At 41.4% G+C, this 144,179-nt stretch overlaps 1 protein-coding gene across 2 annotated transcripts; it reads right to left on the reverse strand.

Annotated features, from left to right (window-relative positions):
- Nucleotides 1-4,016: 4,016 nt before the first annotated feature.
- Nucleotides 4,017-116,175, reverse strand: GAB1 (GRB2 associated binding protein 1). 2 transcript variants are annotated; one of them, XM_060246708.1, is made up of 11 exons: nt 115,960-116,174; nt 34,922-35,216; nt 26,861-27,074; nt 24,119-24,720; nt 21,952-22,037; nt 21,081-21,375; nt 10,571-10,660; nt 7,853-7,946; nt 5,986-6,109; nt 5,417-5,539; nt 4,017-4,291 (listed from the first exon to the last, which is right to left on the reverse strand). In XM_060246708.1, exons 1-11 carry the CDS (start codon nt 116,029-116,031, stop codon nt 4,133-4,135), a joined length of 2,154 nt encoding a protein of 717 aa, XP_060102691.1. In that variant the 5' UTR covers nt 116,032-116,174; the 3' UTR covers nt 4,017-4,132. The 2 variants fall into 2 exon arrangements, with proteins under 2 accessions (XP_060102691.1, XP_060102692.1); XM_060246709.1 differs by lacking the exon at nt 10,571-10,660 and having other exon boundaries at nt 115,960-116,175.
- Between the last annotated feature and the right edge of the window lie 28,004 nt (nt 116,176-144,179).

The raw sequence follows: 144,179 nt of genomic DNA on the forward strand, positions 1-144,179 counted from the left end.
ATTTACATTCTGTAACCTTCACTATTTTGTATAAACATGGTTATTGCCAAGAAGATAAGGTATTATTTTCAAGGTGCACAAACTTTAAAAAAAATCCTTTTACGGTAGAACTGAGGTACTAATTAAATAACACAACACAGTAATTAGATTTTCTTGCTTATGAGTATTGTTTGAGGAATCAGTACAACTGGCTGGATATCTGGAAAGAGCATTTTTCACTACACAGTGTAGTATAAAGTGCAAAATCCAGATGGCCACAGATAAAAGAGAAGAATCCAGTTAAGGAATATAAAAAAAAATTAAAAGTGGGTGGATACTTTCTCAAAAATATTAAGAGCAAAATGGCACATGGTGCTTTGAAGGAGTACATTACATGCCTTCTGTGATGGATTCAGGCAGTTAGCCTGGTAGCTGGGAACAGCTTGCACTGACTGGCTGAGCAGTAGCCACGGTTATGAAATGTATCAATTTCAAGAATGCTTGCAGAGTGATGAAAAAATGCCTCAGATAGTTCTGCTGGAGTACTGAAGCAGTTCAGAGCTGGGAGATAGCTCTGGTGTTAGCTCAGTCTGGGGACTGAGGAAAACAGTTGTGAAAATCAGCTGGGAAGGAACTGAGACCGCTTGTAGGCTGTGTTCTTTGTAATGCAGAACTAGGTTTGGAGTTCTGTCTGAGAGTGAGAGAGTTAGAAACTCTGAGGAAAGCAGAGGAAAACTGAAGGCTCTGCTGAGGAGTCCTGTCAGCACATTACATTAGTAAAAAGCATTGATTTTTTTTGTGTTTGGCTTTAAAGTTGTGAAGCTTTTTTTAATGTACTAATGTGGATTAGGCCTTCCATCCTTCTCAAAATGATATGTATGCTTGATTTAAAGTCATGTTCAGTGATGAAAATTAAGTAAACTCTTAAACAGCAAACAGGACAACAAAACTGGATACAATAGTTTGGGTCCAATGATTCTCTTTTGCTAATTCTGCTGGATGAAGACTCCTTTTTCAGTGGGAGTGGTTAGGTCTAATCCAAACATTGTAGCAGCTGGAATGTGCGTGTATAGCCCTGATCTTGTCAGAGCTTCAAAGCTAAGCAAGGTTGTCAAAGCTTCAAAGCAACTGCAAGCTAGAAAGCCCAAGGCTGTCACAATCGCTGTAACTAGCACTATTAATGAAATACCAATATTGTTACAAACATTTAATCATGATTTTATCAATATTAAATTTCATTTGTAAAATATACAATATCAACTAAACCAAAATTTCAAACTTAATAATCTCTTGATGTAATCACCATCACAGACTTTTAAAGCTCCCAAGCCACTCAACTCTTATGCGAACTGGAATAGTCCCTTTAACCTCCAACTATATAGTTTTTGAGATAGCCAAAAGCTTCAAAATGCCAAATGCAGTCCTCTAAATGATAAATCAATCCATTTCTAAGGCAAACAAACCACTCTTTATCTTTCCCGGCAATGAACAGTCGACCTGAAGCATTTGTTTCATATGTTGGTTTCTTCCCAGTCAGGATAGGATAATATCCCAGACCCCATGAGAGTTGAGTGGCTTGGAAGCTTTAGAAGACTGTTGAATGATGGTGATTACATAAAGAAACTATTAAGCTCAAAATTTTGGTTTTGCACTCTGGTAAATATTGTATGTTTGATAAACAAGATTTAATATTGATAAAATCATTATTAAATGTTTGTAATAATATTGGTATTTCATTAATACTGTTAGTTATAGTGACTGCAATAGCATTGGGCTTTCTAGTTCGCAGCTAGTTTTTGCAGTCTCTCCCATAGAGTTTCAAAGCAAAGCAAGGTTAGTGCTTGGATGGGAGACTACCAAGGAAATCTGAGGCTGCTATGCAGAGGAAGGCAATGGCAATCCACTTCTGCTCATCTCTTACCTTGAAAACCCCATGGTCCAAGGGTTGCCATCAGCTGGCTGCAACTTGATGACACATATTATCATTGTTGTTGTTGCCATTGTTTCATTTCATCTTTTTAGATAGTACACGACCTCCTAGCCTGTCCTGTTAACATACGTACAGCTGACTGGAACATTACATCAGCACTACCTCCTGGACTCCTCTAGATTTCTACAACAAACAAACTTGGGGATTTTCCACCATGCCCTGGAAACAGCATTCTTGCTTCTCTTCCATTCCCCACCCCTTGGCAGCTCTACCTATTCTTTTTTGTTTTCTGAATTACATTTTCAATTGAACGAAGAGTCTTGGGGAACTCTGAAAACTCACAACATTGTGACAAGCAGTTAAAAGGAAATAGAACATTGCTATTTTTTAATTCTTTTTCTACCAAACCCAACCTATTATATTTGCCTGAAGGTTCATGATTTAACAATTTGGGCAATGCATTGCTGTTTTGTAATTTAAATCAATAGCTTGCACACACCAACAACAGAACAATTTTTTGAATTTATTTAAAATTCACCTCAAATGTAATGTGTTAAGTTTTTTTTTTAAAAAAATTCACAACATTTCTAATTTAAAAAGAAATCTTGTTAAGAACAAAGACAATTTACATACTGTAGAATGTGGGGATGGTAAATTAGGCACAGTATTAAGGCCAACATTCATTAAAACAATATTAACATATTTCTATGCTCATTCAATATTTAGGAGGTATGGATGTGAAAAAAATTACTTAAATTTATCTGCATCAGAATGTATGAGTAGATTTTCCATCGTGTTGTGATTAATGCATTAAGTCACTTGTGTACTTTAAAAACTCCATTATTTTCACAGAGCTAAATTAGGATTCTAATTCAGGCAAAGCTGCTATTTGAAGAAGGGGTAGTGAATGAATATATCAAAGTACACAACATGAAATCTGTACCTGGGGAAAGGGCATCTTTAAAAATAAACACAATAACTTTGATATAGCATATCTTTCTGGGTTTTTTTTAAAAAAAACACCAAAACAAAATGATAAAAGATATCAATTGCATAGGAATTTAAATATAAGGCCAAGCAGGAGACTAGGCATAATAAAGATCATAAAAAGAGCACTAGGGTGTCAAGATGAAAGTAGTTCCATTGGAATTGCAATCTAAATTTTAAAAAATCACAGTATGCTCTAGTACTACAGACAGTGAATGTCAAACTGTCTAATTAATTTTCATACTAAAAACCAATACTGAAGTTTGGTAGAAGTAGAAAACTAAAAGTTCATTGTTTAAACCTGAAAAGTGTATAGCACCACAGTGCTAGGTACGTACCTGATGTTAAGAGATTCTACCTTCTGCAAATAATGTAAAAGTTACCACTTGCCAATAAAACAAAGTTGGAGTCCAGTGGGCACAGCTGCTTCAGACTAACACAGCTCCCACCTGAACCAATAACTTGCCAATAACTGTAAGATCACTCATTACTGCACACCATTGGAGGATTGCAGGCTTACTTGGTGTTTAATTCTTCAGTGAAAAGATTCCACCCTGCAGAATCTTCTGTCACTGAACAATGAACACTGTCATCAATGAAAATAGAACAAAAGCTCTTCTACTACTTGCTATTGCATAAGGGTAGATTCTAAAACCAATAATGTTTATTATTACTGACTCATAGCACTTTCTGTTAAGAAGGTAACCTGTAGACTTCCAAGTATTCTTTGCATGTATTAAATATAAACAAACACATTTAACAAATCATCTCCTGACAGTTCAAGTAGATTAAATTGTTAAACTATTTCTAATTATTTTGAGCTATTAAAATTAACTTCAAACTTTAATTTGTATTATACAAGTAGCTTACTTCCTAGAATGGTATAGTATATAGTAGTGTCAAATAAAAAGATGTTAAAGTATATAAACTGGGGAAAGCTGAACCAGCATTTTAACAGGAAAAGTGCATAAACATATTAATGCTACAAATGTATTAACTTGAGGCCAAAACATCTTTTGGGACTTAAGCATTACTATTGTATACATAATTTTACATCTTTTGAATCACCCAGATGCTACAGGTTACAGGGTCATGTCATAATTTCATCTTGATTCACGTGTATTTTTGAAAATGTATTCATTCAAGAATTGTCCAGTGCTGTTTTGTCGATTCATGGTGTCACTACAGCTGTTTTACAAACATTTAAGGAGGATGAATAGAAGACAGAGGGGGTTTTTATTTTACACTTTTTGTTGGTGTTTCAGATTCTGTAGATTGCCTTCCATCAGTCCAAGCTTCCCGTGTGCTCTTCAGTGCTAGTGTTTTTTGTTGGTCAACTACAACATAATCAACTCTTTCATCAGCCACACTGTTGCCTGAACCACTGTTCTTTGTCTGGAGAACAAAATAAATAAGGAAAGAAAGGAGGCGATAAGCTAATACAAGTTTATGGGTGTGATTCAACATCCCTTCCCTTGTGCAAGTTAATTTCTGCAAATTCTGCCCCCCAATTACAGGCCTTGCTATATTCCAGAAGGGCATTCTAAGAATCAGGGGAGATGGAAAAGATCTTTTCCAGCAACAAAGCTATGCTCATAGTTACTGTACTTCCCATGAAACAGAGAGACAACTGTGTTAGCAAATATTTCTATTTCTATGTTATTTTAATAAACATGGTACTATCTATGTTATCTACCCTCAAAAACAATACAACATAGAAAAGTAAGAAGTCCTAAGCTTAGCAATCATTTTAAATAATGTTTGCAAAGTTTAACTGGTACATGAATCAATAATTACTTGGTAGCAACCATTTTTAATTCACTAAGGCTCAGAATAAAGGGCATATTTCTTCACTTTTAAGGTTATTTTCATTCTGATATGAAGGGAAATATGGATTGAAAAGGAAAATATGAAACAAGGCATTTTCTCTTAATGATTGCTAGCATTGTAAGCCCAATTATAAACCCTGCTTCTGAATAGTTTAGGATGGCAACTAAACCCTACTGTGGCATGAGGGAAGATATGCTATTGCCAAGCCACATCAGTACTGTACTGGTTTAACCCTGACACCAGTGTAGATATGGGTAGCAACAGGGACATACTGGGGATAATGCAGGACATAACTGGCATCCTAACCTCAGCTGTGTCATATAGTTACTGAACCTTCCACATGCAAACTGCATGTCCATGGTGGACTGAATAGAACTATTTGTTTTTTACAATACTTTGAGAATTCCATGGATGCTGTTATTGTATAAACTATCAGATGATATTCCAACAACTTGGCAATGCTGTCATTCTTCTGGTTTTAAACAACACAAGAAAAACACACAAAACTATTAAGATAATTTTAGTTCCTCAATTAGCCTCAATTTTCCTTGACAAAAGGATTAATTGCAATCCACATCTCCCCTTCCCTCAAAGACACTCATTATCACCTAAGAAAAGATGTCACCTGCTTTAGCAACCTAGCTTGTTCAGCAGGAGTTCCACATGTGGATCATAACTAATTTTGTTTACCTTGCGAGGTGGGGTAGATTTTCCAGAATCTAGGTCCAGGTCTAAATACTCCACTTGTTTATCACCTTTAGGTTTCACCATAGGACTGCTTCCTCCATCAAGACTACTACTGCCAAACAAAACCTGAAGTTGAAATGAAAACAATTAAATGAGCAAATGTGATGATTATAGGAATGTAATTGGAAACTGATGATACCAATATATAATTTTTGTCTCTGAAGACCACATCATTCATAATCAGCTCTGGCTTTTAAATGATGTTAACGTTAGGATACAGCATCAGGAATGAGGAAACCTGACATCCAATTTGATCCTTGTGTCACAAAATCAAAATAATATAGAAGGAAGTATACCATTCACTTGAAGCATGCAACACATATCTCAGTGATTCTCAGTTATACATTTTCTTTTTTATTTTGTAAGGTTGTAAAAAACAAGTTCAACATATGGAAAACATTTACAATTAACCCCTCATTATTGAGAAAATTAAGCACCAGCCCATATTATACAGCTAAAAAATACAAAATAAGAAATGCTTTCACATGAAAGTGAAGATATAATCTACATACTGGGTCATCACTGGACTGGTTTGGATTCATAGGTACATAATTCTCTTCACTGTCATGCGAGTCACTACTGGACGTTGTGCTGTGAACTGAATCAGGTCGGGAAGACAAAGGAAACCTGGAGGAACTAATTGACAGGAATTCTTTTTTAAAAGCCTAGATTTTATGCTTCTGACAGACAAATATTAAGTATTTCAAAACAATGACACATTAATTTACATTGTCTTATGATACATTAAATCCAAAGCATACTTCCTTGGAGTCTCATGGATTTCAACTAAGTTGGACTTGCTTCTGATTCAGTATTCTTTTTATAATAAAAGCCCTTTAATGGTGGCAAAACAGCACCCTGATCTGTTGGGACAGTGCTGCATCAACCTTTGGCCTGTCAAACCATCAGTCAATAGTACTTGCATGCCATTGGTTGAGTCCACTCCTCTCTCCCACCTGAATGGCTGTCAGTAAACGGCAACCAATCTTGGTTCTGGCAGTTTCTGGCTCTCCCTGCTCTCCCATTGGTTGAGCCACCTGTCACGCTGCTTTGCAGAGGAAAGAAACAAAGTCTTCTCTCAACTGGTTGAGGGAGAGGGGAGGAGAGAAAGAGTCAGAGAAAGCCTTGCCTCAATTAGCTAAGGGAGGAGGAAGGAAAAAGCCAGAGAAAGTCTTCCCTTGATTGGCTGAGGGCTCTTCCCTATCCCCCTCTGGAAGGGAAACAGCCAGAGACAGGGTGGGTGGGGGCGACATGGTGTCCTGTAGCAGCAGACTAGAAAGAGATATAGAGAGGTAAAGCAAGAGGAATAAAGAGACTGAAGTCCTGTGCTTAAGACCAATAACATTGTCAGAGAGGGAGTGTTGGTCTGAAAGGTATCACTAAAGGCCTCTGAGGGAGAACTCATTGTGGTCAGTCCTTACTAGGGCTGCCAGTTCCAGGTTGGTGAGAAATTCCTGGAGATTTTGCTGTGGACTTTGAGGAAGGCACAAAAGTTAGGGCTTCAGAGCAGGGTCAGCCGGACCCAGGCTCTTGCTGTGGAAGCTGACTGGGTGATTTTGGACCAGTCACACACTTTCACCCTAACATTCCTCATAGGGTTGTTGTGCAGATCAAAGGGAGGAGAGAAGAATGGTGTCAGCTGGTTTAGTTCCCCCCCCCCCCATTTTAGAGAAAGATTGTCCTTTTCCTATGTAGAGGCTACAGAGAGGGGAGAGGCAATGAAAAGCTGAAGTTAGAGGGGAAGATAAAGGGAAAGAGATAAGGTTGGCAACTCCAGGTTAGGAAATTCCTGGAGATTTAAGTGGTAGAGCCTGGAGAAGTTTGGGTTAGAGGAGGGGTGGGCCTTTAAAGAGCTACAATGCATACATTCCAACCTCCAAACCAGCCATTTCCTCCTGGGGAACCACTGTTTCCAATTCTCCAGGTAAGGGCTGGAGATCACTCAGAATTACAACTGCTCTCCATATGGCTGAGATCAGCTCCTCTCGAGGTGGGAGGGAGTGAATGCCTTCACTTGGGTGGGTGGGAAGACAGCAAGGGTGGGGGGGACACTTGCACAAAGCCTCTTTCTAGAGCCTGTTTCATTTCTCTCCACAACAGGCCTTATTGCTAGTTTGTTTATAAAATGTATATACTGCTTCTTCAGACACCTGCTCAAAAAGGTTCACAAAATAAAACAAGATAAATTTAAGAAAATAAAATTATTAAAATTAGCAAAACATTAAAAACCTGGCCGACAAAAAAACTCACGTCATAAAAAATAATAGAAACTCAGCATGCACAAATTCAGTCTGAAATAGTACAATGCACAATTTCTATTACACATGCCTATTTCATATTTAAATGAAATACTATATTTAGTCTAAATGCATGACTTACTCTCGTGTAAAAGTCCTAGTGATGGGAGATCTTACAGGAGCTGGCAATTCTTCCCATTCAGGTAGAGGTTTTATTTCCAGAGGTGCTGGTTTCACTGCATAAGGAAATAAACAAGTTTGAATTTTGAAGGAAAACTGAGTTTCTCTAATTAGATAGCCACTGAGAAAATATTTCACAAAGGAAATATTAAAAAAAACAAATATATTTTATTTCTCAAAAATATTTTAGTATTATATATTTTGGATTTAATATTTGAAAGTTCTGAAAGAAGGCAGTTAAATACAACTGTGCACTATATAGTCTCAAAAATTGTTTTTAGGTTCTTTTGATGGAGTCCATGACATACTGAATTAACTAGCGTTATGGCGGAATTGCTTGTTTTGTAGCTCAGCTGTGCTCTCTCCAGAACACAGTAAGAAGAAAAAAAGATTGAATTGCACCAACAGCAGTTCTTCAGATCTGCCTCCTCTTCTAAACACCTCAGGGTTTCAGCATCTGCCTGCACATGTGAAAGAGCTGTATGTGTCTAGCAGGTACCATATTGTTAAATGTATCAAACGTCCTCTGTCTAAGCAGCTGTACTAGTTTTTGGGGTACTTCTCCATCTGCATGGAGAACATGAAACCAGTCTCTGCCACAAGTCATTTCAGTTCATACATGCCAAACCATGCATTGGAATTACATGACCAAGCCTCAGACATGCATACTCCTCTGACCCCCACCCCCTCCTATCCAATTTGTTACTTTACTTTATTGCATAGCAAAGCACAGTTTACATCCAAATAATCAGACTAAGTTTTGTGTTTGTCTTTCAAGCTAGGATTGCAACCTATGGTTAAATATGACTTGTAATCCTGGTTGGTACAGAAAATTCGCACTATAATTTCTGGTCTAGATGCAATAGCAAACTACAGTTTGTTTGTTCAATCTAAAGGTGGAACATATCTAACTGAACCAGAGTGCAAGAGGAGGAATGTGGGAGTACAAGGCTTAATCATGTACCACGTGTGATTTAACAGTTCTCAACTGGATCTGTTTGTTAGGAAAATATCATGAGACCACTGTCAGTGTAAAGGCAATACCTTAATTTCAGTTAGGTTATAAAATACATGATAATCTGAGCTGTAATTACAATCTGAGCCATGATTACAAATATAACAATGATTTAACCCCTAACTGGATCTCAGTACTAAATGAGTGGAGTTAGAAAATTTCCAGTAATTAATCCCCATTAAAATTAATAGAAATTATGCTATTTAAGGAATCTCTGAGCACAAAGCTATACCATAACATTACTCAGTGGCTTTTTTTGTTTTGTTTTTTTAAAAGCATGCAGACTTTAACACCAACTAAAACAGAACTGGTGTATTAGCAAGGGTAGCCTATTTCTGAAGAAGAAGAAAACCCAAACCCTAGACCAGCAATTTAAGAAGCTGGTCACATAACACTGACTCATTTTTACACAGGTTTGTTTTAAAAGTGCCTTCAAGAATCTAGAAACTTTCCTAAGAATAAGAAAAAAAAATCTTACATAAATGCATGTAGCATCCTAAGGAGACTGTACTACTTGAGAAGTGTTTGTTGCTTTCAGGACAATCCTAAAAACATTCTCTTGGGAGCAAGCGCCATCGAATAAACCTGAGTAGGATTCTGAGCAGGCTACTAGGCAGATCTTCTAAGTTTACAAACATTTTAAATAATCCACATGTATGTGTTGTATTTATTAGACTTTTTCTGCCTTTCCTCCAAAGAGTTCAATGTGGTGCATCCCCTCCACCCCATTCTATCCTTACAACCCTGAAACAGATTACCTTGAAAGATGGTGACTGGTCAAAGGTAATCTAGTAAACTACATAGCAGAGTGGGGAAACTGAAAGTGCTCAGGTAAAGATCAGGGTAAAATATTTTATAATTACTTTGTTGCACTTTAAACAACTCTCAAAAAGCTGTGAGCATTTTCTGAGAGTCCAAACTGAAAGCCAGTTTGGTATAGTGGTTAAGTGTGCAGACTCTTATCTGGGAGAACTGGGTTTGATTCCCCACTCCTCCACTTGCACCTGCTGGAATGACCTTGGGTGAGCCATAGCTATCGCAGGACTTGTCCTTGAAAGGGTAGCTGCTGTGAGAGTCCTCTCAGCCCCACCCACCTCACAGGGTGTCTGTTGTGGGGGAAGAAGACATAGGAGATTGTAAGCCGCTCTGAGTCTCTGATTCAGGGAGAAGGGCGGGGTATAATCTGCAATTCTTCTTCTTCTTAATAAGACATGAAAATACTCCACATTAGCCCTTCAGGCCATGACGGCAAGCTATATAAGCACAGTTTTCTGTGGCAGTGAAGCAGACTGTATCCTTGTCAACTTTTCAATGCTGTTCCAGATGTGGATATAGTAATACCACTTCCAGAGACAGATCTCTCCCTTGCTGAGCAAGACAAATTTCCTGTGTCTGGGAGTCCTTCACATTAGAAGATGTTAGTTAAAATAACCTAAAGGAAGGTAAAAGTCATTTAAATATGAACAGTTACACAAACAAATCATGAATTGAGAAAAGCTACTTTAACATATATCACATTCTATTATGTTTTTCTGCCATGAGGATGCCTTTGCTCAAGCAGGAAATATTTTGGCTAACATGCTAATGATGATGTTTTACAAGAGTTTTGCTTTTAGAAAATATTTTCACAGTGCTCACGAGATCATGCAGTGCCAGAGTACATACCCTTTCTTCTTGTAGTAAAGTCACCTATGGTTTGTGAATCTGTTCGCTCTAAACCATGTGGTTTAGGTCTTAAAATTTTAGGGCTCTGACCTAATTGGTAAAAAGAAGAGTCTCTCTTAATAAAATGATATTTTAAAAATAATAATAATAACGGGAAAAAATGGAACCCTATCAACAAGTTGCCAAGCCCCTAGCAAAAAGATGAAGCAAAAGCAAGCAACTGGTGGGAAGAGTTCCACAGCGTGGCTAAGAGCTCATGCAAGGGCATAAGCACTGTGCTCAGAAAGCATGCAGGGAAGCTGCCTAAAGGAAACAACATATAGAACAAGTAGAATGGCAATAATAAAATGATATGTTATTTCATATAAATCTTGTTAATGACAGTATTTACAATGGGATTCTGCAGGAGGTCCCAAACTGCTGGAACCTTGAAAAGTCAAACTACCACGCTGGATACATCTATCACTGTTAACTACTGCAATCCTAAACAGAACTAGATCATTTTAAGTCTACTGAATTAGCTGAAAAGGATGCAAGTCTGCTTAGGAACTGCATGTCTGTCAAAACAAGAAAACCACATGCAGCACTGTTCCCCTCCCCTTTCAGCAAACACCTGCCCAGGAACATCATCTTTAAGGAGGAAAGATGCCCCAAGATTTCCTGACAAAAGATCATATTATGTATGATGGGCATGGAGGTATCACCTTTGCCCAGACTGTATGGGTCCCATACTTGACTACCTACACTCAAGCAACAGGGAGTATAGGATAGCAGGAGGCCCTATAACTGGGCTTCCTTGCAGTTTTATAGGGAATGCCTGCCCACTGTTCTTGAGCCAATTGAGAAAATGCTCACAGCTTTTTGAGAGTGCTTTCAATGTGAATATAGGACAAAGTTGTGCTGCAAATATCATTAGAGAAGGGCTGAATTGCCAAAATAACTGAATTTGCATGATCCTCAATTATAAGCAAAATAAATGTTTATTTCACTTTTGACTGTATTCAACTTTAAAACATAGTCATTTTTAATTTATCTGTCCAAGTGTTATGCTTATTTTTTCTTTGTGAATCTTTTCCTTTATTTGTTTTAATTTAAGTTACTTGCACTCTGACTTTGTAGCACAGGGTGGATTCATAACATCCTAATATGCAGAGCTGAGATCTACAAGCTATTTCTTGTGACAGAGATGTATTGTCTGGGCAACCGTTTGCCTTTGGGGATGAGCACCATGTAGCTCTCACCACTGCACTGTTGGAGAAAAAACAGCCACGTGGATTGACCCAGGGATCATGATCACATTCAGCAAAGTTAATCTAAAAGTATAGCTGAAGATGTTCCTTCCTATAACAGCCAATGGAACCTCATGGGCTTCTAATCTTCCAAACTGCAGGCCATTAGCATGCTAAACTTAAGAGATGTTTTCAAATATTAGAAATCATCTACACTGAACAAACTCAGAGGTGGGAGAGCATGAAAATGACATTTAGATGATCATACATGATGGTCACACATGCGTTATCCCTACATGTGTGGGTAGTGAAAGGCATGTTTGCAATGGGTGTGATAGAAAGCCCTTGGGAAATGCAATGTACATGTGCATGTGTTGCTTACAGAGATTAGCTGCCATCCATTATTTTCAGTGATGACTTGGCAACTGGGATTAAAAGGACCAACAATATTCCCAAATTTAGCATACTTCTTTCCCCAGAAAAGCAAATGACACTCATTATCATATACAGGGAAAGCAAAAGAAGAATTCTGGGAGTTCAGAGTTCCACTAAAACTGTCTTCTAACTCTGATAACCATGGAGCAAGCTTTGCCAATTTACAGCAGTCCCAGACTGCAGTTCATCTACCTTGACCCACAGGATTCAGTGAAAAGCAGAGAGTTGAGACTCTTCCTGTCTGTTACAACCTCACCCCGTGGTGGTCTCTGCTCTGTTTTTTAATTGGTGCTATCATATGGGCATTGTGCACAAACTGATCCTGGGCTATATCTCGCAATCTCTTTGTGCAAGGTTCAAAACAATTTCTCATGTCCCGCTTCCCCCTACCAATCCCTTCCAACCACAATTCCTGGAGTTGTTGGAGCCATGAGGATCAGGAGACCATGTTGAGAGGACAAGAGAGAAAAACAGTGATTCCATTCTCAGTGTAGTTCCCCAACACATGTAGCTAGTAGTGAACATGGGTTCTGCAATGCTAAGATTCAGGTTTCCCAGGGCCAGAAGGGACTGCTGGGAAAAGGGAATGCAGGAAAAATTTGCAGTTGTCAGCATCATTGACTGATAGGGTCAAACTCATCATAATTTAACTACTGAATACATTTTCCAAGTCAAAATACATAGGGCTGGTTCCTAAGACTCCCCACCCCATCCCTACCTTTGTCAAAGTAAGCTGTAGGATCTAATACATACAATTCACCAGCATACAATGGGCTGGATCCAACCCACTTTTCTCCTAACTGAAACAGGAGGCTATGTTGGGGTCATGGTTCCTTCTAGCCTGCCCAGCGGAGCAGCGAGGGGGATCTCATCCCTGTGGCAACTAGACATTTTGACTGAATGAAATTCCCTTTTTGTGTTGCCAATTTGTGCTTATTTCCATTCCTTCATCTGAACGCACACTCACAAACAACATCACTTATGCACATTCTCTGTTCTTTTCTTGTATAAATTAGGTGACATCTCACTGAACAGCAGCTGAACCAAGTGGCTTGGATCCTATGAACAAGTCCAGTGTGGGCTTTTGATGGTCCCTGCTACAGAATGAACTTCCTCTCCTACTAAAACTTCTGTTTGTAAAGATTAATGGTTTTCAATGGGCCCTTGCATAAGCAGAAGTTTTAGCGGAAGAGGAACTGTACTCCACAACAGAGATACCTATTGCTACAGTGTCAGACTAGTCTCTACCAGTGTTCCCTCTAAGCACCACAATGCTGTGAGCAGAAATTCTATCCTGTGATAGAATTGGAGGGTGATAAAAAGCAGACTGCTGTCGTAGGTGTGAAGTGCCATAAATCTAGGTAACATTCTGGCTTTGTTTTTTGAATAGAGGGCATGGTTTCTCAAGAGGTTAAAACATCCATTATAGTTTGCCATTAGAAAAAAAGGAATACATTAAAATACAGTGGAGGATGGGTTAGTATATGTAGTAAGTCTGATCTTTGCAAGAGATATGCCACAGCGCTGCTTCTGCTTAGAAATTTTTAAATATAAAAAGTATGCTATGTTTTATTATATCAAGTTTTTCTTTTCTCTTTTTATCACTATAAGAACATAAGAGAAGCCATGTTGGAGCAGGCCAATGGACCATCTAGTCCAACATTCTGTACCACACAATGGCCAAAACCCAGGTGCCATAAGGAGGTCCATCAGCAGAGCCAGAACTCCAGAAGTCCTCCCAGTGGCGTAGGGAGGGGGGGCGGGAAGGGCGGGTCGCCCCAGGTCTGGGGGTCCCCGCATTGGCAAGGGGGGCCCCCAAACAATGGCCGTGTTGGTGTTGCTGCGCTGCGAGGAGGGGAGAAAAAGAATGGAGGCGCCCGACAGCGAGGGGGAGCGTGCGCGCACGGCGGAGGAAGGGGGTGTGGCGGGGAGGGGCGCGCGCGCGCACGTCGGGGCTCCTCGTTCCCTTCCCTTCCCCCCTCCCCCTTTTTTCCCCCCTCTCTCTCACGCAAGCGGCTGAAAGGCGCGTCGCTTTTTCTCCTCCCTCGCTCCCTCGCCTCAGAAGGCGCGCGTGTGCACCAGCCTCCTTCTCGGGCATCTCCCGCGGCGGGGGGAGGGAGTGGACGGCGACAGCAAGGGGGTGCACACGGCGCAGGAACTTGGAAGGGGGTGTGGTGGGGAGGGGCATGCGGGCGCACGTCGGGGCTCCTCGTTCCCTTCCCTTCCCCCCCTCCCCCTTTTTCCCCCCTTTCTCTCACGCAAGCGGGTGTGAGGATAAATTGGAGGGGAGGAGAATAATATAAGCCCCTTCAGGTCCCCACTGGGGAGAAAGGCAAGATACAAACAAAGGTTGAAAATAATAATAAAGAACAGGCAGCTTTTCTACAGCTCTAAGACACCCTAAATGTCTAAATGAATCATGTCCCCTCCCTTTAAACAATTAGGCTGGAAAGTCAAAGTTTTGAGAGCCTATCCTAAGGGCAATATGCATGAGAAAGGAGCAGGGTTTGAATGCTGCCACAGAGCTTCCCTTTCTGATTTTCTATGTGGTCAAGGTTTATCTTGCACTGTCCAGTCTGCTAATTAAGATCCTCTGCCCAAACCCTGCTCTATCCTCACCTGCAGAGGTGAAGTGGGTGGCCAACTAGAGACAGGGTTGTCTTAGTAGTGGCTCCTCCCGTTTGGAATTCCCTCCGACTTGGAACACCCTTGATAGTTTAAGGATGGAAAGGCTCTAAATGAGATGCTGACAGAAAAAGAAGCCAAGGCCATCACACGATCTACCTACTGTGTTATCTTGTTTTCCTCCAAGGAGCTCAGGACAGATTGCATTGGTCTTCTTTGGAATGCAGCCTCTCAGCAACCCTCTGAAGGAGGCTAGACTGAGCGAGTATATTTGGCCCAAGGTTACATAGTGACCTTGATGGCAGAGGAAGGATTTGAATCAGAGTCTTCCTAAACCTTTGCAATGGCAAACCACCCCGTAAAAAAAGTCTGCCGTGAAAACGTTGTGAAAGCAACGTCACCCCAGAGTCGGAAACGACTGGTGCTTGCACAGGGGACCTTTCCTTTTCCTTCCTAAACCTAGTCTGAAACTCTAATCCCTACACTACACTGGTTCTTAAAAGCTTGTTGCAGAATGCCTGCATTAACTGACTACAGAAGGCTGTTACCACCAGAATTAGTTCTTGAAGGAGTTTAAGACATTGACCAAGGCTCTCACATGTCATGCTCTGTAGCTCTTCAGCAATGGGAAGGAAGGAAGGAAGGAAGGAAGGAAGGAAGGAAGGAAGGAAGGAAGGAAGGAAGGAAGGAAGGAAGGAAGGAAGGAAGGAAGGAAGGAAGGAAGGAAGGAAGGAAGGAAGGAAGGAAGGAAGGAAGGAAGGAAGGAAGGAAGGAAGGAAGGCAAATCGATGGAGAGAGGGAGGGAGAAGTGGAAAGAAAGCAACTTTCACTTTGGATGAATTCTCCCAAGTCCAAGCTGCCTGCTGGCTTGGCTTGGAGATGTGATTTAAAGAGACAAATGCCTTCTCCAAGCCAGCCAATAGGTCAGTGGGGGCTTTGAGAGCCACACAATATGTGTGAATGAGACACTGTATGCCATCTTGGGGGGGGGGGGTGCCGCCCCCAAAGTGACACCACTTCCTGTCCCCCCCCACAAGTGGTGGCCATTTTGGGGAAGTTACATCACTTCCTGTTTCCAGCAGGGATCCCTCGCAAGTGGTGGCCATCTTGCGGAAGTGACATCACCGGAAGTGACATCATATCCTGTTTCTGGAGGCGTGCACACACATAGGGGGGCCCACATAAATCTTGGGCCCCGGGCCCCCAAAGCCCTAGCTACGCCACTGAGTCCTCCCACTGTTGCCCCGCCCACAAGCATACCGAGCATCATTGCCCCAGGCATAGTGTTCCCTCTATACCTTGTGGCTAACAGCCACAGATGGACCTCTGTTCCATATGTTTATTCAATCCCATCCTGAAGCTGTCCATAAGAACATAACATAACTATATATTATTTTTTGTAACAGTCATTACTTCTGTCTTGACTACTGCTACAAATTATTATTATTTAGGGGAGGGGCCACGGCTGACTGGCAGAGCATCTGCTTGGCATGCAGAAGGTCCCAGGTTCAATCCCTGACATCTTCAGTTAAAAGGATGTGAAAGACCTCAGCCTAAGACCCTGGAGAAACACTGCTGGTCTGATTAGACAATTCTGAGTTTGATTTGATGGGTTAAGCGTCTGATTCAATGTAAGGCAGCTTCACGTGTTAATGTGCATTTATGCATCATACAGAAATGAAAACAGGGTTGGAATAAATGGCTCCCTTCTGCCAAGTTAAAGCTCATGACTCCTTTCTATCCAAAGACTTAGCAGAAAGGAGTCACTGGATCACCAGGATAGACAACAGCATACATGTTCTAGTACAGTAAAGTACAGTCCTCTACTGAATTCCAAGAATAGTATAACCATGTAAGATGTAAGATCATGTAAGATCAAGGAAAAGGGGAACTGACCCCCTAAATCTAAGAGGTGAGCAAAGGAATCAAGCACAGACTGTGAATCATGGGGACTGTGGTATTTTATCAAGCTTCCCAGGCTTGTAAATTCAACCCACTTGTCCACTATAATCCAATAAATTTCAAAACTGTCATCCTTGCTTACAAGTCCATGACAATGTTCCATTTTGATTGCTGTCTTTTGACTGGCATTATCACACACACAGCACTAACCTTATGGTACAGAGTTGTTTTCAGTTAATAATAATTGCTTTCAGTTGCTAATAATTATTAGGCTTCATTCTGAATGTTCAGTGTTTTATGGGATGTGGGATGCTACAGACTTGCAGTTGGAAGAGGCCGTGGGGAGACAATTGTGATCTGGTCTCCCTGAGCAACACTGATAGGCACCAACAGAAAAGAGACTTGACCTTGGCTACACTGGTCTGAGGGGAAACTGTATGTCATTCCAAAGAAATTTCAAAAGACTTTTAGTGGGCATGGGAAAGTACATAGCCATTGCCCTCTCCTCTATAATAGTGGGTAATTTTCGATTGTGCCCCAATCTGGCAAGACCTGGACTGGTAAATCACTTGGCATGTATTGTTTGCTTAAGTATCATCATTAAACTTCTTTTGATCCCACTGAAGAAGTCTCTTGACTGAACCTGGGCAAAATCTTACAATGAAGGAGGAACAGAAAATAAAATTAAGGATGAATAAAGTGATATTCTCTTATTTAAATTTAAATTAATCAGATCATGTTTCTTATACAGAAAGTATAATATCCTTTACATCGATGAAAATTCCTCCTTTAAAAACAATTTATACATAGTGTATTCCACCACTTAGTCTGGGCTTATCATTGACAATGAAATGTCAAATGGATGTGAAATGGAATACAGTAGTGCTTGAAACTTAAGGCTTTTGACATTTTTTTTTAAAAAACCAAGAGACTCCCTGATCACATTTTATCCCTGACAAATACTCCAACGACCTCTAATTCAGCACTTACAACATGGCATTCCCATTCCCACAGAAAGGGATGGAGAAAAATGAGATCCATACTGCATTAAATAATAGGGTAGTGCAGAAAAGGATATACTTGCTGTTCTTTGACAAGTCTAATAGCTTTTAAGGACACAGAAAAAGTGGCAACCCACAATAAAAATACTGGAAGCTTGGCCATTCCAAGATGCTATATTCCACAATGGAATTCTGCACTAACTTTAGTTTCTGAACTCTTCCAACACACCCTCAAGTAGAGCACACTGTAATAATCGAGTCTAGATGTAACTAAGGTATGGATCACTGTGACTAGATTTGACTGAATGAGGAACAGGTACACACTAGCTAAAGGTGGGCAAAAGCACTAAAGGTGGGCAAAAGTCGCAGCACTGCTGCAGCAACCTGGTTTTCAAAGGTGACTGCTCTATCAAGCAACACTCTCATGCTGCAAACCTCGCTTTCCAAAGGCAGTATAATCCCATCCAAGACAGGAGAAATCTGAAGTCCCTGGTCTGCCTTTCAATTAACCCAGAGAAACCTCTGTCTTGTTAGGACTAAACTTCAGGTTGAACACCCTAATCTAGCCCATTACTGACTGCAAGCACTGGTTCAGAACATCAACCACCTCAGAATTAGGTAGAAAGGTAGAGCTGGGTATTATCTTCATAGTAATGACACTGCAGCCCATACCTCCTGATGATCTCTCACAGCAGCTTCATATAGATATTAAATAACATGGGGGATAAAACTGAGCCCTGTGGAACTCCATAGGTCACCAGCCATAGTGAAGTAAAGGAATTCCCCCAACACCGCCTATAGAGACTGACCCCCTCCCCTGATAAGACTTGAACCACCGTAATATGGTGCCCCTTAGTTTTGGCATGGAGAGGTGGCTCAGCAGGATACTATGGTCAATAGTATCAAAGGCTGCTAAGATATCCAGCAGAACTAGCAGGGTTGCATTCCCCTTTCTTGTTCTCAATAGAGGTCATTAGCCAAGGCAACCAAAGCAGTCTCTGTTCCAAATCACAGCCTAAAGCCAGATAGATTTGAGTCCAGAAAATCACTCCAGTTCTTTCTTCCGTTCACACTTATTTTCCTTCCTAAATGGTACACACATCTCAATCCACCCATACAATTATGTAGGTTTCTCTGCTAGAAAGCCTTTCTTGCTTATTTAAAATTATCCTGATAGTATAAAAACAAAATCACACAAATGCCACAGAAAAGAAAGAAAGATTGTGTTTAATTTGAACCTATAATGAAAATGACATGTGGATTTGAAAAAAAATTGATCTCATTTCCAATTGAAGAAGCCTCATCATCTGTGTAATATGTGCAAAGTATCAGACATTTGGGACTAGGATGACCTTGCCTAAATACCTAATACTTAGGCAGGTCATTTTTATACAATTTTGTAGATTTTTTTTAAATTAAGTAATATATAAGTAGTGTATATATATATATATATATATATATATATATATATATATATATATATATATATATATATATATATATATATATTAAATTAAGTAATATATATATATATGTGGCTGGAACCTGTGACTCCATCCTACTGGGAGGACTCCTTCTATTGCACAAAGGGCTCCTTTCCCTCAGATCCCTCCAACAGAAGATGCCTTACTTGCCAACAGGGAACCACTGGATCCAAAACAGACAAATAAAGTATTTGTTCTGTCTCTAGGAAGATGCCATTAATTAAACATGAGATTTACAATGGTGCTTATAATTTACCACCGTATGTGAAATGTTATATACTTACCCTGAACAAACCCAGTATAACATCCCTAATATAGTCATACAGCTAGGTATCAAAGGCAAATTTAAAAACTAGTTCTGAAGGAAAGTTATCTGCCATCAATTGCTCCTTAAGCAAAATGCAATGTGTGTTCATACACAGATACCTGTGTGTTTGGACAGTTGTTCAATATTATTATAACTAGCTGACTTTTCTCCATTAGTCCTTTTTTTCAGAAGTGTAAAGCTCTATCAAATTTTCTTGTTTTCTTAAATGATTCACAATCATTTCCTTTCTGTTTAAAAAACTCTGGACCATAGGGAATACATATTCCAATGTGTGGATATGGCTTTTAAATCACTGATGGTCACCTCATCTCCACATTGGCCAGCAGAATTTACTTTATATTGATCATAGGCGCAAACTACTTTAGGACTACTGAAGGGCAGTACTATAAACCACAAAATCCTCTTTGAGATCCTTCCTCTCACTGAAAATTCTGAGAACAATTCTTTTACCACAAGAGGAAAAGTTTTTCATGCTATATCAATAATAATGTACCACAGCCTAAAAGAATCAAATGTGTCTTGATTTATATGAATACCACACAGTTGTGCTGACAGAAGACAATGATAATTTCAAAGTGAATCTCAGTTTGCTAGCAATGCTGCCTCCAGTGTACCATCACCATAACATGCAAGCTTTGAAAGGTTAGAGCAGCAAAAAGCATAATTACCACAAACACACAAAAATCAATATACAATATTCCTAAAAGCAATATTGAAATTACATCCATTTCCAAAAATATGCAAGACATTCAAATATTTGGATTCAAAAACAACCCAAAGAAAAGTTTACTGAATATATTGTTCACTATTCATTACACTGACCCATGCTGTCAGCTCATGCAGCCTCTATAGAGACTTACAAGGCTTTCAAAAATTAATAGATGCTCTCCCTCATTTATGTAAATAGTTTTGAACTGTGAGAGAGAAACATGGCATTGTAATGGCAAATACCCATGCACAGATAATCCAATTTAACAGTGCAGACTACTAGAGTGTTAGGTTGGTAGACTTTTGAATAATAGGTTCTTTTACAGCAAATAACCAAGAATGTAAAACTGATATTCATGTTTCTCTTTACTACTTATTAAGGTTTTTAACTAATGCGATATTTAGAGCAACAGCATCTGCCAAAATAACAATGCAAACAAATTGTTAAAATGTTGGCTATAATTCATTCAGACCACATATACACTGTATTGTACTTTCACTAGTCTTTAAAAAATTGCTAAAATGTTAAAATAGTTTGGTCCATATTCTGTACAAAAATTTAGTTTACAGTCCCTGATTAATTCACAGTTGTTTTCCCTAAGAAAGGCAGTAGAATGTAAATTCTTGATTGAAAAAAAATTCATATGGCAACAATCTTCATAGCTTTTAGATAACTATACTTTTATTTTCCACATCTAATATTTATATTGCTGTCTTGTTTTCTAACCAGATTTTTTTTCTGTGATAGAAACCCCGCCCCACAAAATACCTTGTGATCAGCTGATAGCTTGCACTTACCTTTCCTGTCTGGCTTGAGGTTCCTATCCACTGGTGGAGGTTCACATTCTGCAACAGGGACTGGTCTTCTAGGAGGGGTCTTTGGACTGGACCTAAACCCCATGTGTGCTGGTGGAGGCACTTGCATTCCAAACAGTGAAAAGTCAAAGGTGCTTGGGGTCATGGGCATATAGTTCATTTCTTGGATGGGTTCAGTAAAACTACTAGAATGCTGCCGAGGGGGGGAGTTTGGGTTCATGGGGACATAATTTTCATCCAGTTCTTCACTTGAAACACTTCCCACAGTCACAGTTTTCTAGAAACAAAAGACGTTTAAAAGCAAGAAAAATAAATAACATCCCAATCAAGAGAGAAACTTTGTTTTAATACCAAAACACTGAATCAACAGCAAAACATTTGTACAATTCTTTCCTCTTTGAACAGATTCAGGCCATGGGTGTAATCTATTTGGTGGTTGGAATTCAACCAAGCCAGTATACAGTACACTCAACCTGAACAGCCAGGATCCCTTTATATCCTCCTCCTTTTACTTCTTTTGTAACTGACTTGCACCAGTTGTACACTTTATAGCATTCTGGATGATGCAACAGAAACTTGGCAACCTTCTCTTTTCTCAAGCCTACCCCCACTACTAAACCCATACGCAGGAGGATTTAGCTTGCTTTCCCCACCCATTTGTTGTCACCCTATTATGGAAAATAATAAACTAGCCCACATCACATAAGACCAAGCACTGTATGCAAAAGATATTTCATAGCATCTATCCTTGTTCCATAGCAGAGAATACATAGAAGTATGAATGTTTGATGTGTCATTTCAACATCAGAGATTGATGTGTCATTTCAACATCAGAGATCCTATCAATACTTACAAAGTGGTTATGAAAGCCTTCCAGTGAGCTTGATCTGTCATTTGGAAATGTTCGTGGAGTAAAATAGCAGTCTTGAGAACCAATGTCTAAAGGAAGTGAGAGAAAATAAACATTGTCTTCCCATCTTACACTTCAATGCATAAAAACACATGCAATGTTGTTTGACTAATCAAAGCAGGTGGAGAAATTTACACTATGCTAACTTTTCCTTGTCTGTATTTGTTTTAGCAGCTGGTGAAACTCATTCTGCTCCTGATCTTTAAAGCACAAACACAACATATCAAGAATGCAATAAAAAGACATCTCTCTGATAGCATGTCTAAAATTTCTGACAATGCTCTCGCAAAAAATTAAAGTAATGAATGGTCATACTCCTACCAACATATTACAGTGGTTTACAAACATATTTAATGACTTCCCCCTATAATTATCCAAATGATACATAAAAGTAAAATAATCATTACAAAATGATATGCATATCAGTAAATGGTGACCAAGTGTACATCTTACAAGATAACACAAGCAGACTTTTCACTTTTGCCTTTCCTTCCTCTTTGTCCTTGTCCTATTTCAAGTGCCTACCCTTTTCCTCCTTTGTTCATCCTTACTCATTCCTTTATGAGCCCTTTCTCTGTCTCCACTTTGTTCCCTTTTTCCCACTGTAATCCCCACACACCTCGCATAGTTGAATTCCAAAGCAAAAGGCATTCGTAGGGTAATACTTTATGAAGTATAATCACTGTGCATTGCTCTTTAGAATGTAAACTGGACAAGGGAAAAAAGGAAAGGTCCCCTGTGCAAGCACCAGTCGTTTCCGACTCTGGGGAGACGTTGCTTTCACAGTGTTTTCACGGCAGACTTTTTTATGGGGTGGTTTGCCATTGCCTTCCCCAGTCATCTACACTTTCCCCCCAGCAAGCTGGGTACTCATTTTACCGACCTCAGAAGGATGGAAGGCTGAGACAACCTCGAGCCGGCTACCTGAAAACCCAGCTTCCACCACGAATCGAACTCAGGTTGTGAGCAGAGCTTAGGACTGCAGTACTGCAGCTTTAACACTGTGCCACAGGGCTCTTTGGACAAAGGGAACAACAAAAATATATACAAAAAGATGTAATCTGTTTAAAGAAGTTTAGAAAGTTTATTATGAAGCACAGACAATACCTGGAATTGATTTCCATTTCCTGGTTTTTTTAAATGGCAGCCAACCACAAATGGAAATGTTAGAGACTTCAGAGTACCCAGTAATAAAGAAAACTCTCAATCAAGGCAAATTCACACTGATTTCAGCAGTCAGGATTTTTAAAATCCTGTTTGGACAAGGCAAATGCACAAAATAGCTCTATAAAGAAGCTTTTTTGTGTATAAAAAAACTAAGATAATTAATAGGGAGTAATGACAGCCATCTTGAACTGATCATGATCTATGCAAGTTCATTATTATATCATCCATTACTTTATTTTGTAATAGGAACCAGTACAGTGCTACTGTATTATTCTTGTCTATGAGTTTCCCATTTATAGATTCCTAATTCACAGCTTGTAAACCATCCCCTTTATGCAGCAACAACTTGGAAATAAAGGAAATAATCAATATTAAAAACACTGGCCCAAATGAAAGACTATTCTCCTGGAACTTTGGGCAAAAAGTCTCCTTTTTAAAATTACAGGATTTAAGGGAATGAAGGACAAAAATAGGAGCTTTATGAGCCTGTTTTGAGAGCCTCCTCTCCATTTCACTTAGGAGGGGACAACACATACCAGAAAAGGGATGGGGAGGGGAGAGAATGTTTAATTTCGCCTACAACTTGCCTACCCTGGAAAGGTCCCCACCCCACCCAGCTACTTTTATCCCTGAAATGCTGAGTCCTGTACTTAAACACTGGAAGGAGAAGGAGGGGCAGGGTGAAGTTTCAGGACAAAAGTAGCTAACAGTGGAAGAGTGAAGAACTTGTTTTTGTCTCATTCTTTCTCTGATACAAACTATCCACTAACTAGGAAACTTTGCAATGGAAAAAGGGCTATCAAAGCCATGCTATCCATGACTGAAGTGCACTGTGTAGTTGACCCCTAGACTCATTTCAAATGCAATTTATATATCCCAGTTTTTAAAATAATCTGACCCTTTTGAATAATAACATACATGGTCAAAACAAGAGAATACCAACCTTTACGAAATATGTTTAAATCCACAGTGGAAATAGTGTTGCTACGTGATGGAAGCATGCCTCCTGTAGGGATGCAATAGCTGCTGTCGGTGTCTGAGGCAGTACGGGAGATGCTACACACCTCCACAGGAGAGCGGTCGGAAGGATGATGAGGTTTTGGTGGCCGAGGTGGAGGAATATCTGGAATACTCTCTAGCTTTGAACTTTGAGCCAATGATCCTTCTGGAAAAGTTCGTGGAATCTGGTAAGTATTTCCAGGTGTTGGGGGAATGTCATAACTAATGGAGAAATGCCTCATCTGTGCATCAAGAGAAGATGTGGTAGACAGGGCACTGAAAACGTGTTGCTCTCCATCTGCATCTGTCCCAGAAGGAGATGCTTTTGGTAAAACATCCTGTGAATAACTCCTTGGCAGGTTATAAAGACTGCCATCTACTGACACTGAGGCAGCTCTTGGTGGTGGAGAGTCATACACACTCTGCTGTTGAAAAAATCCATTCACAACATGCTTGTTCAGGGATTGCACAGATGTTTTATGAGAAGGCACATTATCATTGCAGTCTGTTTCAGAAGAGGCAGTTTTTGCTGAATCAGCCTGAAATCTAATCGTGAGATGAAAAATGAATTTACTGGCATGTTCAAATTATTTCAGTGACAAATATACATTAAAAAAAAGTAAGACCAAAATCGGAAATTTCAACAGTATGTTAAAAGAACTGTGGTTTTATCAGAATTATTGCCATGCAAGTTCTGTGTATGAAGTCCTTACGCTAGAAGCAGGGAAGGAGTAGCTTCCTCCTGTCTTACAAATACCACAGTGCCATAGAAACTGCAGAGGGGGATGTCTTTCTGAGATTCACAAGCATGCGTTAATGACAGAGAAGCAATAAAAATGTAACTTCCACATCATCTTGTGACATTAAGGCAAGGCGGAATGTGCAAGTGCAGCAGAGAATGGAATTTAGCTGAATGGAAGAGGATGACTGTCTTCAGAATGAGCACTTCCAAGTTGTTTAATAGGCAACAGGTAGAAATCCAAATTAACTTCCTCTGCTACTGAGTGACTGGAGACAATTTTGAATTAAACCTTTAAAAAAAATCAGTTCTTTTAGATGGACTATTATAAATAATTGATTGTGCTTTGTTTAAGTTTGTAACAATACTATCATCAGCTGCTTCTATAGAAATAAACAAAATGAATGCAAGTCACTGTTCAAGTATTTGTTTCAAAAATTTATCTTGTGGTGCTATGAGAAGGGGAAATACCATTGATATGAGAAGACAAGAACTGGGATGCTCTCCAAATTCCATTCCATGTATCATTTCATCGCATGAGGTACCAACCTGAATTTTGGGGACTTACTATCTGAAAAACTACTATATAAAACTTGCCCCATGTCCCTGAAGTGGTAATAGAAGATTAGAAATCCTGAACTTTTAACTCAGAATGCATAGTAGTATAACCTGTTGAGTCTTTGTATCAGAGGCAGGAATTACATGACTCAGGTCTCAATGAAAAAGGGGAACTACATCATAAATGAAGTAAAATAAAATAAACTTTTGGATTCTCTTTAAGAGAGGCTACATAGCAATACTATAAACTGGACAGAGGGGGCATAGCCTAGGCACTGCAACATAAAATACCCAACCTCTTCTTTTGATTGCTTTTAAATCATAAGGCACACTCATAATTTTTTAACAAGCAGTTCCATACCTACATCTAAATATTTTCAGTAGTAATTATTTATGTTGTCTATTAAAATTCACAGCACAACGTGCAACACACAAAAAAAAATAGTTTCAAGCAAGTAACAGTTCTGGGGTTAAATTCTAATGCAGATCCCAAACAATTCTCATTACACTCACTGCAATGGAACCTTTTTACTTTCAAAATCCTCCAGCAGTAAATATTCCTCCCCTTCTTCCGAGATAAGATAAGAGCTGGTTTACAAATGCACGACAAAAATTGAGAAAGGTCAGTAAAAGTAAACTAGTGTTCTGTAATTAACAACACTTGCAAAAACCCTTTCATAAATATAATCTTCCTTGCTAATGTCAGTGATAAAAATGCCATATTAAATAGTATAAAAATATAAAGTATGTAGGTGAACTTGCATGCTACACTGGAATCTTGGCTATAAGATGGGCCACAACCCACCAAAGAATTAAAAAGGTAAAGGTAGTCCCCTGTGCAAGCACCAGTTGTTTTTGACTCTGGGGTGACATTGCTTTCACAACGTTTTCACAGCAGACTTTTTACAGCGTGGTTTGCCACTGCCTTCCCCAGTCATCTACACTTTCCCCCCAGCAAGCTGGGTACTCATTTTACTGACCTTGGAAGGATGGAAGGCTGAGTCAACCTGGAGCCAGCTACCTGAACCAGTTTCCACTGGGATCAAACTCAGGTCGTGAGCAGAGGGCTCCGACTGCAGTACTGCAGCTTTACCACTCTGCACAACGGGGCTCTTCCCACCAAAGAATTAGGTATGCTTAAACCCAGTAAGTTCTAGGGGCTTGTGCACATTTAACTGGCCATGATCTTTAAAAATAATTACAGAAGAACGAGAAAAATATAGCATCAGGCAATATTAGAAGGGCTTTCTGATAAGTAAATGATAAGTAGAATGATAAGTATCAAATACTGTTCATTGTGAGGGAGAAGAGTCCCTTTTCTGCAACCACAATAGTCTTTGGAAGTGTAGCCGTAAATGCTTTTATGCAGAACCAGTTAAAAACATTTACCTTGCTGATTCAGGCTTCTTGCTCTGACAATTAATTAGCAACAGGTAGTCTTGAGGATCTTCTTGACTGGAGACAGGCTCTAATGGTGGAATATTAATTAGCTGGTATGGAGGAGGTAAAGATGATTCTGCTTGTGCAGATGGCAGGGAAGTGTTGACAGGTAAGGGTAATTCGGTGGGGGCCTGTAGAGAACTGCCAGGTGGCTTCACAGCATCTATAAACACAAGCATACAGCAAAGTCAACCCATGCATGAAATTTTTACCTTGAGGGACCAGTTCTCCCTGTATATATCAATGTGGCCGTCACTGCCTTCCCTTGCTAGAATGTGATAGGCTGCTGGCCAGATACAGGCTTTTACAATTATTCTGGAATGGTCCTCTATGCTGACTTTCTAGAGATTCTATGAAAAGGAGTTAGGATGCTATTTGGGACCAGCTGATAAGTGGATTTGGATGAAGGCACTGAAATATTTGACAGGGCCACTGATGTGCAGGCTTTATGCTTATTTTTATTGAGATTCTTTTAGTGATATTGATTTAATTACTTTACTGTTTTATTCTGTTTTTTATACACATTGAGTTCCATTTGCATTGGGAGAAAGGCAAGCTCAAAGATATTTAGAATAAGTATATTAAAGATATAAAATTAAACAGGGATGCAAGATTTTATTTGTGGCTTCTAATTTATTTATTTCAATTTTAAAAGAGATGTATGTGTTCAGTTAAGAGTTTACAGTGGACTCTGGCAGTTTAGACAAAGCCCTGTTTTTAATTTCTTGGTGGTATGGTTGGAGCTTCCCCATTGGCAATAGGGAAACTAGTAAGTTTAACCAGGGCTTTTTTTGAGCAGAAATGCACAGGAATGCAGTTCCAGCTGGCTTGGTCAGGGCTTGGGCTCAAAAAAAATTCCCTGGCAGAGGAAAGGCACTAGGCAGCCACACACTCCCAGACCACATGCTCCATCTTCTCTGCCGCCTCCAAGCTCCAACAGGTTTGCAAAGGGAGTGAGAGATGCGGAATCACCCACAAGCATCCCCTCCTGGGAGAAGCTGGGCCTGATGCTGCCTGCTCCGCTGCACATGGCTCATTCTCTCCAGCCATGTTTGGGGGAGGGGCGAACATGGTCTTTCATTGGGCTGTTTGAGAACACACATCCATGAAATGCAGCTGATGGCACTGTACTGTTCTATGTCAATATGCGGAAAGTAACCTACTGAATGGGTGATGTCACTTCCAGTGATGTCAGGGTGTGAGGCCTAATATGCAAATGAGTTCCTGCTGGGCTTTTTCTACAAAGTCCTGAGTTTAACTACAGTAGTTATGTAGGACTGCATATATTTAAGGAAGTTTCCACATCAGCACCACAGGTGGGGAAAACGGCATGACCGAAAGCTCCCTGCCTAGATAGCCAATGCATCAAGCAGAAGGCTTGTCTAGAACTTTTTTCCTTATGTGCAACCTTTTCACGGCAGGAACTTTGAACCACAGAGGAATATGGTTTTAAGAAAAGGCAGTTAAACCAGTTTGTGCAAGAAAATTGTCTACTCCCCTTCTTGAAATGCTGCCTGTCCTTTGCTGAAGTCCTGACTCCCCACTATTACTTTCAGCTAACCCAAATATTTTTCATATGGATGACACAAAAAATGTAAAACTTACATGGTACCCAAAAAATAGAACTCAAGCATGGCCTTGGAGAGTTTAATCACAGCCCTATCAACAGATGTTATTAAATATGATTTTTAAAATGTTAGAGCAGAAAGCATTTTGCTAACAATTTGATCTGTTCAAGCAACGAAAAATCAGACTGCAAGAACATTTTATTAATTACAAATTATTGTCCCGACATACTGTATGGCTGGAATGGGTTTTCTTATCTGTCTTGCAATGCAGATGAAAACATAAGGACCCAATCACTGTCTTGGATTAACAGTTAAGCCTCATATACACCTGAGATATTTTTTCCTGTTGTAAAATTGGTCAGTTAATCTGCACACTAAGTTCTAAATGCAAAAATATATAGCAAATTCTGAAATGTGGACATTTTGCAATACAAATATTTGTTTACCTTTCCATTATTCACCAAAAATATTTCAATGTATACGTGATTTTAAAACAACCCATGTGAGTGTAGTAAGCATGTATACAGCCTAGGTCTTTTCAGTTAGAGTTTACAGTGGACTCTGGCAGTTTAGACAAAGCCCTGTTTTTAATTTCTTGGTGGTATGGTTGAAGCTTTTCAAAAGTTCTGTTTGCATAAACAGTCTTCACAGATTATGAAAGTGTCTTGCACCCAAAAATCAGACTTTTAACAAATGTCAGATTCATATTCATACACAAGGATGTACACTTTATAGAATGTAGAAAGAGGAATGAATTGGTCACAAACAAAAGTGATTGTGTGACTCTGCATCACACAATCACTTAGAACATCAGTACAAAAGTGAACAGTTCTGACTACACATCAGATCCTCCAGATGCAATAACAATGGACATTAAGTACTTAACCTATACATTTTTACTGTTTCATCTATAAACATGCAGAGCATAGTATAGTACAGCATGTGAAGAAATCGTCAAAAGAAGATGTGAATCATTTCAATTTAAAAACCATACAAAGTCTCTTTACCTTTTTACCCCACATTCATTATCTCTTTCTATTCTTTCACATTACATTTTGAAAGCATGGAGTGCACAGCCTAAGAGATTTAACCTCAGACTGAAGAATCACTTCATTGCCTTTCTCATTGTTCAGCACTCTTTGCATTACTCATAACATACAAGCCACATAAACTAATGCAGCATACAGTAATTCCCCAATTCATTTGCATGAAGTTTGATGCAGTGGTTCATATGCTGGATCAGCTCAATGGCTCATCTAGCCCAGTATTCTATTTCCAGCAGCACCACACAGAGAAGCCTTCTGAGACATCATCTCAGTCCTTCAGTACAGCTGCTCAACTCCCTCAAGATTCCTATTCTCTATAATGGCAGAAGTGCTGTCAGATGTATGATCTCGCTACCCATGAAGGAAGACTCAGTGGAAATGAGTCACTGGATGTATTCCATAGACAAGAGCATACCAGCAACCCTTCTAGTTAGGGTACAGCTCCTGCCCCCCACTGTATGCCAAGCATAACATGACCAGGTAAAATCAAGTTGAAGTAATGACCATTAAAACCAATTACCATGAAATGAAGATCACAAGGATTGCTCCTTCCTGCATGTTACAGGATGAAGTGTCCTTCCAAAAAAGTATACAGAGTGACTACTAGGAATCAAAATCTGGCAAAATCTAAATTCTGAAGTTCTATAAATGAGACTCCCATTGTTCAGTACCAGCAACTTTGTCTACCCCATGTTCTCCTCACTAGGTTTGACTTAGGCTCATAATGGCTTCTTCCACACCATTTTTGTAGTGATGATATAGCCCTGTGTCCACATCAGTTTTGTAGACATGATGTGGCTCTGCAGCTGAAGTGCTTCAGTACTCTGTATCTTATTCTTCTTACTCCTCAGCAAGTCCACTTAGAAACAAAAGTTCAATACAGAACAACAAAGGGCTAAAACGGCCTGATTATTGTTTAAAGCCATATAACCATCCTTCAGAACAGCATCATATATAATAATCCCATAATGGTGGTGGCCAAATAGAGTGCTCCCATTGGCTGACAGGTGCACTCAACAAACCATTGGCCCATCATGTGTCAGTCACCACCTCTGGATTCTCATTGGCTGACTCCCCTGTCCCCCATCTACTGCAGGCCTAGGAACACTGAACAAACCACCTAAACCAGCGTTTCCCATTTGCAGGGTTGCAACCCAGTACCAGGCCACGGAAACCTCACTACCGGGTCACAAGAAAAGTCAAAGCTAGCCCCACCCCCAGCAAAGCATGAGCTCTGCTTCCTTCCTTTCCCTGTCTCCGTGTTGTGCAGAGAAAAGCTAGCCTTGAAGACCGACACAGGCTGCAAAGCCTGAGCTCCGTTTGGCTTCCTTCCTTCCCCCATCTCTGTGTTGCAGAGTGGAGCTGGGCTGCCTCTCCTTCCTTCTCCCTCCCTCCCAGTGTTTGAGTGAAAAGCTGGAGTGCACTGGCATTTTAGACGCATGAAGCGTTCTTCAAGGTATGAGCTTTCATGTGCCTTGCAGTATGTTCTTTAGGGGAGATTTCCCTGGGAGGCCTGGGCAGCAAAGAAGGGGGAGATGTTTTTGTGAGCCGCGAGGGGTGAGGAGTGGGCATTCCAGTAGCTATTTCTTTTTAACCAAATGACCCCTGGGCAGAATTGTTGCTAACTGGGGTCATCTGATGGTAAGGCTTTTTTTTTTTTGTCCCCCATTCTTTCTTTCTTTCCCTGCAAGTGATGTTCTGTATTCTTGGTGCTGCGGGGGGAGGAAGCAACAGTGGGATGGCTACTAGTGCGCTGGCCCCAATGGTGGACATTTTGGTGCTTTTGGGGCATTGTGTGAGAGAATTTTGGACTGGATGGTCTACTGGTCTGATCCAACATGGCTTCTCTTATGTTCTTTCTTTCCATGTCTTTCTTTTCCTTTCCTTCCATTTCATTCTTTCCCTTTTTCTTTTTCTTTCCTTCTATTTTTACTGGATGAAACTTTTCTGTTCAGCATACTGTTATTGCAGACATAGGAGCTCTGCCAATGAAAAGTTGGCACCCCCAGTTGTAGCCAGCTGGCCTTTCTATGAGATTTCTGTGTGAGTGAGTGAGTGTGATAGGTATGAGGCAGAAAGAAATGATTGGAGATTACTGCTGTATATTTCAACAGCACTGGAAGTGATGATACTATGAACTTGGCACCATTTTTCTGGTCCTGCTTTTAACAGCCGCTTGACACCAAAATTAAACTCCTGTAGATATTAAAAAGGATGAAAGGAGTTCACTGGCTAAATATCTGCACAACAGGTTGTTTTTAAAGACATGGGAAACACAGCCAGTAAAAAGCTGCAAGCCCCTCATAAATATCCTTTCTGGGATAACTGCAGAAAAGCTTTCATGAACTTCATATAACTTGAAATTAATTCATTAATTGCAGTACAATTCTCTGCTACCTTTTACAGCAATTTCCCAGTGTTTCAGCCAAGGAAAAGTATGAAAAATAGCTGTCAAAAGATTTTCTTGAAACCAAGCAAGCTTGGTTGTAGCTTGAAGGCAGGGTTCCAGTAGTAGCGGCTGAAGGAAGGGCCTACTAAGTGTGTCAGCATATTTTGAGGTAGAGCAGCTGACAGGGCCCAGTGTGGGTGGTACACAGTGCTGGCATTCCTGATGATAATGGCAACAGCACTCCCAACTGTATACACTGGGCAGTGCTGTTGAGGAAGGGGTGTGTAGGTGGTGCAGGCAATCGAACATGGGCATTAAGAGTGTTTGCAAGCTGGAGAAGAACACACAAACAGATGAAGAAGATGTTGGATTTATACCCTGCCCTCCATTTTGAATTTCAGAGTCTCAGAGCAGCTCACAATCTCCTTTATCTTCCTCCCCCACAACAGACACCCTGTGAGATGGGTGGGGCTGAGAGGACTCTCACAACAGCTGCCTGTTCAAGGACAACTCTATGAGAGCTATGGCTGACCCAAGACAATTCCAGCAGGTGCAAGTAGAGGAGTGGGGAATCAAACCCGGTTCTTCCAGATAAGAGTCCGCACACTTAACCACTACACCAAACTGGCTCTCAAGATAGGTGCATGCAGGTGTGGGGGTGGAAAGAGAGGACCCTGGGAATGTATGAAAAAGTTGCAGACCATCCACTTTCCACCCCCATTTTGGCTCAGCATGAGTTACAGAGAAATTTTTCTGAAAACGAAGTTATTTCAGAAGAAGAGGCAGGTTTGGGGGAGTGCCCTGAAAGTAACATCACAGGACAAGGAGGAGTTTTGGTTCAGTGTGCCCCAGAAGTGACATCACTTGGCCCTCGACCTGGAAGTGACACCACAGGAAACGACATGATTCCTGTCGCCCAGCTCCACCCCCAAAATCTCCTGGCTCCACCCCCAAATTTTAGTGGGCCACGAAGGAGAAGGGTAAAATAACGGCCACGGGAAAGAAGTTTGGGAAACCCTGGCCTAAACAACCTTACCTCAGAGACAGACACATGGTTCTGTGTCCTCTCCGTCACCAAGCCTCAGAAAGGGCTGATGAACTACTGCAGCCTCATGAAGTGGTGGCCACCTCTTTCCTATTACTTGCTCCCACCCTCCTCCCTCAGCCTCGCCCCAAGGCAGATGAGGATTGGGCCACTGGGGAAGCTGCTAGCTAGAGACTGTTGCTAGGCAGTAAAGGGAGAGCCTTCAGCTGAATATAGTGCCGTAGAGTCCATCCTCCAAACAGTTATTTTTTCCAGGGGGAGACAGATCTGTTGTCTGGAGTTCAGTTATGATTCCAGGAGATCTTCAGGCTCCTCCTAAAAGTTGGCTATCCTAGGCCTGGCAGCATCCTCTAGGTTACTTGATGCCTGAAGATCATGCCTGACTGGCATGACTTAACTAGGCCTGGCTTCTTCTTCCTGTTCAGAGGCAGCCCCCTCATGACAGCCAGTGTGACTTGGCAGTTGCCAACTCCAAGTTGGGAAATTCCTGGAGATTTGAGGGGTGGAGCCTGGAGAGGGTAGGCTTTGAGGAGGGATGGGACTTTAGACAGGTACAATGCCATATACTCCACCCTCCAAACCAGCCATTTCTGTTGGGGAACCACTGTTTCCAATCTCCATGTAAGGGCTGGAGATCACTTAGAATAACAACTGCTCTCCAGACGGCAGAGATCAGCTCCCCTTGAGGTGTGTGTGTGTGGGGGGGAGTGAATACTTCACTTAAGTGGGTGGGAAGATAGCAAGGATAGGGAGGCATTCACCCAAAGCCTCTTTCTAAAGCTTGCATTTTTCTTCACAACAGGCCTTAGTAGTTAATAAATTGACAAATAGGTTTATACCTGCAGCAGCAGAATAAAGCTAGTTTTGAGGTAGCAGAATGTATTTCTTGTCTACACAGGAGTGTTATCACTTTTGAATATTCTCTGTAAATAGGTTCCTGCTCTTTTCCTGTTTTCCTGATTTTCTATTTGAAGAGAGGTTTTTAGCATGCAGAATAATATAAACAATGTAATTCCCCCAACCTGCAGACTGAAATTATAGAGCCCACTCTACTCTCTCATTCTGCTACATGCGGAGGTCAGGCCAAAGTGTGTATGTATGTTCATGATGGGCAAGCAGTGTATTTCAGATTAACAACAGCAGGTGTACACAATGATCTCTTGGCGGAGAGTTCCAACACTGTAACTTGACCTTTCTTGAAGAAACTGTACGATTTTAGGGAACATTCCTGAAAAGGATTTCATTTCAAACCCCACGAACTCCGACCTTACTCAAATTCCAAGTTAGTCAGAGAATCATTGCCTTGGGCATCTGTAGTAAAAAATGGCAGGCAATCTTTAATACAAATCTGGATGAGTTAAATTTAACTATGAAGCATTTTTTCCAAATTAAAAGTACATTATATGATTCAGGATGTGATGGGGATTTTCCAGACACTCATGACAAAAATAGTAAACAAACCATCTCATCTTTGTGAGCCAGTAACACAAAGTAGATGGGTTAGTAAGGATAGCCATTAATTAAATTTGTATCCCATAAATTAGATTTGTATTGGTAAAAACATTCTTATTGGTCTATGGCAGAAGTTTTGTTTTAGCTGGTAACCTATGAGCTGATAAATCAATTTATTATTCAAGCTGTGACTCAATCTTAATTATTCAATTAGGCCTAAACATAAATTATTAAATCCACAGCCAAACACATTAAAATATCAGAAAGCCACACTTCATGGAATAACATCCTATTTAAGCCTGAATATCCAAATGAAAATTTTTCTGGATTAAAATTACATTTTTAAAAAACTTTAAAGAATTTAAGACACCAAAACACAGAATTTAAGGAACTGTATGTGAGACATAATACAGACATCTGTATTGCCTTTCAGTTCTCCACTTGCAAAATGAAATTTCTCAGAATTATTGGCATCAAAATGCAGATAAAATATAAAAAAACCCCTCTTACCATCTTCAGTAGGGTTGAACCCACATATGTCACAGATACATCGAACCCACTTATTCATCTCCTCTTCACTGTCAGCAACCAAGTAGAAAACTCTGTCTATTGTGTTGATGTCAAATATATAGCTGTTTTCAAATTCTTTTTTGTTAAACGTCAACCCAGCATCCACTTGTTGACATAAGTTTAAGTCAATGATTCGAATTGGTTTCTTTGCATGGTCATTTTTGTAGTATTCCAGTACATCAGGATCACCTGTCAGTCGACCACTGCGAAGCACAAACCATCTCCTCTTCCATGCCTAAAAAAAGGAAGAAGATAGGAAATATTCAGATAGTTCATATTTCATACCTGTCAATTACTGAACTTGTATTGAACATGACAGTTATAGTAAATATTCCAATCTGCAAAATGACACTAGGGTTTTATGATAGGATACAAGAAGAAGGGCAGCTGAAACATTCCTGTGAATTAGCACTCTTTGTATGAGCCTAAGTACCACACTGGATCATAAACCTTGTCTGAACAAGCTAAATCTATTATGCCTGGAACAGCCTGAATAGCCCCGTGTTGTCAGAGCTTGGAAGCTAAAATGGGTCGGCCATATTTAGAACTTGAATAAGAGACTATCAAAGAAGACTGGGGTTGCTATTCTGAGGAACCACACAAACCAGCTCTGCTGCTCCTCTCTTGCCATGAAAACCCCAGGAGAAATCAGCATAAGTCTGTGACCTGATGACACACAATTACTATTTCCCCAAGCTCTCGGCAAAGTAAACCATGACACAGTCCTGACTTTTCATAATTATTAAATATTAAAGAATAATTATTCTTTTAATAATAATAACTATAATTATGAAATAATAAAGTCCAAAACATTTTAGCTTATGTTTGTCTGAAAAATTATTACAATAGTGCTTACAAGTAGAAAAGGGACAAAAGGATAACAATGACATTGAATCCCCAATGTTATCCTCCCCCAAATACAGTTTAATGTATTTCAGAGAAATAGCTATATTAGGTTGTTACAGCAAAACAAAGAATTCTGTGGATCCATAACAATGAACAGAATTATTATGGCACAAGCTATTGCAAAGTACTGAGCACAATACATATCTGGTGAAGTGCAGTCTATTCCTCAAAAGCTTGTGCCATTCTTTTTTATTATTTAATACAGTCTGCAATAAGTTACCAAAAGCATCACTGTGAAAAACACAGAAATGGTTTAGTACTTTTTACATTTAGATAATCCTTGTTTATTAGAGAACACATAATGAGGATATATAGAAGTCTATGTTTACAGTCCAGGTTTCCCCTCTGATATTGCAGGCCTAGCCACCTCAAGCAGGTCTCTGGGGAAATGGCATATAAATGCCCTAATATGTATGTTTACATACATAACATACTAAAGTGGTGTTTTGAGTCAAAACCTATTTTACTTTATAGTGTACAAACAAACAACAGTCTTCACAGTGTTTTGGCTCCCATCTATGCAAGCAATGGCTCTGGTGGGCAGATACATCATAAGCGGAATATTTATTTAATGAGAATACTCCTTATATGGTTAATATGGGTTAAAATGTTACAGATATGTTTTCTAAACACATTTGCAATAACAGATAGGTTTTCTAAATGTGTTTTCAGTGTAGCAAGAATACATCCAAACCAATGTATTATGCCAGCTTGATGGACTGCTACATTTATAGAACGTTCTGCTCACCGTTATTTTTTTAATAAACAACTAACCAGGAATAAAGAACTTTAAGAACAGCTACATTTTGATAAATTCTGGACTATTGCCGGGGGTGGGGGTGGGGAGAGAATCCTGTTAACAGCTGCACAAAAATAAGGTTCAGATTCACATCATTCTTAATATTAACTGTGCAGGGGTTTAGTTCAGTGTTCACTGCTTATGCTGAGTACACTGGTTATTGTTCTAATATTATGCATTTTGACAGATTCTTTTCTGGAATAGATTATGTATAAAAAAACAAAAGTTTCATGAAAAAGTCCAGAAAAAAATCACTTCACAACAGTATCTATTTAAATATCAGCTCTTTTTTGTACTGAATGTGTAAAAGGAAACAGGGTAGTTACATCCATTTTTTGTACTTTCTAAAAGGTAACGGTAGTCCCCTGTGCAAGCACCAGTCATTTTTGACTCTGGGGTGACGTTGCTTTCACAACATTTTCACGGCAGACTTTTTACAGGGTGGTTTGCCATTGCCTTCCCCAGTCATCTACAATTTCCCCCCAGCAAGCTGGGTATTCATTTTACCAACCTCGGAAGGATGGAAGGCTAATTTATGCTTCATTTAGAACCAATTCGTAGAATGGTGTTGTCCCCCATTCAAAAATGAAACACATTTCTTTTGCAGTACATTGTTTGTTTCATTTTTGTGATTTGTTTTCAAGACTACCTGGAACCATTCTGCTCTATAGGAGCAGACATCCTAACTCAGCTGCTTTCAGTTTGCAGCATGAAGAGAGAAGAGTTAGTTGTTGTGCGACAGCTGAAGCTGAGTTGCAGGGGGCACCTGCTTTATGGAGGCTATAGACATTCCAAATCCAATCTTTGCTAAAATTGGAGGACAAGTGGAGGAGAGCCTGCTGAAGACTCCTGGTGAGTTTGGCATCTCTAACTCATGAGGGGGCTGTTCTACACCTCCTGAACCAAATGAACCACGAACCAGTTTGTGAAATCAAATGAACCATGAACCAACATTAACCACCATTTTCCTGGATTGTGCCCATCCCTAATAGATTCTGCAGGATGAATTCTGATTCTGCTTTGGAGATGCTAGTAGCCTACAGCTTCTTAGAGAGCAACTGTGTAATAAGGTTTTTTCATACTGCATTGTTTTCTCATTTTTGTAATCCAGTTGTTCATGGTATGCCTTCCCCTGTTTTCTTTAAGGAATTTTTTCCCTAATTTTGCAACCCACCTTGAGTCTCAACAAGAAAGGCAGACTGTAAGTAAATAAAGTGTGTTGAAGAACTTCTGCATAGCAGGGGCTTCATGAGTGAGATGTCCAAAGATACCTATGTACCCATCAAAGCCACCAACATGTTATTTCCATAAGACCAATTACCAGTTTCAGACATTTCAACAAATCAAAAGCACTACCCTTGTTGCTCTATTCATTAGGATATTCCAAAAACTGCAGATGACGCCCAGTCCAGAACTCTGACCAAAGTTTTGCTTCATGGCTATCATGCTTGTGAAACATCAAATGCAGATCCTGTTGAAGTTAGCTTTCTAATCCTGCATATTAATAGGCTGAAAGAGTCATTACATTTGCAACCCAAACAGAGCCCTTATTCAGTATCAAAAGGGTGAGACACAGCTCAAAGTGAAGCCAGTTTCATAAATTTATAATCTTAAATGGGACTTGTTTTCAGCTCTGAAACCCACAAAATACCAAGTATCTGAAGCAGTGACTTTAGACTCCTAACACCTGCTTCTATGTCCCTCCTCCCTTCCCCCAAAATGATTTTTTTTCCACATAGTGAAAATGGGAATGTTTATTTCAGTCACATAATGACTCACTCTCACTGAAACTGGCACAGACTATACTCAAAAACAAAAGCAATTTCATAAACTGCACACTAATAAGGCAGACACAAAGGTTCTCTGGATTATAGCACAAAAGCACAATTTAGCAGCAGCATAAAGCTTGAAGCTAGACAAGAGAACTGACATCAGCACGTGTGCTAATCATAGTACAAAGAGCCTTCTATGTTTTGTCAAACTGAAAAAGGAGACCACATAAATAACTCTTTGTTATCTGAAAATATCTGAGATTCTTGAAGCTTGTTCTATTTTTAACATTCTAGTGTTGGCTGCCTAGTGGAAGCTGTACACTGCCTTACTGGGAAACACTTCAGAATATTTTATTGCATACCCTAGAAAGTGAAGCTTCTGCAATAACTGCTTTTTAAAACTTAACATTTTGAATATGAACATAATCAATATAAAATTGTTTTCTTCATTTATCCACACCCAACTTTGGAAATACTTTGTGCAACTATTATTGTGTTTTACAGTTGGAACACTTGACGCAGAATTCTACAAGAACATGGAATGGGTTGCGGTGGTCTTTGCTATAGAAGGGTTACCACAAGCAAGCAAGCATTGGCTTTTCAGTAATGTTTGCTGAAGCATACAATAAAACCAACTAAAAATAACTAATTTTATGCCATTAGCCCCCAAATAAGAATGTAATGCCAATCACTGATAAATCAGTGGAATAAAGCCAGCTTCGGGACGGGGGGAATCAAGGAATGGGCAAGCTCTCAATTTGCTCTCAATTTTAAAAGTATTTTAAAAGTATAACAACCATTTAAAACTCTAACTCCCAAGAATGTCATATTTTTGTTTAGCATCTCTGATCTCATAAACTCACTTCAAATTGTGATACCCAATCCCTGGCAAAAAGCCAAAAACATATACAACTTAGAGAATATTTGTAAACTTGCCCTTCAAGAATGACAGATCCAAAGGACATTTCCCTAAGATGCATTTATCTGTTCTACATTACTTCACTTACGAAAACCTTAATAAATAAGCATGAAGTGCAAAAAATATTAGGCACACCTTTACCTACTGTAACCAAAACACCTGCCTTTGTTCTCCTTAAGACTTGTTTTCCAGGAAGCACCATCTTTTCTCACAGGGAAAATTAAGGAAAAAATAGTCTCAGTGGAAGTTTCCACTCCACCAGCCATCATCCTGATAATCTATTCAGAATACACACATGGCCAAAATTTCCTGTTTTCAATCTATTGTCACCGCTTGCTAGTCTTGTGTGGGTCAGTTCTAACTTTAGCTTGCTTATGCAAACAAAGAAAACATGGAAAACAGAACAGCAGCACTGAAGCATTTGTGCTACCCTCATTTGAAATGAAATTTATTAAACTATACTGAGATAAAGTAACATGAAAAAAGAATCACCTGAAAGCCAAATATTAACCTACACACAAATCAGAATGTTTGTAACTTTAAGCATGGTCTGTGTATATATACACAGCCACACTAGTTTTATATTAATCTCAAACTGTTTTCACCATTTGTAAAAGTAAAGGACTTGTTCAGAAGTTTTTCTAACCATATGGTATTTGCTTTACAGCAACATTCTGCAGGACAACACCCCTAGGATGATATCTACCTTTATTCTTGTTCTTGCAGTTAAGGCATATTCTCATGCCCATCAGTTGTACACACACAGCAAAATCAACCTGCAGCTCCAGTTTTGTTATCCTAAAAGATGGTGGTCATGCAAAGACAGATCTTTTTGAGTAGTGCTCATGGTATGGCAGAAGACAAATCCAGGTCCAATGGGGTAGGAATACCACTACAAACTGACTTAGCTGGAAGTCAGCAGGTGCTAGTTTTCCCTGTAACTGCTACAGAGTAAGATCGCCTTGAGTATTTCTCCCAGGTTAGCAGTACAGTTACCACAAAATGCCACACTATTATTCATGGGTAAATTAGTGTAATGTGATGTTAGTATAAATTAGCAGAGTTAACATCTTCCTAGTGTATAGACTGCAAGAGAAGGAAGTGCCCTATTCAGCCATACATTCAAAAAATTACTTTGCACAGCACTAACCCGAAGTTTTACTTCCCTAAGGCCAGTTAGCTTTCTAACCTTAACAACTGATGTCCAAAAAGCAGGATTACTAACAGGCCTGGGTAATATGTCCTGTCCTTTAATACAGGCTTCTAGTATGTGGAAATGGACAGGTGCGGTGCTTCGTAGCATGGAGGCAAACAACAATATCACCTGGTAAATAATAGCCTTGCAAACCTCTATTAAAGGGACAGAACTTTTTGTTCTCCAGACAGTTGGCAACTGAACCAAAAAGTGATTTGCGGCAAGATCCAAGTTGCAGCAACTCCCCACTACCACTTCTGTTGACTTGGTAGAAAAGTCTGAGCAGTGTCATTTCCACTCATCACACACACACCCAGTCACAGGATGATTCCACCTGCAATGTTGTTAGAGGCAGGCACATTGCAACAGACAGGCTGGCAAAGCACGCTGCTACAAGTAGCATTCTGCCACCCTCTTCTCTTTCTTCTCTCACTCTTTCCATTGCTTGGAACAAACGCGACTCTTCTGAAAGGCAGATGTATTAAAGTTGTGGAGGGACTTGGCTACACATCAATTCCTGAAGGTATACAGGTATGCCCAGGTTCCTTCTTGAACTCTCAAGAGCCAGTTTGGTGTAGTGGTTAAGTGCGTGGACTCTTATCTGCGAGGACCGGGTTTGATTCCCCACTCCTCCACTTGCACCTGCTAGCATGGCCTTGGGTCAGCCATAGCTCTGGCAGAGGTTGTCCTTGAAAGGGCAGCTGCTGTGAGAGCCCTCTCCAGCCCCACCCACCTCACAGGGTGTCTGTTGTGGGGGAGGAAGGTAAAGGAGATTGTGAGCCACTCAGACTCTTTGGAATGGAGGGCGGGATATAAATCCAATATCTTCTTCAGTGTAATATGGGTCACTCACATAATCACACAATTTTAACTAATCATTTTCAGAATACTACTTTAAGATTAGAATATGAAGAACATGTGCTTGTCATAGCAAAGAGCAGGCAATTTTATGTCTCCCTTTTTCCATATAATTATCCATTTCTTTTTCCCTCCTACTGTTCCTTCTGGCCATCACCATGCAAAAACATCTAGTCTGTTTCTGAAGGAACTTTTCTCAGTTCATATTACAGTCTTCAGAATATGTCCTTTTTCACAAAATTTCCTTTCTTTGTCATGACTCTAAAAGCTGCTTTGACAGCATGTTCTTTCTACCCCCTCTAATTTCTCAAGTGTTTATCTCTCTAAAAGAGCAGCGCAGCAGACCACTACATTTGCCTCTAATGGTATGTATCACTAATTGCTTTTAAAATATCCAGTCTATGCTTTTGGACCTTCTTTTGAGTGCCCTGCCTCACTACTCAAACTTTAGTGCTCTTGAGTAGCACTGCCCATGTGTCCTCTTCACTATTAATGCCAATTCTTGTTTACCGCACAACTATTTCATTGAATCCTTCCAAGCTTAAAAAAAAATCCCCTCTGAATAAAATATGTACACTTTAGTGCAAGCTGCATTCTTTAGGCCTTTAATAATCTAGTCTGCTCTCTCTTTTAAAGAGAGAGAAGCCAGAATTCCCTTCCCCCCTACACATAAAAAACCCACACACACAAACTGCAGTTAGTTTGTGGACAGGGTTTTTTGTTAGAATAGTAGATAGTTACAGAAATCTTCTAGCCACTTAAAGTATGGAAAAACCAACTTTACTGATGGGTTTATCCCATCTTGATTATAGATTTCTGCTTTTCTTTTTTATACACATGCATGAATAAAATGTGAGGCCCACCCAGCATTATCATTAACAAAATTTCTGAAGGGTAAATACTGAGAAAGTCAGGGCTCTCTCATAAGGTTATTTTGCTGTCTTCTTTCCATAATTCTTTTTCATATCAATGAATCAAAATTTATTCCAAAAGTGCAGTCAATATAGGCTTCATAACAAACATTGCATATGACTAAATGTTCATGCTTGTCCTAAAGTGATTCAATAACAATTCAGTTCCTCAATTAATAAAATGATAAATATTTTAAGACTCAATGAGTGTACATGGATTTCCTCTTGGAAAAGTTTTAATCACCCTATGGTGATTTTTTTCAGTGCATTTATTTACACACACACACACACATACTCCAGAAAAGCTGTTTGGAAATGCAGTTATAAGAGCAGCACATTTAACAATGAAATATGGCTATCACAACACTTTTTGCAACTGTATATAGTATTTCAAGATTACATGGTGCTACAGATCATGCTAAATACTAAACAATAGCTATCAGGAGAGCTATAATATTCATCATTAAACAAAAACAGAACTGTTTTCTAAGAAAAGAAAGTTAACCTAAAACAAATTAGAGACACTTCTCTAAAGTAACTCAATGTCACAATTTCTTTCTTTTGCTGTTTCAATAAACTGTACATATTTATTTTTTAAAAGCTTTGAAATTTTATTTACCAATTACCTCTTTTGTGTTTTCAGCATGCCCATAAACTCCTGACTATTTCAGCAGTTGTGTCTAGCCCAAAATAAGTATAGCATTGGTCTTCCTGGCAGCTCCTCATCTCACTATACACCACCCTATTCTAGTAACCTTTGACCAACAGGAAGCAGACACAATAGACTGAAAATAACAGCAACTGTATGTATTCAAAATGATTTAACATAAAGGAAAGAGGCACTTACTTCATTGATGAATAAACAGCTTTAAAACTGATGTCAGACCTACATACCAATATTATTCTCAAAGCTAAGGTGCTTACTATCACAAGTAACACTGCATGCCAAAGCTTGTATTCTGTAAATCTCAATCTTTCAAAAAATCCTTTATTGGAACTGTGGCTTTCTAAAACCCACAGTTCTTCAAACACCAGAACTGCTAAAGACACTGTACTAGGGGTCCCAATCCTCCCGCTCTGGTGGGAGACGCCAGGTTTTCTAGTCTCTTCCCCCGCTCCCCCCAAAAATGGCAGCGGGGGGAGGGGAGGGGAGGGAAACGGCGCCTTCTGCAGATTCAGAAACGAATCTGACTCTGCAGAAGGAAGTTCTGAGGAAGAGGTGTGCGTGCGTGTGTGAAGCGGCACGCGCAGGTTTCTGTGGCATGCGCAGTGGCTGAGGCTCTGTTCGAGAGAGCGCGCCATGCCGTTGAGGCGCAGGCTGAGGGAAGGCGGGTCGGCCAGCTCGCGGCTGCCTGGCCTCGGTCTGTGGCGGCTCCGGCGCCCGCAGGACGTTCCAGAGTCCCCGGGGCTATGACCTGCCTCCCTGGCTTCCTCAGCGGTGGCTCTCCCTGCGCCGCCCTCCGCTCCCTAAGTTTCCCCTCCTCGCCTCCACCGGGCTCCCCGCGCCTTCCTCGGCGCAGTCGTCGCCCTCGCCACGGCACCTCAGCGCGGAATCAGTCGTCCCTGGGATCTGTGACTGTCAGCCATGAACACAGATGCCTGTCTCTTGATGAAATTAGATGGGGGTATGTGAAGAGAGCAAGCACACACACACACACACAGAGCTCTTATGGTTTTTTCTGTGTGCTACACGATAGTGATCTGTTTGGAAGCTACAATGCCTTTTAAAATTTAACTATGCCTCTCTTTCTATATTTCCTTCTGTATATAGTAGGCCAAGGGCTATTTTAAGTTTTAAATTTGGAAACATGTTTTATTTCTGGCATGATTAGGGCTGTTTGTTTTCTGCCAGCTGCTGGTTAATATTTGGGCGGGGGGGGGGTTAACATTAGAATAGGCAATAAGCAACTTTAGCTTGACATATATGTAAATGAAGAGTTATATGAAAATAGTCTGTGCCCTATTTTGTGCCCTCAGAGTTCTTGTTTCACATTCACAGTAGAGGAGCTTTTCCTTTATAGAGTGTCACAAGATTGCTAGAAACTATTTTAATAGCTATTTTTGCCATTTTGAATGTGAAGTAAGGTATAAAAACAGCAGGTTGGACCAGGGGGTCCAATTCTATGAGCCCCAAAAGAAGGTGCCCCTATCCTTCATTATTTCCTATGGAAGGAAGGAATTGAAAAGGTGTGCTGTCACTTTAAATGTGATGGCCAGAACTCCCTTTGGAATTCAATTCTGCTTGTCACAGCCTTGATCTTGGCTCCACCCCTAATGTCTCCTGGCTCCACCCCCAAAGTCTCCTGGCTCCACCCCCAAAGTCCCCAGATATTTCTTGAATTGGACTTGGCAACCCTACACTGTACACTGCTAAAGACACTGCATGTTTTGCAGGAAAAAATAGCTGTGCATTGGCAGTTATAACCTGAAATTAGAATGTCTGGAGGAAGTTGTTGCAGGTCAACACCTGAAGCTAAACTGCTTTGATGGGAATCCAGCAGCTACTTTATAAAATCCTTGGTGTATGAACAGGGTGCAAGTGTATTAAGTATCTTTGTTGCCTTCCATTTTCCTTAATGTAGTCTTAAAGGAATTAGGCAATGTCCTTACTTTGCAGAACTCCTCTTTGTACAAATTTAAATGCATTCCTCTTTTCCCCAGTGTTAAATTTATTTATTTGACAGTGACAAAACATTTTAAAAGCCCCATCCATTGTATGAACTGAAGTGTATTTAGAGAAGTTAAGAACACACTTCCTCTATCCTTTGACCAAGGGTGGGGGGGGGGGGTACTGCCATAACACCAAGGAATAACAGAAAAAGGATATCCTGCTTAAGATCCCTTCCCCCTTGCATGCGTCTTCTGAAACCAAAATCAGTGACTAGAGGGCTCTTTGCACAGCCGAACCTGGATGGTGCATTTACCTGATAAATTTTCAAAGAGGAAACAAGATATCACAAGAAAGGTGGCTTGTAACTAATGATGCTAAAAAAGGACAATACAAGAGCATTCTCTCAAAATCAGTCTATGTGGAGACGCTGATAACCAAGATCTATGGAACTGTGCAGCTAGTTCTACACATGAAGGATTTTGGATTGCTTTCTCAAACTACAGCCCCCATCAAGAGCAAATTGTTTTTGAAACCTTGTGTGAGAATCTGCATTTCAAACTTTATAAGGTTCACTGGGGATACAAGTTCCTGAGCTCACCTACAGTCCTTTGGATACCGTTTTGTGTGTTTGGAATAAATATAAGAGGAGCTAGGTGAGGTTAGAAGAGAGACAAAGGAGAGTCAATTCCTACTTTGTTGTTTGTGTATAATGCATGAAAGCTACTCTAATGACTGCAGTTTAGCGGTCTTCTTTTCTTATAAATATCCAAATGTTCTTATTTCAAGGATCAACTGTATTTGATCCTTCCAATATTTGATCAGTTGTCATTGCAAATATTTATTTATTCAACTTGTATTCAGTTCCTTTCCCCACAAGCAGGGCTCAGGGCAGCTTCCAACAGTTAAATATACAAAAAACCCCAACTTTTTACAATCTTAAAAACCAAATATTACAGTTAAAAACCTAACAGTCAATGTACTATATCAGATGGCATCCCAACAATCCATCACAAGTAGGCAACTGAGAAGGCAGCCAACACAGAAAAATCATGGCCAATGGTGAATGGAAAAATCAAGTTCTAAAAAAGGGCAAGGAAGGATTAAAAGGAGGAAAAAGAAGGGGGGGAAGGCAAGATCAGGGAAGGAACATGATAAAGAAAAATAAATCAAACAGGATGAGAGGAGAAAATGGAGAATGAGGTGGAGAATGAAGGAAGTCAGCTGATCTCTCTCTAACCGACACTCTCTTCAACCATATGTCAGCCGGAACATCTTGGTCTTATAGGCCCTGCAGAACTGAGCTAAGTCCTGCAGGGCCCTCACCTCACTAGACAGAGAGTCCCACCAGGTTGGGGCCAGAGCCAATAAGGCCTTTGTTCTAGTTGAGTACAATTAGACTGCTTTAGGGCCAGGGACTACCAATAAGTTGTTACCCCACAGGCATAATGTTCTCTGAAGGGTATATAGGTGGTCCCATAGATATGATGGTCACAGACTGACTAGGGCCTTAAAAGTAAGTACCAAAACCATGAACCTGATTTGCTACTCAACCTGGAGCCAGTTCAGCTGGTAGAGCACAGGTTGTATATGTGCTCTCAAAGGGGTCCCAGTAAGGGCCTGTGCCACCACATTCTGAATCAGTTGTTCAAGGGTAGCCCTGCAAAGAGGAAGTTAAAGTAGTCTAATCTACAGGTGATCGTTGCATGAATCCCCATGGCCAGGTCAGTGTGGGACTGGTCAGCTTCCGAGCTTGGCAAAAACGGAAAAACACCATCTTGTCATATTTTTTGTCCTGGCCTCCAACAAAAGGGATGTATCCAGGATTATACCCAAACTCCTGACGGAAGGGGCTGATACTAGCTGTACTCCATCAAGAAAAAAATGTCAGGTTTATATTTCTTTCCCAATAATTATTATATATCCACACAAAAACACCTTTGATTTAGTACAGGTCTCATGTCCTAGATTCAAACGCAAATCCTTGACTTCAATTCATCTGGTTTTCTATCCATTGTGGCATCTTTTCTTTGGTGGCAGTCAAATCTAAAGACAGGAAATGGGTAGTAACTTTTTCCATACTGTGAACATAATATAAAGTGTACCTGTATATTCTGGCAAAAACAGTGAAGCAGAGGGATCCTACATTGCCAGTCTCCTCACAGGTTACTACAGGACACGACCCTCTGCCAACAGAATCTTTGAACAAACAAAAATCAGAAAATAGGTAGCCATCATGAAAAAGAGATTTCCAACACTCAGTTCTTTGCAAAGAAGCTAATAGTAGGGTTACAAGTCCGGTTGGGAAACACCTGGAGACTTTGGGGATGGAGCCAGAAGACGGCAGGGTTTGAGGAGAAGAACACACAATAGAGCTCACCAACACAGCCATTTTCTCCAGGGCAGCTGATCTCTGTCAGCTGCCTGGAGATCAGTTGTAAAAGCACAAGATCGCCAGGCCCTGCCTGGAGGTTGGCAACCCTAGGTAGCAAAAAGTAAACTCACAATTAAAACATACAAATTTTTACTATGAAACATTAATCAGTCATATCTTTTCTGCACTCATATACAAGATTTTGGTATTCTGTTTGTGAAGCACATAATTAGTTTGCTTATTATGCTTGTTTGTTATCATTAGTGGAGTTGGCTGTTGACTGTATTCTGCTTACTATTCTTTGACTTTTCAGTTAACAAAAATGCAACTCCTAATGTCATTTTAATCTAACTTTTATTGCTTTTGAGATTCTCAACACTAAGGGCTCATCATCTGTGCTTTTAGGGAAAACACACACATGTACAAACAAAATGTATGTATTTCTGAGTCTGTAATTCACTGTAGTCCACTCCTGATCATGAATTAAGCATTGTTTCAACTCATTGTAGCAGTTTTATTACCAGTTTTGGGCTCACAGAAATAATTAGCATCTGAATTGTTTTCATCGTTTTTAACTTAATGTTTAACTCAATGTTTTATTGTTGTTTTATTGTAAACTGTGAGCTGCCCTGAGCCTGCTTTGGCGGAGAGGGTGGGATATAAATCGAATAAACCAAACCAACCTCTATAATTCTTTGGATCCTGGCCATTATCTATTTCAATGTCTGGATGTATGCTGGGATAAAAGAAGCCTACTGAATTCCATCAATCATGCATCGTGGTGGCAAAAGAAGCAATACCTGTATACTCATTCATTGATCGCAAATTGGGTGCTATACTTCAGCCCTTAGGCTACTACTATTCACAGTCCACATGAACATTTCTGCAAGTAACCTTTACACTGATTTCTGAATGCCCTGTTTCTGTAAATCCAGGAAAGGAAAGACTCATCCACTTTCTATCTTGCATTAATATTCACATACCAGTATAAGACACCCTAATGTTGTACACAACAACATTTGTACTCCCATACCTGATGGCAAGAAATGCTCTGTACTTCAGAAATAACATAGCTTCAATGTAAAATAAACAGATATGTCAACAGTTGTCAGATTTAATTAGCATGCTGATTTCAGCCAATTCCTCCAACCACTGCAGGTCCCCACCTTTCCCCTCATGTTATATTGGGACGCCCTTGGTCCCCAAGACAAGAGTTTGGGGGGGGGGTATGGAAAAGGGGGTCCCACTCCACCAGCACCATTCCAACGGGAAAGCTTTGGATCCAACCCTAAATTCAAATTAGGTGCACTGCAACAGCTGGACATATAGTGAGCAAAACATGTGCCATTCTGTTAAATAGGTAAAGGTGCACTATATATATATATAGCCAACATACTCTCTCTCCCTTCTTCTCTCTCTCTGCCAGAATAAAATAAAAGCCGCCCTGAGCCACTTGTTGGGAAGGGCGGGATATAAATCATAAAATAAAAATAATAAATAAATAAATAAATAAAATCTCAGCCCTAAAAAGTCCACTTATGTCAAGGTTAAAAAAGACAACTTTTTTCAAAAAATAGTTCACCAACAGGGATTTTTTTAAAAGAAAAAGCCCAGTAGGAACTCGTTTGCATAATAGGCCACACCTCCTGACACCAAGCCTGCCGAAGCATCCCTGTGCGTTCCTACTAAAAAAAAAAGCCCTGTTCATCAACATTACAGACCCCTATTTCAATGCAGTCAGAATGTTTGGCAGATTATCAGTTCCCTTTCTTGTGAATCCTAACAAGAGAAACCTGGCAGTTTCTTCACATCTTCTTCAGTTACCTCCTTTTCTGAAAGCAGAAACATGCACTGCTAGTTGTCAACAAACATGCCTTTCTCATCTGCTCACTAAGGCACTGCATCATCTCATACTAGAGCAATGTTTCAGGTTTGGCAGCTTAGCATAAGAGGATCAGAGAGATTCCAGATCTTGACACACACACATTTTTAAATTTAAATGCTGAATTCCAAGCAGCATTCCTGAGCTTCCTTTAGCCACAGAAAACTGCTTAGAGGCTAAAATAGATTCTCTGGAGTCCATCCTTGTGAGACAAGTCTTTACTTGTTGCCAACCGCACTACCTTACAACAGCATAGCTAGCTGGCCAATTATCCATTACTTCTTCTATTATGAAACATATCTTGATCTGTTCAAGCTGTTGCTGTCACTTGTTGCTGCAGAGTGATCAACGAGGTTTGCCTCCTTGAATGTGAAGGCCTTTGGATGTGTCTTCTCAGCTTTGGAAGTCAAATAAAAAATTAACTTTCTGTGAGGATCATGTATTACTGAGCTGACAGGCCTTTGTGCAGTTCAGTTCTGCTTCCTGGTCCACCCTTCTAGATTTTCGCTTCATTGCAGAGCGGGGCAGTTATCTCTGTCCCATCAAACACGATCACAGTACTTTTTGCAAATCCACTCATCTGCACATGGGAATAGCCAAACATTCCCATACATGGGCAGATTATATTACCTTTTCAGCACAAAATGGACAAAAGCAGCAGGAACTGGAGGTGGGGAGAGACGACAGAGAGCAAGAACTAAATCGCTCCCTCCAGCAATCATGATGTCTGAGTCTGGAAGTTCATGGGGAATTCCTGTTTGTATTGAGGCAAGTTTTTACTGAGAAATATGCTTCTGTGTTACCATTTGAAGTGCTCCATTAAATGTTCTTACTGCACCTGCACAAATTCCAGGGTGCTTTCAATGCAGACATAGAAGGTCAGATGCGCCCCATTCTTGCTTCAACTTTGCAAGAATGCAGAAAACTTCAAGTACAAACTAGCATCAAGACTCAGCATTTAAATATACAAGCACAAATTCAAAAACTTCACTTTCCCAATGAAAAACAGTGTGGAGCATTCTCTACTCATCACCAATCTTTTCTGTCTGTCCCATTCATTGTAACCTAACATATACAAGCCTTTCCTCAAATAAAAGGGGGGGGGGGAATCACCATCATTTTAGAACAGTTTCCCTACTTCAAAGCACATGGAATGATCTTGAAATAATCAGACTGAGATTTCGATCACCTAATTAGATGAGTATGAGTGTGTTTGTGTGTGGTTTGATGGTGCAGTCTGAATGGCAGCCCATTACACCAGTCCCCTGGCACTGTGCTAATCAGCTTACTAAATGCAGCATTGAAACACTGTACAGCAACATGTAGATGTAAAGAGAATTGAGGCAACCGACTGCAAGCCACTTCTAAACTAAGCCCTCAAGATAGCATGTGGATGTGATATATATTAGCCCCCACCCCCAGTTAGACATTTTAATATACTCACAGTGCCAACATGCAGACAGCACATTTATATCTTATTATTTAATTTATTAAAACACTTAATACCCCATCTTTTCTTGTGGTTCAAGATGGCTTACAATAACAGTTTAAAATATTTCCAGTTTAAAACAAAAAATGAAATAAGCACAAATCTCTCCCCCCTCCTCCACTTAAAAGATGCCTGCCAGTTCAGACTCCCTCAAAAGCCCTGGCAAACAGGCAGGCCTTGTAGCACCTCCTGAAGATCTCCAAGGAGGGGGACCCCAGTGAGCCCATTCCAAAGAGCTGGAGCCACAATGGAAAAGGCTCAGGCTCTGGTCAATGCCAGACATGTCACCCTAAGTGGTGGGTTAGCCAAGAAATGGCTGCCTGATTACTATAGTTAGCATACAGGGACATATAGAAGGATGTGGGTCCCGGTTTGTGAAGTGCTTTAAAGGTCATCACCAGCACCTTGAATTTGTCCTGGAAACAAACTGGCAGTCAAATAGGCAACATATGTTCCTAGAGGCTGGCTGCTGGCAATAGTTGGCTGCTGCGTTCTGGACCAGTTGTAGTTTCCAGGTTGTTTTCAAGAGCAGCCCTATGTACAGCACATTGCAGCAATCCAACTGTGAGCTTACAGAAGCATGGATCAGTATGTCCAAATTGTCTGAGTCTAGATAAGAAGATAGTTGGTGAAACAGATGCAGCTGAAAGAAGGCCAATGCCAACCTGCTTTTGAAATGACAAGGCAGGGTCCATAAGCACATGGATGGATTGACACCATAAAGGAAGCCACAGCCCTCAGTTTGCAAGACCTAAGCGACACTGTTAATGATAGGATTTTCTGGAGATCATTAATTCACAGGTTTGCCATACGTTGGAAGTGACTTGACAACACTTAACACACAGAGAGAGCAATCTTAACACTCACTTGGAAGCACATGGTTTTTCAAATTCCACTGATTTCAGTGGACACTGTTCCAAAGTTAATAATGGTCTGAATCACGGGCCAATCACTGCCAAAATATTAGCTTCAATCATAAACCTAGAAAAAATCTGCTTTGAATGCCTATCAGAAGCTTAAACAGCTCTCATTACAAACAAGATAACTGTGCAAATTGTGTGCCGTGTACTTTAAAGACAAGTAATCTACTGCTAACACAAAGTTTTCAGACACATTACTGTTATGATAGGCATACTTTTAAAACAGAAAGATATATATTTTTCTTTTGGGGACAACTCTACATGCAGAAGCAAGACAAGACATTTTTAAAGGCAATTTGTTTTTGTCTAGTGTTTAAATATTATTGTTGTTTCTCTATATTATCTTGAGAATTTTTAATTGAGACTGATGGCATCACACACATTCATGCTTAATCATTCTTTTTTAAAATCCTAGGAGTAAAGTCCAAAAGCAAGCATGTAATATTGCCCTCCTCAGCAATACACTTCATCTAGAATTATGAACCACAAGGAACCTCTAGTAGTCATGATGTTGCTGTACAAAATATGCTTAAAGCAACTCAGTTGTATTTACGTTACACCAGGATAGTCTATTGACCTGAACTGACAAGGCTGTTGTGCAAGACTTCTCCATGCAATATATGTTACTTCATGGAGGCAGATCTTTCACTGTCAAAACAGTGTCAGCTTGTCTAATAACCAGAGAAAGCAAAATTATCCTGATGAGATGCAAAGGGATGGAGACAGAGTAGAAAAACAGAAGATATGTACACAGGGACATAGAAAAGAAAGCAAGACAGAAAGTAGAAAAACATACCCTTCGTCCAAGCTGAATCTCCGCTTATCTCTGAATCACATCATCACGCTGTTCATTAAAGTGATCTTCACAGAAGCTATACACAGAACACAAAGTGGCCTACAGCCAAGTCAGTGACTTCAACTGCTCCATATTCATACAGTTACAGAAGCAATACACAGGGGACAGAGACAGAAAATGGAGTGGCTTAGACAGTTTTGCTCAAACCACTGTCTGCATTAAGAAGGGGTGGGGGAGATAGTGATGAAGAGGGACCCCTGAATAATTAATGAATACCTCAATAATAATAATAATGGAAAATATGGTTGTGCCTTCAAAAGAGAATGTCTGATGCAACATTTAGAGTGACTGTTAAGAGGCCCCTCAGAGGAGCTTCTGCTAAACTGTTAAAACCAGACAGGCTAAGGGTGTGAGTCCAAGATAACAGTGGCCCCGCAGAGAAGGAGCTTCTTGCTGATAACACAGAGGGACAGAGCAGGGGAAAACTACAAGAAATTACTGGAAGGAAAGCAGGAGGTGGAGCATTTGAATTAGATAAGAGGGGGCTTGTCTGCTTGTTTTGGGGATGAATAAAAATGGTCAGAAGGCTGATGATTTTAACTTAGTCATTTTGAGCTTATGCTGACAAGTTCTACTTTGATGTCAAAGTAAAATACCTCACTTCAAACCAAGCAATGTGTGGGGCTTCATTATTTACCTGCTACAGTGAAGCTACTACACAGAGACTATGGAAGACAGACTCACAATGCAATTCTTAACAGAGTTACAACCTTCTGTTTAGAATATGATGGGCTTAAAAATGTGTGATTCTGTTTAAGATGGCACTATCCAATTGCAGTTCTAGGCATATTTACTTGAGAGTAAGTGTCATTGAGTTGGGTGAAATTTACTTACAGCCCTGCATATTTACATAGAAAGCTATTCCATAACTTTCTTGAACACTGAGGATGAACAGATTTCTGTCATTCATTTGGATATAATTTTATGAGCTCCTCATGATGGTTTTTCTAAACCCAGAAACAGGATACTTTAAAAATAATTTCTTATTTTTATAAATAAGTGCTATAACCTGAACAAAAAAATTAAAGGATCAAATAAAAAATTTACACTGGCATATCTGCTTAAAATATTAGTATATACATTACTTAAACACAATTTTTTTAAAATTCTAAATGATGTTACTTTAACATAATTTAAAAAAAACTATTTAAAACATTTTAAAGCCTATATCTCTTGCATTCAACTGAGATCTAAGGCATTATCCAAGCTGAACTCTAATAAAATGAATCTTAAGTCCATACAAGTCCCATGTGGCCCAGGACTTCATTCCAGGAAATCCATCCTTTATTACTTTAACCTAATACAACCTAAGCAACTGATTTCACCACACCCAAGAAAAAAATGCCTACTGATATTAGGAAAACTACATTTTTCTTCTGAAATCGTTGTGGTACAGCCAAATCTTCTCTATATTCATTCATTTCCAAACTAATGACCCTGCCCAGCCCTATTTATTACATTTGCTAGAGTCTTGAAAACAAATGGAAATATCACTCAATTCCAAAAATTTCACTGGCACCTAGTAGTCTGGTCTGGTTTAAAATGTTCAGAGCAAAGGAAAGAAAACAGGGAGATATGAAATCAACATCAAAGCTTTCCAGTCAAAGAGATCTTCCATCACAAGAGAAATCTCCTGGTCTTACTTTAAAAGTTGTTTCCACTAAGTATTTTTGTCTCAGAGGCTTGGAAAGAGCTTTCTTGATTGAACAGAAAAACAACTGTAACGACTCCTTCCTTTGACTGTATTAATGCTACTCTTTTGGAGACTGGGCCAGGCCCATAGATATTATGAGGCATTCTGAGGCTGTTCCTCACCATCCATGCCCCAGTCCCACTACCCAGCCCCTGTCCCATGCCCTGACCAAAAGGCCAGCTTGTCCAAGAGCACTATCTGAGAAAGGTCACTATAATGGATAACACAACAAAAAAAGCAAGCTAGTGACCAATTTACTAAGAAGTATATAGAAATCAGTCCAAATGTCCAAAACATGTATATTCAAGTCCCAAAGTAGTGTGGTGACTACTAATATAACTGAATCAATATTGGTCCCAGGTCTGATGAAGACTGGAAAGAAACAAGTACTTAATCAATTGGCTTGTCACCACACTACTTTGGGACTTAAATATACATATTTTGGATATTTGGACTGATTTCTATATACATCTTAGTAAATTGGTCACTAGCTTGCTTATTTTGTTGTGTTGTCCAAGAGCACCGGTCGCACTCAATTGCCCCACTCTCCACCATGCCTCGCCCTCCACCACCCCAGCCCCAGCCCTCAGCCCCCCCCCCCAAAAAAAAAGATCAGATCATGCTGCCAGGGCAGTGAGCAAACCAAGCAGGCAGACAGGCCTCTCTGCATTGCACCAATGCCAAGGAGTCATGTGACATGATCATATGACCCAGCCACCATGGATTACAGCACATGCAAATTATTAATTTTGTATCTCTGTGTTATTGACACTGAATGAAGTGTACACTTCTCTGCTTTGCCATCTGCCTTCTTGAGAGTACAAGCATAATGTCTGCCTCTGTGTCCCCTCTGCCTGGAAACCTGGGTGTTCAAGTGAACTAGCCTTTGTAACTTTGCCTAGGGGTGTCCAGTGCAAGCTACTGCCCACCTGAAAAACTCGTCTTACCACCTCGGGGTGCTACATAAAAAAACATCAGCCACTGCATAACCCTGCCTATTGTCCCCTGGCTGCCAAATGCCTCATTCCTGCCCATTCTATAACACTGTCTATTGTCTTCAGGTGGCCAAATGCAACTCTGTGCCTTCTATAGTGTTCCAGGGGCACCAAGTGCCAGACTCTGCACACTTTGCCATTTAAGAAACCCTTTGGGAATACAAACGTCTCCCCACATTTCATGGCAACTGGACAAATTGCTCTTTTGAAGCTACAGTGTTAGTTTTTTTTAAAATTCATGAGCCTTCATGATAATGACCTATAAACTTGGACCCTTTCAAATCTATCTGAAATTCAGCATGGCAGATGACTTGGGTGAGAGCTACAAATGGTTTGATGGCTCAGTCCAACAGGCTGTCGGAGTCCAAGGGCCCATGATGACCAGTGGCATGACCCAGGTCAATGGCACGGCCTGGCTTGGTTTCAACTTAGATTTAAGGTCAGAAGAACTTAGCATCGACAGTCTCTTAGAGATTTTGTCCTTAAGTTTCAGTATTGCCAAAGCAGCCAAGCCTCCAGATTGAACCAAATCTCTTCTCAGTGGCAGTCGGGAAGACTGAGTGGCCTGCGTTGAGGGGTTGAGGCCATGGTTGGTCACAGGGAAGACTCCAGGAGCAAAGTGCAAAGTCAAACTGCCCTGTTTTTACAAATTTGTTTTGTGAACTTTGCACACTGACCACAAGAATCCACCTGATGTTTTTCCCCATAGGCACAAAAGACAGAGTTTGTGGCCATCAGCTGAAGGTACCGTAGTTTGGCTTTACAACCATGGCACGTTTTGAAGAAAACTGTCATTTCCATATGATACATCCCCCATGGAGAAAGACTGGGAAGGGGAGGAAGGGAAATGTTTAAAAAGAACTCTTTTTTTGGTGTTGTTTTAGACAAGGAAGGAAGACACAGAGAAGCACAAGAAGAGAAGATGAGGAAAACTGAAGGGAAAAGGTGTTAAAGAGCTCAGAGAAAAGAGAACAAACAGCAAGTTGTGGACGACACAGCAGTCAAAAAAGAACTGAGTGGGAGGGCACCTTTTCCCTCAGCTCCAAACATGAGCAGACAATGCCTGCTCCCCAGGGTTGGGGGGAAAGCATGCCAAAATCATTGGAGCTTTTGTCCTCTAGAACTTTCTGAGGTCAGATTCATGCAGAAGTGCAAACCCAAGTGTGAGTCTACACAGAGACCACAAAGATCAGAGATTTCCATGCAGAAATAAGTTTTCCACAGAAGTCAATAGATTGTGAACCAGTGCGGGTAAACCAAGCCTGGAGTTATAAGGTCTCTATAACCCACTTCAGACACCATCCTGTGATGTTTCTGAACACTTCTCAAGGACAGCTCCATATAGAGAGTATTGCAATAATCTAATCCAGATATAATCAGGGCATGCATCACAGGACAGACTGCAGTGGACTAACCAGTCAAAGCTGGTAAAAGGCAATCATGGTCACAGTTGCCACCTCCTTATTCAACAACAGGCCTGGGTTCAAGAGCACCTCTAAACTATGGACCTGTTCCTTCAAGAGGAGTGCAACCCCATCTAGAATGAGTAACGCCTTAAGTTCCAACCTTCTGCTTTCCAGTACTACTTCCATCTTGTCAGGATTAAGCATCAGTTTATTAGTGTGTATTATCCAGTCCAAAACAGCCTTCAGACACCCTTTCAGGGTTTTTACAGTCGCCCTGGGATCTGCTGGAAACATGAGATAGAGCTAAGCACCATCTACACATTAGTGACAAGCCGCACCAAATCTCTGGATGACCTCACCCAGTGGTTCAACTAGATGTTAAAAAGTATAGTGAAGAAAATGGAGCCTTTCAGGATCCCATATACCGAAGGTCCTCCTGTCTCAGCTCAAGGCCCCCTGCGATGGTCTCTCCACATACAATGTTGCCTGCTGGCTGCCTGCCTGGATTTCAGTTACTCTCCCCTCTCCATCAGAGGATCTTGCCTTACCCCAAGCATCCCAACTGCCTCTGAGTCTACTGTATAGACTGGATGACAGAGTTTTCCATTCAAGAGGAAAGTTTCTCTCTAATAGTTTTATACCTTCACTTCAAAGGCAACATCTGGATTCAAAAGAATACTGCCACAAAGCGAGTAGTACAGTCTTGAATTTCAGTAGGTCAACTATCAGAGGAATCCAACTAAAAAGGCCATCAAGACCCTTTCATATCTAAGGCCTCCCTGGTCTCTGCCTTGTGGCTATCCATAAAGGGCATTAAATCAATTAAAATTCTCTTCTGAGTAGGATACTGAGCTGAGGATAGGTTCTAACCCAGAACAAGATGACGATCCTGCGGATGTAATTTTACCACAATGTATGATAAAAAGATGGACGAAAAGATTTCTCACACAAAGGGGAATAATTAGTGAAAAGAATAGTCCACAGCGCCAGTTAATATTTGTTAATCCACAATGTCCCAGTTAATATCTGTTGCATAGAAGAGATGGGTGAGCGCAGTATTGAGGGTGGGGGGGGCAGTATTTTCCTTTCTGGACTCCATCGGTAAAATCAAAGGAAAAGACGGTTATTACTGCATGGGGGGGGGGGCGATTAGGTAATGGGAACCCAAAATAATACTCATAAAAACAGATTTAATTCTACCATGTTTTTATTTTAACAGACTGTTTCATAAACTAAAGCTTCATCTACTAAAGTGTATACTGGAATAAAAATGTGCTCATCTTTAAGGTGACAGAAACACTTTTTTTATATAAATAGTCTTTATTTGTTATTCTATTTAGTCCATTACAACAAATATTTTTATTTCCAAGCTTTCCCCTGTGTTTCCTCCCAGAATTTAAGCACCGGTCAAGTATGAATGGATTTTATGCACCATGTTCTTCATGGAGAATAGATCAATGGCCATTCAGCAAGATAGCTGAATAGAACCTTCACATTTAGAGGCAGTATGCTAGCTGCTAGGGCAAATAACAGGGAAAGACTGTTCTTTCAGGCTTTTGTTATGGGCTTCCTGGATGCATCTGGACAGTTGAAAGCAAGGTGCCCATAATAGCCCTGAGTCTGATTCAGGAGCTTTCTCGTGTTGAGTCATTCAAATACATTAACATTGCAAATAAAATCCAATCCTTAACCAAGAATCATAGCACTTGTACCACAAATGTATTATTATTTTTTCCATAAACTCTTAAAACATCTGTTCACAGGACCACCCACTTACCCACAATCCCCACCAGTGTCCAACTATACAAGCTTTGGTGTGGGGGATAAATAGCTTCCATCATTAATGAACTCGTAATAGAGAATTTAGAAGTTCAAAAGAATTTACTTGCTTCTATTAATTTTACAGTCCATTACATTTTATGGCTATTGATTGTATCTGTTCATAAGCTTCTTATAAATGAAACCAGAAATTAAATTATTAAATCATTACAAGAAATGACTGGTAGTGTTTCATTATTTTTTAAAAAAAGAATTTTATTGAGAATTTTATAACAGGAATAAAAAAAACAGAACATAGATGTGTATATATACAAAGAGAAAATATACAGAGATTAAAAAACTATAAAGAAAAGTCTTCTGATTATCTCTACAACAAATATAAGTAAAATTGCAAATTTTGCATATGGTTGAGGATAAGCAACAGGTGGTCATGAACCATGTGCTTATCCTGCCTATTACTTTGCTATCTTTATGAGAAACTGTGGGTACTGAAACTTTTGTAAATTAATTGATGGACTGAATTTTAACTGTTGTATTTTAAATGTTGTAACCCGCCCTGAGCTGTGTAGGGCACAGCAGAGCAGCCTAAAAGTGTAATAAATAAATAAATAACTATTGCAACCAAATATTAATTCTGTTTTCCCTGTTACTTACATTCTTTTGTTTTCCCTTAATCTTCAAACTCATATTTCATCAATTCTTTCCCCCCCATCCCCACCCTATCTCATGCAAAGAGTTTATAAAGGGTTTCCAATTGGCAATAAAGGTAGATATCTTTTTTCTGATTAAAGCAATAAGTTAAGCCTTCTCTGCAAGTTCCATAATCTTCACCAACCATTCTTCTTTTGTTGGTAGTGTTGAACTTTTCCATTGTCATGTATAAAAGGTAGTGTTTCATTCCTAATAAGAAGTGAAGGGGTTGAAATTTGCCTGGGCTAGGACATTTAATACTGGAGAATATCGGGTTAAATATGTTCTGGTGGTTGTTAGGTATGTTATTTCAGTTTTGAATTTAGAACAGGTCGTAGGGCTCAACAGTGACTAAGGGTTACAGTTTGAATGAGCTTTGCATCATGACTTGGACACCATAAACTTGCACCTGCATATATTACTTTTTTGAATCTCACCCCTTCTCCAAGGAACCCAGAATGCTATACATACATATGCTCTATACACAACGAAAAAAAAGTGTCGTGGAAAAATATTTTATACAAAATTAGAAACAGTTCCTCACACATTTTGAAATCTTTTCAGGAGAATTCTGAGGGCATGTTCACGTAAATGTTTACAACCAACATATACATGTTGTCATTACTTCCTTTAAAGAGGTCTCAAAATGTGTCAGGAACTTTTCCAAAGTTATTACATATTTTTCTTCATACCTTTGTAGCTCACTTACCTGTGCCCTGTTTCTCATTGCTTGTTGTGGCCCTCCCTTTTCTCTGTAGTCTACATCAGGGGTGGCCAACGGTAGCTCTCCAGATGTTTTTTGCCTACAACTCCCATCAGCCCCAGCCAGCATGGCCAATGGCTGGGGCTGATGGGAGTTGTAGGCAAAAAACATCTGGAGAGTTACCATTGGCCACCCCTGGTCTACATAATTCCAAAAAATTCATATCCAGAAACTGGTCAAGTCCAGGCCTGCTTAGCTTCATGGGCAAAAATATATCCACAGCCTCAATCATCTCTAGCCTGGTTCTCTAATCTATATTAACATTGTGCTACTATCTTATCAGCACCCTGCTGACAGAATCTTATTCCAACTTTAATCTGAAATACTCACAGAAGGACGAACGTTTAATTATAAACACTGGGTTGGATCCAATAGCTTTTCTGCTAGTGAAATGGAAGCAGGGGGCCCTCTTTGACAATTAAAAAGGACTACCTATGTGGGAAAAAGCCACATCCAAAGGGGGATGTAGTAAGGAAGAAAATTAGATAACATTGAGCAAAAGAAGTGACTGGATCCAACCCATGCTTTTGACGCATACAGTAAGGTTGCCAAGTCCAACTCAAGAAATATCTGGGGACTTTGGGGGTGGAGCCAGGAGACTTTGGGGGTGGAGCCAGGAGACATTGGGGGCAGAGCCAGGAACAAGGGTGTGACAAGCATAATTGAACTCCAAGGGAGTTCTGGTCATCACATTTAAAGGGACAGCACACCTTTTTAAATGTCTTTCTTCCATAGGAAATAATGGATAGGGGCACCTTCTTTTGGGGCTCATAGAACTGGACCCCCTGGTCCAATCGTTTTGAAACTTGAAGGGTATTTTGGGGAGAGGCACTGAAAATTTGGTGCCTCTACCTCAAAAAATAGCTCCCCCAGAGCCCCCGAAACCTCCAGATCAATTCCCCATTATACCCTATGAGAAACCATCTCCACATAGGGAATAATGAAGACATTTCCTTCTTCTCCACACACCCCTCCCCTTCTCGCAAATCTGATGTAGGGAATTGGCCTCTCTACTCACCAGCCAGCTTCTTCACAGCAACAAAGACACAGACAGAAAGTTGCAAAGGGGGTGCAAAGGGGCGGGGCAGGAAGCAGCCTGGGAAAGCTCCGGCTGCTGTGATGGAGCTGGGTGGGAAGGAGAGGGTCAAGAAGAAGCTGCTGCGATCCGAGGTGAGAAGGAAAGGGAAGGGAGGAGGAGAAGCATCAGGGATCGGTGGGAAGGGAAGAGGAGAAGCTGCTGGGATCTAGGCTGCGTGGGAAGGGCCGCCATTCCCCCTCGCTTTCTGGATTTTTGCCGGGCGGGGGGAGAAGACTCCAAATCGGGGGTCCCCCGCCCAGGCGGGGCATTTGGGAAGCCTAGCATACAGCTTTACTGTCTTATGCTCCATATGTTTCCTCACAACTAATGTAAAAAAAGGAAGCATGTGTGTGTCCCATCTATCACACCAGGAAGAGTGAGAGACAAGTCTTGGCAGATATTGAAATACAAAATATTTGCAGAATCGGTCAACAAAAATGCTTTCTGTAGAAATTAACAGCATTCCACTATAACAGACCCAATCACATATATAACTTCTAAGGATAATATGGGGGAGGGTTATCATCCTGAAGTAATTCTGTGCATCTGTTCCACCAGTTACAAGTTATTTTATAAGGATTCAATAGGCTTGGATTACACTGAGCACTTTTAACAGCAACGTTTTCATGAGTGCAGAAATTTGTTGACAATGGTTACAAGAATCAGTATTTGACAGATGACACACTGCTTTATAAGCTTTTTGGTGCAGTTAATGGAACTAGTGTGACAGACCAACAAAAGCTAAGCTTCCAGTGAAAGAATAATAAAATTAGTTTCACACAGAACAGCATGTCCTTTGCAGCAGTTTCCCTCCTCTGCGAGGGGGGGAAAACAGAAAATGATGAAGTTGTGTGTTTTTAGCCAGAAGCAGAAACTCTACAGAAAGAATAACTAGTTAAGAACAGATTCCAATAGAAAAAAGTCTTCATAGTAGCCCAGCCTCTGCCCAGCAGAACACAATAAAATCTAATACAAGCAACGTATCCAACTGAGCAGGGAGGGCTTAACTCTCTAAAACGTTTCTCAAAATGGCTTTTCTGTTCATGAACTGCAAACTCCATCTTTCAGAGGCCTCACTTTCTCCATTTCAACAACAACAACACTGGCATTTTTGCTACATCATATGGACTACTACATTTGTACCTCAGTCATCAAACCTGCCTTTTAGAACAAGACTCAAGACTAGATCTAGTAAAAGTACTTTTACCACAGATGTCTGCTCAATAGGGTTGCCAAGCCTAACTCAGGAAATATCTAGGGACTTTGGGCTGGAGCTAGGAGACTTTTATGTCATTTTCTGTGATGTCACTTCCAGGGCAAAGGTCAAGTGATGTCACTTCCACCCATTTCAATGATGTCAGTTCCAGCACACTACATCAAAACTCTATCTCTTCCTGTGAGTTATAGCCCGCCTTCCTCAATGAGACTCAGGGCTGAATATAAAAATGAAAAGCAATTCAATCGGACAGCAAGAGCCTCCAATAAACAAGGATTACAGACCTGGAGAACAACATGAACAAATGACTTGGCAAGGTAGCAAAATCACAGCATGACTTCACCAAAAGTGAAGCCGTTTTCATTTATTTAAGTAGGAAAGATAAGCATGCACTGAACTGTCCCATTGAAATCAGTAGGATTCAATGTACTTGAATTTGACAGAATAAGACTCTATGCATTCTAATAAAAACAAAAAAAAGTATGCATGTTAGGCCTTAGAAAAATATCATCAGACAATGTAGTCCTTCATACTATGCAAAATACACAATAAAAAGGCAGAAGAATCTGAGGCTGAACACTCCATCAAAAACCACAAAAATCACAAATACACCTTCATGCAGAAGAGTCTCAATTGACTTTTAAAAAAATTGTGGCTAGAATCCAGAGAGCTAAGATACACATCTGCAAGTATTTTTATATAGAATGCTTTCTCTATGGGAGTCCACTCCAAGTGTAACCCAACTCAACAACAACTACTGCTCTCAACTACCCCTTTATATTAAATCAGAAGGGTTTTCAGCTAAACATTAGGAAGAACTTCCTGGCAGTTAGAGCGGTCCCTCAGTGGATCAGGCTTCCTTGCAAGGTGGTGGGTTCTCCTTCTTTGAAGGTTTTTAAGCAGAGGTTAGATGGCCATCTGACAGCAATGCTGATTCTGTGAATTTAGGCAGATCATGAGGAGGAGGCAAGCAGGGAGAGGTACTTGTGATTTTCCTGCACTGTGCAAAGGGTTGGTCTAGATGACCCTGGAGGTCCCTTCCAATTCTATGATTCTAAGTCTATTTACTTATTTTGCTCAATATGCAGGGCAGAGTTATACCCCTTTAAACTCACTGACTGTAATGAACTTAAAAGGATGTAACTCTCTTTAGAATTGCACTGTATATGTCATGGGGAAAAGAAGGATTTGTGTTTAGCACTTAAGAACATAAGAACATAAGAGAAGCCATGTTGGATCATGCCAATGGCCCATCCAGTCCAACACTCTGTGTCACACAGTGGCAAAAAAATTTATATATACACACACACTGTGGCTAATAGCCACTGATGGACCTCTGCTCCATATTTTTATCTAAACCCCTCTTGGAGGTGGCTATGGTTGTGGCCGCCACCACCTCCTGTGGCAGTGAATTCCACATGTTAATCACCCTTTGGGTGAAGAAGTACTTCCTTTTATCTGTTTTAACCTGTCTGCTCAGCAATTTCATCGAATGCCCACGAGTTCTTGTATTGTGAGAAAGGGAGAAAAGTACTTCTTTCTCTACTTTCTCCACTTGATCCTGATAACTGGAAATCCCTTTGATCTCTGCTCTCCCAAGGTTTAAGAGTCATTCTACTCGTCATGGCATTAACATTTTCAATACAAAGAACACTGAGATTTCAACATACACAGTCAGCCTTCGCTCAGCCATGAAGGCCAGAAATCTGTTTTTTAAAATAAAAGCCTGAAGTGCTGATTCCGATGCATCATAATGAATTACACTATAGGTGGGGTTACATGGAAGAGCTTGGACTGCACATTCTACTGTGTAGATGTACCCTTAGAAAAAACACAAACACCAGCATCATCAATACAAATACATTATAAGGTGCTTAAAAAGGTACAGAAAAAAAACCCCTGCAGTAAAGTCCTAAATTCTGAATCCCTCTCTGCTAGACTTCTTTTCTCTTTTTTGCCTTTCACCAAAGCATCCTGCCTTACACTGGAACAGAAGAGATGTGGAACGGTGGCTGGGCCAGGCTGGAGGCTGGGAGACTGTTGCTCTGCCATGGAGTTCTGTCATTTGAGGTGCCACATTGGGCTGGGAGATACCTTGGGGCCAAAATGCTCTCTCACTTTGTGGGAGCTGGAGTGACAATCTCAGGTTTGGGTTGTCCCAGGAAGGCAGCTGGGGTGAAGAAGACTTCTTCTGTGGTGCCTACATCCTCCATTAGCCTCAAAGACAATGCAAAGTGTGGGCATTTAAACCACTTCAACTCACCACGTCCAGAAAGCATGGCTGCAAGTCAGCTCCACTCCCCCAAGTAAGCTGCCAGGAGGATGCAAGAAGCCTGACAGCATCCTCTACCCCCAAACTCCAATGGCAAGGCAAAGTGAAGGCATTTAACCCCTCCCCCCCACCTGGAGAGTATGGCTGCAGGTCAGCTCAGCTCCACTCCCCCAAGTAAGCTGCCCAGCAGAGGCAAGGAGTCTGAGAGCATCCCCCCACATCTAATGGTGAGGCAAAGTGCAGGCATTTAAAAAAACCAGCTGCCCAACAAGAGAGCATGGCCGCAGGTCGGCTCCAGTTCTTCAGCTATGCAGCCCAACAGTGACAAGGGGCCCAATGTCATCTTCCCTCCTACAGCCCTGACCAGGAGGAGGAGTGAAGCCTGCCCACCGCTGCCACAGAGTCTAAAAGCACATAGGTATTGAATACCCTGACTGAGCGTACAAGCACATGGCTGCTAAGCTGCTGGGCAGCTGCGGGGCCTACCATCCTAAACTGCCCAACCCCCGCCCTCACCCACTTCCCAAGCACATGGGCATTTAAACCCCCTGCCCAAGCACACAAGCTGTCTAGCAGCCACGAGGGCCCACCATCCTCAACCACCCCACCCCAGTATGGACGGTTCCAAAAAGTGTGGCATTTGCTGCTGCCACACAGGCCCAGGGGGTGGGGGGGGGGAAATGCCCGTGGCACGCACAGGAGCCCAAGAGAAAAGAAAGATCTTAACTGGTGTTCCCAGCAATGAAGAGGTCCCCACACAGCACAACCCCCTGTGGCTCAGCTCCAAACCAGTCCAGAATGTTGCAGTGCAACAGCTGCTGCCTTGTTCTGGGGCCTCAGGTCAGGCTCTTGGGTGATGCCCACCAAATGAGGGCTGCTGGGACTGGGGACACCCTTATAGATGGCTGCTGATGAGGGTGGGGCGAGCCCAGCGGAGCCCACTCTTCAGAGCCAAAAAATGATGGCTGGCCAATCAGAGATCTGTGCACTATCTGGGGGTGGCACTGGAGGGGAATATCAACACCATGCACCAGCGCACCATAGGGGGAACCTACTCAGCAAAAGACATGGCTCCCTGGAGGACTCTGCCCATGGAGCTCTTGCCTTCATCTCTATGGTGCAATAGAGACTAATCCTAGAGCATCACAAAATGGCTACCATTTTGTCCCCCGCTTCCGGATTTTTGATGAACGGGGGAGAGGGTCACAAACCAGGAGGTCCCCACCCTCAGTGGTGGATTGGGAAGCCTACTGCTCAACCCAATTCTGAATGTACCAGCACACTCTGCCACTTGCAAGTCATTCAAGCCTGGAGACAGAAACAGAATGAAAGTGCTATTCTAAATTTCTGCACAACTGCCAAAGATTGCAAATCTGTATTTGTACCTCTGCTGTTGTCCTAATAAGCAGAGACCTACCAACATCTTAACCAAGCACTAGATTCCTTCTCTTAACTGAAAGCCTAAATGGCATTCAATAAGTATTCAAATATATTCCATGTCTTTTTTCAAACCTTTTCACAGCTTCTTCAGTCAGTATTAAACTAATAGAGGAGTTAAACTTGGAATTGTTGATCTGCTAACCCATATATGCAATCTGTTACTAAAACCACTTACTGAAGAAAACAGGAAACTAGGAAATATTACACTGATTTTTAAGATGGGGTCCAGAGGGGAATCAGGAAAATACAGTCAGGCAAATTAGCAGAAACTATAATCAAAGATAGAACTATAAGGCCGACAGAGGAACAAAAGCCTAATGAGGCAAAGTCAAAGGGAAGTCCTGCCTCAAGTGAACAAACATGTATGCAACCAGGGCTTTTTTTTCTAGGAAAAGAGGTGCTGGAATTCTCAAGAGGGAAGTGAAGGGAAACACACAAGTACCCCTCATGAACTACTAAACATTTTTTGAGAATTTTGTTTCCACAGAGGTTCCAGAATTCCATTCCAGAAGAAACCCTGTACATAACAGTAACCTTTTAGACATTATATACCAGGACTTTCAAAAGGCTTTTGACAAGGTACTTTACCAAAGAATCCTAAGTAAGGTTAGAAGTTATGGAATATGAAGGCAGGCTTAGTATCCAAGGACTTTCAAGGCTAATTCCCATAACAGCAAATGATATTTTTTCACTTTGCCTCAGGGTCTTGTGCATACTTCAACCACATCCTGTTTTTATGCCCCTTCTTTATCATCTGAAAAGGGAGCTTAGGCATGTCTACCAAGGAGCTGGTGGTGAGTTTCCTCCTCAAAAGTTACAGAAATATGAAAAAGGAAGAACAGCTCATTCACTCGTTCAACACTTGCTGGGACAAGCACCAGGCAGGCATATGATAAGTCTCTCTCTCAGCCACAGTCTCGTCAACAAAACGACAACAGTAACCACAACGGTCTAAGAACAAAGTTTATGAACAACCTTTTAAATTTAAAATTGTGCAGGAATTGTTTATGGGAAGCAGAAATAGCACATATATTTCCATGGTGCAGAAGATTGGTATAGAATTTCTGTATTGTGTGTGTGTTCTTTTGGCAAAACTGTGCACTTCTATGATTTAAAAGGTCAGCTAGCAAGACAGAAACGAAGCATTTATTGCAGAAGTGAAAGTAAGGCAGGAGAAAGTTGGCAGCTTTTACATGAATTCGTACCTAGTTTTGCATAATTCATTAGCTGCATAATTCCTATGCAAAACAATCTTGAAGAAAATATCAAAACAAAAAATATATAACCATGGAATACATTTGCTTGTGTAGCCTTTCAAAGTTTGTGATCACTGACACAATATTGAAAAGCAATACCTTTAAGTTTTGAAAATTCTAGCCCAAAGTTCCCTAACTGCAAGAGTTTTGAAGCTTAGAGTAATAACGTTCTCTCTCCTCTATCTCGGCTTGACTTCGCGAACGAAGATTTAAGAAGGGTGCAGTAGTCCACGTCTGCTGCAGGCTCGCTGGTGGTTGACAAGACCAATGCGGGACAGGCAGATCCGGCCACAGTGGCTGCAGGGAAAAGTCTGATTTGGGGTTGGTGCTGTAGCAGTGCGATTCTTCCTCAATATCCTTTTGTCCTCAAGACCAGCTATGCGTGCGTTCTCAAAGGAAGAGACAGCCTGGTGGATGGTGTGCCTCCATGCTTTGCGATCTGAGGCTAGGTCAGACCACTGGTGATGGTTGATGCGACAGGTGCCAAGGGATTTCTTCAAGGAGTCCTTGTACCTCTTCTTTGGTGCCCCTCTATTTCGATGGCCGGTGGAAAGTTCGCCATACGGGGCAATCTTGGGAAGGCGGTGGTTTTCCATCCTAGAAATATGCCCTGCCCAGCGCAGCTGCGTCTTCAACAGCAGTGCCTCGATGCTTGTAACCTCCGCCCTCTTGAGGACTTCAGTGTTGGTCACAAAGTCACTCCAGTGGATGTTGAGGATGGTGCGAAGGCAGCGCTGATGAAAGCGCTCAAGGAGTCGCAGGTGATGACGGTATAAAACCCACGATTCGGAGCCGTAGATGAGGGTTGTCATCACAACCGCTTTGTAAACATTGATCTTTGTGCCTTTTTTCAGATGCTTGTTGCTCCACACTCTTTTGTGCAGTCGGCCAAATGCACGGTTTGCCTTTGCCAGCCTGCTGTCAATCTCCTTGTCGATCTTGGCATCTGAGGAGATGATGCACCCCAGGTAGCTGAACTGCTGGACTGTCTTCAGAACGGATTCATCCACAGTGATGCAGGGAGGGTGATAATCTTCCTGGGGTGCAGGCTGGTGGAGAACTTCTGTCTTCTTCAGACTGACTTCTAGGCCGAATAGCTTGGCAGTCTCTGCAAAGCAGGACGTCATATGCTGCAGAGCTGATACCGAGTGGGAGACAAGTGCAGCATCATCAGCAAACAGTAGCTCTCGGATAAGTTTTTCCATTGTCTTGGAGTGAGCCTTTAGTTGCCTCAGGTTGAACAGGCTGCCATCGGTGCGATAGTGGATGTAGACACCATCGTCATCATCTAGATCTACTGCAGCTCTTTGAAGCATCATGCTAAAGAAGATCGTAAAGAGAGTTGGCGTGAGAACGCAGCCTTGCTTTACACCTGTGCCTATTGGGAAGGGCTCCGAGAGGTCGTTGCAGTGTCTGACTTGGTCTCGCTGGTCTTCATGTAGCTGGATGATCATGCTGAGGAACCTTGGGGGACATCCTAAACGTTCCAAGATTTGCCACAGGCCTTTCCTGCTAACGGTATCGAAAGCTTTGGTAAGGTCGACAAAAGTCACATATAGACCCTTGTTCTTTTCCCTGCATTTCTCTTGGAGCTGCCTGAGAACAAATACCATGTCAGTGGTGCTCCTTTTAGCTCTGAAGCCGCACTGGCTCTCTGGGAGGAGTTCTTCTGCAATGGTGGGCACCAGTCTGTTCAGGAGTATTCTGGCAAGGATTTTGCCTGCGATGGAGAGCAGGGTTATCCCCTGGTAGTTGAAGCAGTATGACTTTTCCCCTTTGTTCTTATGTAGAGTGATGATGATTGCATCGCAAAAGTCCTGTGGTAGTTTGCCTTGTTCCCAGCAGGTGACAAGTACTTTGTGAAGTGTGCTATGTAGTACTGTGCCCCCATGCTTCCAGATCTCTGGTGGGATTCCATCAACTCCCGCTGCCTTGCCACTTTTCAGTTGCTTGATGGCTTTAACAGTCTCTTCTAGGGTGGATACCCAAGAGGGAGCCCACCCACCCCTCCCCCCCCAGTAATAACGTACTTGGGCTGAAATTTCAAACAAGTTATATCAGTTCAACAATTCCTCCAAACTGACAGAGCACACATAAAATGCAATGAACTAATACATGTTATAGTTCATCTGTGGGCATGAAGGCAAACATAATTAGATAATGCTGTTCTAATTTTAGTTTTTTTGTAAACAAAAAAGGGGGGCAGAAAACCACATTGTAACAAATTCAAGGCAAATGGGCATGAACCCCCCCACACACAAATCAAATCAATAGCCGTTGTTAATCACATCTTTCTAAGCTACACATAATCTGATTTGCAACTCATCTTGAGACTCTGGCAGTAAAACAGACATTCCTGAATTCACAGAATTGATCACTTTTTCCCTTTAACTACCTGTTTATAAAAAAAAGTCTAATTATGAATTTACATGCTGTCTTTGGGGATGAGGCCAACCTAACTGAATGGCTGCTCCACTATTCAGAGCAATGAGAAAGCAACACAGATACAGGAAATGGAAGTGTGGAGACCTAGAAACATTCAAACACTGAAGCCAAAGCTTCCTTTATGGAAAACTCTTGCTTCCAGACGAAATCAGAACCAACAAGCTTCTGTTGAGTAGGCCAGCCGGACCTTTTGGTAAAAACACAGGCTGCATGCACTGTACCTTTCCACTACTTATTCACAATTCAGAAGACACATCCTATAGGACACATTGCACTGCATCCATGGTTTAAAACTAAGTTTATTTATAACCTAGGGTCTGGTAGCACTTCCTGGCCAATACTAGTCAGTTTGCCTGATTCAGAGGTCATAATAACCACAGTTAAGATAAGGCAGAAAAAGGTTTTAAAAAATGCATGTGAAGCTGTGGCACATTCCTGATTCTCCAAACTATGGTTTAAGAACATAAGAACATAAGAGAAGCCATGTTGGATCAGGCCAATGGCCCATCCAGTCCAACACTCTGTGTCACACAGTGGCCAAAAAATTTATGAATGCCCATGAGTTCTTGTATTGTGAGAAAGGGAGAAAAGGACTTCTTAGTAGATCAGAACATGACATCTGTACCAGATCTATGGTTATAACACACCTAAGGCTGCAGCCAAACCACAGGTTTTATCATGGCCTATACAGCAGTTTTATCTTGCATTGTAACATACTTAAGGAGTTTTTGGCAATGAAATCATGGAATGTTCATTAGTAATGGAACAAAGCTACTAGCAATAGAAGCTATCTGCGACAGAAAGCATCACAAACCTATCAAGCTCACCATCATCATCAGCCTTTAAAAGAAATCAGTTATACAGAATAAAAGAATTACCAAGTTATACAGAATAAAAATTACCCATAAAATACAAAAAGTACAGTTAAAATTTAGAAACATTGTTATCAATTAAAACTATGGCTGCAAAATCCTTTGGCATATCATGGTGGCCAGAAAAATGAACTTGTCTACTATTTCAGTGTCTTTCGGGGAGTAACCACTCAGGAGCCTACAGACTTTTAAGGCATCCGAACAGCATCCTTACAAATTCTAACCCAAACCTGCTTTTCTTGGAATTATCCAGTTTGCTGCCACCAGGCCCAATGATAGCTCAAGGATCGTTACCCTGACCTGGATAGTCCAGGCAAGCCCAATCTTGTCAGATCTCGGAAGCTAAGCAGGATCGACTCTAGCAAGTACTTGGATGGAAGACCTCCTTGGAACAACAGGAGTCAGTAGGTGGGGGCAGGCTTTATTCAGCTACTTCCCTGAACATCCTCCAGGTCTCCAGTAGGGGTTAGTCAAGAGGTTGCCATGACTTCCAGGTGCTTGTGCACGCACACACACACACACATGCACATATAAATTTTTAAAAAGCAAGGATCACCTTTGCCTTGGACACTGTGATATGGCAACTCACAGTGTTTACTCCACTTCCTGCAAACTTAAAAACTGCAGATAGCCATATTAGCATGTTTGAACATGAGAATCAAATGCAAGCTGATCACTTGGTCTGTTCAGTTCATGCTGAACAACCACAAACACCTGCCAAACTCAAAAACCTATCAACCTGTGCAATTCTGATCCTTCACACAGGATCCTTCACACCTGCCAAATCGTCTTGCATAAGATTTTCCCCAGTACTGTATATGCACAAAGATACCACTGATTTAAACTGATCAGCAGCCTTTAGCATCACTAAGGACTACTCAGACGAATGCCACCAAGGAAATGCCACCAAGAAAACTTATGAACACCATCAAGAAATTAGGGTTTATAGACTCTTTCGGGCTCAAGTGCCGTGTTCTACTGGAGAAAGTTTTCCTTCCAGACGTTTCGTTCTCAGCTGCGGAGAACATCCTCAGTGGCGTTGCAGCCGGAGCAGGCGCTCTGACCTTCTTAGCTGCTGTGCATTGAGTGGGGCCAGGTCTCAATGCACAGCAGCACAGGGCTCAATGCACAGCAGCCAAGAAGGTCAGAGCGCCTGCTTCGGCTGCAACGCCACTGAGGATGTTCTCCGCAGCTGAAAACGAAACGTCTGGAAGGAAAACTTTCTCCAGTAGAACATGGCACTTGAGCCCAAAAGATTCTACAAACCCTAATGATGTTACCAGCCGTGAAAACCTGAAATCTTTGATACCATCAAGAAACTTGCTGAAACACAGCATTTAGTGATAACTGATCTATAAAATTTGTGAGTGAGCTGTCTATTTAAAAAATTGCCTGCTGATCAGCACAGATATGCAGCAAGGATGTGGCGGTTAAACTCAACTGGGCTGTGAGAGAACACACATGTAGGACACCAACTGGGAATATGGAGGTTTGTTGAAGGTTCGTGGTTATCACAAAACACAAGCCATGAACCTCCAACGAACTCCTCCATTGGAAGAACCAGTTCATGGTTCATTTGATTCATGATTTATCCTGTCCCTTCCTGTCAGGCATGGTCAGTTTCAGTCCACTGAAACTAACCAGTATTTCCTTCTCTTCTTTTCCCCAGCTGGCCCTATGTAGTGAGCAAGATGGAAAAGAAACAACAGATGAGAATGGGAGCATCTTTTAAATGCCTGCCTGATCTGTCTTCATTTCCCCAACCAACCTACCACGGCAGGCTGACTAGTGAAGTGAAGGGGAGGCATCTTAAAAGCCTCCCCAATCTGTCTTCATTTCCCCAGTGGGTTTGCTCCTACAGGCTGCTGAGGAAGTTAAGGAGAGGGAGAGTGGGTCAGTTTCACTCCCCTTGGTTTGGAAGCTCAGGGGAGTGAAACTAACCCACTTTATCTCCAATTTCCTTATTCTTGCGGTCATTTTGAATAGCTCAATGAAAGTGTCCAGACAGTGTGTTGTAGTGGTGAAAAAGGCAAGCTCTGTTAGGAATTATTTAGAAAGGGATTGAGAATAAAATGCCCTGTATAGATCCATGGTGCGACATAATCTGGAATAGTGTGCACACTATTCCATTGGCCATTGTTATCTTCAAAAAGACATTGCAGAGCTGGAAAAAGAAGAAGATATTGGATTTATATCCTGCCCTCCACTCCGAAGAGTCTCAGAGCGGCTCACAATCTCCTTTACCTTCCTCCCCCACAACAAACACCCTGTGAGGTGGGTGGGGCTGGAGAGGACTCTCACAGCAGCTGCCCTTTCAAGGACAACCTCTGCCAATGCTATGGCTGTCCCAAGGCCATGCTAGCAGGTGCAAGTGGAGGAGTGGGGAATCAAACCCGGTTCTCCCAGATAAGAGTCCGCACACTTAACCACTACACCAAACTGGCATAGAGGAGGCCAACCAAGATGATTAGGGAGTTAGAACACCTTCCCTATGAGAAAAGGCCAAAGAGTCTGGGACTTTTCAATTTAGAAAAGAGATGACTAAAGGCGTAGGTCATGTTAGAACTTTATAAAATTACTAGGAATAAGGCCCGTTGTGGAGAAAAATACAATGGGCTCTAGAAGGAAGCCTTGGGCGAGTGCCCCCCCCTTTTATCTTCTCACCCACCCAAGTGAAGTCATTCACTCTCCCCCACCCTTGGTCACATTATCATCTTCATTCCCTGTCTCTCTTGTTATCTCTGTCACCACTGCCTACTTTCTCTTCTGAATGCCACATCATCAGGTGGGAGAGAGGAACAGACTCAACCAATGAAATGCAATGGAACTTGAGTGGTGGTTAATGGGCCAATGGGTGAGTAGGTGAGTTGTCCCTAGTATGTTTATTATATAGGAGAGAGGCATAGGTGCAGAGTGTTTACAAAGAGAAATTTTTCTCCCTCTCCCAAAATAGCAAAATTCAAGGGCATCTAATGGATCTGAGGGACAGTAGACTCAAAATAAACAAAAGAAAATACTACTTGAGACAGAGAGTGATTAAAATGCAGAATTTGCTGCCAGAGAGTGTAATGATAGCCACTGAAATATCTTGGTGCTTTGGGGAAGCACAGTGGGAGGGCGTCTAGTGTCCTGGTCCCACTGATGGACTTCCTGATGGCGCTTGGATTTTTTTGCCACTGTGTGACACAGGATGTTGGACTGGATGGGCCACTGGCCTGATCCAACATGGCTTTTCTTTTGTTCTTATCAGCTTGTAAAGGGGACTAGATACAGGGCTTTTTTTTGTAGCAGGAACTCCTTTGTTTTTTGAAGCCACACACTCCTGATGCAGCCAATCCTCCAAGAACTTACAGGGTTCTTATTACAGGGCGTACTGTAAGCTCTTGGAGGACTGGATACATAAGGGGGGTGAGGCCTAATATGCAAAGGAGTTCCTACTACAGAAAAAAAAGGCTTGAATAGATAGATTCATGAAAGATGAGTCTATCAATGGCTACTAGCCATGGTGACTGAGGGAAACCTCCAGTTCAGAGGCACTAAGCCTCTGAATCCCAAAGCCAGGAGACAACATCAGGGGAAGGCCTTGGCCTCTATGCCCTGTTCTTGGCCATCCAGAAGAACTGGTTGGTCACTATGTGAGAAAGAATACTGGACTAGATGGACCATTGCTGTGATCCTGCAGGGCTCTTCTTATGTTCTAACCAATCATCAAAAAAAGCCAAGTCTGTTGTTTACAATGGTGAGCCAAAACGATTGGTGTTTGACCATCCCTACAAACAGAGGCAGGTCAGGAAAAATGTTTCAGGACTTTATACAACAGCTCCCAGATCTGTATTATGAGGAAGTATGTACAACGGTCAGACAATAACAAAAAGAGTGTAAAATAAAAGGGAAGGATACTAGAGATCCACGTTGAAAGCTTTTACTGTATTTATTAGTCCCAAAGAGAATCAGTGAAGAAGTAGAATGTGTAGGAAAGCTCTAACCCAGCGGTCTCCAACCTTTTTGGCACCAGGGACCAATTTCATGGAAGACAATTTTTCCACGGACTGGGGGGTGGGTGTGATTTTTTGGGATGATACAATTGTGCACTTTATTTCTATTATTACATTGTAATATGTAATGAAATAATTATACAACTCATGGCCTGGTTGCTAACAGTACTGGTCCATGGCCTGAGGGCTGGGGACCCCTGCTCTAACCCACCCATCTTCAGCACCTTGGAACAGGAGTCCATGCGGAACACATAATGGGTTGGATCCAATCAGATTTTCTACTGGGAAAAAAGAAGAATGAGATTTTTCTTTGATGAACATAAAGGTTTTGCTGTATGGACAAAACCCACGTGGGATGGGAACTGCAGTAAGAAGAACTGGGTGAGTGAGTAAAAAAGCTTTCTGGATCCAACCCATTACCTTTTTCTTCTTATGAGTGTACAGTACCTTACTTCTATAATGGGCAGTTCAGACACTCTACAACAACATGACTTAGATGTATAGGATTCACGGGGTGGGGGGGACCACCTACATGGAAAGAATATATTTTCCCTCCCCTCAATGTATAGGTAAGATATATAGAACATATAAAGATATGTTACATTACAACATTCAGGATGCTGAGGTCTAAGAATACAGCCCAAAGATCAGTTACAATAATTTAGTCTTTTTTTACAGTCATCAGGCATTTAAAACTCATTGACTAATATTATCTATACCAATAACTTTTTAAAAATGCACAAAAATCTGGCACTCTTCTAAAGCTGCTTATTTTTGCGAGAGAGAAAATGAGATCATCATGACATTATTTATCTCAAAAGAACACAGATACACAATGACAACATCTATAGAAAGCACAGTGTGAGTTTTGGTAATGCTACTACAGCATTCCCTCAGCAGTTTTGGAACCTTTAGCAGTACTTGTCTAACAAGACAGGCCAGTCTGAATTTTACAATAGATAACCAAGCCTCAGAGAAAACATGTAGCAGACAAGTTGAAACACTTAGACCTCAATAATATGACAGTGTGTTCGTTTTAATTTATTGCCACTGCTTGGAAAGAAATATTACTATCTCTGCTTATATACTTGTCATGCATTGGACATTTTCTTCTCACTGATGTACATTCCAATAATAATAAAAAAGAATATGTAACATTTATGTTGCAGCCGAGTGTTTTTAATAAGGAATATTTTAATTTAATACAGGTAGGTTTGTAATTTTATTGTTTGTTAACTGCTTTACCATTTAGTTAATTGAAGTATACTATTTTAAATAAAGGTAATAAATACACAACTAGTTTTTACACTACCAAACATAAAGGAGAACAGATAGTTCTCAGTGAAGGTCTCTTACGACCAGGACTGGCACATCCATTAAGCCAGAGATCCCCAAGTGCCGGGCCACAGACCAGTACCAGTCCGTGGCCTGGCTGCGGAGCAAGACAGAGGTGCCACGCTTCCCCTGCCTGCCGAGGACCTGGGCAGATGAAAGAGGCAGTGCGGCCTTGCTCTGAGAGAGGGAGGCAGCCTTAGAGCGAAGCAGAGCAGCCCCCACCATCCCTTCTGCCAGCCTAGGACCTGGGCAGGTGAAAGAGGCAGCGCAACCTTGCTCCAAAGCTGCCTCCCCTTGCAGGGGTGTCAAATTCATTTGTTAGGAGGGCTGGGTCTGGCACAAATGGGACTTTGTGGGGCCACCCAAGTACATGCTGGGGTAAGTTGTAAAGCCCTGACTTTGCCCAAGGGTGAGTGGGGAGGAAGGGTGTGAGAGCTCACCTAAGGTGCTGAAACCCTGGTGCCAGCCAATGTCCCCTCTAAGCTGCAGAGTCTTGTGAGCAAAAATTCTACTTTGTGAGCTACTTGCATTAAAGTTGTGAGCTACTGCATAAATTAGTGTGCTCTGGGGTCATCCTTCCTGAGCTAAGACAAAAATCTGTGAGCTAGGTCATGCTAACTCAGCCTGGAGGGAACACACTGCCAGCCCTTCTTAGGACTAGGAAAACATCCTATAGTTTCTGTATGAAGGCTACTTAAATCTAGTCAGTGTGCCTGCTATAACCCTATCTGTAAGCTGTTCATGTCAAAAATGCTTTCCCCACAGACTGACCACTGGACAACATAGCCCATGTGTAGTGATATAGAAAACTACTGTATGGCTTACCACAAAGAAAATGTTAAAGACATGAGAAACCTCAGGAGCAGCTGCTTTGGCAGCTGTCATATATGCACAACCCTTAGGAAGGAAGAATGGGTTCATGAACTATCAATCAAAAGATCAATGGTTTACAGACATATTCACAGTCTGACATACCTAAACTGCTTCTGGCTAGCAGGACAGAAGGTGAAACTGGCTTTCATTAAGGCAGAGTAACTGACAACAAGATAATCCACATGCACCAACAGAGGCAAGCCACTCCCCTGGTCCAACTCTCTCCAGTGCAATGATATTATTTCCACAGCCTATTACTCAAAGAGAATTACAGAGGTCAAGATTTCTTTGTCTTCTGCATCTTTTTCCTTCTCTTAACTTTTTGCAAGCAGCCCAAGTAGGAAGAAAATTAAAGGAGTTGTTCTTTGCAGAATACATGCGCAAAGAATGATCATCACCATCAAGTCTAAAGAACAAAGAAAACAGTGAATGAAAACAAATGGTTTAACAATGTGATTTAATTTTTATTGTACTTACAATAAAGGATTCTTTAACAATAAATCGGAACTGAATACAAAAGCTATATTTATAATGTGAAAAAACTGAATAGACAACCCTGTGGCAAAACATATTTTACACACACATACACACACACAAAATGCTTTAATTCAAAGACAACTATGTGCTGTGTTATTTTGGTTGGTCTGAACAAAAGATATTACACAGATATTGGTTATGGGGTAACTTATCAAGTCTATAAGTTGACCATTATAAATACAACTGATTTCTTGTATTTATTACTGGGGCAATTGCAAATAGTTTTGACACACATGACAAACATCTGCTTTCCACATGAAGGAGTTTTGCTCAGCAACTCAGTTTTTTCTTTGGAGAGTTTTGGACATTCAGGCCAGGATCCAAAGAAACTGTTTTTTGGGCATCTGACAGTAGAACTGTTTACTGTTCGTACCACAGACCCCACCCAAAACAAACAAAACTGTTTCAGAAACTCTGATTTCAAATGCAGTTTGACATGTGGAGGATGCTTTCTGAAGAAAAACAAACCAACAGATCCCTTGAACTTATGGTACAAGTTTTATGATTCTTTGGATCTTGGCTTCAGTCCGCCAGTAAATTCTTTGCTTAAAGTCCCAGTTTATGTGCAGCAACAGCCAAAGGAAAATGAAACCATTTCCAGTTTGCCTCCAAGCAGATACAACTTTGTAGTGCAAAAGAAATATTGGCTGCATCACCAAACGTTTGGAATTTTGATATTAGGTAATGTTAATATTCTGTTTAGTTACAACTACATTTTAATTGCTCTAGCAACCAGTTAGCAAGTATATCTATTGCAGAAACATGCATATTATAAATTAAGAAATTATTTAAATCACTCTACCTGGTGAAGAACATTTAACATAGCATTAAGAAACAACAGGACTCATTTTATTTTCTTGCCTGTATTAGCAGTATATATAAGCCTTATGCTCTCATTTAGAGTTCCTAGAATAGTGAGCTCATCTAAGTGTAACCAAAGGACAGTCTAATTTATTTTAAGAAAATTCAAGACTGTTACAAAATAAATTTTAAAAATACAATTCTCCCCATAGCACCTAAAGGAGAATTAAATGGTAAATGCTATATCTGAATGTTTGCTTTTAACTTTTGTAGACAGATAAGAGTTTCTATATTTAATTTATAATCCTAAAGACCTAAGCATCCAGGACTCGTTTTTTTTAAAAAAACAAAACAAAACTTGCCAATGTAGGATTTTCTACTATGACTATGTCAAAAAACTTTCTGTCAAAACAGTAGTTAGGTGACTGATTTTGAGGCAATGCAGGCATGTTTCAAATGAACTTCAAGGCCTAGTTATATTTCATTGAAATTTGTTCACAGAAACAGTTACCCCCAACATTATATCAGAACTTTTTGGTTCAAGGCAATTATGCAAATCCAGTAATCTTTATGCACCTTGACAATAATAGTATTTTGGTCCCACCCACATGTTACTTGAGATATTATAATTAATCAGAGGTCACCATTGGCATGTAGTCCACTAGCCATCCATATAAATAAATATTTGAAAGAGGGTGGATTCATGCATTTTAAAAAATCAGCAGATAACTTGTGTTGTGCTGGGGTTCCAGTAGAACTTGGTCTTGTGCATAATTCTTACATCTGACCACCCCAAACTTTCATATGAATCTATCCCAATTAATGCTATTTACAAAATCAAATATAAACAGCAGCAAAAACATCTGGAAGACAGATTTTTTTTCACCTATGAAGCTAATTTGGATGTGGTGCCAGCCCTTTAGTTAAACCTTCTTATCTTTTTGTCACAAAAGTGCAGAAAGCACATTACCTGAATTAAAAAATCAATGAAATGATCTAACCAAAATTAAGGATAACCCAGTAAAGCCAATGAACTCTTTAAAACTGCTAAGTTTGTCTAGCCACTCTCCAAAGATTTGTTGATCTGAAGAAAGCAGTTTTAGACTGAAAAACATTTTGTACAAGAAACACTAAAGTCTATACTCCTATGCAGCGGCATCACTAGGGCCCCCTTGGCCCTCCCCCAGAGCATTCTCATTGGCCCCAGGCACTGACCCATGACCCCCCTCCCAACAGGAAGGGGCTGGCCCTGGGACTAGAACGCTGCTGCTGTGTGTGGGCTGGCCAGGATTCTGAAACCGGGGCCGCGCTGCCGCCGGCTCAGCTAAAAGCGTGTGGGTGAGTGGGGGAAACTTAAATGCTGCAAAACTGGTATCTTGGATTACGGGGGCTGGTCATGTGACCAGAGAGTGGATGAGGGAGGGGCCATGTGAAGTGGGCGGGGTTGTGTGCGGAGGGGGTGACGCAGCCCTCCAAAAGGGGTGATGCCCAATGGGGGGGGTGACTTGAATCAGTTACACCCCAGGGTGCAACCCACCCTAGTGACGCCTCTGCTCCTATGCACTCTTCTTGGAAGTACATTGCACTGAACTTACTAGGACTTACTTCAGAGTAATTTACTTTAGGTTGGGTTGCACTGTCTTGAAAAAATTAACAGTCCAAAGTATGATATAAGCTTGTGTTCTTTATCTTCCACCCATCTGAACTGGCTGGCTGTAAACTGGGATGCTAAACAAGCATCTAAAATGACCAAGATTTCCTTTCCCTGAACACAAATAAAATGGGAATAAAAATCAGATTTAATGTTCTATCAAACATAGAAAAATGTGGCAGCAACTTTGTACAGAAATGTTTTACTCAAGCCACAGATTCATATCTTCAGGCACAAGGACTAGGTTCATCCATGGTGGAGACAGAATTGGCTAAAGAGAAAGACAGCTTGCCATTCACTTCCCTTCAGCCTAAAAATTCCCTAGTATTGGTAATAGAATTGAGATTGGCTAATCATCATTCAAGAGCCTCGTGGCGCAGAGTGGTAAAGCTGCAGTACTGCAGTCCTAAGCTCTGCTCACAACCTGAGTTGGGTTCAGGTAGCCGGCTCCAGGTTGACTCAGCCTTCCATCATTCTGAGGTCGGTAAAATGGGTACCCAGCTTCCTGGGGAGGAAGTGTGGATGACTGGGGAAGACAATGGCAAACCACCCTGTAAAAAGTCTGCCGTGAAAACATTGTGAAAGCAACGTCATCCCAGAGTCGGAAACGACAGGAAACTACCTTTACCTTTTTAATCATCCTTCAGGGACCCTAGAGGAAGCACGTCCTCCCATTCCAACTATCTTTGGAGCAAAAAGCCTTTAAAAATTACACTGGCCTGTTTTCCCAGAAAACCCGGCCAGTGTGAACTGAAGGTGAAGAATTATCTTCAGCACAGTCCAATGTGCTGAAGATCAAGGTAAAACACAGGAAATGGTAGGATGGTAACGCAGAATGAGGTTTTTAAAAAGAATCAAGAGAGCAAGAACCAGACTTAAGGATGGAAAAATAGGTAATGTGAAATGGCAGCAGGCTGAGATGGGTTGAGGGTCAAGAAGAAAAAGACAAAACAAAAAAGCTCATTATTTCCTTTTTACTATAGATCTTCATGTGTATGTTTATATTCCCATGCAAGGATTGGCAAGGGGAAAAAAACACTTGGTTTTTAAATACTTTAATCAAACATTCCACTCATTAAATGCATCCACCAGGTTAGCATGTGTTTGCTTTCAGCTTTTAAAATGTATGACTTTTTTTAAAAAACGATGTGTATATGTCTGTACCTGGAAATCATGTTGACCTCTGGTGAATGACTCTTATTGGGGGCCTGAAGGATATTCAGGGAGGTGGCTGAATAAAGCCTGCTCTATCCTCCTGACTTGGTATTTCAAGGGGGTCTCCCCATCCAAATACTAGCCAGAGTCAACCCTGCTTAGCTTCTGAGATCTGATGAGATCAGGCTTGCCAGGTCAGGACATGTATATCATATCTTGAAACATTTCTTTCCTCACCCCATTTGTTCCAGAACTACATGGCCTCTTGCTGAATCATTATTAAGCTTTCGTATCACAGCTAGTGATGTGCATGTATATGACATAGAAAGAGAAAGCAGAAACATGGAAGGAAATTAAATAGAATCTGTATTGATTAGGTGAGCTGACTAAATAGCTTGAAATGTTCAACTGCTCAGGGAACATAGCAGAAGGAAAACTAGCAGAGGGAGAATTATTAGAGAAATACTCAAGAAGAAGAGAGGACTACGTGGGTGCTTTTCAATTGCTCCCCTAAAAAAAATAAGATCATGCTAGAGAACAGTAGAAATCAGACAGTGCTGCATAATAATCCTTTACTACCCCAGGGTGTTCCAGACAGCTATGCAATCTTGCATCAGCCTCAAATGGGAGGTGGAAAGCAACAGTCTTCCACAAACCTGTCCCCTTCTGCAGATACCCACTATGGATGGAATCAGTTATGATTCTATATACTCTGCAGCTGGGAATCAGAGATACATTAAGATTGGTAAAATAGGCAGATAATATATTAGGAAGAACCTCTGCTCTGGCAGAGCTAAAGTGGTCACAGATTGGGTACTGAGGACATCCATGTTCTGCATTCAGAACTTCATGCCTGCCATGGCATCTATGGGATTATCCCTGGCTCTCTTGAGCCCAGCACATGAAACAGGGCAATGTTACAATGCATGTGAAGCTAAATATGTGATACAAACACATTTATTCAGTGAACACACATCAGCTCTTCCTAAAAAAAAAAAGACTGACAAGCAGAATGTACTTGAGTTCACTGTTACATTGGAACTGGGCTTACGTCATAAAAGACTCTGTTAACAGGGAATGGGCGGGGGGGCTTGCCGGCAGCGGGGAAGGCTTTGCCTGACATCTCAGCAATGTCACTGAAACATCAGTCCCAGTATGCACCAGAAATGACATCATCACATCACCAGTGACACTCTGATATCTGAACAAAAACTCTATTGCACAGTGTCGAATTCTTTTGTTAGGAGGGCTGGGTGTGGTACAAATGGGACTTTGTGGGGCCGGGCCATGTGTATCACAAAATATAATGTGAGGTAGCAGAGATATAAACTTTATAAAGGATAGAGAAAAACACAATTAAATCTATTATGTTTTAATTTAAAATACAAGCATGCTTAAAACCCTTGCAATATTTTGTGTAAAATGGAAAGATGGGGGAATAGTGGAATTTGTCAATGCAATTTTTGAAATAAAACATCAGAAAAAAGCACAAGGATCACAGCAGAAACCAAAAATATAAAATGCTCTCAGCCTGAGAAAATATGAAAGGTGAGGGAATAGTGGAGTTTGGCAATTAAATTTTAAAAATAAAGCATCAAGAAAAAAGCACAAGGACAGCAGAAACGAAAAACATAAAATGCTCTGAGCCTGGGAAAACAATGAAATGGCATTGCAAGCACCCCACCCCCACCCCAGGGTCTACTCAGATTCGAAATGGTTCTCCAGTGTAATACCCCTCCCCTTTGGCTGTGGCTTCCCAAGTTAAAGTACTCACTAGGCACCAATTCTCAGGTCTATTCAGCAAAGACAAGCTGTCTCAAAGCATCAACCCTTTATTTGCAAGGACACAACTCCAGGAAGCACGAAAGTCAGCTTTCTGCCTTGTCTTTGCCAGCTGCAGCAGGAAGCAAAGCTACAAAGAAAATGCAGTGAATTTTCCATTAAGGTCTCTGAACAGACAGATAGGGCCCAGGAACCTTAATGGAAAACCCATTCCACATTTTCCTTACAACTTTGTTTGTGCTGCAATGTGTTTCAATGGAGTGGAGATCAGTTTCACTTTTCTGTGTTATTACAGCAAGAGCAGAGAACTTTGGCAGCTTCAGAACTTCAAAGGGGGAGGACAAGAGGGGGAGAACGAGGGGAGAAAAAAGCCCATGAACATTATGATGTCATTTCTGGTCCACATAAACCAGAAGTGATATCACCATATTGCTAGCAATATCGCTGAAATGCTGGACTGAGCCTCCTCACTGCTGGTACATCTCCCTTGTTGGCCAGGGAGATCTGTATTGGGGGGCAGGGCATTCTCTGCAGGGGCCTTGCAACCCTGCCGCTCTGAGCCGCCCTGAGCCTGCCTTTGGCGGGGGAGGGCGGGATATAAAAATAAACTTACTTACTTACTATATAGCATTACTGTGACCTGGAATCCCTAAAAAGGTAACATCAGTTACAAAGTAGAACTGAGGCTGAAAGTCACACTCTGATTTAACTAACTAGGCAAATTCTTGAACTCAAGATTTCTAGTAATTTATTCATTCCAAAATCATTGCACATTCTAGTGATCAGCGAGGTAATTAACCTGTGATTGTTTAATTATTCAGCATCTTCAAGAACGACATCATGGTAAAGTCACTGGAAACAATGAACGTACAAATGCTCTTTGTATACATATACAGAACAGAACTGAGGAGCTTGAAAAACTGCAGAATGGGAGGGGTCACCAATGATTAATCTGAAATGTCTAAAATTCACAAGGCATTGTTCTTAAATCCTCAAATGTCCCTTCTTTTCTGAAAGCAACATGAGATGTGTTTGCTGTTCTGTACTAATGCCAACAGCCTTGATATAACTTTACAAAGCTCTGCAAAACTATAATCAAAAGCAGATACATCTGGATAAGCAAGTATCCATAATCTAACATACTGCTAAGCCTACCGGTGCCTGTTGATATCAGTAGGTTCAACCATACCTAACTCTGGCTTGGCTTGTGAACGTAATGATGAGATCACATCAGTACTGTACAGCAAAACCCAGGCACATGGGATAGAAACCACAGAGGCCAAAGGGTATAATTTCTAATAATAGCATTGCTCTGTTGCTTCCAACAGAAGAGCATCAGAGCTGGGTAGATCTTTGTACTCCTTGAAATATTCTCTCTTCCTGTCAATTTTTCCACTAACTCCATGCAAAACTGGTATCATCTGTCTGTGATGCAACTCCTCTGATGTGTTCATTACATGAGACTGCACAAATGCCATTTTCCAGCACAGAAATTATATCACCTTGTCTCTGAAATATATATGATAATAATCTTGCCCTGCTTGTGTTCATTTTAATGAAGTTTGTACAACAGAACTTCCCATGTTCCCAAATTGTGCCCTTCTTGTACTGAAGCAGTTTATTGGCTTGCAAAAGAACTAAGGTAATAATTTCAAAGAAGCAGGTATACATCTTAAAACTGCCATTTGGACTTAGCTATTGTGCATTGATTTTATTGCTTCTCACCTAAAATCATCCTTTCAGAATTACTTGGGGGGCCGGTTCTGTAAGACTTCAGCAAAATAACATAAATTAAACCCAAAAGATCCCATAAGTTATTTCTTCATTTTATTCAACGCAAAGATACCACAAGTTCTCATTTTTTCTTGTCCCTGCCCTCAGCACATTGGGAGGGGAAGTGCACCCACTCCCACACTGCCCCCGTCAGGAAGAGCCGGACAGCTGCTGTGGCTCCTCCTCACCAACCTGGCTTGTGGTGGCTGTTGCTGGGGGCAGAGCTGCATGGAGGAGCATATCCCTGCCCTGCTGGGAAGGGCCAGGTGGCTGCTGTGGCTCCTCCTCACCAGCCTGGCTTAGGGGTGGCTGTTGCTGGGGGCAGATCTGCATGGAGGAGCATACCCCCACCCCACCGGGAAGGACCAGGTGGCTGCTGTGGCTCCTCCTTTTGCCAGCTGGGCAAAGTAGGCATGCAGGAGCCACCCCTGCCGTCAGATAGTGCTATAGACAGCCGCCTACCTTGCTGACTTGGTTGTGCCAGCCGTGCTTGTGAAGCAGATCTTATCTGGCAGGTGGACAATATTTTACCTTTCAGAACATCATATTCAATTTGGTCTTAATGATTAAAAATTGTATTAAAACACTTGCCAAAAAGTGAAGTGCCCTTGTTAAAATCAAGTCTGACTTTTTTCTTTTATTTTCTTTCTAAACTGAAGTTAAGGCATGTGTTTTGGTATCAGAATTTATATCAGTATGTTGATAGGTTCTGTTTCCTACATTACTTTATAAATAGAATGAAGATAAATTCTACTTTAACAGAATTATTCCTCAATGAACACTTTAAACAAATAGGTTGTTTTATGGCAATGGTTTATCAACCACATGTAAATTTAATTTTCTGCTTCAAATCAGAGTCATTCAGTGAAAGTTGAAGATGAATGGCCATTTTGCCCTTCTTTAAGGGTTTTTTTTTTTAATTACCAATGAACAGCATTAAAACTGAAATAAGGCCAAGACCCAGCAAAACAGCTCAAACTATAACTTTTTCCATGGTAGCAGCTTCTCCACCGTTGGGCTCCTGCTTTCCCTGACTCAACCAATCGGTTTCCCACCAGTTGCTGTGCAGCTGCATTTTGACTTGCATCTCTCTCCAATCCGCGCCCCCCCCCCCAAAGCATCTTCCTGATCTCTAAAAAACAAGATCAAGAAGATGCAGGGGAAATTGGAGGGAGACATGATTCAAAACCCAGCCTTACAACAACTGGTTGGGAATCAACTGATTGAGCTGGGGAAGGTAGAAACCTGAACGTGGAGCAACTGCTACTCTGAAAAAGGTCTATGTTTATACAATTTCTGAAATTCTGTAAATATTTGTATTATGAACATTATCTGTTGGATTGCCCACTGAATTACAGAATAGACTGCAATCAATCAGCCTTACAATGTTATATCATGTGTTTATTATTTATGTATTTAATTCATTTATATCCCACCTTTCTCCACAATGGGGACCCAAAGCAGCTTATATCATTCTCCTCTCTTTCATTATATCACATTGGCGCTCCACAACTGCCCCTTATAATTAAAAGGCTTTGTCTTCATGGCTGTGATATTAGGTCTGATACACATGCAGCAAAATTAGGAAACAGAATACTAAGGAACAGAGTAATTCAGATGGCAGATAGAGGATTGCAACTTGAATGTTTGTTCACATATAACACCTCAGAGCTACCACATTCACCTACATCTGTGAAGCAAACTTTCAAAGCAAAAGTTTACTATGTTTACTCTGGTATCTCCACTGCTCCCCCAATCGTATGACCAAGGAGACAGAAATAAGTACTGCAGGAGGCAGAAGTTCCTCAGTGATCTCTTCCACCTTGGATTCTGTAGGTGCTTTCACAATGCCAAGGTATTTTCCTTCTTTAAAGTCTACCATATTCTACCATTCTTTAGGCCCAAACGAGAATCAAAGTAGAAGGCCTACAACTGCACTTTGGGTCATCAAAGATGGACATAATGCCATATTCAGTCAAGCAGCTCCCCAGTTTGCAGCCATTAGTGTCGTGCATTGGTAGAGTCCCCAGCTAAAGCTGATACACACTATTATGTAGAATCAAAAAAGCTGCGGGTGTGCTTGCTGTGAAGGAATGAGAGTTCTCTGCTGCAAACTGAAAGCATAAACCTCTTAAGGTTGTACAATGCAAAAGGCAGAGGGGAGATTTCCACCCTAGAGACTGGAGATTTCCAGTCTATTCATCATAGACTGAATTATTTGCCGTCTGTCCCTCTACCCTGAAAAGTTTCAATGGAGATGGAGAACCAAAATCACAGGTACTTTGGTTGTACTCCGGGAATCCCTTTAAGGAGAGAGTCCATTAAGCTTTGGAAAATTCCCAGAGCCAATGCTGACCCCAAATTGTAGCCTCCGCACCTTGAAAGCACCCCGGTGCATAACGATGCTCTGAGCCTCAGCCGTTTGCTCATTCACCAGAAGTTGTTGGTATGCTTGGGCCAAATCCAACTTCCCAAAAATTTTAGAGCTGGCCAGGGAGGCGAGGACATGGCTGACCACCGGGACGGGGTATGGGTGGTTCTGTAGTGCTTTGCTAATTGTACATTTGTAGTCTGCACAGATGCACACGTCCCTGTTCGGCTTGACTGGAGTGACTATGGGGGTTCCCCAAGTTGCGTGGGAGACAGGCTCTAGCACCCACTGGGCCATGAGGCAGTCCAGTTTGGCTTCAATTTTTGGCTTAAGTGCAAACAGAACCCACCGAGCCTTCAGCCTTAAGGGTCTAACCGTGGGGTCCAGCTGCAGCACGATAGGTGGCCCCTTGTATGTTCCCAGAGCCCCATTGAATACTTTTGGGAACTCCCAGCACACTTGGTTGAAATTGTGGGCCTGCATGTGGTCCGCCCCTACAATTTTGATGCCCAGGGGCTTAAACCAAGCCAATCCCAATAGGGTGGTGAGCTGGCGCTTCACCACAAAAATGTCCAGGGCCCCTTTAAAATTTTTGAACTCTACACTAACTCTGGCCCACCCCATGATCTGCACGGGATTCTTTTGAAAGTCCCGCAATATGAACTCCATGGGCTGCAGGGCCGGCTGGTTGTGGGGGCAGAGTTTACTGAGGGTCTCCTTCGAAATAATGGAGATGGAGGATCCCATGTCCAATTCCATCAGGCAGGGACCCCCCTTGATCAAGACCTGCACTTTGACCTTGTCGGGGGTGTCCAGGGGCAAGTTCATTACCTGGAGGCTGTTTGAGGCCATTGTGTGTGCATCTGTCGAGATGTGGTGTGCAGACTGGGGCCTCCTGTTGGTTCTGGCCCTGCAAGCTCAGGTGATGTGGCCCACTTTTCCGCAGCTTCTGCAGTCTTGGCGCTCGTGTGGGTCCCCACAACTGCTGCACTTGGTGCTTGGCTTCTCTGCCGCCCGTGGTCGGTTTGGTGTTTTCAGCCCGGTGCGTGGCTAGCAGCGAAGCTGGTGTGCCCCTTCCTTGTCAGAGCCATTTGAGATTAAAGCAGAGATGGCCTGGTTCGCGGAAGGGCTGGTGTGCGTCTGTTCAAAGGCGGTTGCCTGTCAGAGCACTTTCACAAGGTCAATGTCTTTGTCCTTGTATGTTAGCAACTTTCAGCGCATTTTCTCCTCCCAGATGCCAACTGCGAAGCGGTCCAGCAGGATCTCTTCCAGGTCCCCCGTGCAGCTTCTGCAGTCTTGGCGCTCGTGTGGCTCCCCACAACTGGTGCACTTGGTGCTTGGCTTCTCTGCCGCCCGTGGTCGGTTTGGTGTTTTCAGCCCGGTGCGTGGCTAGCAGCAAAGCTGGTGTGCCCCTTCCTCGTCAGAGCCATCCGAGATTAAAGCAGAGGTGGCCTGGTTCGCGGAAGGGCTGGTGTGCGTCTGTTCAAAGGCGGTTGCCTGTTGGAGCACTTTCGCAAGGTCGATGTCTTTGTCTTTGTACGTTAGCAACTTTCAGCGCATTTTCTCCTCCCAGATGCCAACTGCGAAGCGGTCCAGCAGGATCTCTTCCAGGTCCCCCGTGAAATCGCATCTCAGGACTAATCCACGGAGCTCCGCAAGATACTCGGCGGCAGACTCAGCTTGTCTCTGCTGTCTCGTGTAGAACGCGTGCCTGCGTGTGAGATGGGAGGGCTGTGGCGCCATGTGGTTTGTCATCACCTTGACCAGCTGGTCGTAGGTGGCCCTTGTGAGGGTGGTCGGCATGATGAGTCGCTTCATCAGCTGGATGGTCTCCACCCCACACGAACTCAGGAGAAGTGCCTTCTTCTCTGCCACTGCCTCCATTTTGTGCAGCTCTATGTAGTAGTTGATCTGGTTTACCCATGATTCCCATAAGTCGGGCCGGGTGATGTCGAATGCTGGTAGGTTTTGTCTGGAAGCAGTAGCCATGACCTTGGCCACAGAAGCACTAGGGCTTAAGGGCAGCTGTAGGCTGCTCTCCGCTCACCGGAATCCCATCCTTGTCACCAGTGTGAAGTACTGAAGTCGGAGACGTTCAGATGGCAACATGCTTTATTAGCAAGTACATCACAAAGACAAAATGGCAGGGCAGGGTCCCTTGTTAAATACATTTCCCAGAACAACCTTCTTCCTGGTCAGGTCCAATCCTGGCCAGTTAAACTTCCCACCACTGATCGTCATAGGCGGGCTGCGTTCGTCCCTTCCAGGCACCGCCCACAGGCACACTGTGCTGTACTTTCTGGGACAAACGCCAGACACAACAGGTCCATCAGTAATTTCTCAACCCGAGGCCTCAAGGGCTTTCGAATATATTGCCCTACCTTTGGTCAGGTATTCTCACCAGTTGACCTTTGGTGCCTCTACATTTCTATGATCAGTTTGCAAATGCTTATGTTGTTTCCTTTTTAATATTTTTCTTACTAAAATCAACAATTTATCCATGCTGTATTTTACCAAGCTTGGTCACAGTCATAATATATCTTCCATTTCCATGCTTGTGGCACTGTTATCCCACCAAAAATGTTTACTACCCTGTTCCTTATGCAATTTGTTTCTAATAGCAACAAAAATAAATAAGTACTTGATATTAATTCAGGATTTAAGAGCCAGCCCTCATTTTTGGCACTCTATATCAGTTGTTTCAAGAAGCTAGCATTACTGTCAAGAAATAGCTTCTCTACACTTTGTCCTGCTTTTAAAAATCTTCTGGAGACACAAATGTTGTAAAGCCATAAGAGATACATGCATTAAATTTTCATGACTTTCATCTAATACAGTAAATTATTCAACAATGCAGTTTCTTCCAGCAGATTACAATAAAGGCAGATGGTAATCTGTAACTCAGTTAAGGTATTAGAAGTTTCATCTTTTCCAAATTTACTGCTCTAAAGTGCAAATACAAAGTTTTATGGCTCACACACTTGAATAATACCAACAGAGAACAAGAATACCCCTATCAAAATAATAAATTTAGACATTATGTGATTATATCTACCAACACCCAGGTGCCATTAGACTTGATATCTACAGTATTATTTAGAAACCAGACTTTTGTAGTGATTTCTATTTTAAGACGTTTTAATTTTAAAAAGTTATGAGGCACTAAAAAGAAAACATGCTTTAGAAAATACAAACTGGAAATCCTTCCATTAGTTATGTGAGCACTACATGTCATTTTTAAAAGATGTCTTTCCTCTCAGAAGACACAGCTGAGCTGTTTGCTCCTATTCCTGAAGGTAATTCTACTAGCACCTTGTTCAAATAATTGCTTGAAAACGAATTTTATATTTACCTCCAGAGATGAGTTTTACATGATTTGTCCAATTCCAGCTTCCTGACTGTATTCTGATGGTTCTCTTAAACCTCCCCCCCCCCTTTCTTCTGGATGTGAACACACATCCTTGTACACAAACTGGGGTCACCACTGTGGCATTTTTCCGTTTGTTTTTCAGATTGTTTTCAATATTATTATTTCAGACAACAAAATAATTCATGATAAATGAATCCTCTTAGAAATGTTGTGCTTTTTAAGCCCACAAACCAGCAGATGGCTAGCATAGTCCAAGCAGAACATCCAGGAACAATGACACTTTTCTTCAGCCCCACAATAAAACTTTAACTACTAGTATTATCTATTTGAAGCCAATACAAGGATTTTTGTCAGTTTCTTCAACACACGCTTCTTTCTTTCCATCTTATTTTTCTACTGAGCAAAAAATGTGCAACTGCTACACATGGTCTTCCACATGCAAATTTCAGTTTCCTCCTCAGAAATGCTTTCTACATAAAACGTGAAATTCCTACCCTTTCCTCTCACTGCAGCTTCCAACTGCAATTGCTAATATTATCAAAATAAAGGCGCTGTCACACAGCCTTCCATCAGACCTGGAGCTGACTCCATTCGTGAAGAGCATTCTATGCTGGTTAACTTTTAAGTTTTACTTGGGGAAAAAACCTGTTAAGTTTTAAAGTGTAAGAGCTACACATGAACATTCTCTTCCAGAACCTGCTTTAAGAACACTTCTGTTGAAAAACAGATGCATAAATATAAAAAAGAAATAGTTTCAAGCAGCTCTTAGTTGCAGCAGAACAAGATTAAACTTGTAAGACTCCAAGAAAATGTTGCAGGTAGCATTTCAGCTAATAATGTGTATTTCTTCTCCTTCCATTTTTAGAGCAGCCAGCCACTTTTGATCAAACAAGTAACTGGTAGAACAACTACCATGTTGTCCCTTACAAAATACATTTTGTCATCATATAATTAAGACTTTCATAACTTATATGCACAAAGGGACAAGCTGACTATTTCTCAATTTCGGAGATCTTCGCTGTAACAATTCAATGCAATTTCCTCATTTTAAAGCAGCTGCCAAAACATTCATAGGGTTGTAGAAATCTGTACTAGAGCACATGTTGTCCATCTTTACTGACTTCCTCCCCCCCCCCATCCTATTCAAAGATGGTTCTCAATTTGATTAAGAGAATGTCTGCACAATAATCAAATTTTCAATCAGCTGCAAATGATATACTTGTAAGAGGTCTGGAATTCAACACTCCCTACAAGAGGCACACAGCAGGCAGGCAATTATCAAATGCACTGTGTCTGCCTCCTTGTATGGGACAGGCCATCCCCACTCCCCAGAGGTGCTTCTGTAGAAGCAGCATAGACCTGATCCATGTCAGGAAGGATGTAGGTAACAGAAAACCCTATAGGTTCATCTGCATGTCATCACTGGGCAAATGAAGGAGCCTGATGGAACTAAAAAAGAACAGCAGCCAGTCTGGAACCACAGATTTAAGCACTGCAGATATTTAGATTAACAACTCTAGTAAAGCTTGAGCAAACAGAGAGAATACAGCAATAGTAGGTCATCGTGTTCACTGTGAGGCCTGTCACAAATCAGGCAAACTCTTTTTAAAATATATTGACTTATAGGTCTAGGTTATAATCCCAGTTTGTCAGCCCTTTTCCTCAAAGAACATATTACTCCAAAACCTACAAATGCCCTCTCTCTGCTGCAGTATCTGTTAACTCTGCACATCAGGCAGAAATGCCACATTTCCCAATTTGACAGTTTAAAGATGGGGGAATAGTGCCCTTGATGAATTTATTTGCTGAGAAATCCTTATGTCAAGAAGCTGGCTGGCAATCATACCAATGCTCCTTACTTGCTATGACAGACCCCTCTCTCTCAGGCAGGTTTTCTCAACAAAACTTAGTTCCCAGCTGAGATGAGCAGTGCCAAGTAGTATGGAATTAGCTATGGTCTTAAAAGTCCGTTTGTCCCACCCCGTCATGAAAATCTAATTTGTCTTTTAGACCAGCCCAGGAACCTAATGGGATAAGCAGGAGCTCTCTGGTTTTTTCCTTTCAAATGGCACTTGAAACTGTCTAACATAAATAAAATAATTATTTCTGTTTAAAAGTTAACAGTCAGGGATTGAATAGGTGTAGTCAGAGGTTCAGAATGCTGAGGTAAAAGTTGTTGATACAGATATTTCTTTTAACAATCAAAATAGGGTTGTTAAAACTTATTTTCAAATATTCTTAGATCTTAACAATGAAAGGCGTTTGAGTATTTTAGTTACAGTTACAATGTTTCTTCATATTGCTTCCTATGACTCTTCAGGTATTCTGGAGACATTCTCTTCATTTGTGTACCTAAACTCTCCCCCTTTTGGAAACCACAGTTTATTTCAATATCCCAAGGTGGCTAAATCCAATTGCATCCTCAGAGCAAAAATTCCTGTGTAACTAGGCAGGAATTATTATTCTTCTACTCAGAAGATATAACCCTTTTCTTTTGGCCTTAATGGGAATTTCAGCACACTATCCAACTACCCTACCCAATCCAACATACTGGAGTTTGTGAAAAATGGACTTCAGCTTAGGCTGACTCTTAGATATTAAATTCTGATACTGAATCCTTCCTCAGAATTGACAGAAAACAGTTAAGGAGTCCTTTCCCTTTACATCAATATGCTGATGACACCCAGCTCTATCTGCTTATGGACGGCCGACCCGCCTGCGCCCCAGAAAACTTGGACTGGGCGTTACAGGCAGTGGCTAGGTGGCTTAGGCTGAGCGGGCTGAAGCTGAACCCGGCGAAGACAGAGGTCCTTTGCTTGGGTCGCTGCGGCCCGGGAAGGGAAATCCCCCTGCCAGCTTTTGACGGCGCTTCGCTAACAGCGTCGGGCAGGGTCAAGAGCCTAGGGGTGCTGTTGGAGCCTTCGTTGACGATGGAGGCTCAGATAGCAGCCACTGCCAAGTCCGCGTTTTTTCATCTTAGGCGGGCGAGGCAGTTGGCCCCCTTCCTGGAACGTGACGACCTGGCAACAGTGATCCATGCTACGGTCACCTCGAGGCTGGACTACTGTAATGCCCTCTACATGGGGCTACCCTTGTGCCGGACCCAGAAGCTGCAGTTGGTGCAGAACGCTGCTGCCCGGCTATTATTAGGGCTCCCTAGATGGGAGCACATTCGGCCGGGGCTCCAGAGTCTGCACTGGCTGCCAGTAATATTCCGAGTCCGGTACAAGGTGTTGGTCATCACCTTTAAAGCCCTATATGGCCTAGGACCTGCCTACCTTAGGGACCGTCTCTCCCCACACGTTCCCCAGAGAGTACTACGCTCAGGCTCACAAAACCTGTTGGTAGTCCCCGGGCCAAAGGAGGCCCGTCTAAAATCCACCAGGGACCGGGCCTTCTCAACAACGGCACCTTACTGGTGGAACCAGCTGCCGGAAGAGGTACGGGCCCTGCGGGATCTAGGGCAATTCCGCAGGGCCTGTAAGACAGTCCTCTTCCGGCAGGCCTATGACATTAACTGACAATGAAAACATCCTGGATGGAACAAAATGTATTTATAGGCCGCCGGTTTTAATTATCCTATTTTATCCTGCTTTTTATTAACTTATAGTTTAATTGTATTTTAAATGTTTCAATCTGAAGTTGTCTAATTTATCATGTTGTAAGCCGCCCTGAGACACTTAGGTGAGAAGGGCGGGGTATAAATCTTAATATAAATAAATAAATAAATAAATAAATAAAGGTGAAACTGTCCTATCTCAGTCAGACTCACTAACCCCGACCAGATGTCCTAAGACTGTTTGAATTCCCGAAGACCAACTGGCCAAAGACTCCCCCCCCCCCCAAAAAAAGACCATGTCCTCAGCACATCATATTGTCCTCCTCAGTTGGTGCTGGCCAATCAGAGGAAGGGGGGGGGGGGTGAAAGAGCAGCCTGTCACTCAAGCTCTCCATTCCAGTTAAGAGTTAACTCTTCACCTCCCAGCTCTCTGAAATTGCTGGAAACTTGCTGTTTAAGAGCAGTTCATCACACTTACCTAGAGAACTCCAGCCTCTCTGTCCCATATCTGAATACTACTCCTTGCCAATAAACAGTTCCCTTAGTATATTGCTATCATTTTTTCATTTGCCTATTCCCATTCAGGTGGTAAACCTGTGCCTGTGCTGAGTACAAGAAGAGGCTCACACTACTGAAGACAAAGAAAAAAGTTCCCTACACATACAAAGGTGCTGTCACTTAGAAAGTTGGGCTAGATTCCTTTTTCCCCCTGACATTCTTTACTGTGTACAGGGCATTTTTAATGCAGTTGAGGTTCAGTCAGTGATGTGGGCCTCAATCTAAAGTTTGAAGTGGTAAAGTCCAAGCACGGGTTTACCAACACAATAAGAATCACACTATTGTGAGTCTACCTCTTGCAGTCTCCCAATTTGTTCTCAACCCAGATCCTGGGGGGGACCTTTCTACTCCCACCACCCTTTAAACCAGAAGTGTCAAACTCATTTGTTATGAGGGCCAGATGTGACATAAGTGAGACCTTATTGGTCTGGGCCATGTTTGTCATAAAATGTAATGCCAGGCAGCAAAGATATAAACTTTATAAAGGACGCAAACAAACAATTTTAAAAAAAAAAAACTTAAAACATGTATAAAAGATTAGCACTTTTGCAATATTTCATTTATTTATCTCTAATAACTGACACTACTTACTCTGAATTATTGAATCAAGATCTGGACACAATGTCTGTGCTGTAGTAATCCTGAGTATGCTGTTTAGATATTTTTCAGGTATGTATCTGTAAGTTGCAAACTGACTTTTGATTTACTGACATTCATTACAGAAATATCACGGGCAATGCTTTGATCCTAAGCCCCAGAAGAAACTATGAAATGGCTGGGCATTGAGAACTTTTGTACATACAGTGCTTCACGTGCTGGTCAGCCAATGGAGAAAATAGAGGCTTTGCTGTGTAGCTTGACTGAGCAAACCTAGCAAAGAAAGCTGTGACGCAGAAGGAAGCAAGACAAAGAGAGAAGGAAGCAGACAACAGTGAGTTGCTTACGGACCTGATAGGAGCCCTATATATTTAAAATGCAAGTATTTAATTAAGCTATGGATGACAGGTTTCATCATTCTTTCATTTTCTATGATGGAATATTTATTCTAAAGTCATGCTTGCTACTGAACATCATTTGTTTTAAACAATTTATTGATAACATATGGTAATAATTTCCATTAATAACTTCTTTTCATCTATCCCATATGATTCTTTCTAATCACTCCTCCCCCCATTACTTGACCCCCGCCTGTGTTATTTACTCAAAATACTAACATTAAAAGGTACCCTTAATTCCTAAGAACTAAAATTAATATTCTTCTTTCTTCTAAAGTTTAATCATTATCAAAAATTGTCCAATGTCCTTTTACTTTCCACTAGTCTTCTACATAGCTTCTAAATTTTTTCCACTCCCTTTTAAAATCTTCTAAATCATAGTCTCTTAAAGTTCTTGTTAATTTGTCCATCTCACTCCATGTCATAACTTTTACAATCCAATCCCATTTTTCTGGTATTTTTTTCTTGCTTCCATAACTGCACATATAGTGTCCTAGCAGCTGAAAGCAAGTACCAAATTATAGTTCTATCTTCTTTTGGAAATTTTTCCATTTGTAATCCCAACAGAAAAGTCTCTGCAGCTTTCTTGAATTCATATCCCAAGATCCTAGAAATTTCTTGTTGGATCATCTGCCAATACTTTTTCGCTCTTTCACAAGTCCACCACATATGGTAGAAAGAACCTTCATGTTTTTTACATTTCCAACATCTGTCTGGCATCTTGTTATTCATCTTTGCCAATTTTTTAGGAGTCATATACCATCTATACATCATTGATTGTATGACAGCCATTTTTCCTCACCTGTCACAGCTGTTATTTTTATCACTTCTGCTGGCACTATCCATAATGGTTTTCTTTCATCACCATATTTCTTATACTTCATCCAGGTATTCAACAAATTATTTCTTATATAATGGTGAGAGAAAAAACTATCCATCTTTTTTCTTCCTATAATACATATAAGTGTGCCAGCTGAATTTATTTCCATGACCTTCCAAAGTTAAACATTTTTTATTCAACAGCGTCACCCAATCTTTTATCCACACTAAACAAACTGTTTCATGATATAATCTTAAATCTGGTAATTGGAATCCTCCTCTTTCTTTAGCATCTATTAAAACTTTCATTTTAATCCTTGGTTTCTTCCCAGCCCATACAAATTCCGAAATCTTCCTTTGCCATTTGTTAAATTGTTTACCGTCTTTCACAATCGGAATAGTTTGAAACAAACACATTATTCTCGGCAAAATATTCAACTTAATTGCAGCTATTCTTCCAAGCAATGACAAGTTAAGCTTATTCCATTTTATCATATCTTCATCCATTTTTACGCCATAGCTTTTCATAGTTTTTTTTGAACACCTCAATATTCTTCATTGTTATTTCCACACCCAAATATTTTACTTTAGAGGTAACTTCACATCCTGTTAGTCTCTGCAACTCCTTTTGTTTGTTTACTTGCATATTTTTACATAAAATTTTTGATTTTTCTTTATTAAGATAAAATCCAGCCAGTTCATATTCTTGAACTTCCGGGATTTGGAGAATGCTGAGCTGACCTGCCTCTCTAAGGGAGGCAGACTGGAGCTTCTGTTCGGGGTAGTAAAGGGCAAATTTTTGCCTTCTGCCTACTTTTCTCAGTGAGAGATTAGTCCAAGATATGCACAGGAAACTTTGAGGTGATTTACCTTGGCTAAAAGGGAGTCCCGGAAAGGGGCTCCTTTGAGGCTTTGAGGGATCCCCAGAAAAGAGTTGCATATTCATCATCTGCAGAAGCTTATAGAGTCATTTATTTGACATAAGCTTGACAAGATCCTAATCTTCTTTGAGACTGCTAAACATCTGATGCTGTACAAGACCAGTGTTGATTTGGATAACCTTAGAAAAAGGTACTGATTATTATCTAACATTCTGGGACTATTTTAAAGCAAACAAAATAATATTAGAAGGTGGGAAAGAGAAAATTTGAAAGTTTGGAAGAAAAAGAGGAGAAGGGGTGAATTTTGGACTTTGTTAAATTAAGAACAATGTTAAAAATTGGAAAGGAATTTATTGTTTTGTCTACCTGCGGTCGTGGAGTGAAAGCACCATCATCAGAGATCTGCAGTTTCTACAGTCAACACAGGAAATACGTCAAGTATTGTGAGACTTTGTTACCAGTGAGAACGTGATTCAGGGCAAGCAAAGCAGGAAGTAATTATTGAAGAAGTGGACCTACTCTAGGATTGTATTACCATAGAAAAACATCAGCGGCCATTACTGGGAGGCTACATTTTTAAAAAATTAATATCTGAGCCTGGGAAGGTCGAAGGACAGCGGAATTAGGCTCATTTGAAAGGGCAAGTTCTAATCTATCAAACCTGATAGTTGAAATTTAATTTGGTGATATCAAAGGTAACCCGTGCAAGGGCTACCTCATTGGAGAAGATGCAATATCAGTTGGAAGCAATGGAAGCTAGGATGATGAAAGGGGTGGAAAAGATGATAAATACTTGCAAAAAAGAACTTTAAAAAGATATTGAGGACTTTAAAAAAGAAATGGAAAAGCTTAGAAATGAAACAGTGGTGGTGTCAAAAAAAGTGCAGGAGGTAGAAGGGAACGTTAAACTCCAGGATTCCACCTTATTAAAAATGCAAGAAAAAATAACAATCCATGACTGTAAATTGATGGAGACACAAATACGTCTGAGAGGAGTACCTGAAGAAGAAGGGACAGACTTAAAAGAACATATAATAAAAATAATTGCTGATTTCTTGGAGGAAGATCCTGAAGGGACTAGAAATATGCATGATTATATGTATAGAGTGAATTCATCATATGCCAAGAAAAATAACTTACCAAGAGATGTGGTTATAAGATATATGACAAAAGATATGGTGGGGAAAAACCTGAATAAAAATTTTGAAAAGACATTGATAGTGGGAGGAAGCAGAGTAAGAATAATGAAAGAATTACCAAGACAAGTGATAAATGACAGGAGAACATATAGGAGAACATATAAGAAATTAACAGAAAAACTACGTGACAATGGAATGAGGTATAGATGGATAATACCTGAAGGTCTGAGCTTTGAGCTACAAGGAAGAAGGATTACAATTACAAATACACAGGAGCTGCGTACATTTTATGAAGAAAATAAAGAATTTGCACCATGATGGATTATAAATTATTATCTTGGAATGTAAGTAGACTAAATTCACCACAAAAAAGAAAGGCAATATTTCATTGGATTAAAAAACAAAACTGTAATATAATTTGCTTACAAGAAGTTCATATTAAACAAAAGGATTATAAATTTTTATGGAATTAACAATTGGGACTGGAATTTTTTTCATTGGCTGAACAGAAGAAAAGGGGTGTGATTTTTTATATTAAACAAGAATTGGACCCAAAAATAATATTTAAAGATAAAGATGGAAGATTTGTGGCAGTAGAAGTAATAATAAATGCGAAAAAATCTTACTATTGGGACTGTATGTTCTAGTATTGGGACTGTATGGTGCAAAAATTGTTTTTTTTTAAGACATAAAACAACTTGATGAAGTGACATATGTCCAGGTCATGATTATGGGAGACTTTAATGGAACAATTCAGAACACATTGGACAGATCTGGGGAAAAAAATAACAATAAGGAAGGAAGATTGTCAAAATCCTTCTTTGAACTGGTTAAACAAGAAAACTTGGAAGATATATGGAGAAAATGTAATCTTGAAGTATGAGATTATACATTTTTTTCACCAAGACATAATACTTTTTCCAGAACTGACATGTTATGGGGTACAAAGGACTTAGGCCTTATAACTAAGAAAATAGAGATCTTACCGAAGATAGGTGCAGATCATAACTCAAAATTATGGATTACAAAATTGTCTAAAAAAGTGAGAAGATGGAGATTAAATGAAGATTTACTACAAAATAAAGAATTAGTGACATCTCTAAAAAATGAAACTAAAGCTTTCTTCCAAATAAATGATAAAGATGTTATAGAATTTCAGATGTTGTGGGATGCTTATAAAGCCATAATGAGAGGAATATTGATTACATTAAACAATAAGGACAGAAGGGCAAAAGAAAAACAGATGTTGGACATTCAAAATGAAATAAAGAAAAAAGAAGGTGAACTGAGGAAAAGGCCAGGGAAAAAGAAAATTATAAGGGAGATTACAATACTACAAGCACAAATGAGACATCTGTTAAATAAGGAATTGGAATGGAATTTGAAAAAAATTACAACAGAAGTCCTTTGAGGGAGCAAATAAACCTGGAAAGTATTTGGCCTGGCAACTGAAGAAAAAGAGAGGAAGTAAAATTATTAATAAAATTGTGGTTGATGGAAGAGAGATGGTAGATCAAGAAGGAATAAAGAGAGAATTTTTCAAGTACTATGCTAAATTATTTAAAGGTGTTAAAGTAAAGAAGGAAAGGATGGAAGCATATTTGCAAAAGATTAAAATAGCACCCATAACTGAATATATGAAAAAAAAATTGAATGATCCAATTGAAAAAATAGAAATTGAAGCAATGATTAATGCAATGAAAATTAGAAAAGCACCTGGGCCAGTTGGATATATGGCAAAAAATGTTAAAATTTTTAAAGAAGAATTAGTACTGAAACTTCAAAAATTGATTAATATGATAAGAATAAAAGGGAAAATACCAAATACATGGAAAGAAGCTGTAATTTCTTTGATTCCTAAGGAAGACAGAGATGTCATGAATGTAAAGAACTATAGACCAATTTCATTACTAAATAATGACTATAAGATATATACAAGAATTTTGGCAGAACGACTTAAAAAATATTTGATAAATTTCATAAAGGAAGATCAAGCGGGATTTCTCCCTAAAAGGCAAATAAGAGACAATATTAGAACTGTTGTAAATACTGTAGAATATTATGAAAGACATCCAGAGAAGGAAGTTGCATTATTCTTTGCGGATACAGAGAAAGCTTTTGATAATTTGAACTGGGACTTTATGCTTGCAGTAATGGAGAAAATAGAGTTGGGGGAAAACTTTATAAGAATGATAAAGGCAATATATACTGAACAACGTGCAAGTTTATGTATAAATGCAGATTTACAGATGAAATGACAATCAGCAAAGGTATAAGACAAGGTTGTCTGCTTTCACCTTTGTTGTTTATAATGACTCTTGAAATTTTATTGATGCAAATACAAGATGATAAAGAAAGAGAAGGCTTGAGAGTTAAAGGATTTATTTACAAATATAGAGCATTTGCAGATGATATAATGTTTATAAATGAAAATCCTACACAAGTAACACCTTTGTTGTTAGCTAAGCTACTGAACATCATTTAACACCAGCTTTTATATTTAACTCACCTGCTACTCTGTCCAGTTTGACTGACAGATTGGAGGCTGTGGCTGGATGGTTGAGACAGAGCCAGCTGAGATGAAACACATCTAAGATGAAGATCCTGTGGCTTGGAGGGAGCAACCTGAGGTTGAAGTGACAACTCACAATGCTCAATGGTTCACCACTAACAATGGTGCCGACTGTCAAGAGCTTGGTTGTGCTCCTGGACTCCTCTTTATTAATGGAGGCTCAGGTAGCACATGTAGCCAGGCTGGCATTCTTTCAGCTTCACCAGATCAGGCAACTTGACTCCCTACATCTCTAGTCCCAACCTTGCCACAGTGATCCATGCAACAGTCACCTCAAGACTGGATTATTTTAACTTGCTCTACACAGGGCTACCCTTGAGGCTGATCTGGAAATTACAGCTTGTTCAGAACACAGCAGTGCAGGTACCCCAAGGGCTGCACACATTTGACCTGTGTTTTGCCAGTTACAATGGTTTCAAGTTGAGTACTGAATCTGATTTACAGTTTTGGTTCTGACCTTTAAGGCCCTTAATAGTCAGGGACCAGTGTACCTGAGGGATTCTCTCACCTGGTATGCCCCCCAGAAATGCTTGGGAGATCAAAGCTTACTGGTGATTCCTGGCCCAAAAGATTTCTGGCTGTCCTAAACTAGGGCTAGGACCTTTTCAGCCCTGGCCTGGAGGAATTCTCTACTTAGTAACATCTGCACCCTTGCTCAGTTCCTCAGGGTGTGTAAAACTGAGATGTTCCACCAGGCCTGCTGTTGAGGCAGCAATGGTTTTTGTCATGGTTTTCATCTGGCCTTGCCAATCCCAGCATGCGATCCACCCTGTGGAGGAGGGAAGTTATGTTTATGCCATCTTTTATCTGGAGAATCTATACTGTTTTATCTGTTTTAACCATTTGTTATTATCTATTTATATTCCTTAACTATCAAAACTATGAATCTAACTCACTGGTTTCTCTTTTTGGCAATCCACAGTATCCGTAAAACTCTCTTCCAATACCACATTTCAAAGGAAACAGCTTCCAGTCAGCTTTCTTCACTGTTCAACTTTCACACCCATACATAGTAATAGATCTTGATCTCAGTTGCCAATGACACATCTCTTGTCAGATCTTTTTTAGCTCCTTCATGGCTGCCCTTCCCAGTCTCCTCCTGATTCCATGGTTGCAGTCTCCCTTTTGGTTGATGACTGAGCCAAGGAATAGAAAATCTTTGTTAAATTTGTTAAATAGGAAATCTTCGTTAAATTTCAGTTTCTTCATCATCAACTCTAAAGTTCTGTAATTCTTCAGCAATCATTACTTTTGTTTTCTCGATGTTCAATCGTAAGCCTGCTTTGGCAATTTCTGCTTTAACCTTCATCAGTGGATGTTTCAAGTCATTGCTATTTTTTGCCAGTAATGTGCCATCATCTGCATATTTCAAATTCCACCAATTTTCACTCCAGCTTCATCTAAACCAACTTTTCTTCTGATATATTCTGCATACAGATTGAAAAGACTTACTCATATGCAAATTTAATTGGTAAAAAGTTCAACAAGCTATCAACTACCTTTTTCTCCCATTTGGGTTACAGCCCTACCAAAGGCACCCCATGCTTGTAAGCAGTATGTGATAGCATGCTTGTAAGGAGTAATACTAGAAAAATATCTGAATCCATGATTAAGACTCTACCACAGTGGACAAACATCTGTTTTGCATGCAGAAAGTCCCAGGTCTACATTTATTTATTTTATTCTACTTATATCCCGCCCTCCCTGCTGAGGCAGGCTCAGGGCAGCTCACACAGACATGCATGTGCATGATTAGACATAGTAGTACGGCATTAAAACCATAAAACATAGAGTAAAAATAAACATAAAATACATAACAAATGTTTCGGTGCCATGAGCTTACATTTTTCAATTTTATAGTTCTCTATAGATTTTATTTTCATTCAGAAGGATGCCCTCTGCAATATCTGCATCTTTCATAATGCATCAATAAGGAGCAGACATGCATTCAGTTATACAATCTCCCAGCTCACCAAGTGAACGTGCAAGAAGATTGTAGAAGCCTTGATTACAACTCACCCAGATTATGAATCTGCAATTTATCCTCAGTTCTCAAGCTTCATACAAAAATGAAAAAGGATTCATGCTTAATACTCTTTATTTTTGAATTTCCCGAATAAAAAACTCTCTTTCTCTCTCTGTATCTGTATTCTGGAAGATTGAACTTCCATTATACAAAATCACTTTTAGTTCTTAATGATATTTACATCACAGCCCCCACAGATCAAAAAGCTAGGGAGATCCATCCTTTCAAAGCTAAATTAGCACAGCAGAACAGCTAGAAAGTCTAGTTTTTGCAATGACAGTTCCTCTCCTTCCATACACATAATTATCTCCATGTTTTGAACAAGGTGTTAGAGAAGGTTAGGTTAGTTTTTGATGTGGAAAGGAGACTACCATGTAACTTTACCTACAAGCTCAAGTAGCACAAGCAGACTTTGTTGCAGTTTGTGCACTTTGTGTTATGCTTTGTTTGGCATAGAATCATAGAGTTGGAATGTACCTCCGGGGTCATCTAGTCCAACCCCCTGCACAATGCAGGAAACCCACAAATACCTACCCCAAATTCTTCATTGCTGTCAGATGGCCATCTAGCCTCTGTTTAAAAACCTCCAAGGAAGGAGAGCCCACCACCTCCTGAGGAAGCCTGTTCCACTGAGGAATTGCTCTAACAGTCATGAAGTTCTTCCTAATGTTGAGCCGGAAACTCTTTTGATTTAATTTCAACCCACTGGTTCTGGTCCTACCATCTGGGGCCACAGAAAACAATTCCACACCATCCTCTATCTGACAGCCCTTCAAGTACTTGAAGATGGTGATCATATCACCTCTCAGCCGCAGCCTCTCTGGGCTAAACATGCCCAGCTCCTTCAACCTTTCCTCACAAGACTTGATCTCCAGACACCTCACCATCTTCATCGCCCTCCTCTGGACCCATTCCAGCTATATTCTTCTTAAATGTTTGCCAGTTTCAACTCTTTCATATTCCCATATGTATTGCACTTTCCATTTTGCCCATGCCTACAGTCCAGAGCAGGATTATCAAACTCACTTTTTCTGAGGACCAGATCTGACATAAATGAGACCTTTCCGGGCCAGGTCATGTGTCATAAAATGTAATGCCAGGTAGTGGATATATCAACTTTATAAAGGACACAAATTCAATTAAATATTTTTTAAAAAAATTAAATATGCATAAAAGATTAGCACTTTTGCAATATTTTGTTATTTAACTGTCTCTGATAACTGACACCTCTTGCTCTGAATTACTGCATCAACATCTGGAGACAATGTCTATACTGTGCAATCTTGAGCGTGCTGTTCAAGTCTTGTTGTATAAGGTGCAAAGCTACTTTAGATTTATCGACATTCATTACAGAAATCTCATGGTCAATGCTTTGAGCCTAAGACCCAGGGGGAAACATGAAATGGCTGGGCATTGAGGACTTTTGTACGTAAGTTGCTTCATATGCTGGTCAGCCAATGAAGAAAACAGAGACTTTGCTCTATCTTGCATGATTGAGCAAGCCTGGCAAAGCAAGCTGTGATGAAGAAGGAAGTAAGAGAGAGGGAAGGAAGGCCTGATAACAGCCCTCTGGGGGCCTGATATGGCCCTTGGGCCACACAGTCAGCATCCATGGTCTAGTGGGTCACCTCACCTTAGGCCAAGTCTTGGGTTCTGTGGCCAGGTTTCACTCCCTCCAAAAAGGTTCTCCCCCATACTTGCAGCATGTATTTTGTTTCAATCTACTTAAACAATCTTTTGCAGTGACTACTTAGTATTATTAGCTTAACAGCCAGATTGACACCATAGTATATTTCAGAAGTGGAAAAAGATGTGCCAAAGTTCCAAAATGTATTCCAGGCAACTGAGATTTTCCAGCTGTAAAATTCAAAGCTTCAAGTGCTTGGAAGTAAGATTTGAATGCTGTGTCAGATCAATTGTGGGGCGGGGGGGGGGGGGGAGAAACCTGAAAAGCACAACAGACCAGATGTCTGCTGAACAGCTTCAAAGTGTTCTTCCTCCTACTCCCTGAAATGAAGAACTGAAACAGTATTTAACAAGTGCAACCCGACTTTCCATCTTCTTCCCAGATGGAGCCCTGGATTTTCCCTAATGCTTGTATGCATTAACTAATAGGGTGTGAAGCTGCAGTTTTCCAGATATACAAGGAAGGATTTCCACTGCCAAATCAAGTCTTTCCCTTTCACTGTTTCCAATACAGCCTTTGGAAAAAAAAAACCCAGCAATGTAAAGTTGTGCTTTCAACAAGCTCCTCACATAGATTGTCATCACAATGTCATTAGAGCTGCTGTCCCCAACTGCACTGGTAACTCAGACCTGACTTCTTTTTTTAAGTTCATTGTACAGAATGTACAGGGTCAGACTTACATATGAAATAAGAAAGTAACATTGAGATTAACAGCAGCATCATTTCTTTTCAAAGAAGTATGAGGAGAAATACCCTTTCACAACATTTCTTCTGAAGAGCTCTACCTTTTCCCCAAGTGATCTTCAAAAGTGACCTTCAGAGGACTAAAATAAGTGGTTTGTAGTTTAGAGAAAAAAAGCTGCACATTGATTCCCAAATGAAGCTCTCAGAAACTGGCGCTTGCTCTACTCTAACCCAAGTGGAATATATCATTTTAAAATATTGCCCTATAAGCTTTATTGTACTGGCTCCCTGTAGGTTTCAAGAATTTGTCAAAGCATAGGTTTTGAGTAGGGATGTATAGCCCGCCTCGGTGGGGAGGGCAGGATATAATTCGAATAAATAAATAAATAATAAATAAATAAAAATAGACAGCAGCCCTATAATCTAGGGATGTGCATTCGATTTGGCCGAACCGTATATACAGCCGAATCACCACTGATTCGGCTGTATACGGAATTGGCTGTAGCCGATTCCCATTGACGCCTATTATGCGGCAGCCGAATACGGCTTGCCGTATACTGCCGAATAGCTATTTGGAAGTATACGGCTGTCAATGGAAAAGCCGGGAAAGCAGCTTTTGCAGCCTCAGGGGAGCTGCTTGCCTACTTTCCCGCCTTTAGTAGCCTCTTCCCGCCTCTCCCATAGCCTCCCTGGGATCAGGGAGGGGGGCAGGGGGAAGAGGAGCCCCAGCAGCCAATCTAAAGCATGCATTTGCAAAATGCATTGCAAATGCATGCTTTGCAGGGCTGTTGTGTAGCTGATGGCCCAGCCATCAGCTACATTGTTGTTATTTTGATCTTTTGCTTACTTGGGTATCCAAGTAAGCACTGTTGTCTGGCCTATCAGAGAGCAGTGCTATTTTTTGAAATTGCTCTCTGTAGGGCCAGAGAACCTTTTTAAGGAGTCTTCCTGGCTGGATTCCTCCATTGCTGCTATGTTGGTGTATGTGGGTTGGAATGAGAGATTGTGCTGCTGCTGGCTGGCCCTTGGCTTCAGCTGCTGCCTGCTGCTCTCTCACTCAGCCTTACCAGACTTCCCTGGAGTAGAGAAGACAAGGTAAGACAGTTTTGGGGTTCTTGTTTTAGTTTTGTTGGTAAAAGGACTAGAGTCCCTTTACTTGCCCAGATTTGGGTGGGTGAGTACTGGGTGGGTAGCCTATTTGGGGTTGGGGTTGGGGTTAGGTTCTGCTGGGGGTGGGGGCCTGGGGTGGGGTGGGGTTTGCTAATTTGCCCATATCTTAATTTAGTGAGAAGACTTTTAAAAGTGCAGTGTCCTTTTACTTCTCCTGATTTGGGTGGCTTGGATTTCTTGGGGTTAGGGTGAAAGGGGTTTTTTTTGGGGGGAAGGGGTTGGCAAAGTTCCTGTATTGTTAAAAGTTGAGGGTTTTTTACTGTTTTAAAAGTATTCAGTGTTTGATTTGTTGCTGCTGTGTTGTGCTGCTGCTGTTACTTTTATCTTCAGGTTATTGGGGGGGGTGCTGTTTGGCCTAATTTTCATTGTTTAAAAGGCCACTTTTGTCCCCCTTTTCCTGGTTCTGGTTTTAGGGGTGGGGGTGTTGTTGACTGATTTGGCCTGAGTTTTCTTATTGGTGAAAGGTCACTTTTTAAACACTTGAGTTGCTTGGCCTTTTTTCCTGTTGTCCCTTTTCCTGGTTTGGGGGTGGGGGTGTTGTTGACTTATTTGGCCTGAGCTTTCTTGTTGGTGAAAAGGCCACTTTTTTAACACTTGGCCTTTTGTGATTCTGCTGGTTTTGTTTTGGTTTTTTAAAATTACCTCTGGTTGGTGTAGGGGTTGGTGAGGGTGTGTGTGGGCTGGGTCACTTTCTTGTTTTTATAGAATAGATTGTGTGTTCTGTGGCAGGGAAGCTGGCACCTGGGTGAGAGACCCAGAACCAGCAGGCTTGTTGTGGTTGGCCAGCTCTCCCTGTGTTGTTTGGGGCAGGGCTGGAGAGCTGGCATCTGTAGATTGTGTGTTCTGTGGCAGAGAAGCTGGCACCTGGGTGAGAGACCCAGAACCAGCAGGCTTGTTGTGGTTGGCCAGCTCTCCCCGTGTTGTTTGGGGCAGGGCTGGAGAGCTGGCATCTGGGTTTGCTGCAGCCAGGTCTGCCTCAAACCCCCTGTCCCCCAGTAGCCTCTAATTATGCCCTATGTTGCCATTGATGTCAATGGCCCATAGGGTATAATGATGGAATAGGAGCACCCTCTTTGGGTGCCCCTGGAATGGAATCCCCTGGCCCAATCTTTTTGGGGCTTGGGGGGGTTGGAGGGGAGAGTCCCCTGCAGGACCCCTGCAAATTTGGGGGCTCTCCCTCAAACCCCCTCCCCTCCAGGCGGCTTCAAATATACCCTATTTGCCATTGATTTCAATGGCCCATAGGGTATAATAGGGCCGTATATTCGGAAATAGCCGCGCATCTACCGTATATGCGGCTATTCCGAATGCGGTATTCAGCAGTATACGGGGATTCCGAATTTTTTTCCCCTGTATACTTCCGAATCCGTGTAATGCCTAATTTTTTTTTGCACAATCCTATCCCCACTGCACCACAGCAACTTGCTACATGACCTGAGCCCATTGCTCTCTCTCAGCCTAAGCTACCTTACAAAATCGTTGTGGTGAGGGTAATGTGGAAGTGGGAGAATGATGCCATCAGCTGCCCTGTATCCTCACTGGGGAGAAAAGCAGGTTATAGATTTTTAAAAGCATTTCTGAATGAATGGAATATCAAACAGGAAAAGTATGGATAAAGAAAACAAATGAGGAAACTAACAATCATCTGTTTTCCTGGAGTCTAGCTATTATTTTATTGCAATTATCTCTCTTTCTAAGCTTCTTTGAATACTTGTCAAAGTAGAAAGACAGGATATAACTATTCCAAACAAACAAAAAAGAACCAACCAATTGTTAGACAAATTTACAAACATTCACAGCAAATCATCTTAAAACACTCACAATCAGTCAAGTCAAAAAAATTATGGTTACTTCATCAGGCTTACAAAGCGAGACTAACAGAGGTGGTTTGCCATTGCCTGCCTCTACACAGCGACAATGGTATTTCTTGGTAGTCTCCCATCCAAATACTAACTAGGATCAACCCTGCTTAGCTTCCAAGATCTAAAGAGATCAGGCTGTTCAGGTCAGGGTCACAATGCCATTACATTCCCTTTAGACAGAAAAAGCAGGATATTACAGGGAAATAGATTTTCCTTGGAGATTCTGACCAAGCAAAGTTTGGTTTTACATTCCCAAACAGAAAATCAAACCTGACCAATCTTGAGTGTGATTCCTCAGAGTAATACTTCTATCAACAAAGAAGACCTTTGAGTAGATATGTAAATATATCTTTACATACAAAGAAACAATCATATAGGCTGAAATAATACAATTACAGAAGCCAAACATCTCAAACTGTTTTTATACCTGAAGCCAGAAAAGGCTTTGCCTTTGCTTTGGACAATCAAGGCTTCAGCAAACAGAACAGAAAATAACAAGTCCTACTGAAGTTATTTCCCATCACTTAGCAGATGTGTAACCAATCTAAATAAATCTTGTTGTTCCATATTTTATGTACATTGTTTTATGTTGAGGGATTTTATTGTTATATTCTTGTTTGGACTGGTATATTGTATTTTATTTCTGTTGTAACCCGCCCTGAACCTACTCTACTCTATCCCGCAGGAGGAGTGAGATAGAAATCCCACAAACAAACAAACAAAATTACTTTTTATCTAAACACTGTTGGAAGGTTATTGCTGCAGATAGTAATAAGAAAGTGTCAGTATTAGAATCTAACCCTCCCAAAGTAAGTTATACTCAATTTGAAACCACATTGGTCACTTATCAGTTCCATCCTACCAGGGTGGTTCACATATGCACATTCAACAAATTGGCTTCTGATAGCATTCACTCATACAATAAGCCTTCTTTTGACGCAAGAGGTACTTGAGTCAGCTCAATGAACCAGAGGAAGGTGCCACCACTAAGCATAAGAACATAAGAACATAAGAGAAGCCATGTTGGATCAGGCCAACGGCCCATCAAGTCCAACACTCTGTGTCACACAGTGGCAAAAAATGTTATATACACACATACACTGTGGCTAATAGCCACTGGTGGACCTGTGCTCCATACACTGTGGCTAATAGCCACTGATGGACCTGTGCTCCATATTTTTATCTAAACCCCTCTTGAAGGTGGCTATAGATCTGTTGGATCCAACCCATCATAGCTACAAAATCATGTAATGCTTATGTCAAGAGGCCACTATAGATCACAGAATTTTAAATTCACATCACATCACTATAAACCCCAATGAGTTTCTAATGGAGTCAGTTCACACACCTGACAGTCACGAAGCAGCAATGAAACATCTGTAAACTAGGCCCGTATTTCCTCATTAACACCCAATATGGACGCCTACTTCAGCTATTTGCCAATGTAGATACCACCCAACTTCTTTTGATACAAAAAGCATACAAACAGAGAAGATCTACAACACCCTTTTGCCCCAATGTGGTTCGACACTGCCTTCAAAAACATTCAAAAGCTGCTAACATACAACAGCACTGCTACTCTCTCATCAAGGAATCTGCCCTCTCAGCAAACAAGAAACAGTTTTATGCAACTTAAATGTCAGATCTACTGTAGCCTATTAAAATATTTACACAGGAGAAATGGTAGGGTGCTATAAAAAGAAAAACATTTTCTTGCCTCTTGGTCCCCCTCCCCAATAATTTGTAATCTAAACATTTCTATCCCAAGGGCAAAGCTTCTATCCAATAAAATGCATGAAGCCAGCAGAAAAGAAAGAGTGCCTCTCAAGTATCAGAGGAAAGGAACAAGTTATCCTGTTGCAAAAACCTGGCATCAGAAATGACTCTTCTGTTTGGAACAAGGAAGAAAAACAGATCATCATAAAGCTTGAAGGTACCATTTAAAAAAAATAACCACAATTGCACCTGTTTACAAACATGGTACATTGAAAAAGTCCCAAATAAGCACGACGTCATAGCACCAAAGAGCCAAATACATATCCAAGAAGCAGATCATGCCAGTGCATAATTATTCCCATAATCCAGATTCTCTTATTCTCATAGTGTAAAACACAATCCAAAGGAAAGTTGTTACTGCTCTTTTTTGGCCATCAAATCACTACTGACTTATGGCAATTCAATTAGGTTTTCATGGCAAGAGACGTCCAGAGGTGGCTTGCCACTGCCTGCCTCTGCATTGTGACCCTGGTATTTCTTGGTGGTCTTCCAGAGTTGACCCTGCTTAGCTTCCAAGATCTGATGAGATCAGGCTAGCCTGGGCTATCCAAGTCAGGGCTTTCATGCAACAAGCCCCACTAAACTTGGATAGCACCGCCATACAAAGGCAAAGTTCCAGGTAGATTGTACCCCAAAGCACTTCTTTTTGCTCTCAATCACACCTCAAAAAAAAAAATCACAATTCTGGCCCATCATGGCCTTCATAGTGGGGACAACAAAGGATCAAGACTAGATTTCCAACCATATCCTTGGGATATTTTTTCAATACTGACATCAGTAAGCACAGAGGAACTACAGGAACAGCACAGAGAGAAAGAGGGAAAAGATAGCGTAAAGTGAAGGAGACCCGTGCTGCAGAGTGGTAAGCTGCAGTACTGCAGTCCAAGCTCTGTTCATGACCTGAGTTTGATCCTGGAGGAAGCTGGGTTCAGATAGCCGGCTCAAGGTTGATTTAGCCTTCCATCCTTCCAAGGTCGGTAAAATGAGTACCCAGCTTGCTGGGGGGGGGGAGTGTAAATGACTGGGGAAGGCAATGGCAAACCACCCCATAAAAAGTCTGCCGTGAAAACATCCTGATGCAATGTTACCCCAGAGTTAGAAACAACTGGTGCTTGCACAGGGGACTACCTTTACCTTTAAAGTGAAGGAAGTGTGACCTAAACATTTCAAACTAAATCAAGATCAAGGCACATTAAGAGGTGATTCATAGGGAGGAAATTCTGTAGTGTCTACCTGTTTCTTAGTTCCACTATGGCAGAGAAGCCCAACAAGTTTTAGTTAAGCCTAGACTAAATTGAACTAAGTCTGAAAGAAATAAAGCCAGCATACAGTTAAACTGGGGGAAAGCTACAAGGGCAGATGTAACATAATTGAAGAATATGGTTGAACTGTAGTCCACAGGAAGACTAAAGGATGGGAAAAGTCGATTTAGCTGAACTTATGTTCCCCAACAATCCTCTAATCACTTCTAGCCAGATCACACATGCTGAGATATACATCCCATAGTCTCAAAGCTGGGCTGAAAAACTGTGGGACTATAAGTTAGCCACCTGAAATAAGGTCCTTTCTCTTTGCCTCCTCCCTTCATTGCCTTTTGATCCCCAATGAGTAAAGCCATTGGAGGCACAGAACAATCTCCCTGAACTAAAAATTAAAGGAACCACAGGCAGACCCAGTGCTAGGACCTCGGGCATCCCAGGCCAATATTTGCCCCGCTCCCTTCCCCGCACCTGCCCTGCAGCCACACACACACCCTGACTGCAGGGAGGGCAGGTGGCTGTGCAGCCGGGGAGGGCTGGACAGGCTCCTGGCCAGCCATGTCTGCACTTCTTAGGGCAGTCTTGGAGCACCTCTGAGAGTGGACTGCATAGGTGCAGCTTGCCTGCAGCCCCATTCAGGTTTCTTGGGCAGACCCAAGAAGGCTGAGCTGGGGCTGCAGGTGAGCTGCATCTATGCCCCGCCTGGCTGCTCTCGCCTTCAAGACAAGAACAGCCAGGTAGGGAGAGTTCTCCTCTGAGGCCAGCTTCCCTCATGAGAAGAGCAGCTGGGTTGGGGAGTGTTCTCCTCTGAGCCTAGCTCATGCATACAGTCGCAAACAAGACAAGCTCCCTATTAGGGTTTATTATGAAAGGGACTGAAAATAGAATGGCATAATGGCACTACATAAATCTGTGGTACAACTGCATTTGGAATACCATGGATAGTTCTGTTTTCCCATCTAAAAACTTACGTTTCTTTCTGCATCTTTTTCAAACAACTTAAACAAGGGATCATCACCTAAGAAGAAAGGCTAAACCATCTGTGGTTTAGGAGAAAAGATGACTATCAGGAGACATGATAGAGGCTCATAGAATTATGCATGGTTTGAAGAAACAGGATAGAACATTTTTTCCTATAATAATTCTAGAACTCAGGGGCACTCAATGAAGTTAACATGCAGTACATTCAGAATAGAAGAAAATTAAGTAATATCTACATTGCATGCAATTAATTTATGGAATCTGCTGCCACAAGATGTACTAGAACCACTGTGTTTAGATGGTTTTAAATTAATTACAGAATGCTAAGACTTTGTTAATTAAGCTAAGGAACTCCTCACCACACATACCAACCAGCATAAGGAAAGTAAGAATATGCTTCAAGAAGCACTGAATGTTGAGCCATGCTTCAAAAAAATACTTCACTTCAAAAATACTTCAAGATACTCAGTTAGAATCCAGGATAGGAAGATTGGGTGGAGGGGATTTCCAAACTGTCCCCCTGCATTGTTATTGTCCCTGGTTTGTTAATACTTAGGTAATGCTGCCTAAATGGAACCATGTTCACAGAGTGTATGCTTCGCACACCAGTTGCTAAAGGAGAAACAGAAGCAGAGTGAGGTAGACTTCCCAGAAACATATGATGCACTCACAGTGCAATTCTATGCAGATTTATTCCAGTCTAAACCCACTGAAATCAATCTGGAATAACTCTGCACAGGATTGCACAGTAAATAGTAGGGTCAAGCAGTATTCCTCTTACATTCTTAATGGATTCTCTGGCATCAAAGTAGACACCACACTGAGTTACTTTTAAAGCATGATAAAATACCATGACTTCAGCTCAACCATGGAATGTAGTACATAAAATCCATACATGGGACAATTCTTATTGAAAGACACTACAGGTGCAGAAATCCTGCTCACAATAAATCAGAAAGAATACAGTAAACTGAACAAAAGTAGAGTGGAAAGTATTTGAGAAATGAAAGAAGTATGAAAATTAGCCTTAATTTATTATATTGAGTGCTTCTAGGTCCTGGAACAATCAAAACAAAGCATCCAACCACTCACCTTTTCAAATGATATTCCTTCCCTGGCCACAGACAAGTTTTGCCATCTTGTTTCCATCCCAAATGGTAGGCTATTCCTTCCTGATTAGAGTATCCAAACATCTGATTCCCAGTGACCACTGATAGAAATCAGTAAGCAACCAGACCACTAAGCAGCCACAAAGGGTTAAAAATAAAAATTCAAGAACTACAGAATACCTGTTCTGTCTTAAAAAGTAATAACTGCATGACTGATTCATGCATTTATTTCTGACGCATAGTTTCTCGGCAATCTGTACCTGCTTGTGGAACAGAAGTAAAATGGTCCGAACTATGCATACAATTCAAAGACAAATCGCAGAGGGATATACATACTGCAGCAAAAAAAAAACAAAAACGGAATACTGTAGCACAAATGTATTTCTTGTGGCATAAGCTTTTATAGATTAGAGCTGCCTTTATCAGATGGCTCTAGTCCACAAAAATGTGTGCCACAAGGAACCTGTTAGTCTTTCATTCAAGCAAAGAGACCAGGCGTATATGTTGATGACATTCCCCCTCCCAAAAAAACCCCTGAGGGATTTAAATGTCAACCAGGTCATGGTTTACTGGCTTGTCTGCTACCTATACTATTCCCAACTTTTTGAAAATTTGGAACTGCTAACCCAAACTGACAATCATAGTTTTGGATCTGCCGGGACATGTCAGCAATCCTGTTGCTCAATTTTTCTGCTCACTGTTAACACTTGCTGTGAACTGTTATGAGCTGAACTTCCCCCACCCCAGATGCTAATGCTGGCTTCCTCTTCTTTTCTTTTTTTTTTAAGGGACACATTTATAAAGTTACATTGAGATAGCAAGAACTTCAATCTCAGACTGGATTATAGGATCAAGGCATTAAACAGAACCTGAGGCAATATTTCCAAGTAGTTAAGGGGGCAGGGGGGCGCTTCTCATTCACTCCTACCTCTTTTAAGAATAAATAATCATGTAAATAATAACATGATGAGTTTTATCAGTACAGAGGATTGGCAGCAACAGGGAAGGGAAGGAAAAGACCACTGACTATTCAAAAAGTGCAGAAGTTGCTCACTTTGGGATCCCAGATCATATCAACTATCTGGGAGACTCAGTTTCACTGACTTGGGTATCAAAATATATATTAAAAAACTGCCTAGTCCAATGACAACCAAAACACAGACAAACATTAGTCAGGATCAATCACCCAGACAAAAGGAAACACAGGCAGGTGAAAAGTTTGCTGCATTTTTTAAGGATGGTGTTTATTGACCTTGGATGACAGCAGTGTATCTGTGCAAACACAGACAACAGTCTGACTGTGTGGTTGTGAGATGTTTGTCTGCTGGTTTTTGACAGTGTGGACACAGCCTAACGTTATCCTTGCAGACTACTCAAAGTGACCACTTGGAAGTGTGAAAATAGCTTTATTAAAAAGTGGAATTTCAGGTTAGGGAAGACATGGGATTAAAAAATAAACTCCAGAAGTATTAAATCCAGCTATCAGAATGGCACTAAGGGTATCAAAGTGCACCAAATTATTTACATCCCCATAAGAACCAACGCCAATATATATTCTCTAAAGAACCAATACTTTTAGAGCAAGCAAAAAATCCTGCATTTAATATAGGAATTGCAAGGCTTTTTTGCAGCAGGAGTTCCTTTGCATATGAGGCCACATACCCCTGACGTAGCCAGTCCTCCAAGAGTTTACAGTAGGCCCTGTGAGAAGAGCCCTGTAAGCTCTTGGAGGATTGGCTACAGCAGGGGTGTGTGATCTAATATGCAAAGGAGCTCCTGCTACAAAAAAAGCCCTGAGAATCAGTGTCAGGGAAAGATTTTATTTTTCCGTTGTTTCCATAGTTTGTATATGATAAATGTATTAAGACTGTAATTCAAGAAGGTTGGCACATTCCAATGAGCGAAAGGGGATTTAGAATTATTTTAAAAAATCCACCAGATTTCCAAGTCTCTGAGTTACAGATTCTTCCTTTACCTCAATCACTGCATTGCTTCAATGCTCTGGATTCCCAGTTCAGACAGATTTTCCAAGCGTGGCTAAATCTGCTGCATGTGTGAATTGGCAACAAACACACAGACATGCATGTTATAGTACACACATACAATGAGAAGCCATAACTGGCAACAACTCCCATGCATCAAGCATGTAGATTCAGCAACATATATGTGCGTGTGATGATCATATGTGACAGCTGTACCTCATTTTGTACACAACAGGACTTTCTATAAAGGAAAAATGCAACACAGATTCATGTTTACATTTATAGTAAAAATTCAGCTGGTGAAATTCCTAAGACCAATTGTATGATCAGGTTCCAACAGGATCTTCTGTCGTTTTTGTAGTGATTGACTACTTTAGAAAGGTTACCACCTTGAAGACTAAACCACCCTATGCCTTCTTTTGCACAAGTAAGACAACAACGACCACAAGCATCCTGGAAAAATCTAATGGAAAAATGTGGCCCAGTCTCCCCTCCCTATCTGCGGGCAGTAATCAGAAGTGAAAAGCTGGTTCACTCAAAGCACTTTGCAAAATACTACAAAACCCGAAATGTGCATTTGACGCTTTCGAAAAGAAGTTTGGAGGCGAGCCGGCTCTTTCGGGTGAGTGGGCAACGGCAGTCTTCTTCAGTCACCAGGAGCCTACAAGCAAGATCTAGGCTGTTGGGTAAGAAAGCAAAAGGACTGGAACTGGGGGGGGGGGGGGGGGGAGGAGGGTTTAAAAAAAAAAACAAGGAAGGGCGACGCAGGGGGAAAGGGAGCTGAAGGAAGACACGAGAAAGGCAAACACAGGAAGGAAGGAAGGACCGGAGAACTGGGACGCGGCGCCCCGAGAACCCGCCAGTCTCGCGAAAAACACTTACGTAGCGTTTCAACTTCTTCTCCGGCGGCGACTTTCGGAGCCAGCCCGAGCAGACCACCTCCCCGCCGCTCATGGCTGCTTCACACCCCAAGGAGGGGAATCTTCTCTCGGCAGCTGCGGCGCGGCTGGGCCGAGACAACCCAGAGACCCAGCAGTAGCACCGCGCCTGCCCGCCTGCCCGCTCCGGCCTCCTCCGGCTACTCTGGGGGAAGGGAGACAAGAGGGGAGGAGAGGGAAAGAGGAGGAGACGGCCGGGAAAGGGTGAGAGTGAAAGAGAGGGCGGGAGGGGTCTGTGTATATATGCCGGCGCTAAGCGCCGAGACAGACAGAGTAGCTTGGATCGGGCAGGGCGGAGGGTCGCCAAGACGGGGTGGACCAGCAGCGCCGGACTCTCCTCCCCCAGGGAGGCACCCGGGTGTGGGAAGGCAGCATAGGGCAGCCCCCACACGGGTCAACGCAAGTTTCAGCGATCCAGCCGGGGAAAGTCTCTTCCCACGACGCCCTGTGTTTGGAAAGCCCTCTCTCGCAAGCATAGATCTAGAGCAGGAGTCTTGCGCCCGCCCCCCAAGCGCGGAGGGAGCGCGCGGCCGGGGTCGCTTCTCTCTGCTGGTGCTCGGGCGCCGCTGCCTGCAGCTGCTGGATGCCAGTCTCTTGTTTTCCCTGCCGCCTTATCCAGCGGGAAGGTGGAAGGACAGAGGAGCCAACTGCAGTAGAACGCTGAGCTACTTTAGGGGACGGCCCTGTGGAATCTTGAGGGCGGCGGAGCTCTAAGCCTAGAATGTTGAGATTTTGGCACGGAGCGGGAGGGAGGGGATTGGGGAGGTGTTCCCTGTGTCGCGGCGGCAGCAGGAGGTTTGCCCTCTTTAGCCAAGGCGCGGGTTCTCGCCAGTTTCGTACTGTTTTTGCCCACTCTTAAGCGCCTCTCTCCCTTCCTCCCCCAACGCTGGCCTCTGGTATTTCGTATATACTCCCCTTCCAAAACAGAGGAGCCGAGACTTTCTTTGAAATTCTGCCAGAAACACTTTTTGCTTCTCCACCTCCGAAGAACAAGGGACGGAATAGAGAGAAACCTACAGAAGGGATCCTGGGATATGTAGTTCTCAAAAGTAATGACAAAAATGGGACAAAATTGCAGGAGCCCTGAGAAACGGAGAAGCTTTCATCCTACAACGCTGAACTGAATAAATGTTTTTGGCAAATGACAGACTCTGGCGAGAAGCCGTCTGAAAAGTGTGTAGCTTTTCAGTGGGGATTCTGGATAAATAAAGTCGCAACTGCTGGCAGTTCGAGGAAGTAAGGTTATTTGTATGGGCTCAGGGTTCCGCCTCTTTATTACCTGGCCGGCAGTTTGCACAGATCACATTTAGAATTAGGCCAAATGAAAAGTTCTAAATTTTATATGATTGAAATAAATTGTATAAATCAAGGGATATAAAAATAAATTGCCTTTTCCCCTGTATCGGGGAAGCACCTCTATGTTCTCGATGCTTTCTACTTAACAGAATCATCATATATAAGGAAGTTTCCGGGAAGAGGGGGGCAACGTTGGCCGAAAGACTGTTTTAATAAAGTAATAAAAAAAATACTGTACACGTCTCATTGGTAACACAGAATTCCCACGTGCCTGCTACTAAAGGTGATGACATTAGTATTGTAGAAAAAAGGGATTGAAAGGGGAACTAGAATTGCGCAGGCGCGAGCCTTCAGCTGTCTAAGGTGGATCGAAAAGAAACTAACAACGCTATATCCACTTATCCAGTAACATTACATGGGAATTGCATTGCAAAGCTCTTAGGGCTTGCTTTCGGGGGCAGAAATAGCCTCAGAAAGCACCCTCCATAATGTTTTCCATGGGTGACTCGTGTAGAGAAGATGAACTAAAAGGAAATGACAAGAATTCCCGCTGGGGAAAAGGATATACTTGAAGGCCTATTGGATATAATGGGAAACAGGAATGCCAGTTGACTTGCATGGACTCCACTGGGGGGGGGGGGGGGATTACAGGAACTAAAAGCAATGAAAATGCAGTGGATTTTGATAAATTGGTTTTGGGTGGAGAGTGCTCCAGACTGGAATAATGACCCCTGGGCCAAGGCAAACTGCTCTAGAACCAGAATGACAACCCCCCTCCCCTCCCCAGTAGAATGACTGTCCCTGGGACTGGAATCAGTGCTCTGAAACTGGAAGGCCAGCCCCCAGAGTGAATGACCGTCCCTGGGGAGCTGATATCTGCAGTCAGGAGAGCAGTTGTAATTCCAGGAGAACTGCCTGTCACACCTGGAGATTTGCAACTCATCCTCTGCTGCGTAAATCATAGTTGAATGGAAGCAGTAAAATGTCCTTGTTAAAAGCCACTGTGCAAATTAGAAATGGATAAAAAAGGAGGATGAAAGTCAAAATAGAGCAGGTGGACCCCTAGCCTTGAGATATGCCTGCTGTCCAGGAGAAAATTCTGCCCATCTCCTGTATGTCTCGAACCAATGACCAGTTAGGGTGGAGGGGGTTAGAAACAAGGGTATTAGATCTGGAGCACAGCCCAAGAGAAGGGCCAGCTGGGATGCATGCAAACTCAACAAAGCAGTCAACATTTTTGGGTAAGAATGTCTGTTCTATGATGTGCAAGTGGGATTCTGACATCAAATCTTAGGAGAAGTGAATGGGTGTTTTTTGTATGTCCTCCAGGCAGGGTTGCATATGTTTTGAATGGATTCCCTGATATTGGCTTTCTGTACTGTACTTGTGACTCCATGCAACTTGTGCACAATAAATTCCCTTAGCTTTTAAACCCTGAGTAGCACTCAATCTGTTCAGCAAAAGAAGAAATAAAATCACTTCTACCTCAGGGAGGCGGCAGGGACTGATCACCCTTGAAAGGCTGTTGGAAAAGCAATAACTAATGCATTAGATTAGGATATTAGAAGACTAGAATCACCAGAAAGAACAGAAGCATAGCAGAAGTATTAACAGGACACAAGAGAGAGATCATGTGGTCATGGTAGATAACTCACATTAAGCGGTACAGAAATTACATAATAGGATCCATGGACCCAATCCATAGATTCAGGTATCTGCAGATGGGGCTATCTTGAGAATTAGATACCTGATGATGGACGTTTTCATACAAATGTCTTTGGCAGATCAAATTGGTCATGGCTTCTTCTGTGGCCTCATCACAAAGCTTCTGTGACCTCAGACATGCTTCAGTGATCCTTGGATATTAGAGGGTATGTTGTTAACCAATTCATTTCTGTGGCTGCTCTATTAAAAGAATCATTTGATGCTCACTATCTTATCCATTACTAGAAAATATCATTCCACTCTGGGGCCTGTCATTCCAGTCTCAGAACAGTGTGTGTGTGTGTGCGCGTGTGTGTTTTGCTTGTTTGTCATTCCTCTCAAAGGGCTGAAATTCCAGTCACAGAACAACATTTATGGTCCCAGGTAGCGTCATTCCACTCAGCGTACTACTGTCATTTCAGTTCTAGATGACTTCTTCTGCTTCCATGGGCCATTCTTCCTCTCTGGGGGTGTTATTTCAGTCCAGAACAGGATTCTTTAAATCCGTTCCACATTTTTTTGCAACCTTTGTGTGCTGTTACATATTTCAATGGAGCCAATGGAAGTCAATTGGAATTCCTGGATCGCATTATATCCAACATGCCCTCTGACATCTCCCATTGTTCTCAATGGGCATTCATGTCATTTGGTTTAGTACATCCCCACCTAAAGTTACCCTGTCACCTTGGTGGGGTGGAGGGCAAGGTGACTGGACTGCCCAAGTTGTCCCCACCTCATGAATTTTCATAAGTCTGCTGTTGTAGGTCACTCAGTTTTTGTTGCACAGAATCAGAACTCTAGTGATGTGATCTGTGAGGCGTCAGGAGTGTTGAAAAAATATGGCTAAAATTTCAGTTACAGTTAATCAATTAATTACAGTTTTAAATGTGAGGTTTTCATTAGAGCTGTACAGTGTAGCATCCCCCCCCCCAGAGCTGTTGGTATTTTCTAAAATGACAGTGCACACAGAAACAGGAACTTATTGTGGGTTACTTGTCAACAACAGCAAGCTGACATCATGAGCATTAACCATCTTTTGATAGTAAGAGCACAATGGTTTTCACAGAAGTCCAGAAAATAATTTCTATTCATTAATTCCCTGTTCTGTAAAGAAACAGAACCCATTCCCCTTCCCCCACCCCCACCCCCAGTTCCCAAGTGTGCTGTGTAGCTGAAGGAAGTTGCTCTGGTAGCAGATGCAAGAACACACCCAATTTCAACATATTTGAAAGCTACAAAATACTCCAGAATTTCAATGGCACTAGTTGTGATAGAACAGAAGCAGTGCTTTGGAACACTGAAACTGGTACTTACTCACAGAGAGCTCTTTAGCTCCTACAGTTGCTACTTGGCAAGTTTTTGCTTCCCAGGAGTCCTTGGATTTTGTCTTAGATAATATAGGCAACTATATATTTGCCATGATAGATATGACCAAATATTTTCCAGGTTTGTAGCCAGAAATGGCCAGGAGAAATCAACACAGCACAGCAAACACCTAAATGAAGGTAGTCTAGATGTGTTTAAAGTTAATGCATTAAATAATTTCAATACATTGCACTTTAATTTTGTTAAATGTCAAGTCATTGATAATCCTCCCAGAATCTTTGTACTGTCTGGTTAGAACAGTTGAAGGTAGGAGCAGGTTTGCTTCACCGACTAAGTGTCCTAAGGACACTTTCCTGGGAATATGCCTAACTGGGTAGATATGAATAGGATTTGGAGCTGAGTGACTAGCTCAGGATGACCCAGTGGGTCTCAGGACAGAATTCTGACTGTGTGTTTTCCTTGTTTTTCTGCAGGTATTTGTTTTAAACTGAAGTTTAAATCCTGATCTAGATGGTGATGGAGTGGCCTTCTCCCAGTAAAATCTGGACTATACCACAATCTCATGATTTAGATTTGTTCCAGATGTAACTTTTCCTAACAATCTGGAGAACTATCGCTTACTCAGTCTTTTATCCAGAAATGAAAATCACATCTCTCTGCCAAACACAGCTGCGCTGAAAATTCAAGTTACTGTCATTGATTCAGTACCTGGTTAAATATGCAGTAATTCTATAACTATTTTGATTTTAATTCAATATTTTAAATTAGGTATTCAATATTTACTTTCCCCCCTCAAGTGCTGAATGTTTCTTTTCCTCATGTATTTCAGTTATTGTTATACTATTTTGTCTAAAAGCCAATGTGCTAGGTGAATAAATGATCAATTTGTTCCAGTTAAATATTTCACTTTATTTTTAGTAATTTGGATCCATTACATTTTCATGGAACTGTAATTTTAAATAATATATATGTTTTAAATAACATATTTACCTGAGCAGATAACTCAGATAATGCACAAATGACAATGTGCATATTCCAGCAAAAGTCTGCAGCACCTAATGAAGTCAATACAACTAACAGTCTTTGCACATTTACTTGGAAGAGATCCACTGAGTTCAGTGCACAATCCTATATGTTTATCCACCGAATTCAGCAGGGCTTATTGGTATATGGCTGCATTCCTATGCATATTTTCCTTGGAATAAGCTTCATGAATTGGATCCAGATTTCCTGTGAACAGATCAGGCCACAGTACCTTAGCCCATTTTGACCCCTGAAAGCTACTCTCCAAGGGCCAGATACTTTCTACAACAGCATTGGATGTTGTATGGGGATTGCTACTAGAAAGTGAAATCTATGGGAACTGCTCACAGAAGAAACCCCTAAAATCATAACTGATTAATTTGAAATATTTAAGAAAACAGAAAATACCATCTTAGAACTTTCTGTGATTATTCTACTAAATTAGACATATTTCCTGGGACAACTACTTTTTCTCATCCAAAGCCATATAAAATCTCCATGGTGACTGCACATATGAGAAAATTACATTTTGAATGTTTCTTATATTATTTTATTTTCATCTAGACTGGACTAATTTAGTTGCTTCTAGAAAGAAAAAAGTGTGCCAGCCCAATATAGATGGAATCAGCCAGGCTTCATGGGCCACCTGCAAGTCCCCACAAATAACATATAGGAACTACTGTACTGGAGCAAAGTGTTATATCCTCAGGACTCACATGAGTCAAACATCTGTTAATTCCAACTATCAGCCAATATATGGAACAATCTACAAAGTAATGTTGGGTACTATTTTTCATTCTTTCATATGTAAAGTTGTACTTCCAAATATGTGTACCCCTGCTGTACTTTGAGTGCTGTATGTGTGGAACTTCTGCTAAATTTTTAGTGGATATGATCTAAGGGCCACGGGAATATTTGAATGCTTCCAAGTGCAAAGCAATTGAGACACACACAAAAAAAATTCTTCCAAAGTAACATTTTTCTTTAGTGAAGTGTTTTTCAGATCAATTCAAGTGTTAAAACAGACTGCTGTGTATTACATTCTCTGGATTAACATTTTTAAAATCACCAACTGCTTGCTATTCATTTATTTCTATTAAAATCAACAGCCTGTCATTGATTAAACAGCGCAGTAAAAAAAAAAGATTTGTGTACAGGAATACATAGAAGATTATCACTTTGGGATTATGACTGATGTGAGATATAGAGCAGTTTGTACCTACATGTCTAAACATGTCGCCTCTGCCCTCCTAGGCTACTTATTTTAAAATTCCCCTTCTGACCCAGACTTTTTGGCACCCTAGGCAAGGCTGACTACTTGTGCCCCCCTCCCCTGCACTGATAACCAGTTTTCAAAAACAGATAAATTGTAGGGGAAATGAAAAGCACAGAACTTAAAATTGCTCCCTGACCTGGTCTTGTGAAATCTCAGAAGCTAAGCAGGGTCGACTGTGAATAGTACTTGGATGGGAGACCTCCTTAGAATACCAGCAGTTGGGAGGCAGGAGTAGGCTTTATTCAGCCACCATTCTGAATATTCTCCATGCAATCAGTAGGGGTCAGTCACAGGAGGTCACTATGAATTCCGGGTGCAGACACACACACACAAAAATACCCCCCCCCTTGAAATTGTTATTAAAAAAATAATTGTGAGAATAAGTAATACAGCAATTTTTCATTTTCTTTCTCAAATAGAGAACAGTTTTAGCACACAAATCACACATCGTTTTGAATAATCCTGTGGATTGTAATGTTACAGTTTAAGTCTCTTGAATATTTCCATTTCAGGCACATCAAAATCTCACTTTTTGCATGCCTTTTGCTTTGCAAAGTTTGTCATCAATTCCTTCAAGTCAAGTGATGCTTTGGTATGTTCAATTGATACAGTTGCCAAACCAAGTAGTCTGTTTTGCAGCATTGTTGAGCATATGTACATTTTTATAAATTTGAGCTTTGAGAAACTGCATTCACCACTTCCCACTGACAATGTAAGTATGAGAAGGATCTCCTTAGAGTAACAGAAACATTAGGCACACTATCCAGGAGTCTGTGTTGCAGTATGAAGACAAGTACTCTTTGTGGTGGTATAGACTTCATGTCTCTTACTGGAATATCTCCAAATTGTGAGACTTCTGTCATAATTTCATTTGTGGCAGGAGCACCACATACAGCTTCCCTCAGTGATAGTTTCAACAAGGGTACGGTCATATTCTTGTGCTCTGTATTATGTGTACAAAGGTATTTACAGAATAACTCCTCTTGCTTTGATTGCTCCTTAGCTCTTTCTGCCTTTCGTTTGAGAAACTGAGCTCCAGAAGGCCATTTTTTAAAATCAGCCATCAGCCATGGCTCCCTAGAAAAATGACCATCTTTTCTAAAGAAGTTTAAGATCTTCCAGACATGGATCAGGTATCTCTGAGGGTCTGGGGGGAGGTATTGTACAGGGGGATTGGACTAGATTACTCTGGAGGTCCCTTCCAACCCTGTGATTCTATGGTCACGCCAGGGATAAGCCAGGAAGAATATCTAACCACAAGCAGGGCTGGCATGTAGGATTAGGCCAGGTAGGCGACCACCTAGGGCACCATCTAGCCTATGGGGGCACTGCTGGATGCCCTCTCCTCTGCCCCACCATGCTCATCTTCCCAGCCTGTGTGCATCCTCCCACTTCCTGCTGCAACAGGCACCCAACAAGCCTGTTGGAGGCCCTTGGATGGTGGGCCCTCTTGTAGTTAGTAGGCCCTTGGGGTTGGAAAAGAGAGGATGATTGGCTGCCTGAGCCTGCCATCCAAGGGTCTCTCCACTCTTCAACAGCCTCATCTCGTCAGGTGCCTGTGGAGAGACCCTTGGATGGCAGGCTCAGGGAGCCAATCATCCCCTCCCTCCTCGCTCCCCAAGGGCCTGCTGGAGGTCCCTGCTGGCTGCAATGGCCAGGTTGCATGCTGCTCTCTCCCTTTTGATGAACCTGCTGGAGGTTTTTGGATGGCAGGTTCATGCTGTGAGTCCTCTTCCTCCTCCCACCCAAAGGACCTGCCGGTGGTCCCCGCTGGCTACTGGGACCAGGTTGCACATACCCTCCTTCCCTGGCAGTCACCCCACAGTCTGAGTCTGTACAACATGACTTACTCCAGCTCCAGCTGGCTGATGCTTTGATATGGTTCTTGCAGTAGCCAGCCAGGAAGAGACTTTGGAGGCTTTGGAGACTGCAGCTGCAAGAGGCAGCATCCATGTGTTTAGGATTGAAAGCCATGCACAGTGCCAGGTTAAACCCTGTGGAGGCCCCTAGGCAGTCAAAACCTTGGGAGGCCCTTTGCAAATTCTCAGAGTCTGAGTGCCTGCCCCACTGCCCACAAACCCTACTGCAGCCCAGAGGCACTTTCTTAAAAGCCCCTTTTCCTAAGCTTTGGGGGAGAGGCAGAGAGAGGCACACTTGGCGACACTGCCAGCAGCAGCCACACCAAGCAAATCAGGCAAAGAGCAGCTCAGCTGCTGGCTGTGCGTGCGGCCTGGGAGGGCTGCAAGCACGGGGAAAACCAGGGCGGAAAGCTGACCCAGGGCCTCTATTGGCATGGGGGCCCATAGGCCAGTGCCTACTTGGCCTAATAGTTAATCCAGCTCTGGCCATGCATAAACATCAGCAAATCCATGTGTTTTCTCACCTGATAGATGCTGGCTAAAGGGAACGATGCCCTGGACTCAAACTGCTCCTCCTGACCCTGATTCTGCACCCCTCATGAGCCTGCACTTTAGGGCAGTTGCCTAGTTCACCTAGTGGGAAGATCCAACCATGCCCAGATATAAATTAGTTCTGAGCTAGAAGACCAAAATCCCTTTGAGAGCACACTAATGAGTTAAATGTAACCCTACCCACAAAATACACCAAGAGAATATTCATAATTCTTCCTTCTATCTATTTCCATATCTCAGGGTTTTTTTTAAAGTTGGCTTTTAATACAGATTTATTGGGTTTTTAATGTAAAGCACTCAAATTCAATATTTTTTTAAAGTCCTGTATGAATAAACTGTTATTATTTTATCATTATACATTCTATTATCCAGGAAGGGCACATAATGCAACAGGTTAGAGCTCAAACAAGAACTATTGCATCCTGTACTGATTCTTGAGCACTTCTGTAGTACAGCTATAGCATGTAATAACCAATGAATACATATTGTCTAGTAAATAATTCTATGAATCTGACTGAGGTTTCTCTGAAAGGATCTGAGAGTTTGTAGCCTGTATCTAGGGTTCAAAGAAAAAAAAAAGAATGTATTCTCTGGGGAGAATTTTTGCCACTAAAGAGCCCATTGCCTAAGAAACAACTTGCTATAAAAACTGAACATCAGTTTCTCTCCTTGCCAGTAGGAGCTGCGACAATGAAAAACAAACTGCTAAACTGTGTCTGCTAAGCTGGATCTCTCATGTGGATACATGTCCAGATGTTCCCATGTTTTATTTTCTGATCTGCTCCTTTTCTTTCAGGCCTGCTATAGATATTATTTCTCAGCTTTACACACTTGATGCCAATCTCTGTCTTTCCAAATCAACACATATGCTGCATACGTCATTGCTCAGTATAAAGCTCACAAGAATAGAAAAACCTATTTTATTCTTATCCTCAGCTAAGATGTAGTGTGACTCTGGTAAGACAAATCACTTTAATTTGGATCAATATGCAGACACCAAGTAGAAGCCCCTACTGGGTTGGCTTGAAAAGAAAATAAGAAAATGTATAGTAGCTGAAAAGCCCATTTATTCTCTTTCCGCATCTGTCTTTTGCTCTGTTAGATTGGGTTGGGGGGGATGAAATGATCATATTTAGACTTCTTTTTACTTTTAAACAGCTTTTTTAGTATGGTCCTGATACAAGGAAACTGCTTTAAATACTATGGGAATGGGAGAGAGGTTAAACCATTAAGCAAGTAATAGCTGACTGACAGTTTTAAAAATTTCAGCACAATTCTATGGGAAGAAGTCCCACCGAATTGAACCTGAGTCAGAATCTTAGACCTGTTTAGAATTGTTCTTCTACCATTTTAAACACATTTGAAACCACCAGGGGTTTTTTTTGTAGCAGGAACTCCTTTGCATATTAGGCCACACACCCCTTATGTAGCCAATCCTTCTGTAAGAAGAGCTCTGTAAGCTCTTGGAAGATTGGCTACATTAGGGTGTGTGTGGCTTAATATGCAAAGAAGTTCCTGCTAAAAAAAGCCCTGCAGATACTACTGAAGATTACTCAAGAGAAATGAGAAATGATGGTGCAGAACGATCAACAATATCTCATTTGGAAATTGAATAGCAATAGTGTTTTGCATTTGAGGAACTGAAGATAAAATTCATAAGGAAATCTTGAATATTTCATTTAAATAAATATTCCAAGGCCATAAACAATAGAATCATAAAATATACCCAAATTCTTTGTGAGGGATTGAGGAACTAGTGATGGAAGGTAATGAAAAGGGAAATCCCTAGGATTTCCATATAAACTTTACTTGTAGTTCAAAATACAGTTGTAAAAATATGTAAACAAAGTTAGCTGGTTTTTCCTATCAGGGTAACACTTACTGTTATATGATTTTTCTGGCATTACTTCACCAAGTTTTCTTATTTCAAGTGCCATAAATATTTATTTGTTTCTCATTTTATTGTTGGAGTATCATGTGCAGGCACAGAGTGAGAACTGCTATGCGCCAGGTGCAGAGGGTTTAATATTCTTTTCTAAGCTTGAATTCCAGGAACCTATTAAAGTATTATTTAAATTCTAATTGCAGCCTAATAGGCACCATTTTTTTTTTGCAGTCACCCCACCAACATGAATGGAAACTGGTCAAGAACATCCATGGTTCCTAATAGTATTCAAGGTCAGATGTAAATAAGGAAATTCAGGAATACTTGTATGTTTAGAAACTTGTAACACTTCTCTTTCAGCCATATGACATCACTGTTCTGAGGATACCAAGAGACTAAGATGTGCTATTGAAATAAAATCAGATAAACAGATCAGACTGTGAGAATGTCATAGGATCCACTCTTGCAGGATTTATCCAGATCGCATGTACTTGATGCAGTTATGAAAGTCATTTTTGCCACTTAGTTCATCTTTGCAAGGTTTCTAATCTGTTATGCAACACTAAGTAAAACAGGCAAGATTGAGGGTGGAAATAATGACTATATAATTATTTGGGTTAGATATCACCAAAATCCAACCACCTCAGATGTATTTTCAGTTACTAGACACAATGATAGGCAAAGTGATAACACCTGTTGCCTTAATACCTGCTGCCTTATTTATTGTCCTCAGAGCAACAGGCTCTATAAATAGCAGACTATGAAAAAAGCATATGTTGTTTCCTACCCCACACTTTAGTTTTGATTTATTTTATTTTTGTATTGAACATCCAGTATGTTCCAGTAACTAACTTCCAATAAGTTCATAATATATCTTGCATTCCATTTTAATATTGTAAGCTGCATTTGCCCCAAACTCTGAAATATACTTATTTTATTATCTCCTATTTTTTGTTTTGTTTTTTTGTATAAAACATGTATGCTTGCTTTCCACCAAGATGTTTTTCTCCCAGCAGGAGTCACTTCTCAATGAATCATTTATTATAGTCATAGACTAGCAGAATAAAACATACATGCATAGAGAGGGTACAACAAAGTATGTACAATCTTCCATTAAAATAGATATTAAAAAGCAAATGGGTGTCACTGAATCAACACTGTATTGCAGTAAACTCCAGCAGCTGCACAGAATCTGGCAACTCTATTCAGATTCAAGGTCTGTGTAAAGTACTGGGGTTGGCGCAGTAAGAGACCAGAGTCGGAGAGTGATTTCAGCAAGCTTTACTTCAGGAACACACACACAGACTGAGCTCTATTCAAACTTCCCGCTCTTTTATACAATTCTTGCCCCCTTCTGATTGGTCCTTAACTATCTACATGGATTGGCTATTTACAGGGCCCTAAGGGCCTATCAGGGTACAGTATGAGCCTAGATGTTGATTGGCTACTTATGTTTCAATCCTTCCCCTGATTGGGCACGCTTAGGCCTTCTCTGGAACCCTGGTGTGGAGTACAAGCTTTGGCTTGTTCAGCTTCCCTCCAAAAGTAACAGTTCCCTCCAAAAGTAACAGTTCTCCCATTTAAGCCTAGGACACAACAGTCTGCAAGAAGGAGGTATACCATTCCTCTAATCTTCCCAGGATTTTTTGGAGGATAGGTGAAATAAATATAATGTATCTAAGGTCATTATAGAAGGGGCAGTGCAGCAGTAGGTGTCCAGCAGTTTTAGTTTCCCCAGTAGCACAAGGAAACATGTGCTCCTGAAGTGGCAAAAATTACTTCTGGTCTTGCGTCAACCAAAAAAAAGAATATGAGAAAGCAACCCCTCTTTTGTCTGTTCACTGAGTCCTTTAATAGATCTAAACCACATGTTACATCTACCACATGACCAACACAGGGACTTGCAGCCATCCTCTAGATGTGAGTTCTTGGGGAAACTCAATTCAGAAGTGCTGCTGAGACCTGATTCAGACTAGGAGCACAGCATGGGGGAGAGGAAGGAGAAGAGGATGATGATGATATTGGATTTATATCCCACCCTCCACCCCAAATCTCAGAGTGGCTCACAATCTCCTTTATCTTCCTCCCTCACAACAGACACTCTGTGAGGTGGGTGAGGCAGAGAGGACTCTCACAGAAGCTGCCCTTTCAAGGACAGCTCTTGTGAAAGCTATGACTGACACAAAGCCATTCCACCAGCTGCAAGTGAAGAAGTGAGGAATCAAACCCAGTTCTCCCAGATAAGAGTCCCTGCACTTAACTATTACACCAAACTGGCAGGAATGGCTCCTGCCTTCTCCCTTGTTTTTTTCCTGACATGAAATGGCCCCTGGAGAGCATTGTTTATCCCATCAGCAGAGCTGGTGCTAGGGTTTTTGGTGCCCCAGGCAAGCTGCCCACTAGCACCCCCCCCCAAAAAATTATTTTTTTAAAAAAACAGAATTGTAGGACAAATGAAAAAACTTGAAACTATTCACATTTTTAATTTACAGGGTTTTTTTAAAAAAATGTGAGATTAAGCAATAAAAATTGTGAGACTACTACTTGATCCTTTTAGCTGGAGGTGCCAGTGACAAGACCCTGTGCATGCGAGAAACATGCTCTACCACTGAACTATGGCTCCCACCCCATGACTCTGTTAAAGTAGAGTAGGAAGGATGAGTGGCAGTATACAACTTCAACGGAAGCCAGTTTTTAGAAACTGTAATTGACTCTTCTTCAACGTTTTTGTTGTTGCTGTTCAGTCACACAGTTGAGTTCGACTCTTTGCAACCCCATGGACAAAGCCACGCCAGGCCCTCCTGTCTTCCACCATCCTCTGAAGTCTGCTCAAATTTGTGTTTGTTACATCAATAACACTGTCCAGCCATCTCATCTTTCCCCGTCCCCTTCTTCTTTTGCCTTCTGTCTTTCCTAGCATCAGGATCTTCTCCAGGGAGTGCTTCCTTCTCATTTGGTGGCCAAAGTATTTGAGCTTCAGCTTCAGCATCTGACCTTCCAGGGAACAGTCTGGGTTGATTTCCCTTAGGACTGATTGATTTGATCTTCTTGCAGTCCAAGGGACTTTCAAGAGTCTTCTCCAGCCCCACATCTCAAAAGCATCTATTCTTCCACGCTCTGCCTTCCTTATGGTCCAGCTCTCACAGCCATACATTACTACTCGGAATACCATCGCTTTGACTATACGGACTTTTGTTGGCAGGGTGATGTCTCTACTTTTTATTATACTGCCCAGGTTCGCCATAGGTGTCCTTCCAAGGAGCAAACGTCTTTTAATTTCATGACTACAGTCACCATCTGCAGTGATCTTGGATCCCAAAAATGTGAAGTCTGTCACTACTTCCATGTCTTCCCCTTCTATTTGCCATGATCTTAGTTTTTTTGATGTTGAGTTTCAAGCCTACTTTTGTGCTCTCCTCTTTCACCCTCAACAAGAGGTTCTTTAGGTCCTCCTCACTTTTTGCCATTAGAATGGTGTCATCTGCATATCTGAGGTTGTTGATGTTTTTCCCGGCAATCTTAATTCTGGCTTGTGCTTCATCCAGGCTGTCAGTGTTGAGTTCCTTTAAGAACTAAACTGCTGAGTCAAGGTTATGCAACTAAAACTATACAGCTGTGATAGAAGTCACGAGAAGCACAGGTGTGGCCCATGTTACCAATCAGGCTTAGGATTGGGTGGCTGCACTATATCTGTGGTAGCATTAGCCACAGCACTTTGCCTTGGTTACATGCCGTGCCTTGGCCTTGGGCGATGCTGTATGTATGACATATGTGAAGGAGAAACTCTGTTGAACTGTTTCTTGGAAGGAGTGACTTACTGACTGACTTGCTGGATTCATGTAATGTATTGGACTGACTTTTGACTTCTCTATTGGACTGTGATTTGGTGCTGCATATTGGAGGACTGCTATTCTGTGTATGACCATTGCCTGTCTTGACTGCCTCTTACGTCTAACCCAAAATATATCTGTTAACTGGCTGTTGTGGAGTCTGTGTTTTTACCACAGTGTTCTGGAGTGCACCCAACTATCTACTCACTCAGGGGACCACACCTTCCTGCGCATTCAAACTCTGTCATCGGTTATGGGCCCAGTGCGTAGGTCTCCTGGAGAGTAAGAGCGCTACGTGCCATCAGTTCCTGTGGTCTACTCGAGGTCTACTCGTGAGTAACAGCCATTTTTGGGCGTGGCAGTTTTTTGTATTTTTACACAGGCAGAATGGAGTCCAGTATCCAAGTCTCCGGATTCCTCATCAAGAGGCTGAACGGGGAGAATTACTGCACCTGGTCGGAGAAGGTCACAATGCTCCTCAAATATCATGGTTTGTGGGAGTACGTGACAAGTCCACCCAATATAGCCGTGTTAGACGCTGCTGATGACGCAGCTGTTATAGCAAAACACAGGAGTAATGAGGATAAAGCTTGCGCACTAATTGGTCTAACGTTGGAAGACAGCCAGCTTATCCACATAAAGTCCTCCAGCAGTGCAAAGTCTTGTTGGGACGCTTTAAAGTCTCTCTATGTCAGTGAGAGTGTGGGCTCCCACATATACTTAATGAAGAAACTCCTTAGTGCAAAATATGTGCCTGGTGGGGAAATGAATGTCCACCTAGAGTTTATGCAACGTACCTTGCAACAGTTACAGGAGAAGGAGGTGGTTTTTTCTGAGCAGCAGAAAGCCTACATAATCCTTTGCTCCCTGGATGCTAGTTATGATCAGTTTGTATCCTGTTTGGATATCTTGCCTAAAGCTGAGATAACTATGTCTAACATCGCTCAACGTTTGTTGAATGAGGACATGAGGAGAAGGAACACAGTTTTGTTTGGTGTGTCTCCAGCTCATTCAGCCAAGTCTCCCGCCCGGGAGGAATTTAAAGGGGCCGACAGTCATGCAGCAGCTGGGAAAACTTACTCAGTGAGGAGATGCTTTATATGTAACAGCCCTAATCATCTCAAACGGAGCTGTAAACGTTTCAAAAGGAAACAGTCTTCTGTACCTCCGGTGGGAGGCAGGCATGTGAACCTTGTTGTTAACTATTCTTCCTTCTGCAATCAGTTTTTAATTGATAGCGGCGCGACCGTGCACATTATCAAGGACAAGAGTCTCTTCAACACCTACACACCAATTAAAGGTCAGTGTGTTATGTTAGCTGATGGGCTTTGTGCCAACGTAGAAGGAACTGGGCTTGTTAGCATTCCTTGTCTAAGGAGAAAGTTCCAAATGCTTCACGTGCCCAGCATTAAGTACAACATGTTATCTGTCTCCACTTTAACTGAGCAGAGTTTTAAAGTGTCTTTTACAGCTGAGAGCTGCTTGATTAGTGGTGATGGCGTTTCAGTGGTGGCTAAAAGGAGAGACAACTTATATTTTCTGGAGAAAGAAAACCTTGTGCAACATGTGAGTATGAACCGACCCCCTCATGATGAATGCATACACATGTGGCACAGGAGACTGGGGCATATAACTTTCCAAGCTGTCAAGAGAACCTTGCAAGCTGCAGGAATTACCCCCAGAGCCTGTCATTGTTTTGTTGACTGTGAGATCTGCAAAGCAACGAAATCAAAGGCAGCACCCACTGTGTCTCCATCAAAATTCCAGTCTGCAGAAATCTTGGACCTAGTTTTCATGGATCTGATTGGACCATTCCCAACCAGAAGTGTGGGCGGAGCTAAGTTCTGTTTACACATAGAAGATCACTATTCTCGCTATGGTTTTTGTTATTTACTTAAATCCAAGGCCGAGACTTACCAAAACATCAGCAACTGGCTTCGTTTTGTCAACAGGAAAACTGGGAGAGTTCCAAGGGCTATTATTTCTGATAACGGCACAGAATTTTGTAATGACCGCATGTCTTCTCTGTTTAGGAGATATGGCATCAGCCATCAACGAACATCACCTTATAGGCCACAGCATAACGCTTTTGTTGAGAGGAGGAATGCTACCCTCTACAATATGTGTATCTCTATGTTGAGAGACAGTAACCTTCCCATGAGTTATTGGGGGGAAAGTATCATGAGTGCTTCCCATGTGCTGAACTATTCCTGGTCTTCTGCTATTGGAAAGATCCCTGCTGAGGTCTGGTACGGCAGGAAAGTGTCCATTAGCCATATAAAGATCTTTGGGATACCAGCCTATGTAAACATCCCAAAACAGCTACAGCGAAAGGGGAGTAATAAGGCTGTAAAGTTGTTATTTCTTGGGTATTCCAACAATCACCAATCTTATAGATTTTCCCAAGTAGGTGACAAGAAGATAACAACGTCCTGCTCTGCTAAGTTCCTGGAAACCTCTGTCGGTTGGGAGAGAACGTCCTCTACAGTATCCCTACCTACAGCAGTGGAAACTGATTCGCAACTACCAACTGGAGGCGAGAGGCGGAGTCCTTCACCCAGCAGCAGAGCCATCAAGCCGGAACCTGTTACACCTGCATCTTCTGGAGCGGGAGTGTCACAGCAGCAGCAGCAGCAGCCGGTGAGCCAGCATGGAGTGTCAGATGAGGAACCAGAACCAGTTCTCAGACGATCTACGAGAACAACTCGTCCTCCAGATCGCTACAGTCCTGGTCAGGCGTGTGTCGTCCTTGCTGAGCCTTCCTGCTACGACAGCATCAAGCATCTCACGCAAGACGAACAGGCTGGATGGAACGCAGCCATGAAGGCGGAGCTTGAGTCATTGAAGGAGCTACAAGTCTACGAAGAGTCTGTACTACCACCTAATCATAAACTCTTGGGTTGTAGGTGGGTTTACAAATTAAAATCTGGGGCAGACGGAAATGTGTGTTATAAAGCTAGACTAGTAGCACAGGGGTACTTGCAGTCCATGCAAGATTATGACGAAACATTTGCCCCCACACTCAAAGCTACATCAATCTTTTGTGCTCTGACTTACGCAGCCAGGCATAACTGTGTTGTAAAACATCTAGACGTTAAGACCGCTTACCTACACGCTCCTCTAGAACACACATTGTATATGAAGTTGCCACCTGGTGTTTCTGGTGGAAATAACAATGCAAATGTTTGCTGGAAACTTAAAAAATCACTGTATGGTTTAAAACAGTCTGGGCATCAATGGAATCAGTTCTTAACTGAATGTTTAAAGAAGCTTGGTTTCAAGCAAGGCATAGCTGACCCTTGTATATTTCTCAAAGGAAAAGGGGAGCAGCAATGTTTAATCCTTGTCTTTGTTGATGATTTAGCTTTGATTTGTAGAACTGAAAAGATGATGAAATCTATTGTTGAAACTTTGAATGAACAGTTTACTGTGAGGGATCTGGGCAACATCAGACAATATGTTGGCTTAGACATTGAACCTGTAAATGGTGGGTATTGTGTCTCACAGAAGGGTAAAATAGCTCAGTTGCTAAAGAGCTATAAAATGGACCAATGCAGGGGAGTGCAATCTCCTATGCTGCAGAACTTTGACTTAAATGATAGCAATAGTCCACTGTTTGACCAAAGCATCTATCAGTCTTTGATTGGAAGTTTATCTTATATAGCTAACTGGTCAAGACCTGATATAGCTATGGCAACTAACCAATTGGCAAGGGCTGTAAAGGAGCCAAGACAATGCCATTGGATTGCTGCTAAACATGTCCTTAGATACCTAAAGCATACTCTAGAGTTAAGCTTGTACATAACACCTGTTAAGGATCTAAAGGTGCATGCTTACGCAGATGCAAGTTTTGCTAGTGATCAGAGCACCCGGCAGTCAACCACCGGTCTGGCAATTTTCATGGGTGGTGTCCTGGTAGGGTGGAGATCTCTGAAACAACGACATGTGGCTCTCTCGACATGCGAGTCAGAGTATTCCGCACTCAGTACAGTCTGTAGTGAGTTAACCTGGTACAAACAGCTACTAGCTGACCTTGGTTTGTTTTACATAGAACCTATCACTGTGTTTGAGGACAATCAGGCGGCTCTAAAGCTAGCAACCAATCTTGGAGTTAAATCAAGATCCAAGCACACAGACGTCAGGTTCCACAATGTGAAGCAATGCTTAACAGACAGGCTAATCACTTTGGAATACTGTGCCACGAGTGACAATATTGCAGACATTTTCACAAAAGCTCAGACACCATTTAAACATAAAGACAACTGTATAAAACTTGGTCTGAAGTGAAGTTGCAATATTACTGCCATGTTGTTGATATGTATGTGAACTATGAATGTAAATAGTTGATGTTACCTGTATAGAATGTTTTTAGTTTCATAAGGGGAGGATGTCAGTGTTGAGTTCCTTTAAGAACTAAACTGCTGAGTCAAGGTTATGCAACTAAAACTATACAGCTGTGATAGAAGTCACGAGAAGCACAGGTGTGGCCCATGTTACCAATCAGGCTTAGGATTGGGTGGCTGCACTATATCTGTGGTAGCATTAGCCACAGCACTTTGCCTTGGTTACATGCCGTGCCTTGGCCTTGGGCGATGCTGTATGTATGACATATGTGAAGGAGAAACTCTGTTGAACTGTTTCTTGGAAGGAGTGACTTACTGACTGACTTGCTGGATTCATGTAATGTATTGGACTGACTTTTGACTTCTCTATTGGACTGTGATTTGGTGCTGCATATTGGAGGACTGCTATTCTGTGTATGACCATTGCCTGTCTTGACTGCCTCTTACGTCTAACCCAAAATATATCTGTTAACTGGCTGTTGTGGAGTCTGTGTTTTTACCACAGTGTTCTGGAGTGCACCCAACTATCTACTCACTCAGGGGACCACACCTTCCTGCGCATTCAAACTCTGTCACAGGCCAGCATTCTGCATGATGTACTCTGCATATAAATTAAATAAGCAGGGTGATAATATACATCCTTGTCAAATTCATTTTCCTATTCTAAACCAATCAGTTGTTCCATATCCCGTTCTGACAGTTGCTTCTTGACCCTTATACAGGTTTCTCAGGAGACATGTGAGGTGGTCTGGTACTTCCATCTCTTTAAGGACTTGCAGCAGTTTGTTGTGATCCACACAATCAAAGGCTTTAGCATAGTCAATGAAGCAGAAAAAAGGCGTTTTTCTGATACTCCCGTGATTTCTCCATAATCCATCGAATGTTGGCAATTTGATCTCTAGTTCCTCTACCTCTCCGAAATCCAGCTTCTGGTAGTTCCCGATTGACATACTGCTGAAGCCTAGCTTGTAGGATCTTTAACATGACCTTGCTGGCATGTGAAATGAGTGCAATGGTGTGATAGTTTGAACATTCTTTGGCATTACCCTTCTTTAGGATTGGAATATAAACTGACCTTTTCCAATCCTGTGGTCACTGTTGCGTTTTCCAAATTTGTTGACATATGTGCATCACTTTAACAGCATCATCTTTTAGGACTTTGAATAGCTCAACTGGGATACCGTCATCTCCGCTCGCTTTGTGGTTAATAATGCTTTCTAAGGCCCATTTGACTTCACACTCCAGGATGTCTGGCTCGAGGTCAGCAATTTCACTGTCATGGTTGTCAAGGACATTGAGATCCTTCTTGTATAATTTTTCTGTGTATTCTTGCCACCTCTTCCTGATCTCTTCTGCTTCTGTTAGGTCTCTATCTTTTTTGTCCTTTATCATGGCCATCTTTGCATGGAACATTCCCTTGATTTCTCTGATTTTCTTGAAGAGATCTCTTGTCCTTCCCATTCCATTATTTTCCTCTATTGCTTTACATTGTTCCTTCAGGAAGGCCTCCTTATCTCTCCTTGCTGTTCTCTGGAAATCTGCATTCAGTTGGGTGAATCTTTCCTTTTCACCTTTGCCTTTTGCTTTCCTTCTTTCCTCAGCTATTTGTAAAGCCTCATTAGACAGCTACTTTGCTTTCTTGCATTTCTTTTTCTTTGGGATGGTGCTGATTGCTGCCTTCTGTACAATACAAGAACTCGTTCATTCAATGAAATTGCTGAGCAGTCGGGTTAGAACGGATAAAAGGAGGTACTTCTTCACCCAAAGGGTGATTAACATGTGGATTTCACTGCCACAGGAGGTGGTAGCAGCTACAAGCATAGCCAGCTTCAAGAGGGGGTTAGATAAAAATATGGAGCAGAGGTCCATCAGTGGCTATTAGCCACAGTGTGTGTGTGTGTGTGTGTGTGTATATATATATATATATATATATATATATATATATATATATATATATATATATATATATATATATATATATATATATATATATATATATATATATATATATATATATAAAATTTTGGCCACTGTGTGACTTGATGGGCCATTGGCCTGATCCAACATGGCTTCTCTCATGTTTTCTTAATGTCATGAACCTCTGCCCATAGTTCTTCAGGCACTCTATCAACTCTAGTTGCTTAAACCTATTCTTCACCTCAACTGTATATTCATAAGGGATGTGATCAAGATCAAACCTGAATGGCCTGGTGGCTTCCCCAGTTTCCTTCAGTTTAAGCCTGAATTTTGCGATGAGTAGCTCATGATCTGAGCCGCAGTCAGCTCCAGGTCTTGTTTTTGCTGACTGTAAGGAGCTTCTCCATCTTTGACTGCAGAATATATAATCAATCTGATTTCTGTGTTGCCCATCAGGTGATGTCCATGTGTAGAGGTGCTGTCCTTAATGTTTTAAATGATTTAAATGTTTTAAATGTATTAATTATTTTAACTGTTTATATGCTTAAATCTTATTTATGTGAGAGTCTATGCTGTGAGCCGCCCTGAGCCACTTGCTGGGAAGGGCGGGATATAAATCATAAAATAAATAAATAAATAGAGTTGCCTTTTAGGTTGTTGGAAGAGGGTGTTTGCTATGACCAGTTTGTTCTCTTGACAAAACTCTATTAGCCTTTGCCCAGCTTCATTTTGTCCTCCAAGGCCAAACTTGTCAGTTGTTCCGGTTACCTTTTGACTTCCTACTTTGGAATTCCAGTCCGCTATGATGAGGAAGACATCTTTTTTGGTGTTAATTCTAGAAGGTGTTGTAGATCTTCATAGAACTGGTCCACTTCAGCCTCTTCTGCATCAGTGGTTGGAGCATAGACTTGGATTACTGTGATATTGAATGGTTTGCCTTGAATACGGGCCAAGATCATTCTGTTGTTTTTGAGATTGTATCCCATTACTGCCTTCCTCACTCTCTTGTTAACTATAAAGGCCAAACCATTTATTCTACGGGACTCTTGCCCACAATAACAGATGTAGTGATCCTCTGAGTTAAATTCACCCATTCCCATCCATTTTAGTTCCCTCATTCCCAAGATATCAGTGTTCAGACTTGCCATCTCTTGTTTGACAACATCTAGCTTACCTTGATTCATAGATTTTACATTCCACGTTCCAATGCAGTATTGTTCTTTGCAGCATTGGACTGTTCTTTCACCATCAGACACATCCACAGTTGAGTGTCCTTTTGGCTTTGTCCCAGCTGCTTCACTCTTTCTGTGGTTACTTGAACGCTCTTCCCCAGTAGCGTATTTGGCACCTTCTGACCTGAGGGGCTCTTCCAACGCCATATCTTTTAGCCTTTTGTTACTGTTCATGGGGTTTTCTTGGCAAGGATATTGGAGTGGTTTGCCATTTCCTTCTCCAGTGGATCACATTTAGTCTGGGTTCTCAGCTGTGACCTGTCCATCTTGGGTGGCCCTGCATGGCATAGCCCACAGCCTCATTGAACCGCACAAGCCCTCTCGCCACATCAAGGCAGCAATCCATGAGAGGGTCTTCAGCTTTTACAACTTGTTAATTTATCCCTGCCAGGCGCTGAGGAGCACACTGCACAGGCGCCATCCACTTTTGCATTTCCTGGGTATGTAACAGACCTGGGGAAAACAAGCTGGGCAGCATCTGTGCTCCATGGAGCCTGCTTTCCATTGGGGAAGGCAGGCTCCAAGGAGCACACACACTGTGCATGTTGAGAGGGGGCATCTGGTGGTGCCCGCTAAGCCAGGTGGTGCCCTAGGAGTACTCCCATGCACCAGCCATGCCACCATGAGCTGTACATCACAAATGCTTGTGCATGCATCCCCAGTGGGGCCAATAACACTTCCTAGAGCCATTCTGGGCTGGGAGAATGGAAGCTGCGGCCTTCCTCCTCTGCACCATCTGTAGTGCTTCTGAATTGAAGGGAAACTGCAACTAAAATCCTGCTGCAAGTCCCAGTGGCAACTGCGTTCTAGATACAATGTGCAGTTTATCCCCAAGGCTTTATAAAACATAGGGCTAGTAGCCAGCCAGCTGTGGAACAAATCTCATGCTCAGCTGAAGTTTTGCACCTACAGCTGTTGCAATATATGTTCATTTCTATTTGTTGCCTATCTGTACTTCACTTTGGGTGCAAATCTTCTAGGGGTTTAGCAAAAAGACAAGAAGGGGTTTTTTGGGAGGAGGGGGCATTTGTTTACCAATGTGTGTGATAAAATTCAGTAAGCATGCATATTAAGTTCCTTAAAGGGATACTATTATTTTCTTTCAGTATCTGCAAAGATGATAGTGCATCTGCTAAGCTGCATCATTGTTACACCACCATTACTGGGCATTTAGCAAAGCAAGACAATAGGATTTCTCAGCCTCTTGCATTTCCTGTGAAGCTAGATATAAGGTGGAGTGCCGGGATTGGGGGGGGGGGGGGAGCAGTTGTTGAATTCAACACTCAGGTGATCAGTCTGTTTAAAAAAACCATAGAGCAACAGATGGTGCTCCATGTAAAGAGCTTGTAGCAGCCTGCTATATAAAAAAAACAAGAGATAAATAAATCAGGGGAAATAATAAGACATTCTCCCAATGGAGGATATCAAGGGGCGGATCCAACAACTTAGTGTGGCAGAGTGCTATACTTTACTACTGTGATTAGGAGGCATTTGCATGCTGCATGACACATATACGGAACACACTGCAACACAATTCTCATTTGCTCTAATCACAGGTATAGTCACTCAATAATTTGAGAGTGTCATCAAAATGTGCAGCTGGAAGAGACTTTCACAAGGCACCACAACTCACAGATTGGCTACCAAAGGTGTCTATTCAATAAGAAGTGGCAAAATGCAGCAAGAACTATTGAAATATTTGGGTAATACAGCAGAGTAATAGAAGTGTAATACTGAGTGTAATAAACAAATCTCCCAAGAAGTATATTGCAAAAAGGGGTAAACTTATATTTATTAAAAGTAAATCCAGTTTACATTCAGGTTGTAGTCAAAAGAAGAGAAAGAAACCTAATCTAAAGCATACTTTCCCTATCACAAACGGTCTGTCTGGCGTTACATATGTGGGAATATGAAGGCATTTTCTCTACAGGAAAGACCTGCAGAGACATGTGTCTCCATGAAGGCCATGTATGGATAGTGAGAGGACAAAGCAAGAGGAGAGGTCAGAGGGAAGCTCCCAAGTTAAAACAAAGAGAGGCATTCCGTTCAATCAGATAACACTGATGCATATTTAGAGTCAGGTAGCATCCCACAATGTCCAGGCACACTGAGTTGCTCACTCAAACAAGAACTACACCAGCAGTGTTAAATAATTAATTTATAGTAATATATTTTGATGTGGATGCTGTCCTCAACTTAGCCAAATACCATTTGTTTGTCTGTACAGGCGGAAAAGATCAATATGATTCCCATAATTTGCCAAGCATTTAAAAGAATAACTTTCGCCAACCTGTTGTATATTTGTTGAAGCATTTGCAATACCTGCAGTGCCCTGGGAGCTTTCCATCCAGTCCTATGCAAAGTTGATTCCAATCACTTTAGCTTGCCCAACTCCATATAGCACCAGGCTCTCAGTTACTTCCCAGATTGCCTTCCAGAATATGAAGCAACCTACTAGCTGCTGTCTGTTTGCTCTTTAGTGCCATAGAAAATATTCTTATTCACACCATTCAAGTAATTTTTAATGTAATAATAAAGGAACTGACTGCTCTCTTTCACATAAAAAGGTAAAGGTGGTCCCCTGTGCAAGCACCAGTCATTTCTGGCTCTGGGGTGACATTGCTTTTACAATGTCTTTACAGCAGACTTTTTACAGGGTAGTTTGCCATTGCCTTCCCCAGTCATCTACACTTCCCCCCAGCAAGCTGGGTACTCATTTTATCAACCTTGGAAGGATGGGAGGCTGAGTCAACTTTGAGCCGGCTAACTAAACCCAGCTTCTGCTGGGATCAAACTCAGGTTGTGAGCAGAGCTTAGGACTGCAGTACTGCAGCTTTACCACTCTGTGCCATGGGGCTTCTCTCTTTCAATACATGGTCTCTTTTCCAATCTGGCTTTTTAGCTCTCTTAAGAGGAGACATCAAGGACCAGACCTGAAATCATCCACATGTTCTATTACTGAGGTTCCCTTTTAAAGTTCCCTTTTAAAAATGATATTATTTTAATTCTGTTGTTTTACTGTTGTAAGCCGCCATGAGGGATATGGCAGGATATCTAAAATTAAATTAAGTTAAATTAAAGTAGTTTTTCTCCTTGCCCCTTTATTTTCATAGTGGTGCTAGAACACACATGCCTATTATGTATCTTTAAGAAGGAAAAGCCACAAACAAATATTTGTTTGGCCAAAAGGTAAAGGTAGATCCAGGCTGGCACTGCCACAGTACTCAGAATGAAATCAGTTTGCTTTTTAATAAAGGCTCAAGTGAATTGGAGGAGGAGGAGACTGGATTTATACCCTGCCCTTCTCTTGGAGTCTTAGAGTAGCTTACAGTCTCCTTCCCTTCTTCTCCCCACAACAGACACCCTGCAAATATGTGGGGCTGCGAGAGCTCTGAGGGAACTGTGACTGACACAAGGTCACCCAGCTGGCTGCAGGTGGAGGAGTGAGAATCAAACCCATTTCTCCAGATTAGAGTTCACTGTTCTTAACCACTACACCAAAAATGGCAAAAGACCTTAGGGATAATCTGGGATCTGGTCGTCTTTGTTTCTCTTCAGTTTGAGTGGATAAATCCCAGCTGGTCAGCATCTCAGAAGGGTAACACTGGGTTATATATCAGCCCTATCATGAACCATGAGAGACCCAGACAGTGTGACTAACAAACCTGATTCCCTCTAAAGTAATTCCCATATACTTTGATGGCATTTACTTCCAAGTAAATTCCAGGCTTGCATAGTCTTGCAGATTCAAAGTTTACCGCAGGCAATGAACAAGCTATAGCTGGTCCTGGATCTTTGCTTTACACCTCAGACCTGAAAGAAAGCTTAAAGCTTATCCTCAGAACAGGGTTCCTACTGAAGTACACAGGTCATGACTAAGGTTTTTGTTTAGCAGTCAACTGGTTGAATAATCCAAGGGCAAAAATTAAAAACAGCAATACTTGTGCTTAATATATTGGATGTAAATACAAAGCAGTTGTTTTTTGTATTTCTCCACTGTGGTAGAACTACAGAACAAAGCAGACTGGGGTGAGTGGCCACATGGAAAGCACAGCCTTGATTATGAAGATTAATAGTGCAACCAAGTTAATGGTTACAAATAATGCTTTTTTATAGCCCGGGTAGTAGAATGGTTAATGTGTCTGACTTGAATCACCTAGGTTCAGTGTCCTATTACACAGGTTTAACACTGGGGCTGTGATCAGACGAGCAGCTTGATCTGGTTTGGCCCCATTTCTAATTGATCCAGGGTTTGTTTTTTTTTTTACATAGGGAGTTCTGATCAGACTTTACCCCCTTAATCTGCTTCAATGTGCTTTTACCCTATCCTTAATTGATCAGACGCAGCAACCAGGGACTGGGGCAGTGGGCTTTTTAAAAAATTGTCCTCTGAGCATGCACACAAGTGCTTATGGGAAGCAGCATTTTAAACTCCTGACAGAATGTTGGCAGCTGGTGACCAATAGGATCGCTAGAGGAGCCTGCTGGGATATTTAGTCCAGTCGTTGTTAGGAAAGTGTTTTTTAAAATGTGCATTTGAAAACTTCAACATTTTGAACAATTCAAAGCCAAGGGTAGAGAATAAAGAAGCCTCATCCTGGTCATCCATGCTGCTGGCATTTTTATTTAAAAGCTTGGAGCAAGGCATCCTCCTCAAACTGCCCCCTTCCCTCTCTGGAAAAAAGCAACAGTATCTCTTTTCAAGTAACCCCTTTCCCACCCCGTGCGCTGCAAAGCAGAGAAAAAAACTGCAATACACAGGTGTCTTTCTTTGGATGTTTTTTTTTAAAGAAAAACAAGCTCCCGAGTGTGTGTGTGTGAGAGAGAGAGCAAAGTGCAAATATGCTGTTATGTGCACATTGCTAACTAGTAAAAAATTAGAGGAATATCCCACTAATTGCCATGTTGTGCTGTTGTTTTAATTGTATTTATTGGCTTTATTGTATATGACCAGTTTTATTTGAATGTAATTCGCCCTGAGCCTGTCTGGGAAAGGGCGGAATATAAGTTTACCAAATAAATAAAATGGTGGATGTGAAGCGAAAGCCTGAGGCTTCCAAAGCAGTGTTGGTGCTGGGTAAGCATTCAGGCATCTGGAAGTGGCTTGACATTTCAGTAGGAGTGTTCAGAAGGTAAAAACTGCAGTGTGAAACTGGACAACTTGGAAAACATCACAATGGATCAATCAGGTAACAAAATAATCCAGTTTGAAGAGCGAGCACACTAACGGGAGGCAGATGTTACTGTCTTATCATGCATTTTCATTCCAGTAGGGAACAGCAACGACAACCAATTAAACTGTAAGTCTAAACACCACCCGAGAGTTCTATCAACAGAACTCTGAGCATTGTTGTCAGGTCAGGACTGTGGCATGAGGTAAAGTTTAACCCTAGAAAACTGCTGTCTGCTCTATTAGAGAAACTTACACGTGCCTGCATCAGTTTGGCCTGACTGTGCACTTGTCCTCCATAGGAACTTTTCGCCAAATGTCAGCTGCAAAGCCCTATACTTGGAACTTGAGTGTATGAGCTCCAGTTTGGATAGGAAAAGTCATAGGAAGGATGTTTAACCTCCTTACTTCTCATGCCATAGTCCTGGTACATATCAGTCTCCCACACATCTGGTTGTGGCATAGGGAGGGTTCACTAGGGGCCCTGCTCATAGAGCCCTCAGCCATGAACTGGCTGTGTGCCCTTAGGCCAGTCATTTTTCTCAAACTAACCTACCAGATGGAGGTAGGACCATGTATGTTGAATTCAGCTCCTTGGAAGATGAATGGGATAATAATGTAGCACATAATATTAAAAAAAAATCACAAACACAAAGGTGGTTGGCTTCAGCCGAGGTTCACCTGCGGTGGGTCATGTAAGATGAGAGAGTACTTTCCTCCTTGAGCCTCAATGAGACAAGTGGACTATAAT

Source organism: Heteronotia binoei, chromosome 9 (assembly GCF_032191835.1).
Source record: "Heteronotia binoei isolate CCM8104 ecotype False Entrance Well chromosome 9, APGP_CSIRO_Hbin_v1, whole genome shotgun sequence".
NCBI lineage: Eukaryota > Metazoa > Chordata > Lepidosauria > Squamata > Gekkonidae > Heteronotia > Heteronotia binoei.

Coding starts and splice junctions, on each gene's coding strand:
- GAB1 (XM_060246708.1), bottom strand. CDS start 116,031: ATGAGCGGCGGGGAGGTGGTCTGCTCGGGCTGGCTCCGAAAGTCGCCG. Junction 24,721..26,860: donor AAGAAGCCTGAATCAGCAAG/GTAAATGTTTTT, acceptor TCTCACGATTAG/ATTTCAGGCTGATTCAGCAA. Junction 6,110..7,852: donor ACTAGGACTTTTACACGAGA/GTAAGTCATGCA, acceptor CCTGTCAATTAG/TTCCTCCAGGTTTCCTTTGT.